General features: G+C 40.9%; 2 protein-coding genes, 2 long non-coding RNA genes and 1 pseudogene across 7 annotated transcripts; 2 read left to right on the top strand and 3 right to left on the bottom strand.

Moving 5' to 3' along the window:
• Positions 1-569: 569 nt before the first annotated feature.
• CD59 (CD59 molecule (CD59 blood group)) lies at positions 570-37,342 on the bottom strand. Of its 2 annotated transcripts, none has more exons than XM_008955860.5 (4): positions 31,703-37,342; positions 17,679-17,763; positions 12,669-12,770; positions 570-5,648 (listed from the first exon to the last, which is right to left on the bottom strand). In XM_008955860.5, the coding sequence occupies exons 1-4, from the start codon at positions 32,012-32,014 to the stop codon at positions 5,407-5,409; spliced, it is 741 nt and encodes a 246-aa protein (XP_008954108.4). In that variant the 5' UTR covers positions 32,015-37,342; the 3' UTR covers positions 570-5,406. The 2 variants fall into 2 exon arrangements, with proteins under 2 accessions (XP_008954108.4, XP_054950243.2); XM_055094268.2 differs by lacking the exon at positions 31,703-37,342 and adding an exon at positions 28,816-28,840.
• On the bottom strand, positions 36,526-70,088 carry FBXO3 (F-box protein 3). 3 transcript variants are annotated; one of them, XM_003830389.5, is made up of 11 exons: positions 69,934-70,088; positions 66,276-66,365; positions 64,389-64,552; positions 54,046-54,160; positions 51,320-51,524; positions 50,001-50,046; positions 47,092-47,176; positions 46,109-46,231; positions 44,361-44,476; positions 42,697-42,887; positions 36,526-37,654 (listed from the first exon to the last, which is right to left on the bottom strand). In XM_003830389.5, the coding sequence occupies exons 1-11, from the start codon at positions 70,035-70,037 to the stop codon at positions 37,478-37,480; spliced, it is 1,416 nt and encodes a 471-aa protein (XP_003830437.1). In that variant the 5' UTR covers positions 70,038-70,088; the 3' UTR covers positions 36,526-37,477. The 3 variants fall into 3 exon arrangements, with proteins under 3 accessions (XP_003830437.1, XP_008954107.1, XP_014202257.1); XM_008955859.4 differs by lacking the exon at positions 36,526-37,654 and adding an exon at positions 38,345-41,629; XM_014346771.5 differs by lacking the exon at positions 36,526-37,654 and adding an exon at positions 38,345-38,728 and having other exon boundaries at positions 69,934-70,087.
• Positions 70,089-70,099: 11 nt separating this feature from the next.
• On the top strand, positions 70,100-71,207 carry LOC103783626 (uncharacterized). The gene is made up of 3 exons (XR_609192.5): positions 70,100-70,291; positions 70,794-70,903; positions 70,988-71,207. It is a non-coding gene; the product is annotated as an uncharacterized LOC103783626 (long non-coding RNA).
• A 3,487-nt stretch (positions 71,208-74,694) lies between these two features.
• Positions 74,695-83,457, bottom strand: LOC100968229 (transcription factor Spi-C-like; annotated as a pseudogene).
• Positions 83,458-100,296: 16,839 nt separating this feature from the next.
• On the top strand, positions 100,297-101,216 carry LOC134731228 (uncharacterized). The gene is made up of 3 exons (XR_010113420.1): positions 100,297-100,403; positions 100,533-100,622; positions 100,828-101,216. It is a non-coding gene; the product is annotated as an uncharacterized LOC134731228 (long non-coding RNA).
• Positions 101,217-144,179: the final 42,963 nt, after the last annotated feature.

Raw genomic sequence — 144,179 nt, forward strand, 5'->3', positions numbered from 1 at the left:
CAGGCCAACTCTAGAGGCCAGGGTGTTTGGACAGCCTCCAAATTGTCACCCTAGCCTTCACGGCAAGGCTGCACACATGGCCTCTAGTCTCCTACCCCTCTTCCTGGCAGGAGGCTGGCTCTGACAGGAGGTTGTGCCACAATTTAAGGACCAAGCTATTCTGGGAAGCCCAGAACAGTCTTTCCTTTATTATTCATCTCAATTAACCATTGTGTTGGTCTGGACTTGGGGGTGCAGGCATTCCCATCTCCCTTTCAAAAAAGTTTCTAAAAAATGCAGACCAGCCTTTATTCTTGTTTTCCCAGGTAAATGTGGTCCTATGTACTTGCAGAGTAAGAATTAAAAAAAATAAACCTGAGAGGTAGTTTAGTGGAATAGGGAGTACAGAGGCCTGGAAGATGAGGGAGCTGGGTTTAAGCCCCATCAACCGGCATCAACTAGCCATGCTACCTTGGGCAAAATAACCGTAGCTAACACTTAGTGACCACTTACTGTTGTGCGTTCTCATGTTATCCTGACAGTAACACTTACAGGGTATGTCTGTCAGAATTTTCTGTCCACAAGCAACAGAAGCTTACACTGAGAATTTATTGGAGGGCTTTGAGACAGCTCATGTAATTGAAAGCTCTTAAGAACTAGGTTTAGAAGGTGCAGAGACCAGGGCAACTTCAGGGATCCAGGTAGCAGGAAGGAATTGGTGGCCTCTTTGGTATGGCCACTGTGGTGGTAGACACTGTCTACCTTGTTTGCTGAGTCTTCTGGCTTTCTTCCACTCTTCCTGCTCTTGGACATCAGACTCCAGGTTCTTCAGCCTTTGGAATCTAGGACTTGCACCAGTGGGTTGCCAGGGGCTCTTGGGCCTTTGGCCACAGACTGAAGGCTGGCTGCACTGTCAGCTTCCCCAGTTTTGAGGTTTTTGAACTCAGGCTGAGCCACTACTGGCTTCTCTCTAACCCAGCTTGCAGACGGCCTATTGTGCGACTTCGCCTTCTAATTGTGGGAGCCAGTTCTCCCTAATAACCTCCCTTTCATATATACATATATCCTACTAGTTCTGTCCCTCTGGAGAACCCTAATACATGAATTATAACTCTAAGTTTCAGTTCTGGCCATAGCATTATGTCACACCAACACCAGCATCAATATTTTAGGTTGCCTAATTAATGTATCTGTAAACCTACAGCCAGCTTGGGTGGGGCTATTGAGAGTCAGCACCAGCATTGATCATATATAGGATCAACCTACTGGGGTTGGCCACGTTGTATGTAGCTGCGAATAGCAAGGAGGAGAACAGCAACATCCCTAGGGAAACCGATCACAGAAAGGCAGCTCACTACCCCACAGTAAAAAGAACCTTGAGTTTCCCAGTTCAGTCCCCTGCTGGGTGCATGCTACCCCCCTCCTCTCCCAGAGGCTCTGGACCTACACAGCTGCTGAAAAAGAGAAAATGTCCTTACCTACAATGAACCATCACAGGCACCCACCTAGAAATTAAGGTACTGTGGTCATTTATCTTATCCCAGAATAATAGGAGTGTGTATAAACAGGAAGCTTTAGTTTAGATAAATAAGATTATCCATTACAAAAATTTTATATTGAATAACCTGTAAGTAATTTGAAAAAGAGACTTCTGGCTAGTTTTCACTTATGTCCAAGTCAGTGGGGGTAAATGCATTGTGATTCACCGTAGGTTTTAGACTCTCACAGCCTTAACAACCTTGTAAATCCATAACTAGCATCTTCCTATCTGGCAGACCCTTTACAAATGCATTATCTCAAGCCTCACAACAATTCTTTGAGGTAGACATAGAAAGTGAAAGTTCAGAAAGGGTTTAAAAAAAAAAAAAAAAAAACTTGTCCAGAGACATAGCCAATTAGTGGAAGAGGGTTTGAACCCAGGTTCCTAACTACAAAATCCACGGATTTAACTGCTGCTCTCCTGAAATGAAATATCTACAAGAAGTAGCAGGCATTGAGAAACAGACGGGAAGATAGAGTTTTGAAATGATTTTCTGTTTACAGGAAGGCCTAACTACGTCCTGTTCACCTCATGCTATTGGGTAACTTTCCAGTAAAAAACAATTGCACTTTGTTTTCTTTTCCAAAAAGAGGCAGAAACTGATTTCTTCAAAGTAAAAAGGCACCAGGGACCCATTCTAGACTTTCCAAAGCTAGGCACATATTAAAGAGAGTATACAAAATAGGCAGAGAAGTAGACTTGCTGACCTGAGGAGCTGAGTGGGAAGCATGGACTTGCCAACTTACCTAAGTGACCTTGAGCGATCCAGCTAACTTTGCATAGTTTCCTCTTGTGTAAAGTGAGGTGCAAGTACAGATGAAAATGATATAAAACATAGAGCTTAGAATCCTGTACCAGAAAGCTGCCCTCATCACAATGAATGTCAGTCAGTACTAGCTCCAGCCAGCTGCTCAGCCCATCAAGAATCCCTCAGGGGGATCTGTTAGCATTAGTTCAGATCTGTTGGCAGCAACAGAAACTAATGCGAGCTAGTAGACTTTGAACACTGCTAAAGAACTTACCAAGAGAACTCAGATGTATAAAAGTGGTTAATTCTGTCAAGAGGCCCAAAGTCTTGGGCAGGCTCTTATTTTTTCAGGACACACATAAGACATGGGGGCTAACTGCAAGGACACAAGAAAAATATACCCATACCTTGAAGCCCCCAGTACATTCAAGACCAAGTTTGGCAAATAGATTAGCATCTTTCAGGAAATACCATGAGCTCCACTTATCTACTCATCAGGTGTTCCTTGCACCCCTAGCTCATCCCCCCAAGGGGACAATCCAATGGGCTTATCACCACCCAATACTGAACACTATGACAGTTCCTGTAAATCCAGATGAGTGGAGGGCACAGGGTATTGGCTCTCGAGCAGAGAGCCAGTAGGCATGACTGGTGTTCGATTCCTAACTCCCCTGCTCCCTGGTTTCATTTGGAACCAACTGAGACAGACACATGAATCCCTCTTCGTTGATCAGGGTCAGTTGGAGGATGTAGCTGTCGGCCTGGTAGCCAGGTGGGCTTGCTAATCCTGCACCTCTACCTTAAGCTTACCCAGCGTGAGGCCAGGTTAGAGTCACAGGCCTTGGCAGCAGGCAGAGAGCCTTTACTGTCATAGTGAAGAGCTTGCCAAGGACAGGACTGATTCTTCCTCCAGCCTCACCTATCGGGGCAGTCATTGTTCTGCTGTCAGGAGGAGAGGGGCCAGAAGGGTCACACTGAAGAAATGTGACATGAGGGTGGAGGTTCCTGTCCAGCATTCTTCACTCTCTATTTAACCTAGGCTGACTCACTGCACTTGGCACTAATTTTCTATTGCCACAGCCCTCTCCAGCCAGGAGGGCCTGGAGTACCTGGGGTGCTGTTTGCCTAGTACTATAAATGTCTTTACATTACAGTATTGCCTTTGGGTCCAGGCACTCAACCTTGTCTATGGCATGAGTCACAGCAACTTTCTGCAGAAAGCAACCCCAAAGTTTAAGGCCATTTATATGACCCTTGTTGATTTGGACAGCTTAACAGCCCCATCTCCCCATTTAGTGGCACTCAGATTCTGCTTTAGAGGACTACCTTCTTCCCAGTGTAGTCTGGCCAAAAACTGGGTACATGACACAAGATAGCAGTAAGCCAATCTCACCCTAGAATCTCAATCCTGAGAGAGGCTTCCAAAACTGTCAACTCCTGGCTTTCTGGAGTGCGGCTGAATTCCCCACCCCCTCGCCCCCAAAATGTTCCCAGAAATTCATTTTCTGCTTAAATTCATCAAAATTGTTTCTCATTCCTTAGAACTCACATGAAATGAGCTTCTTTGCTCAGCCAGTGGCTGTGGGCATGGTCAGTACTTCCTCAGGCCAAAAAAAAAAAAAAAAAAAAAACCTATTGATGTAAGGAAAGACACTGAGCTAACAGAGAACACAGAGCACCAAGGTAATGCTAAGTTTTGATAAGCAAGTTTCTATTTTCCTATGTTCAGGGAATGGCATCAACAGAAGAAAGCTGGCACTGCTCAGGATGTCTTCTTTCAGTTGCTACCGTTAAGCATACTGCATATCCTTTTCGGCCATAACCACATTCACCCACTTGTTATATTTCATTTTCAGAAAGGCATCATTCATTGCACTCGGTTTGTCCAACAGAGTATAATCAAGGGTTTTTTTCCAACATTAATCAAGAAATTCCTCCATCTGCAAAAGTCAGCCTATGCCATTAAATACAGCCAAGATCATAAAATACAAATGTCATTAGGTCTACTGAATCTTGAGATTCATTCACTAGAATACACAGGGAAAAGGAAAAAGTTTGCCCTTGTGAAAGGTGTGTATCATTTTTTAGAAGAGCTTCTGAAAGCCTCAAACATCTGTGACTGTGCTAAGAGCCGTTACAAAGGTATTTTATACAATCTATGCTGAGTCAGCTAGGAGTTAGCAGGAGGCTGGATGCAGATGGTAAAACATACCCCTGCAGATCTGTTGTTATTAAGGATGACCTTTGGAAGTCTCAAACTGTAACCACAAAGGGTGTCCCCATTGCATTCATACTATATACACACATACCTGAACTGCCTTTCTACCAGTAACATTTAAAATAAGCACACTTAATACTGCCAGTCACATGTAGTAGAGTGTTCACTCTGTAACTGTGTGTGGCAAAGCCAAGATATCCTACCATTCCAATTAAAAAAAGGCAAGGAAATAGCTTTAACACACCATTGATGTATGCTATTACACTTTTCCAGTGGAAGATAACAAAGCCCATATAAAATTTAAAGACAGAGGAAAAACTCGATTTTCAGCCACTTGTACCTCTCTAAGTTTTCATGCCCTGCTATCTGGAACACTTCCCCACTTCCCTGCCAGAAGTCCTCTAGCTCTGCATTAAGGATCTTGTTGTCCCTGACTGACACCCACATATGGAACATTTGGCATGCCTCCATGGCAACACGAGAACCCTGAAGTTTATGGAAGCGTTCCATGTGAGAGAGGATGCTCATATACTCCTGCCCCACCCTCCAAAGATGTACTAATGATGCTAACTGACTACATCCAAGGAGCCAGAGGAAAAATAATCTGAGGGCTGCAGAGAACCCACTCAAGCTGTCACTGCAAAGCTGGTCTTCCCAAGAGCAAAGGAGGAAGCATGCAATCTAGTTCAAGTCACACCTACTTCACTCTTAGACTTCTTCCTTCAAGTGGGGCTTCCCTGCAAACAGGACTGGTCTTCAAAGTCTCCCAGAGCCCCTCTATCTTAGCCAGGTTGCTCAAGCTAATTTTATTCTTTCCCAACAGGATCCATTTGGAAAATATCAAGCCTTTAGAATGTGGCAGCAAGAGAAAGCGGACTACGCAGGAACGGGGAGTTTGGGAGAAGCTCTCCTGGTGTTGACTTAGGGATGAAGGCTCCAGGCTGCTGCCAGAAATGGAGTCACCAGCAGAAGAACTGTTTTCTCTGATAAGGATGTCCCACCATTTTCAAGCTGTTCGTTACCACCATTTTCAAGCTGTTCGTTAAAGTTACACAGGTCCTTCTTGCAGCAGTAGTACGTTAGCTCATTTTCCCTCAAGCGGGTTGTGAGGTCCTTGAAATTGCAATGCTCAAGCTTCCAACACTTGTTATACACTTGTAACCCTGTGGGGAGACACACACAAGGGTAAGAAAGTAAGTGGGAAGAGTTCTGTATCTGCTTTTGAATCCTCAATTCTATTTCGTATGTATCCTGTGCAAGTAGAGACATCTAGGCAAGATGCTCATCCCAGGTGGGTTGTAAAGGAGAACAATTAAGTAAATAATGATACACCTCTAAATAGAGCTCTTATAGAAAACCAAGGTCTCATCAGAGCCAGTATAGTTATGGGGGTGGGACGGAGGAGGAACAGGCATTTATACTGTTAAGAGGGAAATTTGGTAATATCTGCCAAGATTTTAAACACATGCCCCCTTTGATCCAGCAATTCCACTTTTAGAATTTACGCTATGAAGTTACTTGGGGATTTTTTCCTTTTCTTCTTTCTTTTTTTTTTTAGAGAGATAAGGTCTCACTTTCTTGCCCGGTCGTCTGGTCTTGAACTCCTGGGCTCAAGTGGTCCTCCTGCTTCAGCCTCCCAAAGTGATAGAATTATAGGGGTGAGCCACCATGCCCAGCCAAAGCTATGTATAAGATATATGCTCAAGAATGGTCAGAATAAAACCTGAAAAACCCAGTCCATTAATTTTTAAAAAGTGTTAAAGAAATTACAATAGAATTCCTTACAATGCAAGTTCCATGCAGATAAGAAATGACATGGGCCTTCAAGTGCTAACATGGAAGGAGCTTGATTTAAAAAAAAAAATGAGAAAAATAGGTAAACTGGACTCCATCAAAATTTAAAACTTTTGTGCTTCAAAGGACATTATCAAAAAATAAAAAGATAACTCACAGAAAGGGAGAAAATGTTTGCAAATCACATGTAAACCACCAGGTGCGGTGGCTCACACCTGTAATCCCAACACTTTGGGAGGCCGAGATGGGAGAATTGTTTGAGGCGGGAAGTTTCAGACCAGCCTGGTCAACATGGCAAGACCCCCTCTCTATTTCTTTTTTAAAGTCATGTGTAAGAGCATAGTATCCAGGATATAGAAAACATTCTTAAACTCTACAATAAAAAGACTAACCCAATTAAAATATGGACTATGAGGCCAGTGTGATGGCTCACACCTGTAATCCCAGCACTTTAGGAGGCTGAAGTGAGAGGATTGCCTGCGGCCAGCCTGGGCAACATAGTGATATCCCAACTCTACAAAAATAAAAAATAAAAAAATTAGCCAGGCAGGGTGTTGCGCCTTTAGTCTTAGCTACTTGGGAGGCTGAGGCAGGAGGATCACTCGGACTCAGGACTTTAAGGCTGCAGTGAGCTATGATTGTACTGCTGCATTCCAGCCTAGGCAACAAAGCAAGACCCTGCCTCTTTAAAAAAAAATGGGCAAAGGATTTGAATAAACATTTCTCCAAAGAAGATTCTCAAATGGCCAATAAGTACATGAAAAGATGCTTGATATCATTAGTCATTAGGAACATGCAAATGAAAATCACAGTGAGATACCATTTTATACTCACTAGGATGGCTAAGATAAAGAAAATGGTAAATAGCAAATGTTGCAAGGAAGTGGAAAAAATTGGAACCCTCAAACATTGCTGGTGGGAATGTAAAATGGTATAGATACTCTGGACAAATTTGGCATTTCTGCAAAAAGTTAAAGATAGAGTTATCCATTTGACTGAGCAATTCCACTCACAAGTGTATATACTTCTGCCATTCTCTGGAAGGATTCCCAAGTAATTTAATACTGTTATCATCATGGAAGAATACACTTCGTTTATGTTTTTATTGAGTTTTTCAAATTTGCCACATGGACAATTTTTAAAATATTTGAAACTTCATTTTAAAAATCATTTGATTATTCAGTAATACAGGAAAAGTTTCTACAAGGACATGCCATCATGGTCTCATTTTTGGAAAAATAGCCTTGGGCACACAGGAAAATAAAGGCCAGATGTATACACTCCAAGTATCTTATCGTAGTTTGAATTGAAAACTACGTTCACACACAAGTTTCCACATGAATGTTCATGGCACTATGATTCAAAATTGCTAAAAAGTGGAAACAACCCATATGTCCATTACTGGTGAATGGATAAACAAAATGTGGTATATCCACACAATAGAATACTATGTGGCCACAACAGAATGAAGTACTGATACATGCCACAGCATGAGTGAACCTTGGAAACATTATGTTTAGTGAAAAAAAAGCTAGTCGCAAAGTGCCACAATACTGTATGATTCCTTGCATATGAAGTGCCCAGGAGAGCCAAATCTATGAAGACAGAAAGTAGATCAGTCACTGCTGGGGCATGTGGGAGGGAGGAATGAGGACTGACTGCTGACAGGTTTCTTTTCAAGGTGACAGAAAGATCCCGGAATTAGACAGTTGCGGTAAGTCATACAACCTTGTAAATATACTAAGAGCCACTGAATTATACACTTTAAAATGTAAATGTTCTGGTCTGTGAATTATATCTCAATAAAAACCCTAGATGCAGAACAGTGTATAGAATGTGACCCATTTGTGGAAATAAAGCACATATACATTGAGGTAAGTGCATTTATTTTTCTCTGGAAAGATTCCCAAGTAATTTAATAGTGTTATCATCATGGAAGAATACACTTCGTTTATGTTTCTATTGAGTTTTTTTAATTTGCCACATGGATGATTTATTTTTAAAATATTTGAAACTTCATTTTAAAAATCATTAGATTATTCAGTAATACTGGAAAAGTTTCTACAAAAAACACGCCATCATGGTCCCATTTTTGGAAAAATAGCCTTGGGCACACAGGAAAATAAAGGCCAGAAGTATATACTCCAAGTATCTTATCACAGTTTTTTTAATATTCAGAAAAAGCATGTTAGGTGAAAAATGTATTAGTTGAGAGAGTGGTATTATGGTAGATTTTCTTCTCCAAAAATAACTGAGTGCCTGTGTGCTAGATACTGGGGTATAAGAAGGTATTTGTCCTTGCCCTGAAATTGGTTTCTTATCTTCTGTGCTGGAAAGAAAAAAACGCAGATGCATACTTCCTTATTTCAGGCTTGTAGCTAATTTACCCAATTCCATGCAGAGCTTGGAACACAACACTTCTCAGTTTATAACTGCAGGCGTAACTGTCCTGTCCTCCTCCTCTGAGGGGATGGGTATCTGGATTGGAATTTAATGAAGTTTAGTCAAGTGGCAGACTCCACATAGAGTATTCCAGAAATGGCTCTAGTTGCTGAAGTCTTAACTAAATAACTGGAAGCTTCTAATATTGTACTAGAGGCTGCTGGTGATTCAGACAAGTTACTGCTTTGTAACAGTAATTAGGCATTGGAACTTGAAAAGCTTTAAAGCTACCAGAATTTTAATTAGGGAAGTCTAGAAGCTTGGGGAGAACAGACAGTAATTTATGAATAATTGCTACCAATTAATCATTTACTATGTGTCGTGCAGCGTACCAAAGTGCTTTACTTGAATTATCATATTCAAACAACAGCCTTAACAATGGTAATCTTCTCACCAAAGCCAGCCTCGGAATTATCCACATAAAAGTGGATTATATCAGAATCCCTGGAGTGTTACAGGTTTTCTCCTCCCCACTCTTTTTGAAGACTTTGGCTCAAGTCTGTCTAAAGTCAACAGTCTTCAGCTGTCCTAGGCACCCTTAAATGTGGCCCTTGTTCAGAACGTCATTACAGCAATGACCACTTGACACTGTCATCAGAGGCTCCTTCAAGACTAAGTACATTTAACCTTGCTTACACTTCCATGGTTTATACTGCTAGGATGCCAGTAAATATTGGTTGAATTAGCAGCCAACCCGTCTCTCTTCTAGACTTACTTTGTATAGCATCATCATATCTGTCGCTGTGCAAACGTCATAGCGTGTAGTTACACAAACTTACATGGAATAGCCTAGTACACACTCAGGCTATGTGGTATGTCCTATTGCTCTTAGGCTACAAACCTGTACAGCAAGTTACTATACTGAATACTGTAGGCAACTGTAATGCAGTGGTAAATATTTGTGTATCTGACCATATCTAAACATAGAAAAAGTACAGTAAAAATACGATACAAAAGATTTTAAAAATGGTACACCTGTACAGGGCACTTACCGTGAATGGAGCTTGTGAGACTGGAAGTCAGTGAATGAGTGGTGGGCGAATGTGAAGGCCTAGGACATTGCTGTACACTACTGTAGATGTTTTAAATATTGTACATTTAGTCCACACTACGCTTATTTTAAAAAATCAACCCTAGTTTACTGCCACTTTACTTTAGAAATTTTTTAATTGTAAATGTTTTTACCTTTGTAATAAAACAGGGTAAAACACAAACATGTTATACAGTGGCACAAACATATTTTCTTTCTATTCTTATTTTATAAGCTTTTTTATTTTAAAAAAATTTTACTTTAAAAACTTTTCTTGTTTTTGTTAAAAATGAAGACACAAGCACACACATTAGCCTAGTCCTACATAGGGTCTGGATCATCAGTATCACTGTTTTCCACCTCTTCATCTTGTCCCACTGGAAGGTCTTAGGGGTAAGAATACTCATGGGGCTGTCCTGTCCTAGGAGAGCAATGCCTTCTTCTGGAATACTCTCTGAAAGACCTGCCTGCTGAGGCTGTTTTTTTTTTTTTTTTTTCTTTTGTAGAGACAGTCTTGTTCTGTCACCCAGGCTAGAGTGCAATGGCACGACCTTGGCTCACTGCAACCTCCGCCTCCTGGGTTCAAGCAATTCTTCTGCCTCAGCCTCCCGAGAGGCTGTTTTATAGTTAATTTTTTTAGTAAGTAGAAGGAGCACATGCTAATATGATAAAAAATATAGTAAATACACAAACCAGTAACACATTTATTATAAAATATTATATACTGTACATAATTATCAAAATATCAAGTATTATATATTGTGTTATATTTTAGTTTTGTAAGAAACTACCAAACTGTCATCCACAGTAGCTATACTGGTTTGCATTCCCACTAGGAATGAATCAAAGTACCTGCTGCCACTGGGCGTGGTAGCTCAGGCCTGTAATCCCAGCACTTTGGGAGGCTGAGGCAGGCAGATCACTTGAGGCCAGGAGTTTGAGATGAGCCTGGGCAAAATAGTGAAACCCTGTCTCTACTAAAAATACAAAAATTAGCTGGGCATGGTGGCTTATGCCTGTAATCCCAATTACTCAGGAGGCTGAGGCATGAGAATCACTTGAACCCTGGAGGCAGAGGTTGCAGTGAGCCAAGATTGCACCACTGCCCTCTAGCCTAGGTGACAGAGCAAGACCTTGTCTCAAAAAAGAAAAAAAAAAAAAAAAAAAAAACAAAGTTCCCATTGTTCCACATCCTCACCAGCATCTGGAGTTGTCAGAGTTTTGGAGTTTGGCCATTTTAATAGGTGTGTCTCATTTTTGTTTACATTAACCATTTATAAGAAATTTTGGGATTTAAGAGCTGGAAAAAGATCTTGGCTTTGACCTCCTTTCCTCTCCTCCCTACCTCTGCTGTCCAACACATACATTTCATAAATGAAAAACAGAGGTGGAGAGAGCTAGCTGGTGGCAGGACAGAAGTCAGAGCTCTAATTGCTGCTGTAATATTCATTCAACACATAGTAATTGCCCTTATCGTCTCATTTGGAAACTATACTTAGTTTAATTATACTTAGTAGTGAGGAGTCCAAGAGACACAGTTGATCAAGCTAAAGAGCCAAGTCTTCTGTGCTCGTACATAATGACCATGTTCTCTCTAGGGGCCTTACTACGCTTCCTACATTAACAGTGAATGAATATGGTCTTCCAGTGGGGGCAGAGGGACTGGTCCCCTACAGAATCAAGAGCTCTGAATGGAAGGTTTGGAGTTTTAGCTGCAATCCAGCTAAATTATATCAAAATTATCAAATCCAGCTAAATATATCAAAATTATCAGATGCCCCTGTTTTTTTAGACAGGGTAACTATAATTTGTCTTTAGTTATTGAGGGATTTCTCCTTTCTGGGGAAGTTAATCATCTTTATCTCAGGTTTTTCTGAACATGTGGGTGTCCCAAGACTTTTGAGTTTACCTGACATGTTCACCATTTCTTGATGTTGACACTGGGGGGAGCTGGTGTAGAAGGCCTAAGAGTACAAATAACCTTGTGGAGTGTTTTTATTATTAATCTCTTAGAAATCTAAGCCTGAGGGTTTTACCTTGGACACTAAGAACATTCTGAAACTGCCATTCCTCGCTGGCATCATTTGCACACATCGACTCTATCTAGAACCATACCCCAGCAAGAACAGAGGGCATGTCTTTGCTGGTTTCTTTCCTCTGTCTACCACTTCCTAAACTCTATTTTAACAGGGTTGATGGAGGTGAATATTCTGCAGTCTAACAAATTTGGAAAATGCAGACTGGACAGGACTTGTGCATGTTAGCATTGCCCACTCCCACATTCATGAGCACCTTGCTCTGAGGCTACCGAGCCCTGGCACCTTCTGTTGCCCCTCCCAGGCACACCCTTCCCTTCTTAGCCCTCTTACCTCCTACTTGTCCTTTGAGCTCAGCTTGAGTCTCCTCAGGACTCTGAATATACCAGATACCCCATGGAATGAGACAGAGGCATATATAATGACATTTAGGACAGCCAAACAGGCCTTTGTCATAATTTTAATTGTATGTGTCCTTTCTTTATCTTTGCATCCCTAGCTCCTAACCCTATGCTGGGCACACAGTAGGTTCTCCAAGGTCTGGGAGGCAGCACAGGGCTGCTGTGAAAGAGCACAAGCTTTGGAATCAGATGGACTTCCATGTTCAATTCCTGAGTCGGTTACTTAACCATAATTTCTTGCTTAATCTGAGCCTCCATTTCCACATTTATCAAATGGAAATAAAAGATCACCCTTAGAAGTAAGTGCAAAACATTAAATTTAAAATGTATGAAGAAAGTGCTTAGCCCAATACACACCTGATGCTAATAAATGGTAGCTATTACTTGATGCAAGCCTAATGAGGATTACAGTGGCACAGTTTTTTTCCCAGGCACTTATTACCCCATTACATTTAGGAGACAGACAGGGGAGGCTCTTACCAGCTTTGGTAATGAGACACGCATCAAAATCAGATGAACAATTGACGGCTGTTTTGCAGTCAGCAGTTGGGTTAGGACAGTTGTAGCACTGCAGGCTATGACCTAGAATCAGGAAGAAAGTCAGGATCTCTTAAAGCAGCACTGACTTGTCCCCTGGCAGCCCACCATCTCCATTAATATGGGCCCAAAGTCAGCAACTTGTGGTATACTTCCACTCCCGCACAAATGTATAGCAGTTATATCTTTCCAAATTCAAACTACAGTTCCAGCAACATTTTTTGGACCCTGATGCAAGCACAAAGGAAATATCCACATTTGAAAATCCATCTAACTGTGCAATTGAGAAGCTTCCTCCTAACCTGCAACTGGAAGGAGATTAGTCTGCAATGTAATGATGTGTTAAGAAGAAATTACCGAGAAACAAACAGAATTCTGTAAGTGTCTTCCAAGCAATGAATATGCCCAATTAAATCACATCCTCGTGGGCTGATGATCAGTGTCTGGCAATACCTATCTGCATGAAAATACATTTTCAAAATGAAATATGTAAAATGTCATCACAGATTAGTTATTAATAGATGAACATCGCAATTGATTTGATGCGAGGGAACACTAATTTTGAACCCCAATTAAGCAAATGGTTATCCCCCTAAAAAGAATTCTATTCCCCTCATTAGTAGATGTATATTATTATGCTGGACTCAATAATTATGTTGTGAATTTTGTCAATAAAAAAATCTGTGGAAATTTTGTTTCTTCTCTTATTATTGAGGTAAGTCTCACAATACCCTTGATTTTGCCTCTTGGCCTGCAAAGCTTAAAATATTTACTATCTGGGCCAGGCGCAGTGGCTCACGCCTGTAATCCCAGCACTTAGGGAAGCCGAGGAGGGTGGATCACCTGAGGTCAGGAGTTTAGACACCAGCCTGGCCAACATAGCGAAACCCCATCTCTACTAAAAATACAAAAATTAGCCAGGCATGGTGGTGCACACCTATAATCCCAGCTACTTGGGAGGCTGAGGCAGGAGAATCGCTTGAACCCAGGAGGCAGAGGTTGCAGTGAGCCAAGATTGTACCACTGCACTCCAGCTTGGGTGACAGAGCGAAACTGTTTAAAAAAAAAAAATTGCTAGCTGGTCCTGTACAGAAAAAATTTGATAACCTCTGGGATAGGGTATCATTACTGAACTACCCCCTTCTAAGGGACTGACCAAATGCCAGGAGTACACACTGTCAAAGACAAGACAACAGCTGTGCACTTAAACCCATGGGCATAGGACAGCTGGGTACCAGCAGACACAACGTGACGGTCATCTTACATCAGAAGCAAATTGCCTCCAGTTCCCTAGTTTGAAAAACAATTATTGCTCCCAGTCAATTCTTAGGACTCATCCTTGCTAGCTGTCAGTTTTTGCTGGGTTATTTTTCCTTCTCCATTTTTGTAACATCAGTGACAAGAAAAAGATGAGTTACAGTCCACACGTGTGATGGGGAGAGAATGAGGAAGCAAGAGTTGGAAGGAAATCTTCCTGGTTTGTATGGATACCCCCATTTCCATCATCAGAAATAAACTATCTTCATGCCATATGACTTCTACCATGTAATCAGTATTTGGCAGTACCTACCTCTGTGAAAAGACATTTTCAAAGATGAAACACGTAAAATCTCACAAAAGAATGTCATGGTTAAACCAAGTGTGGGTTTTAGAGCCCAACAGCTGACTTCTAGTTCTAAGGCTGAAGGCTAGGTTTATCACCATGGAAATAGATTTTTCAGTGGAAAGTCCAGTGGAAGGAAGGTGGGTCCTCACTTTCCGAGCACAGACAGGAACCCAGTTCTCTAGAGCATCTGAAATGGCCATGCCTGCCTTCACAGGTGTGAAATCCTACCCAATAGAGGATCCTCTGACTTGTGAAGGTTCCAGATTAACGCCTTGAAATATTAGTTTTAAAAAACAACAACAACAAACTAGGCCAGGTGTGGTGGCTCACACCTATAATCCCAGCACTTTGGGAGGCCGAGGTGGGTGGATCACTTGTAGCCAGGAGTTTGAGACCACCCTGGCCAACATGGTGAAACCTCGCCTCTACAAAATATACAAAGATTAGCCGGGCATGGTGGTACATGCCTGTAATCCCAGCTATTCAGGAGGCTAAGGCATGAGAATCACTTGAGCTTGGGAGGTGGAGGGTGCAGTGAGCCAAGCTTGCACCACTGCACTCCAGCCTGGGAGACAGAGCGAGACCATGTCTAAAAAATAAATAAAATAAAATAAAATAAAAACCAACCTCCTCCCCCATTTTTTTGCAGATGACAAGACAGATGTCTGGAGAGGTGATGTGACTCACACAAGGACACCTGGCTACAAAGCAGCAGAGCTGGCAGCAGCCCTGGGGCCTGTGGGCAGGGCCCCATCCACCAGGCTTTGTTTGTTCTCCCCCACTGTCAGCCTGTGGCTGTCATGCCCGTGTGAGAGGGAAGCCACAAGGAGAAGGCGCAAAGATGCAATTTTTCTTTGGTCCCTTCCTTGTGCCAGACATGTATTCACACGCATGAAATGAAAAGAGTCTAAGATGAAGGGTGTTGTTCTTGAGACTGGCCATGTTTGAGGGCCATTTTAAAAGGTTACCTGTAGACATGGATTTTTGTGCTGGCTAGATCCCGGGCTCATTTGGCCTCTTAAGAAACCTGTAGAAGGAAAGGCTAAAACCCATGGTTGGAACATCTGTGGGCAAAAATATTCATGGCAAACATGTTCATTCAGTGTTCAAATATATGTGCATCGATGTGCTAAGCTCTTCATAGGATTGTTAAGAGAACTAGGCTCAATTATCTTCATCCCCACCTTGCAAGAGAAAACTAAGACTAAGATGTTAACTAAATTGTTCAAAGCCACACAGCTACTAAGTGACCGAGCTGAGCTCAAACTCAGGCTGTCAGTTCTAAAATCCAAGCTTGGTTAACCATGATGTTCTTCTAATTGACCTGAATGGGAAGAGAAGGAAACTCTAGATTATGGTGGAAACTGAGGTCAAAAACAAGCAACAGGGCCAGGTGCAATGGCTCACGCCTGTAATCCCAACACTTTGGCAGGCTGAGGTAGGTGGATCATTTGAGGTCAGGAATTCCAGACCAGCCTGGCCAACATGGTGAAAGCCCGCCTCTACTAAAAATACAAAAATTAAAAAGTAAATTAAAAAAAAATACAAAAATTAGCCAGGCATAGTGGCATGCTCCTGTAATCCTAGCTACTCAGAAGACTGAGGCAGGAGAATCGCTGAAACCTGGGACACGGAGGTTGCAGTGAGCCGAGATCGCGCCACTGCGCTCCAGCCTGGGCGACAGAGTGAGACTCCATCCCCCTGAAAAAAACAAACAAAAAAAACAAGCAATAGGTCAGTGGACAATGGTTTGATATTTTAGCCACTAAGCCAGGGTAGACGAGATTTCCCCTGGGCCATAAGAGGCAGAGCTCAGAGGAAAGTTCCCCTGCAGGGTCCTGAGACCCCTTTGGGCAGCAGCAAAGAAGGCCTCTCATCTGTGGGCATGTGAGCTTCACATCTCAATTCTCTGAGAAAGGGCTGAAGTGCACCCCAAGACTTGTCACAGAGGAGCTGATGGTCCCAAGCTTGCTCCATAAACAAATGCAGACTGCTGGAAGTAGGATGTCACTGGGCTATTAAAATTCTAGAAAATATTCCAACTTAAGCAGCAGAGACAGAAAAAAGGAAGGAACCAAGAAAAATGAATAAATAAAAAAAATTATAGAAAAAATATAGTGTTATAACACAGGTGAACCACATTACAGTGCACCCTGGCTAGAATCATGGAAGGTGGGGAAGAAGGGGTGCCATGACTTCTCTTTCTGCTCAGAAAGGGAGAACATATTAAAGTGTGTCCTGGCGCAAGTTACTACTTTGCCTTCATTTCCTCAGCTGTAATATGGGAGGTAACAGTACCGACCTCCCGGGATGGCTGGACGGATTTAAATGAGACAGGCTCTGGCATAGTCCCCAGTAAACAATAAACAGTCAATATATGGTTGCTGTTAATATTCTAAGACATGCTACAGTGGTGTGGAAATCTTTTTTTAAATTGCTCATTGTATTGCCACTTTCTTTTCTGCTCCCCCCACCAACCATATTTATAAAAAACAAAAAACCAGCAGTGGCCAAGATATTATACCAACATGACACAGGCAGACAACCACATTTGATCTTTACAATGAAGCATGTGTGTTTCCACTGTTATAGAAGTTGACTCAGAAGCACACAATTTCCTCCAGCAACCAGGGGAGGGGTGGCTGAGGAGAGGGGGTGGCCCAGTGACAGATGGCCTGGAGCAGGAGGGAAGAGCAGGGACTCTGTTGCCAGACTATGTGTTCACATTCCCGTGTACCACTTCTGTGTGTTATTTGACAAGTTATTAATTTTGGGGAGGCCTCAATCTTGTTGCTTGTAAAACAAGGATAAAAATACCACCAACTCCATCAGGTTGGCATGAGGATTAAATAAGCAAATACACGTAAAATGCTTAGAGTAGTGACTGGCACATAAATGCTTCAGGGTTAGTTAGCTGCTGCTGCTGTCACTATGACCATCATCATCATTAAAACATAGGAGGAACCTCAGAGCAGAAGGACTGAGCTCAGATGGCTCTAAGCAGAGTGGACCCCAAAGGGACTTGCACAGCACTCTAAGAATGGTATCCATTGGTGTCCCCAAGCAGCTTATGGTGACAGGAGTGAAACTTCAGCCGCCGAGTGTTGACCCACCCCTGCCAAAAGCCACGCTGTAACTCAGGACGGGCTGTAACTCAGGAAGATGCCCCACTGAGGACAAGGTCATAACATAGGAAGGAGCTGTCATACAACCCCAGACCTGTAACACTGGAAGGCAAAAGAACCAAAGCCAGGCCTGGAGGAGCAGCTGGGGCTGAAACTGAGGCTTAAGAAGGGAGTTCATGGCCAAGGCAGCCTAGATCCATGTCCTGAGACTGGAGCACTCACCTGAATGGCAGAAGACAGCCAGGACGAGCAGCAGCCCGAACAGGACAGACCCTCCTTGGATTCCCATTGTGATTGTCCACAGAACCTGGAAGGAAGGGACAGGAAGGAATGTCAGGAACCAACAAATGACTGCTGGTTGTCTCAAAAACCAAGGGCTGGAAGGCCAAGGAGGCTTCTGAGAGGAACATTTACAGGGGGAGTCAAGGCACACTGAATTCCTGGGCCATGCCCCAGCTCTGACCCACAGCACCATATGCCCTTGAGTAGGCTCAGTCCCTATAAGCCCCAGTGTGTACTACCACACTGTGGGAATAACACTATCTTCCCCATCAGGGTCAGTGAGTCAAATGACAATATGAGCAAATTGACTCATATAGCCACTGTGGTTCCCACTCTACTGGCCCCACCCCAAGCTGCTGGCTGAAAGAGTGGGCCACTTCTCGGAGCCACAGCACTAAGTGAATCAGACCAAAGGGGTGACTCTGGAAGGCACCAGCATGCATTCAGCAGTGGAACAGGGAGCAATGGCTTAGCATACCTGGAAGCTCTGGCTCCTCACTGTAAGAAGTATAATGGGGACACTTGCTTGCTCTCTTTGGGGACATGAAGAGAGGTATTGAGCAATTTTGTAAGTTTCCATTACGTGAATGCCTAGATATGTAGTGATAGCATCAGGTGAGAAGAAGGGAAGCCTGAAATGCCTCTAACCCTACTTTACCCAGTAAAGAAGCCAAAGCTTGGGGAGGTTTTGAACTTGCCTAAGTACAAAGCATCCATAGCAGAACTAAGAAATCTCCCAACTCCAACCCTATATCCCTGAACCCATCCTGAAATAAGGAGGTGGCAGTGCCTGTAAACCAGGGTACTCCATATTCTATTCTCCAGAGCCCCACAGGCCCGGACAGACAGATGAGTTCTTGGAAGGGTGAGTCATCTACCCTCCCTAAGTCAGAAATGCAGAGTTCCCTGGGGAACTGACAATCCTGACAATCATTCCTGTCCCTTCCTTCCAAGTTCTGTGGAATCACCACACATCTTGAAGGTCATCTGCTACTTAGGAATTTGCTGACGCAGGCCAGTGGAGGACTGAGAAGTTCCAGGAAAAGGGCAGGGTCTGACATTGTCCAAAAAAGAAAACAATCAGTGAGTCAAGCCTGGAGATGGGGGTGGTGGAGATGAGAAAGAGGTGGTTTTATGATATGTGAGGAACCAGGAAGAAAGACAATTGTCATCTGGCCTTTCCTTACAAATTGAGGGCTCCCCACCACCCGCTGGGCTCTGAAACCTACAGCCTGCTACGGGACACCATCCCCCATGTGGACCTTCCCAGGAGACCTGGGTTCCAGCACATGCCAGCGGCTTGCTTGGTTCCCCATTTTCAGCGGTTTCTGAGTAGAAAGGGTGATTTATAGACTCAGGTTAGACAGGGCTCCAGTATACAAGGAACTGCTACAAGTGAGCAGTGAGAGGAAGGTATTGGTCTGAGGTCCCCGAACAGAGAGCTCCAGACACTTCCTAAAAGTTAAGCGTAGCATGATCGGAGCCTGGGTATTATAGTGAGACCCTGTCTCTACAAAAATAAAAACATTAAAAAAAATTAGACTGGTGTGGTGGCACATAACTGTAGTCCCAGTTACTTGGGAGGCTGAAGTGGGAGGATCGCTTGAGCCCAGGAGGTAAAGGCTACAGTGAGCTGTGACTGTGCCGCTGCACTCCAGCCTGGGTGACACAGCAAGACCCTCTCTCCAAACAAACAAACAAAAACCCAATGTAGCTACAATGTCAGGCATCCCCATGGAAGGAGGAAGGAAGGAATCTCCTGACTCGGGTTAGGCACTGGAAAGGTGTCAGGCTAGCAGGAGCTGCCGGTTCAGGACACTTCCCCTGGAATGGTCCTTGACATAAATCACACTGCCACAACACACAGGGTCCCTGATGGGGAGCTGTTCTTTGAAGTACCTTAGAAAGAAGTGGCCTGCTAAGAAAGCAGGAAGAACACAATGAAAGTGTTCATAGCACAGGCATTCCAGTCCAATCTGGAGGCCTCTGAACAAGGCCAGATAGTTCTGGCTCTGTCACCTCTTTGCTATGTGTTAACCTCTGATCACGCTTTGGCTAGTAAGCATGGAGATAGTTACGTGTACTGCATAGCACAATGCCTGGCCAAAGATGGCACTCAAAAAGCTGTGGCCACTGTTAGTGCTACTCAGGAGTAATGAGGTTACTTGAGGAAGAAATTGCGTGGGGAAGGAGTGTTGGGGGGTGAACGGTGGGAAGGCAGACAGAGGGTGATGTGAGGTGAGGAAGCCAGAGAAACACCCTGGGTTGAATGAGCAGGGGAGACCTCAGGCATCAAACCTAAGGAAGCCCTAAGTTTTCTGGGATGGTTGGGGAGTGTCAAGTCTTAGCCTAAGTTCCACATGACTGGCTGGTTGTTGCTATAGCTGATCCCATGACATGCTGCAGGGGAAGCCAAGACAGCAGAGAAAGGAAGTAGCTATGTGTAGATGCCAAGGTCGGGCTGTTCGATCAAAATAAGACCAGGCCTTTATGAACCACTGCCAAAATATGAATTTCCAAGAGCAAAACGTTCATATGGAGTGTGTGTATGTGTATGGGGGGCAGAGGAGGGCGGGAGGCAGAAAAAGAAACAGCTGATTGTTTTAAGGCTATTTTATAAATGCCCTACAATGTAGATGGTAACTAACACTAAGCAAGATCATTTATGGCTTTTTATTTTTCTTCCTGATCCTTTACTTTTTGCCATCCTTTCCCCAAATATTCTATAATTAACCAAGTATTACTTTTACAATCAGAAACATCAGGAAAATTCACACATGACAATGTTCCTTTTCTAGTAGTCATAGATCATCTATCTTTTGGTAAAACTACTCCCTAGACTAAAACACCCTCCATTTTAAGGAAAAAAAAAAAAAAAAAAAGAAGATGCCCATAAGTTAAGTGTAGGTAAGATGGTAAATGAACCAAAAGTGTTGCCACTCCACCCAAACCAAGCACTTAAATGCAAGATACACTCAGAAAGCATCAACACTCAACTCCTTTCCAAACATTTCAGGATTCATTAATAACGGTGGGTTTGTCCCTAACGACTGTTCTAATAATACTGCTATTGTTCTGAATGATTTTTAATCATTCTAAAGAATGCACAACTGAAAAATCCCACAAAGAAGATATGTAGCAACAAGTCTTCCCCCATGATGAAGGAACGGCAGGCTTTCCTGGGTGGTGCGTAAGTTGACTCTAAAGTCATTTCCGTAATGGGAGCTCCAAGTAGGCCTTTCATCACAGGAATAAGAAATAGTCAAGGGCATACAAACATTCTTTAAAATAGCAAAAATTTAGTGATACACACATCCAACAATAAGGAAATGAGTATACTATGGTACACTTCCATGGTGGGGAACTGCATAGCCAGGAAAAGTAATGGGCGTGGAAGGCTACTCACGATGAATTAAGATCTGCCAAGCAAATGGAAAGCAAAAAAAGCAGGGGTTGCAATCCTAGTCTCTGATAAAAGACTTTAAACCAACAAAGATCAAAAGAGATAAAGAAGGGCATTACATAATGGTAAGGAGATCAATGCAACAAGAAGAGCTAACTATCCTAAATATATATGCACCCAACACAGGAGCACCTAGACGCATAAAGCAAGTTCTTAGAGACCTACAAAGAGACTTAGATTTCCACACAATAATAGTGGGAGACTTTAACACCCCACTGTCAATATTAGACAGATCAAAAGACAGGAAATTAACAAGGATATCCAGGACTTGAACTCAGCTCTGGACCAAGTGGACCTAACAGACATCTACAGAACTCTCCATCCCAAATCAACAGAATATACATTCTTCTTAGCACCGCATGGTAATTATTCTAAAATTGACCACATAATTGGAAGTAAAACACTCCTCAGCAAATGTAAAAGAACAGAAATCACAACAAACTGTCTCTCAGAACACAGTGCAATCAAATTAGAACTCAGGATTAAGAAACCCACTCAAAACCGCACAACTACATGGAAACTGAACAACCTGCTCCTGAATTACTGGGTAAATAACGAAATGAAGGCAGACATAAAGATGTTCTTTGAAACCAATGAGAACAAAGACACGACGTACCAGAATCTCTGGGACACATTTAAAGCAGTGTTTAGAGGGAAATTTATAGCACTAAATGCCCACAAGAGAAAGCAGGAAAGATCTAAAATTGACACCCTAACATCACAATTAAAAGAACTAGAGAAGCAAGAGCAAACGAATTCAAAAGCTAACAGACGACAAGAAATAACTAAGATCAGAGCAGATGTGAAGGAGATAGAGACACAAAAAACCCTTCAAAAAATCAATGAATCCAGGAGCTGGTTTTTTGAAAAGATCAACAGAATAGACTGTTAACCAGACTAATAAAGAAGGAAAGAGAGAAGAATCAAATAGACGCAATAAAAAATGATAAAGGGGATATCACTACCAATCCCACAGAAATACAAACTACCATCAGAGAATACTGTAAACACTTCTATGCAAATAAACTAGAAAATCTAGAAGAAATGGATAAATTCCTGGGCACATACACCCTCCCAAGACTAAACCAGGAAGAAGTCGAATCTCTGAACAGACCAATAACAGGTTCTGAAATTAAGGCAATAATTAATAGCCTACCAACCAAAAAAAGTCCAGGACCAGATGGATTAATAGCTGAATTCTACCAGAGGTACAAAGAGGAGCTGGTACCATTCCTTCTGAAACTATTCCAATCAATAGAAAAAGAGGGAATCCTCCCTAACTCATTTTATGAGGCCAGCATCATCTTGACACCGAAACCTGGCAGAGACACAACAACAACAACAAAATTTTAGGCCAATATCCCTGATGAACATCTATGTGAAAATCCTCAATAAAATACTGGCAAACTGAATCCAGCAGCACATCAAAAAGCTCATTCACCACAATCAAGTCGGCTTCATCCCTGGGATGCAAGGCTGGTTCAACATATGCAAATCAATAAACATAATCCATCACATAAACAGAACCAACGACAAAAACCACATGGTTATCTCAATAGACACAGAAAAGGCCTTCGACAAAATTCAACAGCCCTTCATGCTAAAAACTCTCAATAAACTAGATATTGATGGAATGTATCTCAAAATAATAAGAGCTATTTATGACAAACCCACAGCCAATATCATACTGAATGGGCAAAAACTGGAAGCATTCCCCTTGAAAACTGGCACAAGACAAGGATGCCCTCTCTCACCACTCCTATTCAACACAGTATTGGAAGTTCTGGCCAGGGCAATTAGGCAACAGAAAGAAATAAAGGGTATTCAATTAGGAAAAAAGGAAGTCAAATTGTCTGTTTGCAGATGACATGATTGTGTACTTAGAAAATCCCATCGTCTCAGCACAAAATCTCCTTCAGCTGATAAGCAACTTCAGCAAAGTCTCAGGATACAAAATCAGTGTGCAAAAATCACAAGCATTCCTATACACCAATAACAGACAAACAGAGAGCCAAATCATGAGTGAACTCCCATTCACAATTGCTATAAAAAGAATAAAATACCTAGGAATCTAACTCACAAGGGATGTGAAGGACCTCTTCAGGGAGAACTACAAACCACTGCTCAAGGAAATAAAAGAGGACATAAACAAATGGAAGAAGATTCCATGTTCATGGATAGGAAGAATCAATATCATGAAAATGGCCACACTGCCCAAAGTAGTTTATAGATTCAATGCTATTCCCATCAAGCTACCACTGACTTTCTTCACAGAATTGGAAAAAACTACTTTAAATTTCATATGGAACCAAAAAAGAGCCCGCATAGCCAAGACAATCCTAAGCCAAAAGAACAAAGCTGGAGGCATCACGCTACCTGACTTCAAACTATACTACAAGGCTACAGTAACCAAAACAGCATGGTACTGGTACCAAAACAGATATATAGACCAATGGAACAGAACAAAGGCCTCAGAAATAACACCACACATCTGCAACCATCTGATCTTTGACAAACCTGACAAAAACAAGCTACAGGGAAAGGATTCCCTATTTAATAAATGGTTCTGAGAAAACTGGCTAGCCATATGCAGAAAGCTGAAACTGGATCCTTTCCTTACACCTTACACAAAAGTTAACTTAAGATGGATTAAAGACTTAAATGTAAGACCTAAAACCATAAAAACCCTAGAAGAAAACCTAGGCAATACCATTCAGGACATAGGCATGGACAAAGACTTCATGACTAAAACACCAAAAGCAATGGCAACAAAAGCCAAAATAGACAAATGGGATCTAATTAAACTAAAGAGCTTCTGCACAGCAAAAGAAACTGTCAGCAGAGTGAAAAGGCAACCTAAAGAATGGGAGAAAATGTTTGCAATCTATCCATCTGACAAAGGGCTAATATCCAGAATCTACAAATAAACAAATTTACAAGAAAAAACAAACAACTCCATCAAAAAGTGGGTGAAGGATATAAACAGACACTTCTCAAAAGAAGACATTTATGCAGCCAACAAACTTATGAAAAAATGCTCACCATCACTGGTCATTAGAGAAATGCAAATCAAAACCACAATGAGATACCATCTCACGCCAGTTAGAATGGCGATCATTAAAAAGTCAGGAAACAACAGATGCTGGAGAGGATGTGGAGAAACAGGAATGCTTTTACACTGTTGGTGGGAGTGTAAATTAGTTCAACCATTGTGGAAGACGGTATGGTGACTCCTCAAGGATCTAGAACATTTGACCCAGCAATCCCATTACTGGGTATATATCCAAAGGATTATAAATCATTCTACTATAAAGACACATGCACACGTATGTTTATTGCGGCACTGTTCACAATAGCAAATTCTTGGAACCAACCCAAATGCCCATCAATGATAGACTGGATAAAGAAAATGTGGCACATATACACCATGGAATACTATGAGTTATAGTTCTTTGCAGGAAAAAGGATGAGTTCATGTCCTTTGCAGGGACATGGATGAAACTGGAAACCATCATTCTCAGCAAAGTAACACAAGAAGAGAAAACCAAACACCACATGTTCTCACTTGTCAGTGGGAGTTAAACAATGAGAACACATGGACACAGGGAGGGGAACATCAGACACCGGGGCCTGTCGGGAGTTGGGGGGTGGGGGAGGGATAGCATTAGGAGAAATACCTAATGTAAACGACAAGTTGATGGGTGCAGCACACCAACATGGCACATGTATACCTATGTAACAAACCTGCACGTTGTGCACATGTACCCCAGAACGTAAAGTATAATTTTTAAAAAAGAGCTTAAACTCCATATCTCCGAGAAAAAAAAAATACAGGCACTTCTTATCAAGTTCCTGAAAATATTTTAGATAGCAAATGTTCTGGGTATTTGGGTAGAAAATGTAATGAGTCTATTTCCACTATTTTAAGTAGGAAAACGTGTTACTGTCCATCCAAAACCCCAACCGGCCCCCCAAATATCAATTAAATATATATATACACCCACACACATTTGACCCTTGAATAACACAGGTTTGAACTGCAGGGGTCCATTTATATGCAATTTTTTTTCTGAAAATATATTGGAAAATATTTTGGAGATTTGCAATTGAAAAAACTTTAGATAAACTGCATAGCCTAGAAATATTTTTTAAAATTAAGAAAAATTTAGGTATGTCATGAATGTATAAAATGTATATAGATACTAGTCTATTTTATCACTACCCAAAAACATACACAAATCTATTATAAAGTTAAAATGTGTCAGCCAGGCATGGTGGATCTTGCCTGTAATTTCAGCACTTTGAGGGGCCGAGGTGGGTGGATTGCTTGAGCCAAGAGTTTGAGACGAGACTGGCAAAACCCCATCTCTACAAAAAAAAAAATAGCCAGGTGTGGTGGCGTGTGCCTGTAGTTCCAACTACTCAGGAGGCTGAGGTGGAAGGATTGCTTGAGCCTGGGAGGTTGAGGCTGCAGTGGGCCAAGACACACCACTGCACTCCCACCTGGGCGACAGAGTAAGACCCTGTCTCAAAAAAATAAATTATTAAAACTTACACACACAAACACAGACCAGACATGGCACCAAAGTAAAGAGAAATGTAAACAAATGTAAAGATGCAGTATTAAATCATACTGCATAAAATCAACTATAGTATATACTGTTAATAATGCTATAGCCACCTCCTGTTGCTATTGCAGTGAGCTCAAGTGTTGCAAGGATCTACTTATCAGCAGGGATATGATTAGTATCATGTGATGCTAATTATCTGTGAGCTGTTTGCCTCTTTAAGAAATTGCATATCACAGTAAAAGGTGATCTCTTGCAGTTCTTGAGTATTTTCTTTATCGTGTTAAGCGCAATAGTGTAAAATTTGAATGACACATGAGACCCTTACAGGGTGCCACAAGTGATGCTGGCCACGCTCCCAAGAAGCAGAAAAAAGTCATGATGTTACCAAAAAACAGTTGAACTACTTGATATGTACTACAGATTGAGGTCTGCAGTTGTGGCCGCCTGCCATTTCAGACAAGTAATTCATCTTGTAAACAGACGACATAAACTGATGGTATCAATAACTATAGTACAGAACTGTAATGGATTTTCTCTTCCTTATGATTTTCTAAGTAACATTTTCTTTTCTCTAGCTTACTTTATCATAAGAATACAGTAGGCAATATATACAACACACCAAATGTGTGTTAATCAACTGTTTATGTTATCGGTAAAGTTTCTGGTCAACAGTAGGCTATTAGTAATTAAGTTTTGGGGGAGTCAAAAGTTAAACTTGAATCTTCAACCGTGTAGGTGGTCAGTGTCCCTAACCCTGCATTGTTTTAGGGTCAACTGTATATAAACATATATAATATATATTACATATATACGTAAAAACACACATACACATACATTATATTATATATACACACACAAATACACATATATATGCACATATATATATGCAATCCAAAGAAATTGAACATAAAACATTTAACACATCAAATAATTATTTAATAACATTTAAGGAATTCACTCATCAGTATACTTACTATGTGAAGTAGGTCTCAACTCCTACACCAACTGGTGCTAAAGACTAGGACAAAAATAAGAGGGTCATAACAGTGGTTCTCAAACTTTAGGGAGCATCAGAATCACCTGGAAGGCTCTTAAGTAGATGATTAGACTCCAGCCCTAGAGGTTTTAATTCAGGTGGGCTAGTGTACAAGAATGTGCATTTTGAGCCTGCACTCAGGTGCTGCGTTTCTGCTGGTTCAGGGATCACACTAAGAACCACTGGATTAGAGGGTGACCTGGCATAAGGGCCAGGTTACTTTAGATTGGGTTGGAAATGTTTCTTCCAACAGGGTTATAAAAGAAGCTGTTAGTTCTTAAATATTTAGGAGCCGCTTCTACTTTTAAGGGCCCATATGATTATAACATTGAATGCAAGCCATTAGGCAAGACCTTGTGATATGGTTTGGTTGTGTTCCCACCCAAATCTCATTTTGAATTGTAACTCCCATAATTCCCACGTGTTGTGGGAGGGACCTGGTGGGAGATAATTGAATCACTGGGGACGGTTTCCCCCATACTGTTCTTGCGGTAGTGAATAAGTCACACAAGAGCTGATGGTTTTATAAGGGGTTTCCCCTTTCACTTGGCTCTCATATTTCTGTCTTGTCTGCTGCCAGTAAGACGTGCCTTTCACCCTCTGCCATGATTGTGAGGCATCCCTAGCCACGTGGAACTGTGAGTCCATTAAACCTCTATTTCTTTACAAATTACCCAGTCTTCGGTATGTCTTTATCAGCAGCATGAAAATGGACTAATACACCTCCAAAATCTCATGTTGAATTTTAATCCCCAGTGTCGGAGGAGGGACCTGGTGGGAGGTGACTGGATTATGGGGTGGTTTCTAACAGTTTAGCACCATCCCCCTAGTGCTGTCTTGTGGCAGAGCTTAGGAAATCTGGTTGTTTGAAAGTGTGTAGCACTTCCCACTTTGCCGTCTTCCTCCTGCTCCCGCCAAGTAAGGCGTGCTTGCTTCCCCTTCTCCACCATGATTCTAAGTTTCCTAAGGCCTTCCCAGAAGCAGAAGCCTATATAGCCCAAAGAACTGTGAGCCAATTAAACCTCTTTTCTTTATAAATTACCCAGTCTCAGGTACTTCTTTATAGCAGTGTGAGAATGGACTAATACACCTTGTTCCTGTGTTAACTTCCATTGGTGAGCAAATATCAAGGGCCAGTTGCTAAGATATAAGATAGATGCTCTTGACATAGTAACTGGAGTTAATCCTCACAATAATACCATAAGGTAAACTGAACCTTTGCCTCCAATTACAGGGGGAGGAAACAAGATGGAGGAAGAGAACTAATTTATGCAACTAACTTATGTGGTAGGTAGAATAATGCCTCTCTTCCCCAAAAATGTCCGTATCCTAACTCCAGGAACCTGTGAAAACAGGCGACCTTGCATGGCAAGTGACTTTGTAGATGAGATTAAGGAGATTATTTTGGATTATTCAATGGGCCCAATGTAATCCCAGGGGTCATTGAAAGAGGAAGAAGGTAGCAGAGTCTGTCAAAGACACATGACCGACAACAGAAAAAGAGGCAAAAAATTTGAAGAATGAGATGAAGACACGAAGGGTTCCCTAAGCCAAGGCACACAGGCGGCCTTTAGAAGCTAAGAATGGTCCTCAACTGACACTCAGCAAAGAAACAGAACCTCAGTCCTCCAGTCACAAGGACTATATTCTACCAGGAACCTGAATGAGCACAGAAACAGACTCTCCCCTAGAGCCTCCAGAGCAGCACACAGCCCTGCCACCTTGATTATAGCCCTGTGAGACCTGTGTCAGACTTCTGATTTACAGAATGGAAAGATTAATAAACTTGTGGCATTTGAAACAGCTAAATTTGTGGTGGTTTCAGCAGCAGTAGAAAATTATTATAAGGCCGAGTGTGGTGGCTCATGCCTATAATCCCAGCACTTTGGGAGGCTGAGGCAGGTGGATCACTTGAGGCCAGGAGTTCCAAACCAGCCTGGCCAACAGGGTGAAACCCTGTCTCTACTAAAAAAAATACAAAAATTAGCCAGATGTGGTGGCACTCACCTGCAATCCCAGCTACTTCAGAGGCTGAGACACGAGAATCGCTTGCACCCAGGAGGTGGAGGTTGCAGTGAGCCAAGACTGTGCCACTGCACTCCAGCTTGGGCAACAGAGAGAGACTGTCTCAAAATTAAAAAAAAAAAAATTATTAAAATTATTATAGCAACCTCTGAACTGGAAACTGGTAGAACAGCATTTAAACCCAGGTCTAAGCTCTGAGTGAACCATAGTTAAACTCTAGTGGGGAGACGGGAGACTTCTTAGAAATTCAGCTTCTGAAATACATTAGTTAAGCTGAGGTCACTAGAGAAGAGATTTGACATCAGTGGTGTTTCCACAAGATTCACAGTTGCCCATGAGTATGGTTACTCCTCCTAGGAGCCTGAGGCCTTACAGACTGAAGAATTTTAAGGCTAGAAGTGTCCTCAAAATAAAACCCAATGTTTTTATTTTATAGGAAATTAGTGGAGGCCCAGTGGGATGAAATTACCTGTCCCAAGGCAACATGTTAGTCGCAAAACCACCCTGGATGGATCTTGTTTCTATTCGCCAGGGGCTGGCAACTCACAAGATACCTAGTGTCAGGCAATGTCAGAGAACTAGAGCTTTTGAACTCCAGGTCTGCGTGTCACCTTGGAGACATACACAATACCTGCTCTAGCCATGCCTGTTGAAGCGCCCAGACAAATATCCATCACTCAGTTCACGGAACAAATTACATCAGCAGGAAGAGACAAAGAGAAAACAACCACCATAACGGAAAAGGCTTTCCAATCCAGCCAAGGTTCTCATGCCAGGAATAACCACTCCAAAACTCTTTGTGTGATATATATATAAATTCTAGGGTACATGTGCAGGATGTGCAGATTTGTTTCATAGGTAAACGTGTACCATGGTGGTTTGCTGCACATATCAACCCATCACCTAGGTATTAAGCCCAGCATGCATTAGCTGTTTTTCCTAATGCTCTATCCCCACCCACCCCACCTGCCGACAGGCGCCAGTGTGTGTTGTTCCCCTCCCTGTGTCCAAGTGTTCTCATTGGTCAGCTCCCACTTATTAGGCCAGAACTCTTTGGACCAAACAAATCTGCAGCTTCCCCTACAAGGGCCTTTCCTGCAGTTTGTTCCGGAATGCCAATCCCTAACTCTCCAAAGAGTCCTATCTCTGCACTCACGGCCCCTCCCGTGTTAAGTACACATGCAAAACCAAGGTTTAGTGAATATGTTTCCTAAGATATAGGACATAAGTAAAAAGAAGTCTTTGCCTTTAGAAAGCCTCAAGCACTTCTGGGCTTGGTAATGTCTGTGGCGGTTTGGCTGAGGTTCTTAAAGAGGTGGCCCAGAATTTTCCATGCTCTACTTTTCAAGAGCTTCTACCAGCAGCTGTCAAAGATGAATGCCATTAGGCACCCCACTCTCTCACCCTAAGATCCATTTTATTTAGGCTTTTATCTCCTAAGCCACTCAGCTAATGGGATGTTTTTCTTACAGCTAAGTTCAGCAAACAGTTTCTAGTTTCCACTGTGAAAATACAGAGGCCACAAGTTTTAGGACTGTTTGGCTTGTAGGGGAGGCAGCCTCCCTTTCTGCCTCTCCTTCATAAACTGCCACGTAAATAGCCACATTTTGGCAAACGTTGCCATCTCCCTCAACATTCGGGGCTCTGTGCCTTCTTCAGGGAACTGGGAGTAAACCGCCAGGAGTGGAGAACTTGAACAACTGCTCAGGGATCGCAGGGTACCTGAAATAATTAGCAGCCGCCGCGTTTGTGCTGAGCGCTTTCCGTCAATCATCTCAACCACCCTGTGAAGTGAAGCCTATTGTTTTACCCATCAAGTGCTGTTAAATACTTCCAGAAATGACCAGTGAAGAGCCTGGGTATCACTAAACGGCCATAAAAGGCACACTGCCTAATGTTGGTTTTTTTTTTGTTTGTTCTTTGTGGGGTTTGTTCGTTTTTGAGGCGGAGTCTCGCTCTTATTGCCCAGGCAGTAGGGCAATGGCGCGATCTCGGCTCACCGCTACCTCAGCCTCCCGGGTTAATGTTGTTTTTTGAAAAGTCAGCAGTCAGACTCTAAGAAGCGTGCGGCCCGAGCCGACCCAAGAAAACAAAACATCACGTTGTACTTAAAACGTCCGTTTCGGCCGGGCGCGGTGGCTCACACCTGTAATCCCAGCACTTTGGGAGGCGGAGGCGGGCGGATCACGAGGTCAGGAATTCAAGATCAGCCTGACCAACACGGGAAAACCCCGTTTCTACTAAAAATACAAAATTTAGACGGGCATGGTGGCGCATGCCTGTAATCCCAGCTACTCAGGAGGCTGTGGCAGGAGAATCGCTTGAACCCGGTACACGGAGGTTGCGGTGAACCCAGATCGCGCCACTGCACTCCAGCCTGGGCAACAGCGAAACTCCATCTCAAAAAAAAAAAAAGTCCGTTTCGCCCGACACCTGCTTTTCAAAATTACACATTTAGACCGCGAGGGGAGAGAGGAACCGCGGTGACCACGGAGGGCTGGCCTTTCCCCCGGCGCACTTTCTCTGAACCGCTAGAGCTTCCCTTGAAAGGAAAGCGATGGCAGGGGCCCGGGTGCGAGGCTGCCCCCGAGGGAATGGGGGGCGCGACGGGGGTAACGGGGCTGCTTCTGGGAGAGGGCGCGCTCCCCGTTTCTCCTTCCTCGTAGATAAAATGAAGCCAGCGTTCGGCTAGGACACCGGGCAGCGGTGACGGGTTGGAAGGGCCAGGCCTCGGGAGGCTCGCCCGGCAGGGGTCGAGTGGAAAGCGAGGACGGGGGTAGCCCCCACAGACCCTCGGCCCGGGCCCAGACTGCCGCCGCCACCTCGGCTCGGCTCACCCAAACCCCAGCAGGCCTTCGGGCCTTCTTACCTGGCGGCGCCCTGGATCCTCTTCCAGCCTCGAGCCGCTTCTGCGCTCAGCCCCCGCAGTCTTTCGCTCCAGCCCGCAAGGCTCCGCCCCGGCCCCGCCCCTCAGGATGCCCTTGCCCTCCCAGGCTCCGGGCTCCCGCACTGCGCAGCCGCGCCTCGGCAGGACCCTCCTCCTCTCCCTCCACCCCCGCGCGGAGCTCAGCCTCCTGGCCCAGGTTCTGAGAAGGCCGGGTGGCCAGGACCCAATGAGCACCTTCAAAACCCCAGGGAACTGAAAGTTTGGGGCGTCCTCCTCGGATTTGCTATGGGACATAAAAACAGTAGGAAACTTCCAAAGACTTCTGATTTTCCCTTTTACGTTTTTTTAAGTATATTAAAATGTTTTCCAAAACGTTTCTGTGCGTCTTGCTGGTGCCCTGGGTGCCCCAGGGCCTGGCTATCGGGCTATGCGGCCCTGCTGTAGTCTGAAGCTGCTTCCTACTGCGAGGCTTGGGCAGCATCCAAATAGCCATCAGCCACAGCCGCATCCGTATCCGTGCCTTGTGACTTGTTTGAGACCCAAACAAAATGTTATGCGTTTAAAAGCTTACTGGGCTGCTCGGGGACCAGTGTTTTGAATGAACCTCTTCGAGTGTCTCTATCAACTTAGCTGGTAGCTACTGTTCCCCAGCAGCCACCAGAGGCAGGGACAGAAGAGCAGGAGCAGGGGATCCGCCTGCATGAGTCTGTCCCTTCAGGGTGGCCTCGCCCTCAGGGACTGGATTGTAGGCATGGTTTCAATAACACAGCGGTGTGAAAGTTTAAGAGTTTTTAGTACTTACGGACCCTGGGTGGTACACAGCTTGCCTAGAGGACACACACACACACACACACACACACACACACACACACACACGGAGATCAGGGAGCACAGGGAGAAGGAAGGGAGGGACGGACCTTTGGGCCAGCAACTTTATCCAGTTAAGTTTCCTCTGGAGAGCTCTAACTGGTGGATTTAAAGCAAGCAGGTGAAAAGGCAGAGGTGGGAGGAACTTGAACCAGAGTTTGAAGCTGCAGTAGTGCCCTGTTATCACATCACTGCATGTTTATCTCTGGCCACCAGCTAGAGCCATTTGCGTGGGGTATAGTACTGGAAACTGTCAATGGTGACTGAGACTTGCTTCTGTTATTAAAAGTTAAACATATTCGAAAATGGATGCTGAGGTAACAAAAAATTATAAGCACTCACCGGAACCGCAACCACCATTTGGAACATTAGTTTTATGTGCAGATGTAATTAGAAGTTTCCATTTGCTATTATATTTGGAAAGTGTCCCACTCACTGCAGAACTGACTGTAAGAACGCTATAGGAGGGAGGGTGGGGCTACAGGCCAAAAGTACAAGTCTTCCTCCAAGAGGATGGCCTCTGTTAGAAAGCATGAGACACACTTTGAGGGTCAGGGTGAGAAGATATTACATCTCAGGGCTGCTTGTGTTGAACTGGTCAGGGAAGAAGGCATGAGATAAAATTTAAGCCGGGGGAATCATAGATTACTGAATGTCTTGCAGGGAAAATCATATAGTAACTGTCTTGACGCTTTTTTTTTTTTTTAATTATACTTTAAGTTTTAGGGTACATGTGCACATTGTGCAGGTTAGTTACATATGTATACATGTGCCATGCTGGTGCGCTGCACCCACTAACTCGTCATCTAGCGTTAGGTATATCTCCCAATGCTATCCCTCCCCCCTCCCCACCACAGTCCCCAGAGTGTGATATTCCCCTTCCTGTGTCCATGTGATCTCATTGTTCAATTCCCACCTATGAGTGAGAATATGCGGTGTTTGGTAACGCTTCTACTGTTATTCTGATGGCTTGGGGATGTCAGGGAATGAGTTCCATTTGGTGGTGCTCAAATCCTGGTATTCCTCTATACAAGTGGGAGTTTTTTAAATCAGGATGACTTGCTTTGATATTTAAAGCATGTCTCCTTAAAACAGCTAATACTGTATATTTCCTAAGATGGATTCCAAAGCTCTTTCGTGTACTTACCTTACACACATCCTATTAGCTATTCCTTCCTTGACACGCTTGGCTTCTGAGATGCCACTCTCTCCTAGTTTGCCTCCCAGTTTCTTGACCATTCGGTCTTGAGATTCTTTTCCTTTACCCACTAATAATTTGGTGTCCCAGGATTAGACTGAGAACCATGGCTATGTGTGCTCCCTGGGAGACTATAGTGTATCTACTCTTTTACCTTGGGATGTATGTTTGCAGATGATTCAAAAGTCTGTCTCCATCCCTGACCACTCCCCCTATCTTCATAATTATATCCAGCTGACTGCTGGACATCTCCACTTATATGTTCCACAGACATCTTGAACTTAATGTGCACAAATCTGAATTCATCTTTAAAGAGTGATTGCTTTTCCTGAATTTTTTTCATAAATGAAGACAGAAACCTAGGAATCAACGTTGACCTCTTCCACTCCCTCACATCTACTCAGCCATTCCTGCCTATTTTACCATTTCAATATCTCAATATCATTCCTTTTTCACATTGCTACTGTGCTAATTCAGATCGGTAGTTTGCGTTGCTTGAGCCATTACAATTCCTTAATACCAGGTCCCCATGTTGCCCATGTTAATTCCTGCATCCCCTGCCCCTTCTCTGCTTGCCCTCCACACGGCTGCTAGAGACCTGGCTAGTTTACCTCTCCAGCCTCATGCCTCACTTTTCATTTTCCACTTCATTTTACCTTGTTATCATCATCCTTTTGTGAATACAATATGCCTGCAGCAGCCAGTATGCAACCATGATCTTCTTTGAGAGGAAAAGTCTTGTGCTAAGGATGGCAGGTCAGAAAGATGGAGCCAATCTGGACTGTTGATAACACCACTGTGCCATCATGTCAGCCTTGAACTAGCTACCTCTGAATATTCGCAAGAATAACCACCCCCAAACTATTTAAGCTACTGTTAATTTAGGTATTTGTCTTATTCTAGTGATATATCAAGCCTCAGAGAAATTAGTAAAAAAAATCAGTTGTGTTTTCAAGGGGCCTCAGAGCCAGAAATGGCCTTTTCACCACCAAAAGTAGAGTCTGGTTTGGGCAACGTTAATGCCAACTGTTAAATTCCTGTTACGTGTGAATAAGCATTCTTGCCAATAGCAGAAAATACAGAAGCTTGTTACCAACAAACTTCACGTTAGGCCGGGCGCGGTGGCTCACACCTGTAATCCCAACACTTTGGGAGCCGGAGGCAGGAGGATCACTTAAAGACAGGAGTTTGAGACCAGCCTGGTCAATATAGTGAAACCCTGGCTCTACTAAAAATGCAAAAAAGGGCATGGTAGTGCACACCTGTGATCCCAGCTACCCACGAGGCCGAGGCATGAGAATCACTTGAACCTGGGAGGCAGAGGTTGGAGTCAGCCGAGATCATGCCACTGCACTCCAGTCTGGGAGACACAGCGAGACTGTCTGAAAAAACAAACAAAAAACTACACCTCAGTATGAACTAGAGGTCACTCATTCAACATACTAAGAGAATGTGAATTCTGATGAGAGGATAAAGCAAATCAAAGCATTCTGAGGAGCAAAGGTTAGACAGGGTTGGAAGGGAGATTTGGGGCATCATAAGTACTCTGGAAATAGAGAGGTCATCAGAAAAGAGAAAGAAAAAATGGCAAGGGATTCCAGGGCCAGCTTTAATTGCCAAGATTTACTAGTTTTTGATTACTGCTTTATTGGAAAAGTTCGGTTTTGAAAAAATTAAGTGGTTTGACGCTATGGTCTGAATGTTTTTGTTCCCCCAAATTGTTGAAATCCAATCCCTAAAGCAATAGTATTAAGAGGTAGGGCCTTTAGGCTCTGCCCTCATGAAGGGGATTAGTGCCCTTATAAAAGAGGCCTGAGGAAGTTTGTTTGCTCTTTCCACCACATAAAACACAGCAAGAAGGTGCCATCTTTGAAGCAGAGAGTGGGTACTTACCAGACACCAAATTTGCTGATGCCTTGATCTTGGACTTCCCACCCTCCAGAACTGTGAGCAATAAATCTCTATTGTTTGTAAATTACTCAGTCTAAGGTATTTTGTTATAACAAACTAAATAAAGACAATTGATTTTTTTTCTAAAAAGGATAGCCGCCGGGGGCGGTGGCTCACGCCTGTAATCCCAGCACTTTGGGAGGCCCAGGTGGGCAGATCATGAGGTCAGGAGATCGAGACCATCCTGGCTAACATGGTGAAACCCTGTCTCTACTAAAAATACGAAAACTTAGCCGGCCGTGATTGTGGGCACCTGTAATCCCAGCTACTTGGGAGGCTGTGGCAGGAGAATGGCGTGAACCCGGGAGGTGGAGCTTGCAGTAAGTCGAGATCACACTACCGCACTCTAGCCTGGGCCACAGAGTGAGACTCCGTCTCAAAAAAAAAAAAAAAAAAAAAAAGATAGCCATAATAGGATTTGATAGCCTGATTATACTCTATTAAATGAAAAGTAAACATGAAAAATGACTTAGTCTATTTCAGAACACCTTGACATGTGTGAAAATGAAAGGATAAGTTTGTCTTCATGTTCCCTGATGGCAGCTGCTTAGCCTTGAATGCCACTTCCTTTTCTTAGTTTTCTCTACAAAATAACTGTTCTTGGGGGAAAATGGATGGTGGGGCACACAAGACAGTACAGTCAAAGCTAGGAGATGACTTTGAGTGGACCTGCTACTTTTGCAGCAGGTCAGCAAGAATCCATCCCATCTTCTACCTTAAAAGCAAATGCTGACTAATATTAGTTTATGGAAAATACGCAATTATACAAAATACAGAATTGGAACCAAAATTTGCTTTTAAAATGTGAGTTTTTAACACTTGAAGGATTTCATTCTTAACTCTCAATTATATAATTACAAAAAAAATCCAAGCTTCAGGAAAACATACTTAATCCTAACATAAAATTCATGTCACTTATCACAAAGACAGTCAAGTGTATAAAGGAGAAACAAAACAGAAGCAGTATTTACAAATTTAAACTACATGGGATGTTGTGAACAATCTTTTGTTAATAAATAGCACGTTACATACTTTTACATACTACATTTCAAAAATGCATCTGTGAATAATATGATAAAGCGCATAGTGTTGAAGACTTTAAATTAAATCCAAGGTCATCATGTTGAAGACCTGAAATTAAATTGAAGGTTGTAGTGATGAAAAATTTAAAGTCAAGGTCTTAGCGATGAAGACTTTAAATTCAAAGACAGATTGTCTAAGGACAAACTACTAGCGTTCAAGTTGTTTAGTCAATTAGTTCTCTGTGAGTACAAAATATTAGGAATCACTAAATGGATTAGCCTAATTACAAATTTTGATCATTTCTAAATAACTCACAACTGCAAGAAGTCTTTTCATAGAATGAGTCACATAGTTTCTCTCTATCCTTGTGCAGGTATTTTAAATCCTTATTCAAAACAGTTCCCTCTCCATTTCTAGATTTTTGTAAGTATAAAATATTTTAAAACAAAGGTATGTCCGTTCCTTAGCTAGAGAACTATTCTTCCACTGACTCCTGGAAGAGAAAAAAAAGATTCCCATTTCTTCCTCTACCTCAAAAACACAAAGCAAACCCAAACAATCCAATTCCTAATGTAGTGTCACATAGAACCCAGGGCCTGAAACAATATTTCATGCTAGTTTTCCTGCTATATGCAGAGAACAATTTAGTTATTTACATTATTGAGAAATCTATTTAACAGCCTAGAATCATCCTAGTGCTTCCATCAGCAGGCGGCTTGCTAAAAAAGGCGTGAGCAGCGGCGTCTGCGAATGGGAACATCAAAGACTCTCCTCCGTCTCTCCTCTTCATCATCTTCATCTGATTCATCCATATCTGCTGAATCATCATCCTCGTCTTCCTCCTCTTCCTCCTCCTCCTCTTCTTCCATCTCTTCATATTCATCAGGACCCATTTCCTTGAAAGAGAAAACAATCTTTTGATAAGAAGAGCATCTATCAGTTTTTTAGTTATTTCATGTAAATTCTCATTTATCTAGAATTCAAACAACCAGACACGCCAAATATGAATTTCCATAGACTTGAACAGTGGATTCTCACAACACACATGCTGATGCAAGATTCTGGAGTGGATTCTATATCTTGTGTTAAATAATGCTCAGTGTGGTTTTTTTGTTGTTGTTTAATGGAAGATCTTCTTTTTAAAAAAATTATTATTTTTTCTTAGAGACGACTTCTTGCTATGTTGCCTAGGCTAGCCTCAAACTCCTGGGCTCAAGCAGTTCTCCCACCTCAGCCTCCCGAGTAGCTGGGACTACAGGTGCATGCGACCCAGCCCAGCTCAGTATGGTTTTAATGGTAAATATTTCACTAAGCCAGTACTTATTTTTTACACAGTAGTTGGTAATTCACAGAAGGCAGCAAACAGACCACTTGTAACAATCCAAGATACAGTTTTACTGAGCTTATATTCATATACTGAATAATAATTATTAAGCTATATACTTACAGAAAAGAGGATATGAAAATATTAATCAAGTATGACCTCTACTGGTAACTTTTATGCACTGTCAACAAGAGATCTAAGATTTTTATTGAGCTCCTACCATAAAGACACATCATTTCAATTCAACCATCAGTAGCCTCTACTTTTTAAAAAAATATTTTTATTTTTTTAGTGGCTTGAAACAACAACAGTCATTATTATCTCTCATGGTTCATGTGGGTTGGTATTTGGGAAGTATTCAGTGGGGTGGTTCTGGGTTGGGGTGTCCCGTGATGTTGCAGTCAGATGGTAGCTGGAACTGCAGTCATCTCACGAGCTTCTTCATTCACATGTCTGGTACCCACGCAGGATGATCCAAATATCTGGGGTCTGAAACAGCTGGGGCTCCTGGGTGCCTCCCTCTATCTCTGTGTGATGTCTCTACATGGTCTCTTCTGCATGACGGCTTCATGGTAGCTGGACTTCTTACATGGTGGCTCAGGGTGTCAAAGACACATGTCCCAGGAGAGAAAGACAGAACCCTAGGCTGAAGGAATATTACCTTTTTCTAACTCAGAAATCACAGTGTCACTTTGCCGATTCGTTATAAGTATATACCCTAAGATCAACCCACACTGGAAGGAAATGACAGCCTCTATTTTAAAATTACCTTGTTGGAGGCTCTCAGATTAGGACAGTAGTGATGTTGAACGTGCATCTGAATATCTCTTGGAAATGTCAATTCTGCCCATGCAATGTCTGTAATCAAGCCATGACTTACTCTGCTGTCAATGTTCTCTCTCACACATTTGAAGACGCAATGGGAGGGGCTGCTACATTGAACAGAATTCTGAACAGCAAGGACCTACTTGGTATTCTGGAAAGTATGGGGCAACTTGGGGCGTGATGTCAGCCAGAGTCCTTCCACCAAGGCTTTTATGGTGTTACGTGATCCACCACCCCATTAACACTCTGATCTAATCTCCAGCCCCTCTCCCTGTTGTTCACTGCACTCCAGCTACACTGGCCTCCTTGGGTCAAGCACACCAAGCACATTACTGTTTCGGAACCTCCACATGTGCTGCTCCTTTGCTTCGACCACTCGTCTCCCACATATCCACCTAATTCCCTCTGCTCCTTTCACGTTTCAGCTTAAATGTCACCAAGGCCTCTCCTGACACATCTCTATATTAGAACAACCTAACAATACGTTCTTTATCCCCTTTACTCTGCTGTTTCTCCACAGCACTTATTACTACTTAATATAAGGACATAGTGTTTATTGTTACAGTTTGTCTCTTTGAATTGGAATGTAAATTCCAAGGCAGGGAATTTGATTATATTGTTAATCACAGTGCTCAATAAACAGTTGTTGTACAAGCAAATGAATTAATGTAGGAGAAAGGAATTGTGTCACTTAGGATTTATTATAACACTAACAACAATAACAGAGAAAATATACACTGATACGACTTATAAGACATTACATTCTTTTATCTTTGGATTTATTTTTTTAATCTAAGGAATGAAGACTTTGAAATTCAGTTAGGAGGTCCAAAAGGTGGGAAAGGGAAAGGCTTAGGAAGTTCTAAAACATGATATCTGAGTAGTATGATTATTAATTATCTTAATGAAGAAGAAAACAGAAAAACTGTTAAAGAACTCAATGTGGCTAAGGAGAAAGATTGCTCAGAAAAAAAGTGTACACACACAAACAGCAGATGCAGAGAGGAACACACAGAGAGGAGTGGAAATGTGCAGCTGGAGCCTCTAAAAGTGCCCCAAACAAGCCAAACACACACACCACCTAGACCAAGAAAAGACATAAGACCAACTAATGCATATCCCAAGAGGCATTCCAAGGAGAAAGAAAAAGGAAGTGTTAAGCCTACGAATTAATCAGACTGGTAGAGGACGAAAAAGCAGAACAATTCTCCATATCAGGAAACTAATATACAAACAGGAAAGGTGAACAAATACAACCCCCATGGCTTTTTTAATGTTGATAAGAAGTAAGTCCAGAATTCTCATTTTATTTCTCATCCTTGAGAGAAAACATTTTCCACAAGGCAGGTCAAGATTTTATATGTTTATTTGTGGTTAGAAGGAAATGAAAACTAATAAGAAAGAACATAGTTAAGAGAGAGCTGAACATGAAATGGGTTTATTATTGTCATTTGAAAAGGAACTAATAAGTAAATATTGTGAAACTTTCTCAGTTTTAATTTCTGATATGGTAAGTGTTAATACAATCCACATAAGCAAGAATTCTTCAGAGTCCTCAATAAGTTTTTAGAGTTTCAGGGGGTCATGAGACTGAAAGTTGACAACCACCGTCCTTAAATAAAGACAACTTTACACCCACCCTAACAAACATTAAAAACAAACAAGATTCCAAAGGATCAAGTCGACCCAATAGTAACTCAACTGCCTGCCAAAACACACCTCAATGCTCTTTGAACTTTAGGACAAGGAATATTATCAGCGATAAAGATGGAGATTTCATAATGATGAAAGAATTATGTCATTAAAAATACATAATAATCCTTAGCATATTTGCATATAATTATACAGCTTCAAAATACATGAAGCAAACCTGACAGAACTAAAAAGAGAAACAAAAAACTATATTTGGAGATTTCAACAATCATCTCTCACTTGTTGATAGGACAAAGACCAAAAAAAAAAAAAAAAAATCAGCAAGTATACAGAAGACTTGAAAAAAACTGTCAACCGATTTGACCTATCATTTATAGAATAATATTCCCCAAAATAGCAGAATGTACATTATTTTCAAATATACAAGGATCATTTACCAAGATAAACCATAATTTTGGGCCATAAAACATTTAGGATTGAAAATACACAGCAAATTCTCTAACCACAATAAATTTAAAAAATCAATAGCCAAAAGATAACTGAAAACTCCCCAAATGTTTGAAAATTAACACATTTCTAGAAAAGTCATAGATCAAAATTCAATTACAAGGGAAATCTAACACTATTTTGAACTACGCGTTCATGAAAACACATCAAAACTTGTGAAATGCAGCTAAAACAGTGCTTGGAGAGAGAAAAGGTCTAAAATTACTAATATAAACTTCTACCTTAAAAAAGCTAGAAGAAAAGCAAATTAAACTCAAAGTAGAAGGAAAGAAATAAAGATAACTGCAGAAATCAATGCGATAGAAAATAAGCAAATAGAGAAAATTAGTAAAACCAAAAGTTGCTCCTTTAAATGATCAATAAAAATTACAAACCCCTAACTAAAGCAATGAACAAAAGAGAAGATATAAATTAACAATATTAAGAACAAAAGAGGACAAGTGACTATGGCTTTTGTAGCCATTAAAAGGATATCAAGGGAATACTGTCAATAACTTTATACCAATAAATTCAACATTTAGATGGAATGGACAAATTCCTTGAAAGGCACAAATTACCAAAACTGAAACAAGAAGAAATAGAAAATATGAATATTAAAGAAATTAAATTCAAATTTCAAAATTTTCCCACAAACAGAACTCTAGCCCCAGATAACTTCAATGATGAATCATATCAAACATTAAGGGAAAAGATTATTCCAAACTCATACAGATACTGGGCCAGTCAAAAAAGGAATTCTGTTATGCAAAGCAGCAAATTCCCAGTACTGGAAATACAGTTTCTGGCATTCCTCCACTGGGAAGAAATCTAAATCTTCGCTTCCAAACGCACACTGTAGATTCTTTTCACTAGATATGCCACACAGGTAATGGCCCAAAGTCTCATTATCATCCTTCTCTTTTCAAACTGGAGTTGAAAATGTGTCAGCTCTGGGTCAGATTAATATCATGTCCATCTTTCCAAACTTAAACCCATCCATCAGGGTCATTCCAGAAGCTAGAGGGCATTTTCCAAAGATTCAACACCTACAACTCAATTGCATTCTGGGTATATAATTCATATTTTATCCCCATTGTATAACTGGAGCTTCATAATTTTCTTTAATCATGTTATAGTCTCTAAGGTTGGAGTTACTGTTAAACTTGTCATAAGGTAACCCTAAAAACAAGATTTTAAAAAATATACCTAGTTGACTTAAGAAATGATCCCAGAGAGACTGCCAAAAGTACACATCTACACATTAAATTTTCTTTATAATGATCTTTATGGAATATTTGTTTATTTGACATTAAATTGGAAGTTTGAGCAAAAACACTGTAAGAAGTTGTTTTCCCAGTCTTAAAGCTGATTCTAACTGGTCTAATGTGGTATTTCTCATAATCTACATTTAGGCCACTGAACAGTGAAAAACAAGTTGAATCTTTAAAACAGCAGAAATTCTCTGGTTAGAGACTATGGAGCCTCATTTACTTGTCCATTTCTCTCAACAAATTCACATGATCCCTAAGATACTTTCTCAAAATCTCTAGGGTTCTCTGGAACACTATTTATAAACTATTTGCCTGGCTTATCTGCAGTGTTAACCCTACAAAGTCATGTAAATCAGCACTAGAGGAAAATTTAACTTACCAATCGGGCTATAGACACCCTGAATGTTGGACATGCCATATGGAATCGGGGAATGGCAACATTAAAGATCTTGTCTTTAAAGTAAAGAAAATGGAAGGTATAATATCCTTCCATGTATCCTGATGTTGTAGAGAATGTGGTACAGCTTGTGTATTCGTATACCCGACCTGGGCTGATGATTGGAAATTCACCTGCAGGGAAAACAGTAACAATAAACCAAAGTATAAAATTCATTTCTTTATTACAATAAATAAGGTATGGTCTCCATGGCATTATGTAAACTATATAATAGTAAATGCACAGTTAGAAAAAAAAATTCCAAAAGAAAATGTAACAAAATGTTAACAGTGATAGGACAATGAGTAGGTATTTTATTCCTCTTGACTTTTTTTTTTTTTTGAGACAGAGTCTTGCTCTGTTGCCCACGCTGGAGTGCAGTGGCGTGATCTCAGCTCACTGCAAACTCCACCTCCTGGGCTCAAGCTATTCTCCCACCTCAGCCTCCTGAGTAACTGGGATTACAAGCACCTGCCATGATGCCCGGCTCATTTTTGTATTTTTAGTAGAGGCAGGGTTTTGCCACGTTGGCCAGGCTGGTCTCAAACTCCTGACCTCAGGTGATCCGCCCACCTTGGCCTCCCAAAGTTCTGGGATATCAGGCGTGAGCCACTGCGCTTAGCCCTCTCAACATTTTTTTAATGTATTCCTCAAATTCCCTACAATGTAGAAAGTGGGAAGTATCTAGTAAAAAAAAAAAAAAACAGAACAGGCATGTTTCTTTTTCAAAAAGCTTTGAGGCATTGAAGACACAACCTTTAAGACATGAGTAATAAAAAGCATCACAGACACCAGTTCAAAGATAAGGTAATCTAAATATTTTTAAAGTAGCAAGAAACAAAAACATAAAATTGTGAAGATGCGTCCTAAGCATTCAGACCAGACAAAATGGCACTCACAAGGGAGAGTCCTTATACCACTGGACCAAATGGCAGAAAAAGAACTGTGGCTTTAATAAAGCCTCTCTCTTAGCACTAGATCCAGAAAAAATTCCTGGACTGAAGCCCAGGAAAAAAAATTGTTAAGTAAACATGTAGATCTATCCATGGCAATGAATTTAGAAAACGTTAAACTGAATTCTGAATTCTGTATATGCTTAGAACTGATAACAGAAGTACATAGCATAAATATGTTATTTTCCTGGAGCATATATTCAAACCTGAAGAATCTGAGGGATCAGAGACTTCAGATAATCATAATCTTTAAGAAAGCCAAATGACAATGGTAACCAGAATTAAAGTGACTGAAATCTACGAACAATAAAAATTCATGCCATTAACATTTTCCCCCAAATTTCAAAAAACATGACGAATACAAAATTTATTTCCCCCTTTCTGCCCTATGTGTTCTAACCCACAAAATATAATGAATAATGAACCAGTTAAAAAAAAATAAAAGAAGGAAAAGCAAAGGACTCCAGGTGATCCACAAAAAGGGAAATCAATCCCTGAATAATTAAGTTTGCTATTATTTCAGAAAAGTTAATGCTTAAGGGATTAAATTAATAGGATAATGACCTTTATACATTTATATGTTATATTTAGGATGCAAAGTCTAACATTTCTTCTAAGGAATTAATGTATAAACCTAAATCTTGGGTTCCATACCAACTACTCCAGGTCCTTGAACTTCTTCCACGTCACCCTTAGCATTTGTTATTCTCCAATAGCGACTGTCCAACTGACAGGCCTTCTCAGGAAGTGCATCTTTTGACATTTCAATCCTAGAGAAGGGAATGGGGTGGTAGAGACAAAAATCTGGCTTCTTTGTTTCTTTGGTTTAAGAGATACAGTATTCAGGCTAATACTATGAAGAAAAATTTCCAAAAAATTAAGAAACCCAACCCAAAGTCCATGTTAGCCATCTATTTTTCTAAGTTCTCAAAGATACTGGCTTCATTAACTTGATCCCCCTACAAAAATGCTTTCACTCAACTTATGCATTTGACTGTCAGTGTGGATCAACAACAGAAAGGGCAACATAAAATGTGCAACATAATGGTGACAACAATCTTTCGCTGTTCAAATAAAGATCAATTTGGCAAATGCTTTCTAGAATATAGTGCCATGAAAAACTTCCGGAGAACTGAAAGTCTCTCTTTAACTGCATAAGACTATACAACCCATTTCCCTTTTTTCCATTAGTTTCTAGACAGTTTAAGGCAAGATGTCACCAGTTACTGGGATTACACTTTTTTTTTTTTTTTTTGAGACAGGGTCTCACTCTGCCACCCAGGCTGGAGTGCACTGGTGTAATCTTGGGCTCACTGCAGCCTTGACCTCCTAGGCTGAAGCCATTCTTCCACCTCAGCTCCTCTAGTAGCTGGGCCACCACACCAGGCTAATTTTTTAAAAAATTTTTGTAGAGACAAGGTCTCACTATGTTGTCCAGGCTGGTCTTGAACTCCCAAGCTCAAGCAATCCTCTCACCTTGGCCTCCCAAAGTGCTGCGATTATAGGCGTGGGCCACCATGTCCAGCCTGGGATTACACTTTGACTCTGTTTCCCAATGCTATCACTTTCCCCTTTCCCTAGGAATCTGGTGTCTCTTATTTTCACTTTGAGTACCCTATAAGTATGTGTTGGTATTTTTATTTTGAGCACATCTCAATCCTAGGCAGGATCTAAATCAAACAAGTAAATAACAAATATCTATACATGTGTATTTGGATATAGCAAAGGTTGCATACAGTATCTAAATCCTAGGATGCTTCCTGGTAGTTATATTTTACTCAAATACTTCCAGTATGCATATATGCATGTATGTGTATTTTAAAATATACTTATATATTACATAAAATATATAAAAATATATTTTAAAGCACAGTATCCTTAATCCCTTAGGGCAATGAGTTATCTTTGTGTCATAGCACAGAATACTTCTAACTAACGTAAATTTAAAATATTTGCTTCTTATTTAATAAAATTCAATGTCTAACACTATGTCTGACATCCATGAAGCACTCAATACACATTTATTAGATTTTTTAATTGAATATAAATAGGCCAGATGAAATTTAAAATGCATGACTTTATTATGGCAATTTGACAGCTTCTAGAATGCATTACAACTTGGAGCTTTAATGACGACTACAACTTAGTGGTCCATTTCCACAGTACCTGGCACAATACTTAATACCCAGTATATTTTCAAGAAATAACTTAACTTAGAGGTTAATATGAAGTCAAAGTCCTCCATGAACACTATCTTGTAGAAAATGTATCCACCTTCCTCCAAACTTCAGCAAGTTCTTTCAAAATGTGTCTTACATATCATGTCAAATGGGACAATAGCAACATGTCCATTGGATATATCCCACCATTAACTGAAAGGCGACCCCATTTAAAATTCTCACCTGATTCGGTATGTGAAGAAATAGTGGGGTGGATGTACAGAGCTAAGTTCTGGCAGAAACGATGTGGAAACTGACACAGTAATATCCCCAGTTGTTGCTACACATTCTGGATCGTGAACATATCTAGGTAATTTAAAAATTAAACATTTTAAAATCAACTACAGGATTTAAAAGATATGATGCAAAATAGGTTATACTTTAGGACAAAAAATTTAAATCATATTTCAGACCCAGAAAAGTTCAATAATATTTGGGTATAGTCCTATTAAACTTAGAAGGAAACTAGAAACAAACTACAAAACCTTGGTGACTCTGGATCAGTAATGACAGCAATCAAGGTTCAATGATCAGTGGTTCAAATAATGGATTGGTAATTAGCTTGGAAACAAAAATGAGCTTATTCAGTTTCCAGGGCTAAGGAAACTTCTGGGACATCTGAAAACCCAGCTGCATGATGTCCAATGCTAAATGATGGCTCTGACAATAAAAATGTGCAAGTATGCTGTTCTCAGAAGCCTCTAATGTATAATCAATCTATCATTTCTGCCAACCAGGCTATTATGAACCAGTATTACCTCCAGTACTCCCTACAATACCTGAATGTTCCATTTAGAGGTAACAAATATTTGCCAGGAATTAACAGTTACCGACTTGCTATTCATAATAAATCTATCAGTTGCCAAATAACTTTTTGGTTTTTTTCAAAAATAAATTATATAGATACTATTAGCCCATAGTTTCTAAATCAAAATCAGCTTTTTCTTGACTCTTCTGGATAGGAAAAATACCAGTTGTCTAAGCATTTAGATGTTTGGCTTTAAAGTGAGAATAAAATAGTGAGACTGAAGACAATCTTCTATTATCAACCTCAATAGAGAGGTTCTATTATCAACCTTCTTGGGAAACTTCATTTCATGATCTGTGACTTATCATTTTTCTCTGATTTACAATCATTTCAATCCAAAAAGACCCAAATAAAATACCTGAAAATTTGGTCTCTGATGATGGGGAAGCCACCTGATACAACATTTTTGACATAAGAGGTAAACCAGTCAGTAAAAGTAGCACCTATAAACCAGGAAAGGGAGAAAAAAAGAAAAGAACAAATAGTTTTGTAAAATCTATACAGGAAACAATTGTAATTCCTCTATGCTTTAGAATGTGATACCAAAACTAGAAACATTTATAGATATAATTGTACTAATTATTTATAAGATCAATTTCTATTCTCAATTCTATCCACCTTATTTCCTTGGGAGTCTCCCCCTCTTCATCCCCCCAGCTATTGTTAGAGAATCCTCCAATGACCTTCAGACTATTTTTTTACACTTATAATTAATCAAATTTTAAACTTTAATTCATTCTGGTTCAAGAATGAAAAGCCTTCTGTCTGTAATTTATTGAACATATAGAACAAAGAAAATACAGCTATGACTTGGAAGAAACTACAAGAAAAATATCAGCACCTATTCTCAGACGTCCCTGGTCCAGGTACATCCTGACTCAAGCACAAAATTTTGGCAGAAGCCAGGCTCAGTCTGGACATCTACCAGGGACATGGCATTGTGGAGTTCTGTGCATCGGGCCAATCCCAAAGTGGTCTAGTTGCACACTACTATAGATTTAATTGCACAGCGGTCCTCCATCTTCTTAGTGACCAGCTCAAAGCAGAAAAGGATTACTGGAACAGTCTAGTCCAGACCATATATCTGTGATCTAATGATTGGATTATAACAAGTATTTACATGAATTAATAACGTTCACCCCTTCTAGGTAATATTTAACATAACTCTGTCAGACCCCCCATTATTTACTGTTAATACATCTCAGTGCCTAGAATATATTAGTCCTTTAATTAATGTTGTTCAACAATGAATTTCTTTGTAATCTGGTTTCAATTAACCCAGTTTCTACACTCTGTCACACTGAATGTCAGATGCTAAATTTATAGTGTTTACTAATTATTCTATTTAGGGAATGATAAAAGATACAATTTGGCTTATATCTAAGGGTACAAGGCTTTAAACTTTTAAAAGGCATCAACTGAGAGAAGGCAAAGTATAATAGTTGGCTCTTTCCTCAATATCTATTAATGACCCATTCTGACCCATTATTTATTAAACACTATTGTATTCAAGGTTCACTGATCATGTACCTACTTTGAGTAAGATATTAAGAAGCTATATAAAGAATGTCATTAAAATTCATTTTTAGCACTAGTACTTTCTCTGAGTTTTTAAAAATCATATATATGTATATTTTGTGGAAAAAAGTTATATAAGTAAAAACAAATTTGTGGTTTGCATAAAAAAATTTGGCATGGTGTATTTTAATCTACCTTATTTTATTACAATACGTACCAGAGTGTATTCTTTAAGATGAGGACAGACTAGGCAGCATTCACTACTAAACTTATCTGACAGATTCCAGTTTTCTTAAATATCTATTATTAGTACACTGAACACCAGGATATGCCATTTTGTGTGTTACCAGTCTAAGCAAACTTAGTTGAATCAAGATGCAATTTATATGTTCTAAGGTAATTTACCTTTTAAAGTAAGCCCATGTGTTGGGGTCTCTCTGATGGTTCTGGAGCTTTATCAAGGCAGCTGAAAGGAAGCTCCTTTTTCGTCCTTCCTCCCTGCATTAACTTCTCACCTCATCTCTTCTCAGTGTCTCTCAATCTTTTGCTTTGCTCTCCCATTTTAAGAGAAATCCCAGCTACTGGCATAGTATTATTACACCTTAGTACTCTGCTGGAGTGGTGAGGTTCTACATACCATGTCAGATGAGCACCAAACTAAGAGTAAGGAACTCACAGAGGCTGGGCAGCAGCTTACCTTAGCACTCAGCTGCCTTCCATTTATAAACTGAGTAGCACTGCTGGACCACAGCCACTATGGTAATCTCTGAAAGTGTGTGCTATGCAAAAATAACAACGAGGGCAATGAGCACAGGAAAAACCTCCAGAGGGTGCTTAACTTAGAAACCAGAGACCACATGAGTCAGAGTGAGCTGAAACCTAGGACCTACATTTAAAAGCTTTTTATAACTTACTAGGTAAGAGTGAGATCTTGATATTATGAAGTACACCATGAACGTGGAATGTGCCATAGTATGGAACAAATAGAGACTTATACATTGTTCAAAGTTCCAATGAGAAGACAGAAGTGAATACAAATGCCTCAGTCTACAAGGACCCTTTACTATTCATATATGGAGATGTTTAATATATGTCAGTCAGTACCCTTAAAAAGCAGAATGGACAGTCTGGAGGAATCTTCTCTGGATGATCAAAATCCAAACAAGACAAGATGGGATAAATAGCAAAGGGGTGAGCTGTAGTTACTTACAAATTGAAGGGTTCTCAAAACCTATAAGAAATACTCTTTTAAGGCCAAGAAAAACTAGTTGTACCAAGGAGTTTAGGAGGCATAGAGTTTATATTAGTCCCTAAAGACTTGCTTTGGAGGTCTCTAATGTGATTTAGTATCTTAATGCTACTGCATTAGCACCAAAAGAGAAAAAGTTTAAAGTTGCTTTATATATCTGTATCCCCAATTATACATGAATATAATGAATAATACATGTGCATGTTAAGAAAAATATATACACATTCACAGCACTTCTACGTATTTCATTGCCTTATAGAAGAGTCCTCAGAGCGTGAGATTGTATATGGACTGGCTTTTTTCAAAATTAAAAATATTCAATACAAAAACGGTTCTAATGAAAACCTAGATGCAGTACTTTATAAACCAGCAAACCTTAAAGAAATCCAAGTATGAAATTGCCAGCTGCTAAAGTAGCTGAAAAAGTTTTTACCATTTTAATTTTTTTATTACATCCAGGAAGAAGAAGAAGGGGGAAAAAAGACTTTTTTCTTTCCTACCTATAATAAACATGTCAATAGCAGCTGGATTTCGAGCCATTTGGTCCTAGGTGAGAAAAAGAATACAATCGATAAAAACACATTTTACTTAATTTTTCATTGTTCATTATCTGTATCTTTCCCTGGAGACGAGGCAAAACAGATAAAAATAAAGTTGAGATAAGAAGATATATGGCTTGTTATCCTAGAAGAAAGGGTTCTGAATCAGAGTCAAGAGATCTGAACAGTTCTAGGTTGCTCACTTCTTTCAGTAAATGGAGAGACCAAGCTACCATCCTACAACCTTACAGAGACATCAAGTAAAAAAATGAGATAAAAAGTATGAAAATGCTTTAAAAAGTTAAAGCTATAAAAGCTCTTTAAATATGTAAAATGTTATATAGAGTCACATGTCTCAACTATGAAAAGCATTTTCTTTTTTTTTTTTTTTTTTGAGAGGGAGCCTTGCTCTGTTGCCCAGGCTGGAGTGCAGTGGCTCGATCTCAGCTCACTATGACCTCCGCCTCCCGGATTCAAGCAATTCTCCTGCCTCAGCCTCCCCAAGTAGCTGGGACTAAGGCATGCGCCACCACACCTGGCTAGTTTTTGTGGTTTTTTTTCAGTAGAGGTGGGGTTTCGCCATGATGGCCAGGCTGGTCTCAAACTCCTGATCTCAGTTGATCCACCCGCCTCAGCCTCCCAAAGTACTGAGATCACAGGCATGAGCCACCACACCCAGCCAAAATTTAGAATTTTCTATTTTAAATTCCTTTTTAAAGTAAAAAGTTCATATCTAGGCAAAAATGAAGGCAGAGGTTGTGTAACTGAGAAATTACTGATAACTGAAAATTATGTTTTCATTTTTATTAAATGAAACCAATACCATATTTTCTGGGGTTACATTAAAACAATAAAAGTCTCCTAAAAAAGAACTACATTTTTCGATATGTCAAATACCCACTGAACAAAATTTTAAAAGTTTCTATTGCACTCAAAGCATGAATCAAAGGATGTTCAAAGGCTAAATTTTTGGAAAGTCTGAAACACATATTACAATTAATTACTTCAACAAAAAGCTCCTCATTAATTTTCCTTAAAATACCTTAAGACAAATTGCAGCTTTTCCTCTGTATATACACCAGTTTTTTATGTCCAACTGTCAAGTTTTCTCTTGGGTTCCATGCCATTATGTCAGAATATTAACTCTAGTTAGAGAGGTCTATAACTAAAATGCATAATATTCTATACCCATTCTACAATCCTGAAAATACCTAATGCATGCATTTATACAACCACCAGAACACATCTTAATGCCATATTTAAACACACGTTCTACTTACTGGACATTGGTAGAAAACTTCATTTTTGTTTCGGCCCTCTGCAGCTTCCACTGCTATGTACTGACTCAAACCAGTATGTATGCAAAAAGTTAAAGGGAGACAGTATTTCAGTCCCTGTCTCTGCTGGAATCCTCCGGCAGCTGTATCGACGTCTAACAAATCTTCAGAACGATAGTGATTAGACAGTGCCATGCTTCCCAATAACCTGAGGAGCATACAGACTTAAACATGTAATACACGGCAGTGCCAAAGAGCTGTGCTTCATCTTTCTGATGAATAATAATTTCCCACTCACAACTTTATAAGTACTAATTAACATGACAATTCTAAATCAGGAATACCCAAAGCACTATAATTTCTAAATATTTAATTCAAACTCTTTTGGTTGGAAAAAAGATTCTGATTTAAATTGAAAATTAATTAAATGTCTAAATGGCAATGTTTTAAAAAGAAATACAGTTTTACTGTTTTCAAGAATCTATCCTGCCATGATATATTGATTTGCTGGTGTTTTGCTAGCCATGTATGTGTGGCCAATTTAATGTTTAAAGAAGTAAATTCTCTGATGCTGTTATCTTGATACAACCTTTAGCTTACCCTATGCAACCAGACAGTATAAATGTAAAGCAGCTTAAACCTTGTCCAAATTTTCAAAAACTTGGATGCCTGGGGTATAGATTAATCTCATTAAATATATATATAGCAATACAGGTATCAAGGTATTCCTTGATGAGATTCCTAAGTCTCAATGCTTGAGCCATGTATAGATAAAAATCCCTGTGTTGCAATTTATGACCTATCGGTCATGTCGGTTCTGGGCAACTCTTCTAACAAAGTTCTCTCCTGTTTGCTCTTAAAATCTGACAATTTTTCAACTTTGTCAAGTTTCAGTTCAATAGGAAAAAATAGCCAATAATTTAGGGTCATCTAGTCCTAACTGACTTCTATGTCTGACCCATGCCTAGTATTTGATTTCTTTCTTTTTTCTTGAGACAGGATCTTGTTCTGTCACCCAGGCTGGAGTGCAGTGCTTACTGCAGCCTCAGACTCCTGGGCTCAAGAGATCCACAGCTCCTGAGTAGCTGGAGCTATAGGTGCATGCTACCAAGTCTGGCAAATTGTTTTTAACTTAATTTTTTATAGAGACAGGCAGGATCTTGCTATGCTACCCAGGTTGGTCTTGAACTCCTGACTTCAGGAGTCCTCCTGCGTTGGCATCCCAAAGAGCTAGTTTCAGGTGTGAGCGACCACGCCCTGCCCCCAAGATTTGACTTCTGAATACTACCTTATAATCTCAATGTGATCACCTCTGGGATTCCCTGTACTCATTCAACCCTCATCTGAAATTGTAACAGAGCCTCACATGATTCTTCACATACAAAGGAACACCAGGTTCCAATAAGAACAATGCAAAGTTCTCCTTAAATTCTTATTAGCATTTCACAAGCACAATGTCTCTGAAATAGCTTACTTTCATAAAAGTACAAAAGGAGTAGACCCATTCAAAGCATATATGCCTTCTAAAACTGTGGGTGAGTTTTGATGACTACTGCATGGTCTACTTTTACCCAAAAGTTCCACAATGTAACGTGGATATAGTGGCTGGAAGGCTGAGGCAGGAGGATCCCTTGAGCCTAGGAGTTCAAGACTAGCCTGGGCAATATAGTAAGACCCCATCTCTAATAATAATAATAATAATAATAATAATAATAAATAAAAATTTAAAATAATAAAAGTTTATAAAACAAATCTTTAAAAAAAAAAAAGCTGAGCCAGGCACAGTGGTATATGCCTGTAGCCCCAGCTACTTGGGAGGCAGACGCAGGAGGATTGCTTGAGCCCAGGAGTTAAATACCACTAGCCTGGCAACACACCAAGACACCATCTCTTAAAAAAAAAAAAAAAAAGTCTGGGTGCAGTGGTTTGCATCTGTAATCCCAGCACTTTTGGAGGCTGAGGCAGGAATTGTTTAAGCCCAGGAATTCAAGACCAGCCTGGGCAACATGACAAGACCCCATCTCTACAAAAAATACAAAAAAGTAGCCGGGCATGGTGGTGCGCCTGTACTTCTAGCTACTGGGACAGCTGAGGTAGCAGGATTGCTTGAGCCAGGGGAGTCAAGGCTGCAGTGAGCTGAGATCACGCTACTATACTCCAGGCTTGGGGACCAAGCAAGACCCTGTCTCAAAAAAAAAAAAAAAAAAAAGTTCCACAATAAATACTTCATTCTTTAGAATTAAATTTTAAACAGGCCATTCAATTATAGACTGTGTTTAATATGACAAAACAATTTTATTTAGTGTAGTGTATGCAGCTCTGGACAAATGATTGCTCTTTACATGTATAGTAGGTAGAATTTGCGTCAAGCTCCCAAAATAATTTGCCTGGCCTGTATGTAATAAGATACACATTTCAAGAGTTCTGAAGAATTTGGTTAAAATATATCGCACATACCTTTACTGTATGTCCCATCCCCCATCCCATACCAGACTTCATTTTAACTATACAAATATATTGATTAAAAATTGTGTTTTTATGAGATATATTTATTTTGGTAAAATCTAATTCAAGCTATAGATTTTGTCTTATGGATTGCTATAAAGGAGAAAGAGGGAATTCCCATGCTTCTTTAATTTGTTAAGGGTAACTACAAATACAATTTATTTACTTTCATTCTAAAAAATAACTTGCATCATTAAAAATAACCAAAACATTGAATATCTTACCCAGGAACCACTAACTTCTGTCCATTGTGAATTCGGTATGAACATCGATAATCGTCAGGAAGCTTGCAGCCAATCTGCGCTTCCACAGCATCGAGGTCTTCCTCTCGAGCACCCTCTATAAAGGCACAAAAAAGAGTGAATTGTGAAGAAACCGCCTTAAATCTAAGAAGAAATGCAATCTATCTGCTAACTAATGAAACAATCTTGGAATGAGTGAATTCTGTCCAAAATATATGGCTGAAATAGAAGGAAATGAATTGAAAACTAATTTGAAGCACTGAGAAAGCAAATTTCTTAGTTTCCTCCCAACAGGGAAAACACTGGCACTTAGTAAAACATGGAAAGTGGGCACCAATGAGATCCACAATAATGTTTTCACGTTATAACACAAACCTCTAAATTTCCTAAATCTAAAATATTCATACTGCTTTATTTAAAATAAATAATAAAAAAAAAAACCCCTGGAAGTTCTCTAAACTGATGTTATTTAAGAGTTTTAACATTGACTCTCAATGGGAAATATAGGACATAAGGTATGGTTCATGTGTGAGGAGGCCATTAACTTGAACTCTATTTTGCATATTTGTAAACTTGCCACATATTCTAGCTTTGAGAAGTGGGAAATAATGACAAATACCAAGAGATGAGATCGACATTCAGCAACAGCCCACCAGGTTGTTGGACTAAACCTCTTGCTGAATAGTGAAAACAAAAAATTGGCTTGAAGACTTTCGAAGAGTCACAACGGTAGGGGAGAGAGGTCCAGGAGAAGAGAGAGACTGAGAGGTGAGCCAGGCATCGGAAGCCACCTTGTCTTTAGACAAGAATTGCTGTCAATTCTGAAAGCAAATATGAGGTTGAGTGGCCAAGAAGCTGAGCAAAGCTTTAGGCAGTACCACAGGGCTAGAGGGCAAAACAAACAGAGTTCAGGGTCCACAAAGGAGAGAGGGACCTGGTAAAACCCAAGGTTTTTGGGCTAGGATTCTGACTGACATCCTAGGAAAAAGGATGAACTGAAAATAAGACTAGTTCTCACAAAGACTAAAGCCCAGCTTTCAATCATATCAATCTCTGATTGCATTACAGTGATCTGCCCATTGACTAGCTGCTAGCCAAAAGCAAAAGTAATCTCTAGAAGAAAATAACATTACCCCAAAATTCAAATTATGTCTAGCAATAAATTAAAAAGAACTAGGCCTATACCAAGACAAGATCTGACTAAAGAAAGAGGAAAAAATAGAAAATAGAACCAAATCCATAATACATCATTATTGGAGTTAGTAAACATGGACTTAAAAATAACCACAACTGATATATTCAATGAATTAAATGAAGATGGAGCATTTCAGCAGAGAACTAGAAACTATAAAAATGAATCAAATGGAAATCTTAGAGCTGAAAAATGCAAACACTAAAATAAGAATACACTGAAAGGGTTTAACAGCAAATCATAGTTTTAAAGCTAAAGAGGGAATTATAAACTGGAAGCCAGGTCAGAAGACAAAAAGGGATGGAAAAACACAAAAAGAGCCTAAGACACATATGGGAGGACATGGCAGAAAGGTCTATGATACATGCACTAGAATCCCAGAGGGAGAGGAAAAGCAGAATGAAGTAGAAGCAGTATTTGGAGATAACAGCAGAGAATTTTCCAAAATTGATGAAAATGTCAAACGATGATTCAGAAGCACCATAAACCCTATGGAGAAAAATTACAAAGAAAAGTTATCTAGATACATCTTGGAAAACTGCTACAATCAAAGACAAAGATAAATTTTAAAAGCAGTGTGGTGGGTAAAGTGAGGGTATAATTACCTTCAAAAGAGAAACAATAAGACTGACAGCTAAATTCTCTACAGAAACAATAGAAGTTAGCTGGACTCAGTGGCTCATGCATGTAATCCCAGCACTTTGGGAGGCTGAGGTGGGAGGGTGGCTTGAAGCCAGGAGTTCGAGACCAGCCTGGGCAACATAGCAAGACCCCATCTATAAAAAAAAAACCTTAAAAATTAGCCAGGGATGGTGTCGCACCTGTAGTCCCAGCTACTCGGGAGACTGAGCTGGAAGGATTGTTTGAGCCCAGGAGTTGGAGGCTGCAATGGGCTATGACTGTGCCACTGCACTCCAGCCTGGGCAACAAAGCAAGACCCTGTCTTTAAAAAGAAAAGAAATAATAGAAGTCAGAAGAATGATATCTTCAAACTGATAAAGAAAAATCACTGCTGACCAAAACCCTATAACCAGTGAATATATCTTCAACAATGAAGATGAAATAAATACATTTTTAGATAAATGAAAGAAAAATTCAGCAGCAGCAGTTAGAAGAAATACCAAAAGGAATTCTTCATGTGGAAGGAAAGTGATCCCAGATGGAAGCATGAAGACACAGGAAGGAATAAAGGGCAACCAGAAAAGATAAATATGAAGGTAGTCTAAAAGAATATTGAATATGTAAAATAAGAATGTTTTCAGGGAAATTAAATATGTTAAAAAACAAAATCACAAAAACAATAAATCAAAAGGCAGGCGGGAGGTGATTGGAGTTAAAGCATTCTAAAGTTCTTTCATTGTCCAGGAAGTGGAAAAAATACTAATTTACATTAGACTTTAAAAAGTCAAAGATGCAATGTTTTAATCTCTAATCACTAAAAAAAGAAAGGAGAAGAGAATGGAATAAAACATAATTAAGAAGATTACAGAAATGGAACAGCGAACAGGTGGGACAAATAGAAAAACAGAAACATGGTATAGCTCAACTCAAACACATTAGTAAATCTATTAAATATGAATAGACTAAATAATCTAATGAAAAGACAAACTGACAGATCAGATAAAAAACAAAAAATTATATACAAGACACATCTTAAAGTAAATACAGAAAACAAAGCTAGAGTAGCTCTACTAAAATCACATGAAATGAGACTTTAAGGCAAACAACTTTATTAGAGCTAATGGAGGACTTTTCGTAATAACAAAAAGGTTAAATTCACTACACAGGTGTTACAATTCTAATTTTATGTACCTAATAAGAGCTTTAAAATATATTTTTAAATGACAAATAAAATGGGAAAAAGATATCTACGATCACAGTGGCTGTAGTTTTCTCCTGCTGTAATATTAGCAGCTTAAAGCACTTATTATTTCACAGTTTCTGTAGGTCAGGAGTCTAGATATGACTCAACTGGATCCTCTGCTCAGGCCCCAAAAGGCTGAAAGTATGGCATCAACTGGGGCTGCTATCTCATCTTATGCATCGTATGCTTAGGATCCTCTTCCAAGCTCACTGGTTGTTGGCAGAATTCAATTCCTTAGGACTGAGGCCCTCAGCTCCTGGAGGCCACCCACCATTCTCTACCATGTGGCCCTCTCCATAATATGCCAGCTTGCTTATTCAAAGTCAACAGGAGAGGCACATTGAATCTGACTTCTGGAAGGGCCCCCAGTCCCTTTTAAAGGCTCATCTGATTAAGTGGGGCCCAGTCAGGATAATTTGCTTTTTGATTAATAATTAACTCAAATTCAACTAATTTGGGACCTTAATTACATATGCAAAATCCCTTCACCTTTTTCATATAATATGATCTAATGGAAGAAAATCAGTTATTTTCACAGTACCACCTACACTCAAGGAGAGATCATTATACCAGGCATGTACACCAGTGGGTGGGAATTTTGGGACTATCTCAGAATTCTGCCTACCACAGCAATAGATTTTATCATACTTCTCTCAATAACTAACAGAACAGGCAGACAAAATACACAATTCAGTAAGAGTGTAGAAGATTTGAACAAGATTAACAAATTTTACCTAATTATATATACAGTATTGAACTCCGTAACTGCAGAAAATACATTGTTTTTAAGTATACACAAAACACTGACCAAAATAGATCATATACCGGACCACAGAATAAGTCCTAACAAATTTTAAATGACTGAACTCACATAAAGTATATCCTGTGATCACAGTGGAATTAAAATATAAATTATATTTAAAAGATTACTTTAAAAGTCCAAAATATTTAGAAATTAAGTAATACACTTCTATATCATTCATGGGTTAAAGAAGAAATCAAAGAAATCAGAAAATACTTTGAACTGCATGGTAATGAAAATACAATGTATTAAAACTTATGGGACAAACTAATGTGCTTAGTGGGAAATTGAGAGCTCTAAATTCATTTAAAAAAATAAGAAAGGCTGAAAATCTATGATCTAAGCAATGATCCCAAGTCAGGAAAAAAAAAAAAATCACAGTAAATTCAAAGCGAAGACATCAAAGAAATTAATGAAATAAAAAACAAACATACAGTAAAGGATTGGCAAAGGCAAAAGCCAGCTCTTTGAAAAGATTAATAAAATTAATTCACCCCATCTAGCAAGATTGATGAAGAAAAACAGCAAAAGTATAAATAATTAATATTAGAAATGGAAAACGTGGTATCACCACAGATCCAACAAGCACTAAAAAGATAAGAGGATATTATGAAAAACTTCATGTCAATAGATTTGAAAATAGATGAAGTGGACAATTTCCTAGAAAACAACTTATCAAAATTGACATAAGAATAAATAGAAAATCAAAATAGTCCTATATCTAATAAAGGAATTGAATCCATAATTTAAAACTTTCCTACAATGAAAACTCCAGAATTGAATGGCTTCACTGGTGCATTCTACTAATCATTTAAGCAAAAAATAAGACCAAGCTTACATAAACTCTTCCAGGGAACAGAAAAAGAGGCAACACTTCTCGACTCGTTTTATAAGGCCAGCATCATCTTGATACCAACACCTGACAAGAACATTGCAAGAAAGGAAAATTACAGGCCAAACTCTCATGAACATAGATGTAAAAATTCCAATAAAATACTAGCAGATTATATCCAGTACATATAAAAAAGATAATATATTACAATCAAAGTAGGATTATTCCAGGAATAGAAAGTTGGTTTAGCATTCAGAAAAGCAATTAATGCATTTCACTGCATTAACAGAGTAAGGAGAAAAATCATGAGAATCATAATGCAGACAAGGCATTTGATAGAAATTATCCATTTAAAAAACAAAAACAAAAACCCTCTTCCCAAACTAGGATCAGAGGGACTATCTTCAATCTGATAAAGAATATCTACAAAAAAAAAAAAACCCTACAGCAAACATCTTATTTAAAGGTGAAATGCTTAAAGCTTTCCCTCTGCAATCAGAAAGATAAGGATGCCCGCTATCCTATCATTACTCCTCTCCAACACTGTACTGAAGGCCCTCGCCAGTGCAGTAAGGCAAGAAAAAGAAATACATGATATACCAGGCTTGGAAAGATAGAAATACAACTGTCATTATTCTACATCCTTAGGGAAATGCAAATTAAAACCACCACTATACACCTGCCAAAAAGGCTAAAATAAAAAGAATGACAACATTAAAGTGCTGGTAAGAATGTAAACTGGTAGAACTACTTTCAAAAATAAACACCATCTTTTGAAGTTTAACATAAGCAATTCTATAACCCAGCAAACTCAATGCCAGATATTTACCCAGTAGAAATATACTCATATAGACATCAACAATGTATATAAAAATTTACAGCATTATTTGTAATAGCCAGAAATAGAAATAACCCAAATATCCATTAACAGTAGAAGGAATAGTCTACTCAGATAATGGAGTACTATACTGCAGCCAAAATGAACAAACTCTGTTATACTCAAAAAGATTGAATCTCACAAACAAAGTAGAAATAATCCATACAAAATAATCTACAACTTACATAAAGTTCAAAAAAGAAAACTACTCAATAGCATTAACAATCAGAATAGTGGTTGCCTCTGTGAAAGAGGGAAGGACTATGAGGAGGGCTTCTAGGTACAGATAATATTCTACTTCTTGATCTGGAGGGTGTTACAATGGACATGTTTACCTTGTGATAATTCAATGAGTTGTGCACTTACAATTTATGCCTATTTCTGTATGCTACTTAAAACCATTAGTGACAGCATGTACCGCGGGATATAATGTGATGAGAAGGGCACTTCACGTCTGCAGTTATCTTTCTAAAAAAAAAACATAACTCCAGCTCCAGTCTAATCATCAGTAAAATATCAAGACGAAGCTGATTTGAGGAACTGCGATTACTTTTGCACTAACCTAATACAAAATACCTGACAAGTACTCTCTCAAAACTGTCAAGGTGCTGGGTGCGGTGGCTCCCATCTGTAATCTCAGCACTTTGGGAGGCCTACACGGGCAGATCACTTGTGGTCAAGAGTTCAAGACCAGCCTGGCCAACATGGTGAAACCCTGTCTCTACTAAAAATACAAAAATTAGCCAGGTGTGGTGGTTCGTGACTGTAGTCCCAGCTACTTGGGAGGCGGAGGCAGGAGAATCGCTTGAACCTGGGAGGCAGAGGTTGCAGTGAGCCAAGATCATGCCACTGTACTCCATCCTGAGTGACCGTCTCAAAACAAAAGCAAAAACAAACAAACAAAAAAACTGTCAAGGTCATAAAAGACAAAGAAACTGCCACAGATCAGAGTACACCAAGGAGACATGACAACTAAATGCAATGTGGTATTCTGGACTGGATCCTGGAACAGAAAAAGGACAATAATGGAAAATCGGGGGAAATTCAAGTGAAGTCTGGAGTTTAGTTAATAGTAATGTGCCAATGAAGATGTTTTAGTTTTCATAAATGTCCCACAGTGGGATATATAAGGGTAAAGGGTGAGGGGTGTATAGAACTCTCTGAACTCTCTTTGCAACTTTTCTGTAAATCTCAAATTACTCCAAAATAAAAAGTTCATTTTAAAAAAAGAGAAATTTTAGTATAAAAGAAACGAAGCTGAATGGCAACCTGAACTACTGGATGAGGAAAGAAACTAATATTTATATGGTATGTGCCACATGTTAGACACTTAACATGTAACATTAACAAACTAAGAATTTCTTGAAGAAGAGAGACAAAAATATACATGGCAAAAAGAAAACTAAAAGGAAATGTATGTTTACAATACAGTAAAATCAAGGTTGAAAGAGGTATCCAACTGTAATAGAATTTGGGAGGCAGAAAGACCAGAGTTAATCTTTGCTCTACTACTTTGACATAGTTTGTATACTTGTCCCCTCCCAAATCTAATGTTGAACTGTAATCCCCAATATTGGAGGGGGGCCTGGTGGGAGGTGATTGGATCATGGGGTGGATTTTTTCTCATGAATGGTTTAGCATCCTTCCCTTGGTGCTGTCCTCAAGATAGTGAGTGACTTCTCATGAGATCTGGCTATTTAAAAGTGTGCCGTACCTCCCCCTCTTCCTATTGATCTTGCTTTTGCCATGTGACATGCCTGCTCATACTTTGCTTTCCCCATGAGTAAAAGCTCCCTGAGGCCTCCCCAGAAGCAGATGCCACCATGCTTTTTGTACAGCCTGCAGAATCGTGAACCAATTAAACCTCTTGTCTTATAAATTACCCAGATTCAGACATTTCTTTATAGCAATGCAAGAATGGACTGATACACACTGACTGCATGATTTCTAGCAAGCTATTTCACCTCTTTAATCCTGTTTCTTCATCCTCAAGAAGGGGATAATACCACCTACCTTAGAGAATTACAGTGAGGATTAATAAAGTGCTTTACTCATACTCAGTAAATATTTATTTACTTTCTTTTCCCCTTAACCTACTCATAGAAGGAAACAGTGAAAAAGTTATGAGGAGCCAAGAAGCCTAGATTAGAGTTGTATCTTGGTCACTGGTTTGATACCTTGCATGAGTCACTTAAACTCTCTGGGTATGTTTCTTCAACTTACTAGCATAAATCAGGATGGGCATATTATAGCCCACACTCCAAATCCTGGCCTGCTGCCTCCTTGAATGAATAAAGTTTTATTGGAATACAGCAACACTCATTTATTTATGCATCATCTTTGGCTGCTTTTCCACAACAACAGCAGAGTTGAAGAGTTGTGACAGAGACCATGTGTCCCACAAAGCCTAAAATTTTACTGTCTGGTCCTTTAAAGAAAAATTTTGCCAACCCCTCGTCTAAACAGTCTCTAAGTTGCCTTCCAACTCTAAAATTCTAAGCCAAAACTTAAGGTAAATATGAGATTTGAAAATATGTGACAACAATATATCTTAATTTCAAGATGCTCCATAAAAATTTCTCCAAGTCCAATGCCTATCTGCTTTCTGATTTTCCTTTTTATCTGCAACCTCTATAACCTTGCAATTGAATCAGAGACTGTGGCAGCTGAGGTGAGCAGCTAGGTTCCTGACTTGGTTTTAAAATTCATAAGCCTACGGTTCCAAGAACCCACAGCACTGCAGACATCAAAGAGCCTTTATCCTATTCCAACTCATGGCAAAGCCCCAGAGAACTGGCACTGTGGAGTAAAACAGGAGCTGTCAAGGAATTATCTGACAACCTCACTTCCAACTGCTAGGTAGTACAGGGAGCCTGGAACTACCAAAATTCATGCACCAAAAAAAAAAAAAAAAAAAAAAGGAAAAGAAAAACAAGCAGCAGCAGCAGCTGTTACATATCCTTAGTTTTATCTTCTTGATAGCTCTGAGCCTAAGAGCAGAACCATATACCATATCATATTCCAAATGTCCTAATATTTAAACTAGCTCTTCTAGTCCAATATACATTCTAAGACATTCCAAACATAATAGGATAGGTCCTATCTCCCTTCAGCCAATGTTAAGACCATAGCCCTGGAGTCTGCTCTATATCCAAATCCTGGTTTTGCCTTTCCTTTGTGATGGTTAAACAACTTAGTTTTTGTTTTGTTTTGTTTTGTTTTTTTGAGATGGAGTCTTGCTCTGTCACCCAGGCTGGAGTGCAGTGGCGCCATCTCGGCTCACTGCAAGCTCCGCTTGCCGGGTTCACGCCATTCTCCTGCCTCAGCCTCCTGAGTAGCTGGGACTACAGGCGCATGCCACCACGCCTGGCTAATTTTTTGTATTTTTAGTAGAGACAAGGTTTCACTGTGTTAGCCAGGATGGTCTCGATCTCCTGACCTCGTGATCCACCCGCCTCGGCCTCCCAAAGTGCTGGGATTATAGGCGTGAGCCACCGCGCCTGGCCACAACTTACTTAGTTTTTCATGCCTTGGGTAATCCACCTATAAAATGAGAATAGTAATTATTTATCCCATAGGACTTTTGCAATTAAATGGAGTAATACTCAAGAAATACTTAGCCAGTGCCTAGCTTTGTGTTTAATTAATAATAGCTACTGTAAGCCCTTACCTTATCATCACCAAATATCTATTTTCAGATTTAGTTTCCTCTTGAAATATTCAACCCTACATACCAAGTAAATAGTATTATTCGTTTCTTCTAAGAAAAGAAGCTATTCAGAATATTAATCAAGGGTACTTTCCTTCAAAGCCCTACTCTTCCTGCCAAATCATTCTTTCTTCTACCTTTTAGCAATTCAGTTTCAAGCACCTCGTCATGCAACCGTGATTTGTATGAAAGTAATATTTGCATGGGAAATTAGAGAGGAAACACAAAATGCAAAAGGAATACTGTTTCAAAAGAGTCTTTAGTTCTAAAGGGAAGAAAATATTTGAGAAGAACTGATTCCAATTTTAGCTTAGCAAAACCGAACATCTATACAATGCCTTTCAGTGTAGAAATCTGAAAAAAACTTGGAGGGTAAAGCAGGTAAGTAGCAATCAATCTACAATCTGTCTATTTTCATGATCATTAATTAAATCAAATTAATGGAAATAGCTTAATACTTCTTGCCAAAATTGGACAATAATGGTGTAATAGAAAGAGCATATTCTGGAGTTGAACAGACCTCAGTTCAAATCTTAGTTCTACTATTTTGCAAATGTCAAAATAAGGATAAAAGTTTTCCTTACTCTACTAGGCTGCTCTTACACAGGTAAACACCAAGGGTCTTTCTGAATATTAGACTATCAGACATTTACTTGTACTGAAAATAGTATCAACTTGTACTGAAACTGTATCAACAGTGTTGATACAGTAGGCAAAATTTCACAATTAAAAAAAAATCTTTTAAAAGAAATCACCGTAGTTACTCTCACACAATCTTAGCATTACTACTTTCTTAATAGAAAACAAATATAAGGATAAAAGTTCAGCTTTCCCTTCTGATAAATAACCATGTGGGTCCCAAGGATGAGAAAAAACAGGGTAAGCACTAGAGTGAAGGTCCTACTTCCATGGCCAAATATGAACAGTAAATCACAGACAAAGTTGGGTTAACACAGTTGCGTAGATGACAGAGATTCAAAGTTGTTTAAACTAACCTATTTATACTAACAGTAATGGAAACGGGGAAAGGGACCCTGCATTCCCAGTACCTTTCAGAGATAAAACCATCCGAGGACACCTGGGCTCCAAATATTTCTTGAGATCATCCCAGGCCTTTTTAATAGCAGCATAATGGTCAATGTATCTTCCTACATCAGAGTAAGTATCTATGAAGAGAGATTTCCAACACTGATTCTTCTGTGTTTTCTCTTCCCTAAATAGATGAAAAACATGAGATTTAAAATCTTTTAAAATAATATTAGCATTTATTTTAGATACCTACAACATATAGGAACTTGTACTTTTCCCTTCCTTTTCATTATATTTTAGCCACAAATGAAGATCAGATAGCAAAAAGTGATATATACATTAAAAAATTTTAACAAAAGTTACTACTGGCATGGTGGAATTGTTAGGCACTCATTTTCTCCTTTTCTTTCTACTTATTTTTTTTCAGTTTTCTAATCTTTAATAAAATATGAATAGTAATAACGTATAAATTTCAACTTATTCTTAAAAATATACCAATTATAAACTTTTAAAGGCATTATGTATTGTTTTAGAGAATACTTAGAATCTTGTGATATAATAATATTAATCTAACACATATCTACACTGAATTAGTTGAGAATCATAGAACATGAAAGTAATTACATGATTCAACATTCCTATTTGGTAAAATTCCCCAAGCATTTATTGAGTGTCCACTTAGCCACTGAGGATATAAAAAAATAAGGCACATTTTTTGCCTTCAAAAAAGGTAAGAGTCTAACCAGTGAGAAAGAATGAAGTATAAAATTAAGAATCAGAAGTGATAGAGGGTAAGGCAGCCACAGACGGCCTTAAGGTAACATACTAACGAGCTTAGTAAGAAAGGCTTGGTAAGCCTTTGTGATGAATATAGAAGGAGGGAGAGAAGTGGGGAGACAGAGAGAGACACGCCTAGGATGACTCCTAATTCTGATCTGGATGCCTGAGAGGATGATGCTGCTATGAAGACTGGGAATGCTGAAGGACAGGTTTAGGAATGGGGAAAAGAACAATTCAGGGTGGGTTTTTTTTTTTTTTTTGTGGGGGTAGAAGAGGGAAGGGGAGCATCTTTTTATTAATCTAAATAATATACACATAGATTATTAAAACTAAGAAGTAACAAAGAACTTACGATGAAAAACTATTCTTCTGTTTTAAGTCCAACTCCTCAAAGGAAATCTTAGGTATTTCTAGAAGTTACCTCTATAGTTCTAAATGTTTATGCCTCTAATTCTTGATTTATCAACTTCACATGTATCTACTGATACCCCAAAGGGAAACACGGGAAGATCTAGCAATACTTAAAATTCCCCTTACCCTGTTCTTTTTCCTCCCAATGTTTGATAGCTCTGTTATTAATTTTCACTTCTGTCTAAAGCTTGCAGCTTTAAATAATATGCTTAAACCTCCGCTTCTTACTTCACCAACTTTAGTCACTACCTGACTCCACTTAATCTAAGAAAAGATATTAGCATTCCTACTCGTTTCTTCCACCTTTCTCAACTCCCACTTTCTGTCATCTGTACTTTGATTCTGTCAAATTTGTTAACATTTACTGAATCCAGTTAATAAGTGTGGGACAGCCAATAGAAAGGTCCAACAGACAGTTGTGCAAACAATTCTAGACCTCAGTGGGGAAGTCAGGGAGGGAGATTCAGGTTTGGGAGTTAGGAGCATGCAGATAGTCACTATAAATGGCAACAATGCATGCAGTAGAGTTCAGCGAGGGAGAGCAGCAGTGGGCTAAGGACAGAACCTTGGCAAATACCAACATTTACTAGCAGGCACGAGAAGAGCCACCAAAGGAGATAAAGAGACAAGGGTTAGAGAGGAGAATCAGGACAAACTAGTGTTATGGAAGAAGCCAAGGGCCAGTTTTCAGAAGTACATATTCCTCGAATACTCACTCAGATATCAGCCAGTATTTTTTGCAATGTCTTCTCCACAGCGGATCATGACTTGATAGCTGGCTAAGTCTTCGACTGACATAACAACAGCTGGCAGTAACCAGATTCACCGATAGTATTAAAAAAAGTAAGAAAACAATTTAAAAATAAAGATTAAAATATTCACTGTTAAGTTTTGTTTTATGCCTTTTGTTTCTCTTATTTTTCACTTATTACCCTTATAATTACAAAACTATTCTCTAAAACCTGTTTAACATGTTAAGTAGTATAATTGCCTTGTTAGTAGTGAAACTGAGTTCACAAATAAACCCTGAAACATCTACAATTGTAATTTTTCACAAAAATATCTAGAGACCATATATGCCATTGGAGTTAATCTCAAATCAAGGAGTTGTCCTATGCTTATTATCAGGACAATACTCATTTCTACATATAGGAAGAAAGTTATTTAGTCATAAACAAAGGGACTTGGGGTTTTTTCCCAAGATCTGTAAGATGTATGCTACTAAATACACAGACTTTTTATTTTTGTTTTTTAAAATTTTTTACTTAAAGGAAAAAAGTATTGCCACAAAAACCACGTTTTCATTAAAGCAACTACTGGAAAGTCCACCTATAGAGGGTGCCTGAATCATAACAGTTCTGATTCAATAGTCATGGCTACACAAGTTATCAGCTGCCCCAAAACATCGAATGTTAGAAGCAAATAACTTTCTTACTATATAAAGATTTCTAACACAACAGTGTTGCAATCCTGTAAATTCTACCCTACATAATTAATTTGTAAAAAGAATGAACCTAAGATTAGGACTCTATCCTTTCCAGAGAGAAATTACAAGTTATATTAATAGAAAGTAGGTATTCAAAGATCTCACTTGGGCAATAGCTAATCAACAGAATCTTAAATCACATCAGGTTTGTCAAGGCCATGACTAAGGTGTGTTAAAAACCAATCTATAGTAAACAAAATTGCCTTTGTTTGATTTTCAGATTTTACAGAAACATCATCCTCATCCTTTTCTGCCAAGCTCAGGAGATGCCCAAATTAACTTTTGTAAACATAGGAATCCCTCCAGTTTTGTGCATTCAGTTTCCATACCCTCTTCTTGATTCCTGTCCCTCCACTGCCCTAGGAGCTAAACGACATAAAAGAATCTGGAATATGCATGAAAGATGAATTCAATGCACATCGAGAGTGAAAACTACTGTTCTAAAGATTCTGATCCAGTCGGTTTGGACTGAGATCTGTACCTCAGGCATCTGTATGTTTAAAAAGTGCCACAGGCCATTCTGATGCACAGGTCATTCTGATGCACAGTGTGGCATTTATTCACTCCATTTCAGAATAAATCACTCTGAAATGGAGAGGGTATCAGATCATCTCAATTCAAACTATGCAACTGATGCTACATGATTCCAGCGTACTAATCCAATCCAACCCAATCCAGTTCAGCAAATACATACCAAAAACTTCAGAGCTTATCACTAGACTAGACCCTTGACAAAATTGGGCTGTATGGCGCAGGAAAAAAGCTGCAATACACTGGATACCTTTCTGTAGATAAAATTCAAATGGTATTCAACTCAATTTATTTCCACAGACATTTACAGAGGGATCATGTCACTTCTATTTAAAATTGTGATTACTACCTAAAGCATTTAAAGTAAACTCTTACTTCCTCACCTTGGTTCCCAAGGTCCTGCATGATCTCACCACCCTCATCTCATCACTGTCTGTGAGTCACTCCCTACCTCCAGCAACGCCAGCCTTCTGTATCTTCCACCAGGCCATGCTGTTGAACAGTACCGTTCAGCAGTCCCGTCAATCTCTGAACATACTTTTCCCTCTGCCAGAACTGCATATGCCCTGCTTCATATATGGCAGCTCCTTCCGATTTGATCACTTCTCACTTCCTATTCCTTAACAGAGCAATCTATTTCCTTCACAGCACTTAGTACCTCTTGCAATTATGCGCTTGCCCACTGGATTGTAAGCTCCATAAGAGTTGCCTTATCTGCGTTGTTCACTACTGTACCCTCAACACTTAACAGACTGGCACATAGCAAGCCCTCGAGGAAAAAAAAATCTTTGAATAGGAAGATAAGCAAGGCAGCCCTTACAATCAAGAAGCACGCCATCTACCTGACATGGCAAATCAATTCTGCAGGAAGAAGGTAGAGAGGGCATCTTCTCCACCTTGCCAAGTTGAGAAGAGGTAGGCAAGGCATTCCAGGCAAGGTCGAGAGCTTGAGCCACAGGAAAAAAAAAAAAGAAAGTGCAAGTGTGTTGTATGCTGGCAGAGGTCTGATTTGGTTAGAATGGATGGTGCAAATGTGATAGTGGTGGAGAAATAAGTCCTGGAGGACCTTAGATATACAAGCCAGATGATAAGAGCTTTCAATGCCCCAGAAGTTTAGGTTATAGTCTATAAACATAGGGGTGTCACAGGTTTTAAGGAGAATGACAACCAGATGTGTCTTGGAAAGATCACTCTGGCAGCAATCAAAAGTTGGAGACTGTTAGTTAAATTGTAAGTATTTTCTAGAAAAATAAAATTGCTAGCAGGTACAGGTAGCGACCAGTACAGGTAGTGACCAAAAACTTGAGGTATCTCTCTATCACCGCTTAGCTAGGCCAACAACTATCTGTAACTCCAAGAAATCTGTATTTATAAAAAGACCTCTAATAACACAGGGCACAATCATCAAATGGCTAGAATCTAATGGTTAATCCAAACACAAAACAAATCTCGCCCACCTATCCTAAGAGGGCGACTTTGCATCCTCTGCAAATATATACGGTAGCACAGGAAACTCACAGCCATGCCACCCCCTGTCAAGGGTGTAAACAATCCTGACAGATGGGGGGCGGGCTGGCAGCGCCATTTCTTCCACCACCCCGGACAGTCCCAAGTTCTGAAGAAACTGGGCATTGAACCACCCTTATCAGCAACCGGTGTTTATTTCTGGAACAGATGCTAGTAATGTGGGAAACCCAAGGTGTCCAGGAGAAAAGATAGTCACCGGTATGGCATCACCGGAAGTCAGTACCAAAACATAAAATCCAACATCGAACCGTAAGGAGCAATGCTGACAGCAAAACAACTCTCACGCATTGAAGTCCGAAAGTGAGCCCGGACAGCGATTCTGGCGCTGGGGAAGTCGCGCCAGGGGAGTAAGGGGTTGCCTATCTTCTCCTCTCGCTCGCCCACCTGCCCACCCCGGCGCCAGACTCCGCAGGCCCCGGACCCAGCAGAGAAGAGCGCCTGGCCGGGACAGGGGCTTTTACACAGCAGCAGGGACTGACCCCGACCGGGCGGGCACCTGCGGGGCCAGCGGGGGTCCGCGGAGCGCGGCGGTGCGGCACGAGGGCCAGTACCTCCTTCTCTTGCAAGTGGGCCTCACCGAGGCCTGGGAGAGAGATATCTCGTCGCTTCTCAAACCTGGGTCCAGGACAGGAGGAAGACTCAGGGCGAGACCCTTTCCGCCCCCGTCTCGCCCCGGTCCCCGGTGGCTCCGCAGGATGAGGGCGGCCCTGGCGTCACCTTCTGGTGTCGCGGAAGCTCGGGTCCTGTCAGCGGCCCCGACCCCCTTTCCCCCTGCCTCACCGCCTCCTCTCCCCATGCCCCCACCCCTGCCATGCGTGTCGTCCCATTACTTGATTAGGTCCCGATAGTCCAAAAAGGATAAGATGAGGAGCAGGGGATCGGTGGGCAGCGACTCTAGGGTCAGCGGCGCCGTCTCGGTCTCCATGGCCGCCATCTTGCCTGGCCCGGTGCAGGTCTGGCCCCGCCCCGGCCCCGCCCCTGCCCCGCCCCCACCAGCGCCCGAACCGCCCACAGCCGCTCTCACAGGTTTGTTATGTAACCGCCGGGCCAGCCCCGCCCTCAGGGTGGGCTGAGGTGCGGCTCCCTGGAGACCCCGCCAGCTAGCCGGGAGCCAGCAGCGCAGTGCGAGTTCAGCCCGCTTTCTTCGCGCTCCGCGTCAAATCTCTCCAGCTCTGTTCTCGCATCCCGGTTCGTAAACTTGCCCAGCCCGGGACCCTTTTGTTGCCAAATCTGCCTCGGTCTGCCCAACTCCTCCTGCGAAATTTTACACTCAGTATGCAGGAAGCCTCGCTCAAAATCTGACACTCCTCCACGCCCTTGGTCCCCAAATCCATTCCTTCTCTTTGTTTTCCAACCCGAGAACCCCTCGTTTTCCCCGCTCAGCCTTCCCCACCCCGCTTGTGCCCCGCACACAGCAGGGCCGCTCCGAGACTTGTCCACTCAGCAAGAGCAGAGCTGAGAATCAGCCAGGGACGCCAGCTGAAGGCCCTTCTCCCAAATTAAGGAAATAATTGTTGAGGGCTTAACTTCACGCCCCTCCCCGCCTTCCTAAGTAAAATGTGTACAAGGAGTGAGTCTGAGTCTCAGCCGCTGTCCCTTAATTTGGTTATCATGGCTATTTTCAGCCTATTAGGGCAATGCAAAGGGTACAGTGTGGATTTTTTCCAGCTTTAAAATTTATTTTGGCCAGGGTTTAGATCCCGCAGAGTTAAGTATCCCGCGTGTGAAGGGATGAACTGAGACTCCCAGAGGGCATAACTGATGGAGGCACGAAGATGTCTGCTCTTCAGCTTTGCCAAGGTGATATTAAAATGAGAGTGGGGGAAGTATAATGGGTCCATACATCACTTGCCTGATTTCTTCTTTTCCATTGCTTTTCCAAAGGTGGTATGGTGTAAGGGGCTTTGGGGAATCCAGACAGACCTGGACTTCACACGCCCGTCATTTATTTCACTACTAGTGAAATGCTGGCGTAGATACGCCTAAGTTCTCTGAGACTGTCCCTCATCTCTAAAACCACCCCTCTGGTGAACTAAGGATGGCGATAACGCTTTATGTAAAGTGCCTGGCCAGATACTCAATAAATGTTAATTTTCCAAGCTTATACATGCATCAGTCACTAAGTTCTCCAAACGTTTCCATATCCTGGAGAAAGTTTCTCTCAATTATTTGGAAGAGTGGAAGTGATATGCCCCGCCCCAAAAAAATCCATTTCCTCCATTCTTCATACCATTAATGCGTTCTATTTATGGTTTTGCTTAATAGTTATAACCCCTGCCACCCAGCCAACAAAACAGAACAACAGCAACAAAAAACTCTGCCTACATCTCTGTGCTTCCAAATTGTTTATGCATATGCTTAGAAGAACATTTATTGAATTGGATTTCAAGTACTTGTTCTGTGTCTCTCTCGTCAAACTGTAAACTCTCAGTCTGACTCATCTTTCTAATTTCAGGGCTTAGCAAGTTATTCAACAACTGGAAAGTTTAAATTCAGGTTGAATGGATGAATGAAGACAGAATAATCATTTCTGTTTACAAGGGAACCATACCTTTTTACATAGACAAATGCTTGTAAAGGTATTTGATCCTGATTTATGTTTGTCTCCATTTTCTCCTTCAGATGGGCCACCTGTTTTAAATCCAAAAGCTGGTAGGAGTTTCAGGTACACTGCATTTGCTTCTGCTGTCCTATTGCACTTGGACTTGGTGCAGCTATGACCTAATGCAGAAGACAAAGTATGAAGCTACCAAACTGTCAGGGCCAGAACTAAGGTGAGGCAAGAAAGCTACTTGCTTGGGGCACAAATTTAAGAAGAGGTGCCAAAAAACTGAATAATCAAATAAATAACATTTTAATGCAATATTTTTAAAAATAAAAATTAATGCAAAAAAATTCACAGTGAACAAAATACCAAACTCTTAAACAAAAACAGGATCCCACAGTGCCATGTAAGCCATATTAGAGCCTGATGCAAAAAGAAAAAACAATGCGCACCACTAAATACATGCTTTTTATGGTTTTGTTTGTTTGTTTTTTGAAACAGGGTTTCTCTGCTGTTGCCCAGGCTGGAGTGCAGTGACATGCTTTCAGCTCACTACAACTTCTGCCTCCTGGGCTCAAGCGAATTTCCTACCTCAGCCTCCTGAGTAGCTGAGACTACAGCTACACCACAACACCCAGCTAATTTTTGTATTTTTAGTAGAGACAGGGTTTCACCATGTTGGTCAGGCTGGTCTTGAACTCCTGACCTCAAGTGACCCACCTGCCTCAGCCTCCCAAAGTGCTGGGATTATAGGCATGAGCCACCGCGTCTGGCCAGGTGGAAGACTTGCTTCTCCCATGTGGCTGGGCTTACAGCTTCTGCCATGTGCCCTCAGCACCTCTTTTCCAGGCTGCTAAGCCCTGCCACTTCCTACCTTGCAAAGTGCCATCAGGTTGCCATCCCCTGCTGCACTAGCCCAGGCCCCTCTGGAGAGGTGGTTTTGGCTCAGGCTCCACTTTTCTCCCCAGCATGGTATGAGGCATGGGGTAGAGGTTGGGGGAGCAATGCAGGTAGGCAGGACCCAGGAGAGCCCTTTCCTGAGCTGGGGCTTCCTATTGCCCTTCCCCCACCCCCTGCCACCCTGCCCCCAATACTGGCTGGAAAAGGGGTAGGTAGGAAGAGAGAGTCCAGAATTTGGCTATTCACATCCCCAGGGCTAAGCTTGGGTGGAAGAAACAGTCCCTCCAAGTTTGCTCACTGTTTTGGAAGCTGGTTTCTAAAGAGTTTCACTAAAATAGTATTTGCTTATCATTTTAATTTCTATGGTAGATCAGAAAGCAGACGGTTCTAAGGCCAGGCGTGGTAGCTCACGCCTGTAATCCCAACACCTTGGGAGGCCAAGGTAGGCAGATTGCTTGAGTCCAGGAGTTCCAGACCACACTGGAGAGACCCTGTCTCTACAAAAAAAAAAGGCCAGGCATGGTGGTGCATGCCTATAGTCCCAGCTACTCAGGAGGCTGAGGTGGGAGGATAGCTTGAGCCTAGGAGGTCAAGGCTGCAATGAACCGTGATCGCGCCACTGAACTCCAGCCTGGGCGACATAATGAGACCCTGTCTCTAAATAAATAAATAAATGTTTTTTAAAAAGAAATCAGAAGGTTCTAATAGAAGGGTTCAGATGTAGAATTTTTTTTTTTTAAAAAAAAGGTTTCTCCTTTTCTCAGGAGTAGAGAGGGACAATGCTTGAGAAATACACAGTCTTACGTGTTTCCTTTAGAACCCCAGTGGCATCTTATTTATGATGAGTAGCTCCTAGCAACGACACCCTACCTCTTGGTAATCATATCGTAGTTTCATCGGCTTTGAGGTTCCCACTGGCTGTTTAGGTAAATCCTTCAGACATTAATTCCTATCAAGTACAAGCATCCGGGCTCAGGACTGTGAGAGATCAAGCCGAACACAGTGCCATACCTGCCCTTTAGAAAGTGACAGATACTCCCTAATGGTTTGGTTGGGGAGAGGCAAATTCAAATGGCCCTGGAGACTCATTTTCTCACCTGTTTTCATGGTTTAGCAACTCGCTGCCTCAGCAGATCTGAGTTAGCTTGGAGGCAAAACAGGATGATCTAGAAGTTCCTACTAAATGGCAGCCTAGAGGTGCCCCGAATCCCCGGCTTCCACCTCAGCATTTGTAAAACAGAGTTTAAGATCCTTCTGTATTGAACTCTGCGAGATGAACCCAGCCTTGGCACATCTCTCAGCGGGACAGGGAAGCTGGGGGCTGGGATGGATGGTGGGATGGGGAAAGGGGGTTGCTTACATGCTCCTCCTTCTCTGCTTGTATCCCCCTCCCCCACCCAAGTTGTATTTATACCACATGGCATTGGTAGTGTGTGTCTGTGGCCCCTGAAAGGCAGTCGCACGCATGAAGGTTAAACTCCACTTTGCCTCGGTGCTAAGTGTTTTTGGAACTGCCCTTGTCCAACTGGGCCTTCCCAGGGACAAAGGCATTCTCTCCCAGGGGGCCCTGTCACCCAAGCCCCAGTGTCAGCAATCCTGGTTGTGCTGAGGCAGCCCTCGCATTTGGGAACCCAGAAGATAAAAGGGTGGGAGGATCATGGTGGGACTGCTGGGCACTAATTCCCCCAAACAAGTGTGACACCCAAAGAAAAACCCTGGGCCGCAAGACTGCCAGTGATTGGTAAAAAGGAGACCCGCCCCTATGGAGCCCAGGAATATTCAGGAGAATTACGCTTTATGGCTGAAAACAGGGAGAAGGATAAAATTGCAGGGATGAGTGGAGATTAGGGGCTGCCACTGCTACTCACTCAGAAAAGCAGCCAGGCTGATGGGGTGACACAAAAATCTGGAATGGATTTAGCTGCTCTTATGCAGCAAAACCACAGACAAACTCATGGCTAACGGGAAGCCTGGACCAGATATAAGAGATTTATAGGCACAGTTCCAGCAGCTATACACACTAAGTTCTAGGACTTGGTTCCCTGCTCCTTCCTTAAGGGATACTTTAAATATTTCTGAATTTGCCCAACCAATGTCTAGTTTCTTTGTTTTTGTCTGTGACATGTCTCTTGCTTTTTTGCAGCCTGTATAATTGATAGGAACCTTCTGGGTGCATGGTGAGTGGATCTTCTGATAAGATACATTTAAAGTGTCCCCTGTTGGTGGCTTCTAATATGGGGCTAAGGATGTGACCAAGAATGGCCTGTAATCCCGAAGCCTGCCAAGATTGCATCATTGAAACAATGGTTCCTACCAGGTGGAGAGAAAATGCAGTATTCTTATCCGAGACGTAATAGAGGCCAGAGTGCTGAACAACACTATCCACCAGTTCCATAGCCCCATAGGGCTGGGGAAGCCACTAGTATATGGAACCTTACTGTACCCTGTTGAGGCTTAAACATGTCAGTGGCCACTATTCTTGTAGTGTCTGATATAATGAGTGGCTGAACTAGAATTGTGCCATTAGTGATACTTGGCATGCAGGCTTGGATAGATTAATGCTGGGGTTTGTTTTTTGTTTTGTTTTGTTTTTGTTTTTGTTTTTAAAGACAAGGTCTGGCTCAGTTGTCTAGGCTGGTCTTTATCTCCTGGACTCAAGCGATCCTCGCACCCCAGCCTCCTGAGTAGCTAGAACTACAGGCTTGTGCCACCACATCCAGCTCATACTTAAAAAAAAAAAAAAAAGAAAAAATACTCTTTATACCTTTTCTACCCTTCTCCATGCCCTAGGAGGCTGATCTTTAGGTACTTCTTCACCTGGGCTTCTTTGTTATCTGGCTTCTGGAAGAGAAAGCCAGATAACAAAGAGAGAACAATGGGAGAGAAAAGTGACATTCAGGTATTTATACATCTCCGCCTCCTGGGATTTTGGTTGGGGCTGTGTTCCTCGGTGGAGACAGCTCCTGTCAGCGCCCGCTTTCCTACCTCCAGCTCACTTAGCTCTGATGATACTGTTCCCTCCCTCCAGCTGCTAGAACTGTGCCTCTTGCTTTTTCAGGGTTGGTAACGGCTTCCCTCCCCCACCCCATTACTAATCCCTGGGCACCTCACTGTCCCGCATTGGTTCCCTTATCCGGTTCATAACTCTCTTAGTATTGTCTCCACTGAATTCTGTTTAGTTATGTTCCTTTGCATGTTTTGTCTGTTTCTTGAGAGGACTCTGACTGATATCACTTGCCCTTATCCACCAAGGCAAGCAGTACTGTAACAAACTCCCCAGGAGTACATTGTACATTGTCAGAGAGCTGAACAAATGCTGACAAAATGAGAACTGCTGGTTGGGGCCAAACATTCCACTCTCTCGATGACCTCAACACCAAATGTACTGCATGAACTCCACTGCATTCCAGCTTAGAAAAGCTGACCAAAGATGAATGGGCTTCCAAGGAAGAAGAAACAATTCAGCCACCCATCTTTTTTGGGGGCTTCTTGTGCAACAGCCCAAAAAGACAGTCTATCCTCTATTAAAGTCAAAGTTCTAATCTTGTGGCCACTAGCTGCTGTTGGGATGAATGCCTAACCTCTGATTGGCCTGTTTTGGAAACATCACCCTTTATACCTGGAAATTCCACAACAGGCTTTATATACCCAATAATTAACTATATTTGAGAAGGGGACACCTATGGCAAGAAGCCTTGAAAGTGATCCAGGCATCAGTAAAGCAAACCTTGTCCTGGAGCCTCCTATCTTATTCAGATGGAATTACAGATATCAATGATCAATCACACAGTGATTACAGGCTTTGGAAATGAGACTCCACCTTCTTACCAAGGACAAGTCTGCAAGGACTTTCTTCTGCTGCTGTGCCTGAAACTAGCCCCTTCTGGAAAAAGAGAATGTCACTGAAAGGAAAAATGATGACTTTGCCACCTGACATTGTCACTTTGCATTGGGTCCTGTCTGAACTGAGATACCCAGAAAGTTCTGTAGCAATATGGAAATGGCACTTACAACCAATGGCACCTACAACTTGAACCTACAAGGTTCAAGTCTGGTCCCCAATACCTTAGCCAACTTCAGGAACAACAGGTGGCTGCCCACCCATTAGACATGGAGAGACCCACCTACTGTTAAACCTAAGCTGTTGGCCTACTGGGGCCTCTTTGACAAGACTTGCATCTGACAAGAAGCATGGTTCACTGGTGAAATAGCTTGCCTCTGAGATGGGCAAATTCCGTGGAATACCAATGCCATAAATTGCTGAGGCTCACAACGCTTGCATGCTGAATAATTGGCCAAACTTCAGGTGCTATTCTTGGCTGTAGAGCATACTGCTCCCAGATTGATGGAAATGAACCTTTACACAATATGTCAACTAGGATTCTCCAAAAAAACAAATGTGAAGATAGGATTAGATTCATGAGAGATATATTCGGGGGCTGGGCAGAGGGCAGGAAAGTCTTATGAAGGATAAAAGAGAAGAAGCAGGAGTAGGCAAGGAGTGCCTTCAGACCGCGATGCAGGTCTGACACCTGTGAAAAGAGAAGATGAAAGAAGGAGGATTTGGCAGGGAGAGTCTCGGGTTGGACTGCAGCTCTGAGAATGTCTCAGACAGGCCAGTGGAGAGTCCTTGAGCCAAAGCTGTCTGGTAGAAAGTCCAGAGACACACAGAATTGGCCTGCACTAATCCCCTGCCATGCTCAGCCATTGGCTAGGAGCAGCCCAGGGGAGGTATGGTTTTGATGCAAAAGCATGGTGAGCCGCAGACTGGCATTGTCTGTCAACTATGCTACCTGCAGCAGGAGATCTGAGTGGCATATTCCCATGGCCATCACACACAGAAACATCAGTAATAGCCTAGCTATTTAGTCAGGCCATGGGCCACCTAAAGACTGAATTAATAAAGGCACATATTAATTATGTGCCTTTGGGACATAATTATGGGATCTCCCCATTGAAAAGATTATAAGTGACAAAATCTAGAGGAAAACAGCTGCCTGAAAAGACTGATCAAGCATATATGGGCATCATGTCTACCTACCACAGCCCATTGAATCTATGCTCTAACTCACCACAGTAATGGAACCACCCAAAAGACCAGGGATACCCAACCAGGAATTCTTTCATCAACACACATAGTAGCCACTGTTACTGAAAAAGCTCATACTCTTGGCCAACTGTGCCAGTCTGTCCATCAGTGACATGATGATGTCTACAAGCCTAGCAGGTTTAGCTGTTTTGGGCTACAAGTTACACAGCACCATACTACCTTCTGCCTTGACCAAACAACTAGGCACCCAGGACTTGAGGAACAGGCAGAGGAGAGTATAATCAGAAAGAGGACACTCTCTCCTCACACTCTTTTTATGGAATAGCACACAGTTGAGAGTATCCAAGTACTTTAGGGGAACAGAAACCATGCTAGGTATTTCAAAAGAGATTTAATACAAGGAATTGTTACACATATATGGGAACGTTGAAAGAGCAAAGGATGAATGCTGAGCTAATCCAGAAATCAAGACAGTGCTATGGTCTGACTGTTTGTGTCCTTCCAAACTGCATATGTTGAAATCCTAACCCCCAAAGTGATGGTTTTGGGAGATGGGGCCTTGGACAGGTGATTAGGTCATTAACAGGGTTAGTGCCCTTATAAAAGGGACTCCAGAAAGCTGCCTTGCCTCTTCTACCACGTGAGGGCACAGCTAGAAGGTACTATCTATGAACCAGGAAGTGGGCCCTCAGCAGTGAATCTGCTTGGCACCTTGATCTTGGACTTCCCAGCCTCCAGAATTGTGAGAAACAAATTTCTGTTGTTTATAAGCTATCCAGTCTACAGTATTTTGTTACAGCATCCTGAACAAAGACAGACTGCCAGAAATAGTTATCACCATAGGGCTGTGGAAGCAAAGGGGAAAAGATCTTTGGTTATAGAACCTCAGGGCTAAAAAGAGGAGCCACCACTGGCTGGTGGTCCATGGGCTCCCTGAGGGCCTAATGCTCTGATCTCTCAGGAGAGGTCCCACGAAGTTGGCATTGAGATCTCTGAAAGAGGACACCTCACAGCTGGTGCTTGTATCTCATGGCAGGTAACACACAGCAGATGCTCAAAACCTTGAAGGTAGGGTTGCCACATTTAGTGCACACACACACACACACACACACACACACACACAGGCACACACAGGCTCACACACCACCACTGCCATCAGCATTACCACCACCAACAAAAAACAAGGGAAATAACTGAACTATAATGGAAAACAAAACCCAAAAAAGTTAAATTTGAATTATTTGTACTTGCCTATGCGTATATACTTTGAAATAAAATAAGAATACCACATAAAACATGATAAAAATCATTCTTTATCTGAAATAGCTGAAATAAGAAGCACATAAATTACCTACCTCTTTATTGAACTATACTTCCCTGATGATTTGGCTCTCCTTAAGTTTTCTTAGTTTTGCAGAATTTGTTTATAAAATTCCTTGCATTTACTGTCTATATTTCATTTACATTGTAACAGTTTATACAGTGTTCATAGCCAACTTATTCTTTTGCCCACTGAACATTCATTATTGAGAAAACATGCTTAACATAGCATTATGAGCTGGTATACTGAATATCTGCTGGCTCTCACTGACTGGCTGAATTTCACAAGCTTGGGGCTATCAGTGATTTACTGACTTTTAGATGTGTGGTTATTAGAGTGAGTCTGTCACTGGTTGATTTTTCAGACCATAAGTGATCTCTAATTAATGGTGGTTACTTGTTCATGACTTGGGACTTGGACCAAATAATCATCTTTGCCTTTCTTTCCTTTTTTTTTTTTGAGACGAAGTCTCTCTCTGTTGCCTACACTGGAGTGCAGTGGTTTAATCTCAAGGCTCACTGCAAACTCCGCCTCCCGAGTTCAAGCGATTCTCCTGCTTCAGCCTCCTGAGTAGCCAAGATTACAGGCATTCGCCATGATGCCTGGCTAATTTTTGTATTTTTAGTAGAGACGGGGTTTCACCATGCTGGCCAGGCTGGTCTCAAACTCCTGGCCTCAGGTGATCCACCTGCCTCGGCCTCCCAAAGTGCTGGGATTACAGACATGAACCACTGCACCCTGCCTCATCTTTTCCTTTCTTGAATATGAAAAATCAGTACTTTTTCCTCTGAATCCCCACTTTTGGTCTACTCTCAGCCAAATCTGCAGTAGAGACCATATGGACTTTATTTGCGGAGGTATGGGTTTTAGTTATGTTGCGTTTAGGTTACTTAAGATTTAACTACTATGGCAGAAAAGTAGCTCTAACTGGCAATATTTTGTTGTTTACTGAAAGATATGAATAGAGGGCACTTAGGGCATCCTGACAAAGTCAACACAGGATACAGGACACAATCAGTAAATACAGGACATGTGCTATGAAGAGAGGACCTACTTGAAGAGGGTGCCTCTTGTTTGGTACTTGGACCTTTGATATGGGACAACCTCATACCTAATGCTTTGGATACTGAAAGGGGACTCTGGGGCTGGGGTTCAGAATACCTGACCTTCAGAGGAAGGCCTGCAGAAGCTGAAAAACAGCGAGAGAATCCTCCTCGCTCCCTGCTTTCCATTCTTCTATGAGTACCTCCCAGTATCTAAAAGAAACTCAGCTTGTTAAAGCATCAGGGAAATGTAGTTTTCAGCCTTCTAGGCCCCACATCACTGAGATTATACAAGGGTAGGCCCAAGCTAAGACACAAGAAATAATTAATTAACACAAGCAACAATACCCTCCTCCCATTTAGACTTCAGGGAATGGATGGAGAGTTCTCATAACTCAGATCGAGGACACCTTGATGAACATGGACGCTGACTTTGCTTTGGATAGCTCCCATGGTGCCTTATTCCTTATATCACTCAGTTTTTTTTTTTTGTTTTTTTTTTTTGCCAAAAAGAAAAAGACAGCTTTATTCAATAAATGGTGTATGGAAAACTGAATTTTGGCAAACAGAAAAATAAAATTGGACCCTTATTTCAACACTATATACCAAAGTCAATTCAAAATGGATTAAAAACATAAAGATTCCTGTATTAGTTTGCTCAGGAAAATTGTCAACAAGAAAAAGAAAGAGAGAAAAGAGAAGAGAAGAAAAGAAAAGAAAAGAAAGACCTAAACATAAGACCAAGAACCCTAAAACTACTTGAAGAAAACATAGGGGGGTCAGATGACAGCTGAAAGAAGGAAGGAAGGAAGGAAAGAAAGAGAAAGAAAAGAAAGAAAACGTAGGGGAAACATACAAGACATTGGTGTGGGTAATGATATTTTGGATTTGATCCCAAAAGCACGGACAACAAAATTAAATATAGACAAATGGTATTACATCAAACTAAAAAGCTTCTTAGTTCATGATGTGTAGCTAAAACAAACTAAAAAGCTTCTGCACAGCAAAGGAAACAATCACCAGAGTAAAGAGACAACCTATGGAATGGGAGAAAATATTTGCAAGCCAGACATCTGACAAGGGGTTAATATCCAATACATATAAGGAACTCAAACAACTCAATAGCAATGAAACAAACAAACAAAAAAGCAATTAAGGCCTGCTTTCTGCTGACCAAGTCTTCTTCCTTACCCCTCCCTAATAAGAAGGAAGAAAAAAGGCAATTAAAAAAATGGGTAACTCCTCCTTAATATAGTGGTAAAATTTAAACATTAAAAAAGTTTTGGGGCCAGCTCGGTGGCTCACACCTGTAATCCCAGCACTTTTGAAGGCCAAGATGGGCAGATCACCTGAGCCCAGGAGTTAGAGACCAGCCTGGGCAACATGGCAAAACAATCTCTACAAAAAAAAAAAAAAAAATTAGCTGGGCTTCAGCCATGTTTGTGTCACTGCACTTGAGCATGGGTGACAGAGTGAGACCTTGTCTCACAAAAAAAAAAAAAAAAAAGCTTTAAGTTGTAAAAATGGGTAAGATAAAAGAGAAGGAAAGAAAAAAATGTGTAAGGAACCTGAATAGACATTTCTAGTGATGTTTTTAAAGCCATGAATCCATTTTGGCACAAAGGCTTTATCATATGCAGTCATTGACAAAGTTTTTTTGTAAAGCCATCAGATATAAAGGTGTGAATTTTCTCACCTGAGTACATGACAAGAAAACGCTGAAATCAATATATAAATAAAATCATCTGTACTGGCACTGTTAATCTAGAAGAAGGTGGTTGCATAGAGAATAACAAGAATTTAGATCAGCTTATTGAAGTGGGAAAAGAAAAAACAGCTTCAGAGGTAGGCTTTGCCTCTTAAAAAAATTAAAAATATAAGTCACTGTCAGTGTTGTGCTTGGGAGTTAGCAGCCAAAAACAAACACACAAACAAACAAAAAAAAGAAGTCATTGTCTGTGAAAAGAAAAGAAAAAAAGAAGAAAAAGACTTTGCATCCATTGACGTATGCAGAAAAAGAAAACAATTTTTAAGATAAAATAAAGTGGGTATAGTTGGGAGCTTAGCAATGGACATACAGAATGGAGTAATAGACCCTGGAGGCTCCAAAAGGTGGGAGGATGGCAGAGGGGTGAGGGATGAAATCCTACCTATTGGGTAAAGTGTTCACTATTCTGGTGATGAGGATGCTACACAATATACTTCACCACTATGCAATATATCAAAGCAACAAAACTGCACTTGTACTCCTAAATCCATAAAAATAAAAGATTATCTTGGCTGACACCTCTTTAAAAAATAATAAAATAAAAAAATAAAAATTTTAAAAAAGAAAGTAAGAGCAGAGCAAGGACATTTAGTCTATACTTTCAAATGTGCTTGATCATTTGAAACAATAAAGTTGTTCATTGAATCTTCACAAAGTATTATAAAAAAGTTGTTCATTGGTAGAATTTCCCAACAAGTTAGTATAGATTACATGCTCTTTGATAAAAGCAACAATATAGTTAATTTTTTTCCTCTTTAGTATTTGCTTTAAGAGAAAAATCCTAAATTTCTTCAGAGGAGGGAAAAAAGAGAGAGAGGGAGAAATCCTTAAGACTTGTAGGGATTTTTGATTTCTGTAAACCATGAAATATGAGAGTATATTTAGCAATCACGGTGATTTAGCTCATGGTAATTGGCATATGTATAATTATAATTTGCATTACAGTTATTTAAACTGAGATATTCTTGATCAGGTTGAACACATTGTGAGTAGAAGATCTCTTTCCCCAGGAAATAGGATGGAGAGAGTCTTTGGAGAATGGCCTCACTGAAATGCTAAGTCAGCTTCCTCCAGATTTTGGTAATTTCCCTACTTCCTCTGTAATTTCTCAGTGCCCTGGCCATTTTCTGGTAAGTCATGGTCTTCTTGTTGCCTTTTGTTTTCCCCCAGAGCTCGGCAAGTTTTTCTTTGTTTTTTGATACAAACTGAAAGATGCCTTTGGTTATATCTACCCACTGAAAACAAGATGCCATCTCTGGATTACACAGGGATTCGTGAAGGTATTCAAACAGTCGGAGCTTCTTCCTGCCTTTTCCCCTTTTGCTGGAGAACAGTGGGTTGTACCAGCTGGTTTTCAGTTATGTTCTGCAGAGATTGATGAATATTTCCTTCAAAATAGAAGTCCGCAGCACTGTTACTTACCATTCTCCAATTATAGACAGGCTCCTCTGTAGGCAACACTCCATAGCAGCTGGAATTTCCTTTGACATGAGGACGATGGTTGATTAAAGCCAGGTAATTTTTGTAATCTGGCGAGTACTGAAGATCTCCAGTTGAATGTTGCCTCAGAACCTCAAAAGCATCCTCAAATGCTTGACCCAGCTTCTCTTGTTCAACACATGTCATATTTCATTAATAAATTGACAATTCTGTTCCTTAGCAATTGTTGCAGGAAGACACTTCAACCCTTTATAGAGATGTTTCATTAATATCAGAATGGTAAATTCAACGGTAGGCTATCATGAAAATAAAAAATTATTTTCCAGTGCAATGGCTCTGTCCATCAGTGTCCAAAGCAGCATCCACTTGTACACAGTGGAAATAACCTTCCCGTCTCCTGAAACGCATGTCTGCCTCTCCCATATCACTCAGTTTTTGAAGTGGGCTTTGTGAAACAGTGGAAGTTATCAGTGGTTAACCCACAGTTTGTGTGTGGGTTAACCTTGCAATCAAGGCTTTCTTTATAATAAATGTACCTTGACTCTTTCCGTTACCACCCCCCTTCATCTTATTTCCTTTTATTCAGGCTATCAGAACAGCTTCCTGATTACTCTCTTTCAATTACAGGCTGACATTTGTCTATTTGTTAAAAAATGTACATGTCATATACACCATGGAATACTATGCAGCCATAAAAAGGAATGAGATCATGTCCTTTGCAGGGACATGGATGAAGCTGGAAACCATCATCCTTAGCAAACACAGGAACAGAAAACCAAAAACTGCATGTTCTCACTTATAGGTGGGAGTTGAATGATGAGAATACATGGACACAGGGAGGGGAACATCACACACCAGGGCCTGTTGTGGGTTGGGGGCGAGGGGAGGGAGAGCATTAGGACAAATAGCTAATGTATGCAGGGCTTAAAACCTAGATGATGGGTTGATAGGTGTGGCAAACCCACCATGGCACATGTATACCTATGTAACAAACCTGCATGTTGTGCACTTTTATCCTAGAACTTAAAGTAAAAGAAAAAGAAAAAGAAAAAAATACATGTCTATAATATTAATCTTCCTAAAGCAATGCTTTCATCATGTCAGTCCCTTGCTTTCAAAAAAATCTGTTATAGCATTTTGTTGATCACAGAGTATTACCAAACCTCCTTACTTAGCAGTTTAGGCCTTCTGGAAACTTCTATTTCTTCAACAAACCCTTCTTTTTATTACACAAATAATTCATAGTAATATATAAAGAAAAAATACTGTGCCTTCCCCAAGTCCCATGAAATCTTAGTTGTGTGTTTTCCTCATATAAACATAGACATATAAGAAATGTACAATGTGGCTGGGTGTGGCGGCTCACACCTGTAATCCCAGCACTTTGGGATGCCAAAGTGGGTGGATCACCTGAGGTCAGGAGTTCAAGACCAGCCTAGTCAATATGGCAAAACCCCATCTGTACTAAAAATACAAAAATTAGCTGGGCGTGGTGGCGGGCACCTGTAATCCCAACTACTCAGGAGGCTGAGGTGGGAGAATTGCTTGAACCCGGGAGGCGGAAGTTGCAGAGAACCGAGATGGCACCACTGCACTCCAGCCTGGGTGACAGAATCAGAATCTGTCTCAAAAAAAAAAAAAGAAAGAAAAAAAAATGTACAAATTTTAAAAAAATGGTTATTCTTTTATTCTACAGCTTGTATTTTTAACAAATTGTGAAGTATTTTCCTTCTTAGGAAATATTCACTTACATTATCATTATTAATGACTATAAGAGTGTTCCTTAATATGAATGCATCATATTTTATTTAATCAGTCTCTTATTGTGAGAAATTTAGAAATTTTTATAATAAACAATGCAGTAATAAATATCTTTAAACATTCATTTTTTGTGAATTGTTTCAATGAGTTATGCTCACTGCATACATTTTAGGTGTGGCATTGCTGGGTCAAAAGTTGCAGAATTTTTTAGTTTGTCACATATTTCTAATTGGCTCCCCAAAATAGCCGCAGACAAAATATTGAGTTCCAGATGTAGAAGTAGTATAGACCACATTCTCTGACCCAAATATAGTAAAACCAGAAATGAATAATAAATATGTAATCCCCAGAGCCCAACCATTTGACCTCAAAAAACAAACAAGTAAAGGCATCCTCTTAAAAACTCTTTGGTCAAAGAAGAAATTAAAACTGATATTACAAAATTATTTGACAGGAATGACAACCAGAATGGCATATAATAATTTTTAAAAATTTTTCTGCCAAAACTGCACCTACAAGCAAATTTAAAACTTGAATATTTTCTGTATTAAAAAAAAAGAAAAGTAAATATACAAAGCATCCCACTCAAGTTAGCAAAGAACAAATGTACTCGGGGGAAGCAATATATAGATAAGGTAAAGGCAATATGGAAGGAATTGGGGGTAGGAAATAGTGGAATTGATGGATAAGTTCAATATCTTGCTCCGTGTGTGTATGTGTGTGTGCACGTGTGCGTGCTCAAAGGAAGAGGGACCACATGGAACACTCTCATGTTTTGCTGACAGTTCAGCAGGCAAGAAAAACTTGACATTCACAGTGGGATTAACCAGGATAAAATCAGTCTCAGCAGAGTGTCATAAAAGTACAAAGGTGGAAGTGATTAATTTAGTGGAGGGCAGGCCAGTGAAGGAAAGCTTCGCAGAGAATGTGACAGCTGAGTTGAGCATTATGGGATGGTAGGATTTTGCCAAGCGAAATGCTTGTAGAGAGGGAGTGAAGTCTAGGTGTGGTGGTAACAGTGGGGGATTGTTTTTAAAGTGCTGGAATTATTTTTCATGCCTAATCAGTTCTAGACATCTATGGGACTATACTATACAGCTTTATCGTTTTAAATAATGTGCTTTCTTTTAGAGGTAGAATTCTTTTGATTCAGGCAATCTATTTTTAGAGCCTGCTTTATATTTCTAGCAATTATGATGGAAAATGAACTTCCTAGAAATTAAATGTGTCATTTTATATCTTATCTGTAATGAGCTGATGATGTTAGCATGCAAAGATATATTTAATACCTACTTTATCCGATGAAAAGCATATATTGCATGGATCCAAGTGTGGTCAAATAATGGAAAGTCTGTTAAAGCCATATGGAAATCTTTTCATTAATTTTAAATATTTAGGAATTTATCTGTTGACTATCCCATGACTAAGTTTCAGTATTTTATATAATAAGTATAGAATAAGAAAAATAAGGTCCGTATCACTTCTCTTTCCAAAAAGGTATTTTAAGTTATCTTTGTTGTTATGAGTGTTTTCAAAATGCAAACTTCTAAATTTAGTATGATTCTGTCTTGAGGGAGAAGAAACAATCATATCCTCTCACTATGTGTATACGTATGTGTGAGATGTATGTTTGTAAAAGCATAGAAGATAGAAAAAGGTAGCTGTTAAAACTAGTGCCCTGGGGATGGAGAGGGGGAGATTCTAGAAAAGATGAGCGAGAAAAATAAAAGGGAATGAAAAAAGATGGTTAGTTCTTTTTATACATTTGTGTTGTTTTGTTGTGGTAGTAACTGGTCATTTTATAATTTTGGAAGAAGAGGTATTAAAGCTTTTAGAACTACAAGACAATTATGGTTCAGGAGGGCAGCTCTTTACTAATGCTGGGTTGGTTAAGGTATTTGAGGCCAGCATCTATCATTTCATGGCTACTATAGAGTGCACTGGCTACATTGAGACTTCATGGTCCCAAGCTTGCTGAAAAGGATGAACCTCAACCCTAGGCTGGCCATTTTTCTTTTTTTTTTTTTTTCTTTTTTTTTTTTTTTGAGTAGGACAAGAAGGGGATTCTGACTGCTAGAAAGTTGGAAGAGCTAGAATCTAGTCCTCCCTGGGCATTTGATGACCCATGACCTTGGGAAAGTCACACCTCTCTGGGCTTCAGTATCCTCCCACATGAGGGAGAAGAAAGAGATAATCATGACTCTTCCCTCCAGTTCTAAAACACTGTGATTCCAACCTGCAGTCTATTTTAGCGGGTCTTATTATTTCCCCTTGAAATAAACCCCTGAAATAGTTTCTGAATAATACTCAGTACCTCAACATCACAGCTATTGTTGATTCATTTTTTATGACTCCCATGATCCTAACTAAATGTCATTCACATAACAAGTATTTAAAAGCATAAATGTTATGAGGGAAACAAAAAAAATAGAGAACAAGACCTTGCTCACAAGACGCTTCTAGTGCAGTTGTGCAGAAAATATGTGTATTCTATCAAGCTGAGAGAAGCCATTCTATGAAATAAACATGAAATTACAAAATAGAATAATAAAGTCTCTACCTAAAAGTGCCATAGAAGTAAAGAAACAACTATAATATATTTGGTGATATAGTTTGGATGTGTGTCCCAGCCCAAATCTCATAATGAAATGTAATCCCCAATATTGGAGGTGGGGCCTGGTGGGAGGTGAGTGGATCATGGGGGCAGAATTCTCATGCATGGTTTAGCACCATCCCTGTTGGTACTGTTCTCATGATAGATAGTAAGTTCTCATGAGATCTGGTTGTTTATGTAGCACCTCCCCACCTCATTCTCTCTTGCTCCTGCTGTGTAAGACAACTCCTCCCCCTTCACCTTCAGCCATGATCAGAAGCTTCCTGAGGTCTCCCCAGAAGCAGATGCCACTATGCTTCCTGTACAGCCTGCAGAACTGTGAGACAACTAAACCTCTTTTCTTTATAAATTGCCCAGTCCTAGGCATTTCTTTATAGCAATGCAAGAATGGACTAACACATGTGGTGATTGCTTGAATAATAATATGTCCTGGGTGGCACCAGAGTGTAAAGAAGGAAACAAAAACTGTACTTGGGAAGTGGAGGAATCCTTCTACAGAAGGATCAGAGGAAAGAGAACGTGAAAGGGAATGCAAATTGACACTGCTTAATGGCAGGAATGAAGGTTGATGGAGCACTGTGCTCTGCCCAGTGCTAGAGACAAAGGGAGAGCAATATTAACCAAGGCAGCTTTGAGTATAGTGTCCCGCCCCTTTAGAGAAAAGTTTAGAATAGCTCCGCATACTCATATTTTGTAGTTAGTGAAGTTGAGTCTCAGAGATGCCAAGAGACATGCTTAAAGACACAAAATCAGGAAGCAGTGTGCTGGAAACACATGATGGATCCATCTCCAAAGCACCTCCTCTTCCTGTTCTACCATGCTGCTTCCTTGAAGGAAACAAGGTGAAGCTGTCCTAGGAGAAACCTATTCTCCTCAGGGAAAGGCAACAGCAAATTTGATTTGTGTAACAAAAATATATTCCATACGTAGAAATTGACAAACTGAATTTAAAATTTAGTCAAAAAGGCAAAGGACCTAGAATAGCCAAAACAATCTTCAGAAAGAAAAAGTCTGGAGGTCTTAACTTCAGGACTTAATAAAAGCTGCAGTCAGACTGGGCGCGGTGGCTCATGGCTGCAATCCCAGTACTTTGGGAGGCCAAGGCAGGTGGATCACTTGAGGTCAGGAGTTTGAGACTAGCCTGGCCAACATGGTAAAACCCTGTCTCTATTAAAAATACCTAAAGTTAGCCGGACGTGGTGGCAGTTACCTGTAGTTCCAGCTACTTGGGAGGCTGAGGCAGGAGAATCGCTTTATGTAGGCATAAACCTGGGAGGCAGAGGTTGCAGCGGGCCAAGATTGCACCTCTACACTCCAGCCTGGGTGACAGAGTGAGACTCTACCTCAAAAAAAAAAAAAAAAAAAAAAAAAAAAAAGCTGCAATTATCAAGACAGTGTGGTATTAGTGAAATAAATGACAGATCCATGAAACAGAATGAAGAAACCTGAAATAGAATCACATGTATATGGTGAGGGTCCCGAAACCTTTTTGTATATACAGTACAGTAGAGAGAAGAAAGCTTTCTTAGGGTGCTTTAACCAACTCTATTGAGGTATAATTTATATACAATATTATGCTTTCAGTTCAATGAGTTTTGACAGGTGTATAAGCCTGTGTAACCATTATCACAATGTTCTACATTTTCAATACCCTCAGAGAATTCCTTTGTGCCTCTTTGCTGCCAGTTCCTCCCCAAGCCTCAGCCTCAAGCAACTGCTGATCTGCTGTCACTATAGATGAGTTATGCCTTTTCTAGAATGTCCTATGCCTGGACTCATACAATAGATAGTCTTTTGTGTCTAACATATTTATGATGAAATATTGGAAACATTCCCTTTGAGATTGGGAATGAGACAGGAATCTCCACTATCACTGCTTAAATTCAACATTGTACTAAATAGTCAGTGAAGTAAGGCAAGAAAATAAAATATATGGTAAAAGATATTGGAAAGAAGAAATAAAACTGTATAATTTGCAGATTATATCATTATGTATTTTGAAAACCCAAAAGAATCTACAGAAAAATGTTAGTTACTATAAGTGCATCTTCAGTTTCCTGAATATAAAATCAATATATTAAATTATATTTCTAGGCCAGGCACAGTGGCTCATGCCTGTAATCCTAGCACTTTGGGAGGCCAAGGTAGGCAGATTGCCTGAGCTCAGGAGTTCAAGATCAGCCTAGACAACATGGTGAAACCCCATCTCTACTAAAAATAGAAATAAATTAGCTGGGCATGGTGGTGCATGCCTGTAGTCCCAGCTACTCGGAGCTGAGGCACAAGAATCATTTGAACCCGGGAGGCAGCAGAGGCTGCAGTGAGCCAAGATTGCGCCACTGCACTCCAGCCTGGGAAACAGAGTGAGACTCTGTCTCAAAAAGAAAAAAATATATATTTCTATACATAAACCACACAATTAGAAAGCTGAAATTTAAAAAGGTAACATTTACAATAGCAATGAAAAATAGAACCTGGAAAGAAATCTAACAAAACTTGTGCAAGAATTATTGGAAAAAATTATAAAACCAATAAAAGGCATTTTAAAATACCTAAATAAATGAAGAGCTATAACTTTTTAACTTACTACAAATAAATTGATTTAAAAACTCCATATCATAGAAATATAAATGATCACAAATTGATCTGAACATCCAACAATAAAAATACAAATCTCAATGGATATTTTGGTAAAATTTGGCAAGCTTATTTAAATATTTGGATGAAAAAGCACTAGTCCAAAAAAACGCCAAAATACTCTTGATGAAAATGAATATGATGGGGAGAATTGCCCTACCAGATATAAATCTATAACAATTAATTCAGGGCAGTATTGTCGTAAAGATAGAAAAAAATACACTAATGCGTTAGAATAGACAGCTCAGAAAAGCAATAGGAATATATGGACAATGTAATATATGGTGAAGGTGCTATAACAGGTCAGTGAAGGAAAGGTTGAATTTTTTCAGTAAATGGCTCTGAGATCACATGAATAAAGAAAAATCAGAGGCTAGAGGAATTTTAAAAAGATACAGGACTTGTATAAAACAAACAGCAAAATGGCAGGCATAAATCCTACTGTATCCATAACTGGATTAAATATAAATGGATTAAACATTCCAATTAAAAGGCAGAGATTGGCAGAAAGGACTAAAAAACAAACAAACAGGATCCAACCATATGATGACTAAAGAGAACACTTTAGAACCAAACAAACAAATAGGTTGAAAGTAAAAGAATGGAAAGCTATACTAAGGAAAAATAACCAAAAGAGAGCTGGAGTGATTGTATTAATAACAGACAAAATGGATTTTAAGGCAAAAATTGTTCTAGAGACAAATACAATTTATAACAATTAAGGATTAATCCATTAAAAAGATAGAACTATTATAAACATGTATGCACCTAACAGCCTTAAAACCTATGAAGCAAAAACTGATAGAACTGAAAGAAGAAATGAACATTTCTACAATAATAGTTGAAGATTTCAGTACCTGACTTTCAACTCTAGACAAGACAACTAGACAGAATATTAACAAGAGATAGAAGACTTAAGCAACACACAAATCAACAAGACTTAACAGACATCTATAGAATACTCCCCCGAGAATACTAGAATACACATTCTTCTCATGAAACATTCTCCAGTATAGACCATAAAACAAATCTCAATAAATTTTAAAAGATTGAAATAATACAAAGTATGTTCTCAGACCATAATGGAATGAAATTAGAAAGCAATCATTGCATATGCAGAAGAATGAAACTAGACCCCTATTTCTCGTCATATTCAAAAATCAAATCAAAATGGATTAAAGACTTAAATCTAAGACCTTAAACTATGAAACTACTACAAGAAAACATTAGGGAAATTTGTCGGGGCAAAAAATTCTTTTTTTCTGAGACAGGGTCTCACTCTGTCACCCAGGCTGGAGTACAGTGGCATGCTCATGGCTTACTGCAACCACAACCTCCTGGGCTCAAGCGATCCTCCTGCCTCAGCCTCCCAAGTAGCTGGAGGGAGTTGATGTACTACAGACATGCATCACCACACCTGGCTAATTTGTGTACTTTTTTGGTAGAGATGGGGTTTTGCCATGTTGCCCAGGGTGGTCTCAAACTCCTGGGCTCAAGCAATGCACCTGCCTCAGCCTCCCAAAAGTCTGGGATTACAGGCATGAGCCATCACATCTGGCCATGTCTGGGCAAAAATTTCTTGAGTAATAAATATCCCATAAGCACAGGTAAGCAAAGCAAAAATGGACAAATGTGATAACATCAAGTTAAAAAGCTTCTTCACAGCAAAGGAAACAATCAATAAAGTGAAGAAACAACCTACAGATTGGGAGAAAATATTTGCAACTACCCATCCAACAGGGATTAATAACTAGCATATAGAAGGAGCTCAAACAGCTCTATAGGAAAAAAATTTAGTGATCTGATTTTTAAAATGAGCAAAAGATTTGAACAGACAGTTCTCAAAAGAAGACATACAAATGGCAAATAGGCGTATGAAAAGGTGCTCAGTATCATTGATCATCAGAGAAATGCGAATCAAAACTACAATAAGATATCATCTCACCTCAGTTAAAATGGCTTTTATCCAAAAGTCAGGCAATAAAAAAGGCTGGCGAGGATGTGGAGAAAAGGGAACACTTGTACTTTATCAGTGGGAATGTAAATTAGTACCACTATGGAGAACAATTTGGAGGTTCTTCAAAAAACTGAAAATAGAGCTACCGTATGATCCAGCAATCCCACTGCTGGGTATATACTCAAAAGAAGGGAAATCAGTGTATTGAAGATGTATCTGTACTTCCATGTTTGTTGAAACACATCACAATAGCCAGGATTTGGAAGCAACCCAAGTGTCCATGAACAGATGAATGGATAAAGAAAATGTATGTGTACATAATGGAGTACTATTCAACTATAAAAAGGAATGAGATCCTGTCATTTACAGCAACAAGGACAGAACTGGAGGTCATTATGCTAAGTGAGATAAGCAAGACAGTACTACAAACATCACGTGTTCTCACTTATTTGTGGGATCTAAAAATCAAAACAACTGGACTCACAGAGATAGAGAGTAGAAGGATGGTTACCAGAGTCTGGGAAGGGTAGTGAGAAGGTGGGGATGGGGGTGATGTGGGGATGGATATCAAGTACAAAAATAATAATAATCTAACTTTCCACATTAAGAAACTAGAAAGGGAGCAAACTAAACCCAAAACAAGCATAAGAGAGGAAATAAGAGTTATAAAATAAATAAGATAAATAGAAAAACAGTAGAGAAAAATCAAGAAAACAAAGTTATTATTTGAATGATCAACAAAGTTGGCAAACCTTTCACTAGACTAACTTGGAAACAGGAAGACTCAAATTACTACAATCAAGAATGAAAGAGAGGACATTACCATCAACCCGACACAAATAAAGATTATAAAAAGAATACTATGGGCTGGGTGCAGTGGCTCACGTCTGTAAGCCCAGCACTTTGGGAGGCCGAGGTGGGTGGATCACGAGGTCAGGAGATCGAGACCATTCTGGCTAACACGGTGAAACCCTGTCTCTACTGAAAATGCAAAAAATTAGCCACACCACTGCACTCCAGCCTGGGTGACAGAATATTATGAACTGTAGGCCAGCAAATTCCATAATTTAGATGAAATGGACAGATTTCTAGAAAGACATCACTACTGAAACTGACTGGAAAATAAAATCTGAATAGACTTATAACAGGTAAAATGATTGAATTAGCAATTTAAAAAAATTGCCAACAAAGAAGATCCCAGAACCAGATAACATAACTGGTATATTCTACCAAATGTTTACAATTGTCACCAATCCTTCATAAACCCTCCCAAAAAATAGAAGAGGAGGTAACAACTCATTCTATGAGGCCAGAATAATACTGGCCTCATAGAAAGTACCAAATTGTACCAAAACCAGAAAAAGATATCACAAGAAAACTTCAGATTAACACTGTTGTGAATATAGATGCAAAAATTCTCAATAAAATCCTAGCAAACTATACTGTGTCCATTTGAGTGATAAAAAATAAAACGCCGGCAAACTAAATCCAGGAACACATACAAGGATTATAAGCCGTTACCAAGTGGGATTTATCTCAGGATTGCAAGGTTGGTTCAATATATGAAAATCAATTAATCTAATACACTAATTAATAGAATAAAGGGCAAAATGACAAGATCATCTCAGTAGATGTGGAAAAAAGTAACCCAACAAAATCCAACACCATTTTATGCTAAAACAAAACCAAACCAAACAAAAACCACAAAACCACTTATCAAATTAGGAATAGAAGGAAACTTCCTCAACCTCATAAAGGGCATCTATGAAAACCCCAAAGCAAACACTGTGCTTAATAATGAAAGACCGAAAGCTTTTCTCAGCAGCAACAAGACAAGAATATCCACTCTCATGAATTCTACTCAATATAGCACTGGGGGTTTCAGTCAGGAAAAAGACAAGGAAAAAAAAAGGTTTCTAGGTCAGAAAGGATGAAGTATAACTGTCTCTATTGGCAGACTACATGATCTTGTATATAGTAAATCCTGAGGAATCTACACAAAAAACAAATATAGCTATTGAGCTGGGTCAGCAAAGTGCCAGGACACAAGGTCAATATACAAAAAGAAATTGTATTGCTATGTATTAGCAATAGACAATACAGAAATGAAAATAAAACAAAATGGCATCAAAATGAAATACTTAGGAATAAATTTAACAAAAGAAATATAAGACTTGTTTACTGAAAACTATAAAATGTCATTGAAATAGATTCCAGAAGATCCAAATAACTGGAAAGACATATCATCCATGAAATAAAGTAGTTATTATTAAGATGGCAATACTTCCCAAACTGATCTACAGATTCAGTACAATCTCTATCAAAATCTCAGATGGTTTCTTTAGATAAATTGACAAACTGATCTTAAAATTTATATGAAACTTCCAGGGACCTGAAATAGCCAAAATAATCTTGAAAAAGAAGAATAAAGTTGGAAACTTCACACATCCTGATTTCAAAACTTATTGGAAAGCTACAGCAATAATAAAAAAAAGTGTGCTAGAATAACAGGTACACTAAAATCTCAGAAATCACAACTAAAGAACTTATTCATGTAACCAAAAACCACCTGTACCATAAAACTATTGAAATACAAAAGTGTGTTATTGAAATAAGGACAGTTATGTAGATCACGTACTACAACTGAGAATCTAGAAAGAAACTCATACATTTTGAATTTTTAACAAAGTATAACTTTGCCAAAACAATTCAATGGAGGAAGAATAATATTTTCAACAAATCCTGCTGGGACAACTGGATATATACATGCAAAAGAATGAGGCAGGACCCTTACCACAACATATACAAAACAAAAACAAAAACAAACAAACAAAACCAAAAACCTAAAAATGGATCAGTGACCCAGATATAAGTGCTAAAACCAAAACACCTTTAAAAGAAAACATAAAGGTAAATCTTCATGATCTTGGCAATGAATTCTTAGATATGACACCAAAACCATGAGCAATGAAAGAAAAATAAAAGATAAGTAGGACTTCATCAAAACTTAAAACTTTTGCACTTTAATGGACACTATGAAAAAAGTGAAACAGCTAATGTATTGGGAGAATATATTGGTCAAATATAGAGACCAAATATAGTAAAAAGAATATTTGCAAAATACCTAATAGGGGCTTGTATCCAGAATATATAAAGAACTCTTACAGGCCAGGTACAGTGGCTCATGCTTATAATCCCAGTGCTTTGGGAGGCTGAGTTGGGAGGCTCATTTGAGGCCAGGAGTTTGAGGCCAGCCTGGGCAACATAGTGAGACCCCCATCCCTACAAAAAAAAATTTTAATAGCCAGGCATGGTGTGCATGCCTGCAGTCCTAGCTATTTGAGAGGCTGAGTAAGGAAGATCACTTGAGCCCAGGACTTTTAGGTTACAGTGAGCTATGATTGTGCCACTGCACTCCAGCAGAATGAGATGAAAGAAAGAAAAGAGAAAAAAAGAAAAGGAAAAGAAATTCTCTTACAACTCCAACTCCACAATAAAAAGACAACCTAGTTAAACACTGATCAAAGGAACAGACATTTCTCCAAAGGTGGCCAATGATGCTCGATATCATTAGTGACTAAGGAAATGCAAGTAAAAACATGACAAGACATAATTTCACACACTAGGATGGCTATAGTAAAAAAGACAGATAAAAAGAGTTGATGAGGATGTGAAGAAATTGGAACACCCATATACTACTGGTAGGAATATAAAATTGTTAGTCACTTTGAGAAACAGTTTGGAAGTTCCTGAAAAATTAAATACAGAGTTAGCATATGATCCAGCAATTCTACTTCTAAATATATGCCCAAGAGAATGGAAAACATATGTTCGTACAAAAACTTGTACACAGATGTTCATAGCAGCATTATTCATAATAACCAAAAAGTGGAAGCAACTCAAATGTACATCAACTGATGAATAGATGAAAGAAAATGTAGTATAGCCATACAATGGAATATTATTTGGTAAAAAAAAAAAAAAAGAGAGAAAGAGAAAGAAATGAAGAACCGATACGTGCTATAACGTGGATGAGCCGGTTTTTTTTTTTTTTTTTTTGATGGATGAATTTTGAAAACATTATGCTAAGTGAAAGATGTCAGTCACAAAAGGCCACATATTATGTGCTTCCGTTTAAATGAAATGTCCAGAAAGGGTAGATCCCTGGAGACAGAAAGTAGTTTTGTGGTTGCCAGGGGACATGGGAAGGAAGGAATCAGGGGTGACTGCTAATAGTTATGGGGTTTCTTTTTGGCGTGATAAAAATGTCCCGGGCCTGGCGGGGTGGCTCACACCTGCTATCCCAGCACTTTGGGAGACTGAGGCGGGTGAATCACCTGAGGTCAGGAGTTCGAGACCAGCCAGGCCAACATGGTGAAACTCCATCTCTACTAAAAATACAAAAACTTAGCCGGGTGTGGTGGCAGGCACCTGTAATCCCAGCTACTCAGGAGGCTGAGGAAGGAGAATCTCTTGAACCTGGGAGACAGAGGTTGTAGTGAGACGAGGTTGCACCATTGCACTCCAGCCTGGGCAACGAGAGCGAAACTGTCTCAAAAAAAAAAAAAAAAAAAAAGTCTTCGAGTTAGTGGTTATGATTCCACAATTCTGTGGCTACACTAAAAACCACTGAATTGTATACTTTATAAACAAAGAAATTTGTCATTTTCTCATATACCTCACTTTCTCAGGAAAACACTTAGATAATAGTTGAAAAAAGAAATACACTCACTTAGGATAATGAACACTGCCAGTCTCTATATAATTACACCATATCTTCATGTATTTCACAGTCCACATGGACTGTTTATGAATCCATCAGAAGTAGGTACATCGCTATTAAATGCAAGTCCCTGTGCTTGGTACTGTCATGGCCCACTTAGCCTAAGACAACTAGGGACAAATCTGTAGTCTGAAAAGTCAGTTTTTGTTTGTTTGTTTGTTTTTTGGCCGATTGCAATAAGAAAAATCACATAGTGGAAGAATCATGGAACTTCTCGACGAAGGAAGAAATAGTTAACTATAAAAGTTCTGGAAAAGATGGAGTCTTTGTAAAATTAAATGAAGGAGTGTTTTAATGTGTGTTAAGCAATGCGGTGTGAGTATAAAAGGGTTATCATCAGGTCTGGACTGAAATGGACACGGGATCATATTTCCTTGGACACTATTAAGAAAATGCCAATATTGTGTCCAGAAACCTTTATCTGAACCTCTGCGCCGGGGCAGTAAATCAAGGTCGCTTCTCTGTCTTAGTTCCCCCAGGTAAGAGTGGGATGTTTCATTGTTACTGATGTAATTTCAAACAGCAAAATTTTGAAAGTCTCCCATGTCAGAGGACAGGGTTACTCATTAAGAAAGCGGTTGTCACTCTAAGAAGGGGGTCATACGGCACCTTTCAGCAGCAGTGTGTCCTTGGGAGAAATATCCTTTGCTATGAACTTTGCGGCTGGCTTTATCTGTCTGTTATCGTAGCCTGATGAATGGCAGCGCCGATTTTTACTTTCTCAGTATTGGTGGGGTTACAAAGATTGATGAAATGTTGTTTGTGCTGGTAAAGCCCTGGAGGTAAGAAAGGCACTACTTTGATTAAGGAGGGACGAATGCAGGTTGCCCTGAAGATTCGTTTCCTCCGCCTTTTGTTGATTTTCAATGAGCTGTTTTCACAGACCTAAGTGCAGAGTGCGCATCTCTTTGTGTGACAAGGCGGGGTGGGGAGGAGGTCCTGCCTGCCCTGTCCTAGCTTTCCTGCATGAACTCTATTTGTCCTGGTGTGTGGTCCTAGTGGGGTCCTTGGCCCTTTACGTGACAGTTCTAATCACAAAGGCACACATCCAAGTGGTCTCTAATTTTTGGAAGTGGTGGGAAACATTCCTTTCTAAGGGTCCTGTCAGCTGACAAGTCGGGCTGGAGACTGGGTGACCAGGATCCCGGTGCCTGCAAGCCCAAGGGTAGCTGAAGCCGCCTGGAGTTCAGGAACCAAGCTGTTGGTAGTCTGCTCTAATATCTGGGATTGAGGGTGAAGGAGTGGCAGGGACTCTGCCAGCATTGAAGCCCCAAAGCAAGCGGGCCATTTGAAAGGGAGGTAAACCCGCTGCAGAAAGAGAAACCGGGTATTGAGGCTGCTCATCGCTCGCAACCCGGGAGGTTGGCTGAGTCAACCCAGCGCAGCAGAAGCAAAGCGCGGGCTAAGGCTGCAGTTGGGCTCACAGCCCCAGCTGATGGGTTGAGAGAAAAATCTGGCCTGGAATTCACTACTTCTCCAAACAAAAAACCCTGGCAGGTTTATGGCCCAATGGGAAAACCTGGAATGGCTTTCAGGGAATTGCAGAGACTAGGTCAGCAGGAACTCAGACTAGATCTGGGATCTGGTCCCCAGCCCCACACTGCCTCCTCAGGAGCTTCCAAATGTCCTGAATTTGCTGGAACCAGAGCTTACATGGCTGCTGTTATCACTATTATTAGTCTGTTCTTTTATCACTCTGTGTAATTGTTATGGAAGGTGCCAGTTACCTTCTATAACATATCATGTGAGGCTTGGGTCCATAGACATCCTGATTGATATATTCATTGTGACCCCGTCTTGTGACTTCTAAAACAGTCAAGCACATGGCCAAACGTGACCTGTACCCCTAAAACTTGCCTTGATTGAATCATTAAAATATATTTTTTCTCTTACCAACAAAAGAAAAGGAAAAGAAAAGCCCTCTGAATTTGTAGGAATCCTCTGACTTGGTCTAAATGCCACTAACATAAGTGCTATGTGGATACAAAGGAAGTAACTGAGGAATATTCCTCGGGAAAAGTTGGCTTAGAAGGTTCCTGGGTCCCTGCTGGGGTCAGGATCAGTTCAGCCCTCTTTGGGGTCCTACACTCAGATATATTCATTCTCTCCTCTGTGTCTGTCTGTTGCTCTAGTGCCTGATGTACATGTTAATTTATTTGTATTGGGTCTCACAAACTCGATTAAAAAAAAAATCCAAAACCTGAAAATTGTTCTTGGTAATTTGACTAGACAGGAGGAGGCTAAGCAGGTGCTTTGTAATCTGTGTAAAATGTGAGTGCCAAAGTTCAGAGAGGTCAGTCCACCTAGGGAGAAGTAGTTGTTATGGTAGATTCATGGGATCCATGTGGGTCAGGGGAAAATCAAGATGGAGCAGGTGGCCGGGTGTCATGGCTCAAGCCTGTAATCCCAGCACTTTGGGAGGCTGAGGCAGGATGGCTTGAGCCCAGGAATTTGAGACAACAGTCTGGGCAACAAAGCAAGACCTCGTCCCCTCAAGTCCCCCAAAAAAATTAAAAAGAAAAGATGGCGCACTAGGCTTGGCACAAAGCCATGATGGTAACATGGTGACAACAGCAGTGGTGATACTCAGAGCTGCCATTTATCTAGCATTTATCATGTGCCAGGGTTGGTTGTAAATGGCAGTAGAAGGCAGAGCCAGAAATCTACAGGTTCCAAGGAATGATATACACCCAGTTTCTAGCAGTCTTCCTTTTCTTCTTTCCCAAATGAGGGAAAATGATGACCTCTATCTTTGCCTTATGTGTTAGCTGTATACGACTCTGATAACAACAATAATGGTAGTGATAATAAAGTAGTATAAAATGAAAGTAATAATGTAAACATGCCCCTATATACTGCCTAATTATAGTAATATATAATTATATAGTAATATATACTTGTAATATAACTAATATCTACAGTAGATAATTACCCTCGGTAGATATTTAACAAATCTTCATCTGTTGCAAGTCATTCAACAAGTACTTATTGAGTGCTAGTAAATACATGATTTTCTGCTATCCGAGATCAAGCGATAAACAGTCACAGTCCCTGCCCTTATGTATTTTTGTTGTTTTGTTGCTGTTTTTCCATAAGGAGAGGTATTATGTTTTGTGTATAGAGCGGTTCAGACAATCATAATGCTTGATTCCAAATCAGAAGACCCAGATGCTAGTTTTTGGTTTGATAGCCAGTCACTTTAATTTCTTAGTGTCATCTACACTACATCATGAACAAATAAGGCGTTAGACTAGATTTTTACGAGCTCTGCCAGCTGTAACATTTCATTATTTGGTTTAGAGTCTGTGACATCCAGTGTTGGGAGGGCAATTTGGCTGACTGGATATAAAAGGGCAGCCTTTAGTTTTGCCTACAACTTCACCATTATTTGGTCTATCAAGTCTTTTTCATCTTGTTTAATAGTAGTCAAATCTTCAGAAACCTGGCTTTTTATATCTAAACTAATATAAAAATGATAATGGTAAGAAATCTAATTTAGTTATCTTTTTTTTTTTCTGGAAAAGGAAACCATCAACAACAACAACACACACACACACACACACACACACACACACACACACACACCCCACATGATTGCTTGCTTGCTTAGGGAGGAATCAGAGCTTCAAAAGTGAGCTGATTCCAGCCACCAGCTGTCATCGTATGAGGAGCTCTTGTGAGTTGATCGCCCATGAAAGAGGTAAGTTATCCTTTCTCTTCACTAATCTACATCTGTAGTATATTCAATACTTACCCATCCTTTATCCTTTACCGTGTGGTTTTCCATGGCTTCATGAAACGCTTTAGCCAGACAGGTCAAGGTTTAAAGGTGGTTTTCTTTGTTTTGTTTCATTTCATTTGCAATGAAAGTTAATTGCTAATTGAAAGTTAATTGATTTTTCTAGGAATGAGCCTCTAAACATGGCCACAGCTCAGTGATACTGACCAACCAGACATACCTTTGCTGGACCTATGCAAACGTGAAACAGGTAAAGAGAAGTGAGTATGTGGCATTCATCAGAGAAATAAGACCAATGCGAATTTTGTAAGCAGTATACAGGCTTGTCGAACATGATTACTTGGAAAATTACTAACTAAACCTTTTTTTAGCCTTTTCACATTCAATTAAGATTTCATGAAGAGTTGTAAGAGAAAAGCTTTTCCAGACCCAGCCATGAGTACTCTGCTTTACTCAGAAGAACCACAAACCTTGAACAGCTTGATAATCCAGCATTTCTGAAACTTTTCTTTGCATGTGTGTCACTGAGGTATCTTATTAAAGCACATATTCTAATTCTTTGGTCTGAGATGGGGACTAAGATTCTGCATTTCCAACAACTTCCAAGTGATGCTAATGTGTTCCTGATGCTGGGACCCTATTTTAAGTAGCAAAGGTCTTGTTGGAATCAACCCAACCAATGGAAGGCAAACAATCACAATTCTTGACTGTGAGTTTCGGACAATGATTGTCTATGTTCAGATGGAATTTTATGAAGCTAAACGTTACCTTTGGCCTGTATAGTGAGTATACTACAACTCAAGTGGAGGGGTGTGTGTTCATATTTTCTCTCAAAAACAAAGCTGAAAAGCCAATGGGCACATGGGCAGCAAGGAGAAGGATGCTAGAAGAAAATCTTATTGCAAAAAGGTGGAGATCAATAATCTGCAGCTATTTCTTTTTCTTTCTTTCTTTCTTTTTTTTTCTTTTTGAGATAAGGTTTCACTCTGTCACCTAGACTGGAGTGCACTGGCGCAATCATCACTCACCACAGCCTCGAACTCCTGGGCTCAAGTGATCCTCTTACTTCACCCTCCCAAGTATCTGGACTACAGGCTTCATGAAATACTTTAGCCAGACAGGTCAGGGTTTAAAGGTGCGCCACTACAGGCAAGCACCACTATACCCAGCTAATTTTAAAATTTTTTTTTAAAGAGACACAGGTCTCACTTTGTGCCCAGGCTGGTCTCAAACTCCTGGCCTCAAGCAATCCTCCTACCTCGGCCTCCCAAAGTGCTGGGATTACAGGCATGAGCCATGGCCCCTAGCCCTATTTCTAATGTATGAATAACCTGTTCTCAAGTTATCTTAAGAAATAAAGTATTTCTTTTTTGAAATAAATAAAAAGTAGCTATACAGACCACATTAAAATGAATTACTTTCACTTGAATTAATGGTAGGAAAATTTAGGATAACAAATAAATAAGGAACAATCAGAAAAGAGCTATTTCTCTTGAAGATGGGATTTACTCATTCAACAATTTATTGAGCCCTTTGCAAAGGGGCCAGGTGCTGTGCTGGGTGCTGGAGATACAGAGGCAGCCCCCTCTGTCAAAGTCTCACATTCATTTGGGGGATAGCGACTCAAAACAATTCTTAAAATGAATTAAACTGTGATCTCTGAAGGAGAAATGGAGCATTTTGAGAACATTTGAACTGGAGCGTTTGACTTGATTGGGATGTGAAGGAAGGCCTCCCCAAGAAAGTGATGTTTGAGGTGAGAGCTGAGGGATGCTGGAATTAAGCAGGGGTGTTATGAGGCACAGAAGGTTAGAAGGAGCTTGGGCCATGTGTGGGGTCGTCCAAATATCCTACACATAGTCTCCCCTGATCTGGGGCCTGACAGAGCGAGTCTTGGCATAATTAATGCTGATGCTGGAGACTGCCCAGCCTGGTGTCACCCATAGAAACAGACACACTCCATGTGGTCCTTGTGGGCCACTGTGCACTGGGGAGCTATCCAGCCTACTCCTTACTTCCACTCCCCCGAATCTTGTCCTTAAGCTGTAGCCTATGAGACATACCTGCTTTTTAAATTCATTTTTCTTGTAAGTAACATATTATATAGATTGTATTATGATGATAAAATGATACTTTGAACACATTCTCTTATATTATGTTTAAGAAATGAGCTCCCCAGTTTTTGCTGACTTCCAACCAGGTTTGGGAAACTCTACTCCATGTGGAATGGGCAGGAGTTTGGAGAGTGTGGAATCGGTTAAATCTCTGTGGCCCTTGACAGACTTTGTCCAGGAACACATTTGGTGTTCAGAATAGTGAGCAGCACTCACTGAGGCTCAGAGAAATGAGCTTGCCCAATGTCATGGCGACGGGTGAATAGTGATAAACCTAGCACTGGGTACTCATTTTTCCAGGTACTTAACATCTCATTATCTCAAGTGTCCTGCTTGGCTTTGCTGTCTCAGAAGCTCCCCCAAGCCTGTCACCTTCTGAATTCCCCTTACACCCAGCCTGTGGATCCAGAGGGGGCTTTTTCATGCCTAACGTGTTACCGAAACACAAGGGGTTCGGCTTAGGTCCTGCTGCTCACGGCACAGAAAGCCAATCACTGACCCCACAATTATTGCCAAAGAAGTAGGCTTTAATTGGGTGCTGCAGCTGAGGAGATGGGAGGTCAGCCTCAAATCATCTCCCTGGGAGAGGAGTCTCAAATTCATCTCCCTGACCAGCTAAAATTAGGGGTTTATACAGCAGGGAAGGAATGTAACTGTGTGAGAAAACAGGAACTCGGGAAGGGTCAGGAAGCAATCATGATGAATGAGGGGCCTGGAGTTTCTAGTCTGGTTGCAATGATCTGGTGAGTTTCAGATCTTTGATACTTTTTTTTTTTTGGAGAGGCCTGCTGGTCCTTTCCTGGAGGAAGAAACTCTGAAATTCTGATAAAAACAAATGTAAGTTTCAAGCTTTAAGGTCATAAGGGTCAATTTCTATGTTTATCCAAAACAAAAAACAAAAAACACCCAAAACTGTCGATGGGACTATTGGGTTGGTTTCAAAGTCAGGTATTACTGCCCCCCGGACTCAGTCTCTTTATTTATTATAAATAATATAAACTTTATTGTAGGGGACAGTGGGGAAAGGGAATACTCACGAGTCGGTGAATCCTTGGGTCATGGAGAAGCCAGGTAGTGTTCTTCTCTTCCTTTCTTTTTCTCTTTTCATCCTTATTCATTGGGTACATTTTTCCTGCCCCACGGCAAGACCCTAAGATGTGGAACTGCCTGAAGTGAGCAATCTGACCACCAGGGGGCAGCATGAGTCCATCGCTTTGTCTGAAAACAGACAGGTCCTAATGAGCGGCCCTCCTCTCCAAGCTAGCTGAGTCTGCACGTTGGAGTCATCTGATGAGCTTTTAGAAAACTGCAGGTGGGTGGGCTCACTTCAATTGCCATCTCCTGTCTTCGGGAGTGGGGCGTGGACATCGCCATTATTTCAAAGTTCCTCAGGTGAGTCTGATGCACAACGTTGAAAACCACTCGGAGAGGACTGAATCTGTGAAAACTGTAAAGGCTTCTAGGAATCAGCCAGCCCAGGCCATCTGTTTCCATTTTGCAGCTTCAGGAGCTGAGGCCCAGAGATAGAAACAGTAGGCTTAGGGGTACTTGGAAGACAGCACCAGAACCCAGGACCCTAACATTCGGCCCAGTTCTCCTTCCTCTCTGTAGCACGTGGTCTTCCATATTTCGGCTGGGCCTGGGCATCAGAGGACACCAGGGACCACTCCTCCCCTCCCCTCCGAGAGCAGAGCGGTGCAGTCCCTCCTGGCTTAAGGAGCTCCTCACTGACAGGAGAATTCAGAACTGGCCTACAGAAATCAACTGGAGAACCTCCCAACCACGTGTGCATGAGGTTCAATGCCCGTGCGTTTCAGGAGACGTGAGGATGGGGAGAGTGAGGTAGTGAGGACAGCCACAGTCCAGTCAAGGAGGGCTTCCTGGAGATGAGGCAGGAGGAGGAGATTGGTTGGATTTCAATGACCCATGAACGGTGGGGGCCACATTTCAAACCAAACCAGAGGATCAGGAGAAGTAATGGGTGTTCATTACAGGTACGAGTGGGGGAAGGTGAGGGCCAGACAGCAGAGGAAGTTAACACTGTGGAGACGGAAGAGGGCACACCACCAGAGTACAGACCTTGACTCCCAGACAGAGGATTCAAGGCCCTTTATGGAATGTTCTAGATCTCGGCCTGGATGCCTGAAGAAGCACGAGAGGTGTCTGAGCCTGGGAGGGGCGCCTGTGAGCTGGGCCTTAGAAAGACACCCCTGGGGGCAGCCAGACTGGAGGCCCAGAGGGAGGCAGCACCCGGGGCTACTTTAGGATCATGCTTTCCAGATCCTCCCAACACAGAAAAGAGGTGGCTTTTGGAAGGTGTCCAGAGGTATTTGTGGAGTAGAATGGAATACTGAAATAGAAGAATGCCCTTAACGGTGGGCTGTGGAGGAGGACAGGGCCGGAGAAAAGATTGGGAATAGAAGTTTGGTGAGCAGCAGGGACTCCATACTGGGGGCGTTTCTAGGTCTGACAGTTTCGGGGAACATCACGACCCCACGGGATAGTGGTGTTCAGAGTGAAGAGACATCCCTCTCTCTTCTCCTCTTTCTCCAGGCAGGACATTCTTGGGGAGCCCCAAAAACTCCGACCTGAGAAAGCTCTAGAAGCACAGCATTAGCTCACCACCCACCCCGTACGTCTTGAGTGCTTTGCGATACCACAGGGTTGTCTGTGACACGTCCAGCCTAGCACTGCCCTGCTCTGCCTGCCTGTCTTTGGGAGGATGGATCTGAGGTTCATGAACACTCCACTTCTCCTCTTGTAGGATTCTCTCCAGTAAGGCCTCCTCTGCATTTTATACCACATGGTACCGGAGAGGGTTGCCTTTGTCCTTTTTCCATGACACCCGGCCACCACACAGGCACACCATTTTCCCAGTGTTGGGTGTTCTTGGAAGAGGCCTTGTTCCCTAATACTGAGTGTTTTTGGAAGAGTCCTTGTTCCTGATGCTGGGCATTTCTGGAAGAGGCCTTTTTCACTGGGGCCTCCCTAAGCATGGGTGGGTAATAATTTGTTCCTAAACATCCTGGCAGGTCCCAGTGTTTTTATATGGTTGGGATGGGGAGAAATGAGAGTAGGTAATGGACGCTAGCCTCTGTCTGCAAGGCGATACACACTTTTCAAAGCATCATGTCCACTCTCTCTTTTGTGGTTCACCACAGCCTTCTGAAGTAAAGAGGAAACAGCTGGCAGGGATGATCCCATCTACCTGCCCAGCCAATCCAGCAGAGAAAGGTGTCCCTTTCCCCTAAGGAAGCACTGAGCGGGCATACTGGTTCCTCTTTTGGAGCATGCACAGAAGAGGAGCTGGAGTCCCAGAACCATTAGGCATGAGAGAGTTACTCCAATAAAGGGCAGTTTTTGGATGTTTTGTATTGTATTTCTCAATGCTTTTTATTGGGCTTCTAAACACTTTACATTGTTCTTAGAGAAAAAAAACTATAAAATCATCAAGAACAGGTGCAATAATAAAAGCAATAATGATAATGTGGGTAGCTATTCCTTCTCATATATTCGCCCTTTGCCAGGCCTGGTTCTAAGTGACAGTAAAAGACCAGGCCAGAATTCCAGCTCAGATCTTATTCCTTACTTTTTATCACCTCACCTGTAAGGTTTTAACAGGTGTAGGATTTCAGCAGTAAGAATAATTTGATGTTAAACAAAGAATTCATGACATAGAAGGACAAAAAAAAAAAAAAATCCTATCCTTTTCCCCTAGGACTAAGGTGACCGCCATGATGAAAGACCAGATTCTCATGAAGAAACCATTTGTGAAGGATTTTGATCAGGCAACATGGGCATGCAGGTTTAAACACAGCCCCCAGCCTTCCATGCCTGGCAAGCCACTTTCTAATGCATGTCCAGATTTCTCAATGAAAAACGTAGTTGAACTCATGAAAGCCTATCTTTAAAAAATATTAAATAGCTAATCTTATAAACCCCTATACACAGTGTCCCTTCACTTTTTTCATAAAACATGCCTAGTGGAATGGCAACAACTGGGAAAAATTCAGAGCTCAGCATTTATGTATTGAAAATATCTCTTAAGTGGCCATAGGTGTTGGTTTATAAACTCCAGAAATAATTTATAAATAATTGTTTATATTTGCTTATATTAATACTTGTTTATAAACTCGATATTTTCATGTATTTATTTTTTAAGCTTTTTTGTTAAACATGTAAATGTGAATATTTGCAAATCTTCAATATGATTATGTTTGGGCCATCACCATCCAGTTCAAGATTTAGAACATTTCCAACACTTCCAAAGGTGCCCCTTCCCATTCCATTCCATGCCCCCCACCCAAGAGAACCACTGTTCTGACCTCTATTCCCACAGATTAGTTTAGCATATTCTTGAGCATATAAATGGAACCACACAGTATGTCATTTCTTGTGATAAGATTCTGTTGCTCTACATCATGACTGGGATTAATCCATACTGAGTATAATACAGTCATAAAACAGAATGCAGTACTGCAGGGGAAATGAATGAACTGCAGTTCTATAAATCAATACAGACACAATCTCAAAAATATAATATAGACATGAAAAATGATAGTTGCATAAAGTAAAAGTGAGGCAAGAGAAAAAGATAAGCATTTTTTAGGAATGAATTCCTGCGTAGTAAAACAATAAAAAAAACACATGGAAACATTTAACACAACTTCTAGAGTGATGGATACATCCGCAGGGCAGGAGGGAGAAGGATGTTCACTTTATAATTTTTTGAACTGAGCACATTACATTGTTATGTTGGTATATGTATGTATTATATATTTCACAGGAAAACAAATGAAAAAATAGTGCACAGGAAATGAGAAAGCAGGGAAAGTTAAGTACAGACACTTCCTCTGAGACATCATCTTTTTTGTCATAACCGCTTATACCTTTATGTCAATAAGTTTACCTTCAGTAAGTTCCTCTGGCTGCAGATGTAGTTTCAAATGACAGCAGCATCAGCATTCCTATGGTCAACTATTTAATCTTTAACTGCATTTAGGTTTGACTCAGATTTCACCTCCACCCTTCTCACTTTTCATTTTGATTACCTGTTTATAGAATGCCACATGAGTTTATCACTGGAAGACGGGGAGGTAACACAGCAACATATTTTGCTGTCTGTGTGTGAACTGAGTAAGAGTTGTGCAGTAAGAGATCAGAGAGGCTTTGAAAGAAGTGTCATGATTGGTCACTGATCATGATGCACATCTGTCACTTATATAGTGACTTTTGGACTGAGGAGCCAGCAGTGAAGTTTGCACTTTATGCGACTACTTACAGTTAATATGCCTTGATAACTGAGATTTGAGATTTGAACGATATTTTTGGGTCACCCTCGTGTTATTTATTTAACCCATGGTGACTGAAATTTGTACATATTGGAACAATGCAAATTGAAGACTGTATGTATGTATGTGTATTTATATATAACATATGCATATATTATTTAGATATATTATGTATATAATTATGTACTGTGTATACATACGCACACTAAATATACATATATATACACACACACTAAATATATATATATATATATATATATATCAATCACACACAAATACATCATGGTCAACTAGAATTAATTCCAGGAATCCAAGGTTGGCTTAATATTCAAAAATCAATCAATGTAATTCATTATACTTTTTTAAAAAAGAAAAACCATATAATAATCTAAATATATACAGAAAAATATTTGACAAAATTTAATACCCATTAATGATAAAAAAAAAATCTCAGCAGACTTGGAATTTAAGGGAACTTCCTCAGCCTTTGCCTTATCAGGGGCATGTATGAAAAACCTACAGCATCATACTTAATGGTATGATATACTATATTTAGATATACTATATATTATATATATAAAATTTACTGGATACATATATATACACACTAAATATACATATATACATACACTGAATACTGAGTACTTTCTGAATACTGAATAACTGAATACCTTCTCCTTACTAATGGAAACAAGTGGAGGATGTCTGGTCTCACTAGTTTTATTTAACATTGTGTTGGAGGTCTCAGCAAGTGCCAAATGGCATATAGATAGGAAAAGAAGGAAACAAATTTTATTGGCTGATGACATGGTCATATTTATAGAAAATCATAAGGAATCTTTTTTAAAATCTCCTGGACTATTAAGTAAATTTAGCTAAGTCACAAAACACAAGATCACTATACAAAAATTGGTAATACTTTTATATACTAGCAATGAATAATTGAAAATGAAAAAAAAATTTTTTTGAGATGGAGTCTCGCTCTGTCACCCAGGCTGGAGTGCAATGGCACCATCTCGGCTCACTGCAACTTCTGCCTCCCGGGTTCAAGCAATTCTCCTGCCTCAGCCTCCCGAGTAGCTGTGATTACAGGCACCTGCCATCATGCCTGGCTAATTTTTGTATTTTTGTAGAGACAAGGTTTCATTATATTGGCAAGGCTGCTCTTGAACTCCTGACCTCAGGTGATCCACCTGCCTCTGCCTCTCAAAGTGCTGGGATTACAAGCATGAGCCACCACGCCTGGCCTGAAAATGAAATTTTTAAATGTCATTTATAACAGCACCCAAAACTATGATATATATTCAGTGAAATTTTAATGAAATATGTGCAAACATGTACACCAAAAACTATAACATAATGTTGAAGGAAAATGGAGATATATACTAGATTTATGAATCGGAAAATTCAATATCATTAAATGGCATTTCTTCCCAAATTGAGTTATGTATTCTGTGCAAACCTAGCAGGCTTGTTTTCTTTTAGAAGTTGGCAAGCTGAAATTTATATAAAATATGACCTTTGTGCCATAGAATAGCTCAAACAATTTTGGAAAAGAACAAAAAGCTGAAGGATATAATTTATTTAAAGACTTAATATAAACATGGAGCAATCACATAATTATTGTAGATATAAGTAGAGAAATGTAAACTAATACAACAATAAAGCATCTAGAATTAGACCCACTTATGTATGGTCAATTTATTTTTTTCAGTTAAGGTGCCAACAGGGGAAATGGTGTTTTCAACCGATAGTGTGGTAAAAATGGGATATCAATTTGGGGGGAAAATTGAATCTCAACTCTTATCTCACGTCATACAGAAAAGTTGACTTAAAATGGGTCATAGAACTAAATATAAGGCTAAGGTTATCAAACTTCTAGAAGAAAATATAGGAGAAAATATTGTAGCCTTTGGATAGGCAAATGTTTCTTGTATAGGAATAAGAAGCATGAACCATACAAAAAAAAAGTTGAGAAGTTAGACTTCATTTAAATCAAACATTTCTCTTCTCCCAACACTCCATTAAGAAAATGAAATGGCAAGTTATGGCCTGGGAGAAAATATTTGCAATATGTACATCTGCATAGGGCTTGTACCTAGAATTTATAAAGTACTCATCCAACTCAGTAAGAAGACAAACCACCCAATACAAAAATGGGCATGGTAAGAAGAATTTTAAGCTCTTGAAGCAGAAGAGAAGCTCTCCTGTTGGCCTGGAAACAAGCCACCATGAGTTCTATAGCGGCAGAGAAATGAATTCTGCAGACAACCACCTGTGCTTGGAAGAAGACCTGAGTCTCAGATCACACTGTAGCCCAGGCTGACACCTTGATTGCAGCCTTGTGAGACTTGGAGCAGAAGAGCCAGCTGAGCCACGGCTTGCCTATGGAAACTGAGAGACAGTAAGTGGACTTTAGTTTTTGGTTTAGGCTGACAAATGTGTGGTGATATGTAGAAAACTATAACAATACAATAAGCAAAAGATATGCATATACTTCGTAAAACAAGATATATGGATAGCCAATAAACACAAGAGGTTCAACATCAGTCACCAGAGAAATGCAAATTAAAACCAAAATGAAAATACCTCCACACACAAACACAAAATAGAATGGCTAACGTTAGGGGGAAAAACCTGACAATACCAAGTGTGGTGATATCTGGAATTCTCATAGACTGCCATTGAAATGTAAAGTGGTACCACCACTTTGAAGAAGTTTGGAAGTTTCTCATAAAATTATACATATCACATAGCTCAGTTATTCCACTTGTATTTACTCGAGAGAAATGGTAACATATGTCCACACAAAGACTCATCGATGAATGTTCACTGCACTTTTTATTCATCATAGCCAAAAAGTAGAAACCACACAATTGTACACCAATAGGCAAATGAATAAACAAACTGTGCTGTATCCATACAAGGGAATACTACTCAGCGATGGGAAACCTTTGGAGGGTGATGGGAATTTATATAATGTGATGGCTATGGTGGTGACTCCACAGGTGTATACATTTGTCAAACTCATCTAACTTCACATCTTAAATGGGTGCATTTTATACACAAATTATAGCTCTGTCGAGTTGACTTTTAAAAGTTCACCATCCCAGGATGATTTGCTCAGAAATGATCCCACAGGGAGGGAAAAACTAATGATGCAGGTGGATAGAGGTCAATTGCAGGAGGGATGTCCTTGAATAGGAAGTAGGGTGGGGTCCAGTGCTTAAGAGGAAGAATGGCTACTAATAAAATCTGGGGTAGTTTACATGTTTTCTCAGCTAAACAGGAAGCAATGTAGTGGCTGAGAGTAAGGAGAGTCAGGGCTGTTGGAGGTATGAGAAGAGATAAAAAGGTGTGAAAGTCATTTTAGAGAGTGGAGAGGAGAAATGGTCCCTAGGTCTGCCACCCACTCCTTCCCACTCTCTGACACACCCCATTCACCTTGGAACTCTTGATCTCACATTCCTTTTCCCCATCACTGTTTTATTTGAGCAGCATGAAGAGGCAGCAGTGTCTGCTTAGAACCTTAGACTTGGTACCTTAGATTGTTACAACCTTAGATTGTAACAACCTTAGATTGTTACAGAAACTCCAGGCCACATGACCTGAGACTTTGCAGGGCCGGGCCAAGCCAGAAGCCCGCAGGGTGGGGCTCCAGTCTCTGTCCCTGCACAGTGCTCATGGTACCCTGAGAAGCTTCTGCTTCACTTCCCAGGTCTGCAACTCTCAAGAGGTGTGGGGCTTTGAGAAAGCAATGGGCTCCCAGAAAGCAGCCTGATATTGAGGGGTCTAGCAAGCAGGTGGGGGCTTGGGAAGTTCATGAGAGAGATTTCCATAAGTGGAATGATGAGGCTGATGGGGGGCCTGGAAGTGCAAGGGCCCCTCATGACCAGAACTAAGAGGAGGGAATTGGCCTGGCAGGCATGGGGACTGGACAGAAGGCCACACTGCCTGGGGCCTGAGACCAGAGAGAAGTCTTGGTGCTCAGATGCGGTTCTTGATCTGCTCCTCTGGGTCTTCAACAGTGGCTCTGCAGAGAAGTCAGCTTTGATGCCAGCACTGCTTCCTAGCTCTTAAAAGCACTCAGGATGTAGTTCTCCTATGCCCTGAATCTCTGCTTCTACCTGCCCCTGTCCCCCACCCCAGTCCAGCAGTTCCTGGACTAGAATCTTCCTGTGGCTCAGCCTGTGGACTTGGGTTTCCCCAGAGCTATCAAGTGTATGTGTAGCCAGGGCATCCAACAGGCTGACTTGGGCAGAATACCCAGCCTGGTCTCCCTGTCAGAAGGATGCCAGCTCCAGCCTCAGCCATTGGGACCAGCTCTTCCACCAAGGGGACTTTATAGACATCTGTCACTTCTTCAACTTTGATTCCTGTTGTGTCTCACCCTTAAGGGACTCTTACTTGGGTCTTACCTGGACTCAGATATGTACCATCTGCATTCCCTGGTGTCTGCATGGACACTCAACCTGCCAGAGTCAACTCTGAGATTTGTGGTTTTAACAAACAGTATTCACCACTAAGGAAGGTCACCTCAACTTAGAGCCTAAGAAAGAAATGTCTGCTTGTTTCTAGGAGCCATTTAGATAGTTATGGAGCTAGAATGTTACAAAAATCTAATGCTTTTAAATAAAAATTTTCTAATATTTTTAAGCTCCCTAAAGAATTACTGGTTCACAAAGAAGCCTGCAAACCACAGGACCACGGTCATGAGGTAGGGAGAGACTGGGGCCCCGTTGACCTCTCTGCTCTGTGGCCCTAGACAGGATGGAAGGAGCAGTGAAGTTTAAAGGAGTTACCGTTTGTCAACTGACATCACTTTCACTCAAATGACATCTCTGCTTGGTGCTCATTGTGTAGAGGTGGTGCATGGAACCAGAGTAAAACAGATGGCAGCTCTGCTGGCCTGGTGCATCCCAGGAGAAGTGGGAGCTGCAGTGAATCTCCCCAAGTTTCACCCAAAGTCCCCTCACCCCTCCCAGGTGAGAAGCAGCCAGGTGACACATTCCTAGCCTTATGTTAGTTGCATATCTTCTTTCTGATGCAGACAGAGAGACAGGACAGGGAAGAGCAGCATAGAGCACAGTCATTGTGGGTCCCCTAACACTGCCCACTCAGAATAACAAGGCGCTAATGAACCCTTCTTCAAAATGCCATCACTCCCAAAGAGCATGTTAAATATGTGAATTAGTATCAGGGGAGTCATTCATTGTCAAACCCTAGGGAATTTGCATATTCAGCTGATCCCTGGGAACTGGGCAGAGGTGGTTGGTACCGATATCCAGACCTCAGGCACCTTCTCTGATGATCAGAGATGGAGCTTTCCTACCATAACTTTGCTGCACGCTGGGGTCCTGGATCCTTCCAGGAATGTGAAGCAGAGGAGAAGGTATGAAATAGTTATCCGCAGTAGTGGGAGAGTGAATGGGCCAGACAGCACCAGAGCCTCACTGGACTGACTTGAGGTTAAAGGCCATGAATTTGGCCATCAAAGTGGAGGGTTTTTTTGTTTTTTTTTTTGTTTGTTTGTTTTTCCAGCCATGGTCAGCCATGCTTCTGAAGGTGGGAGTAGTAGGCAAAGAGTTGATCTTGGCTGGGCTTGCCATTTACTGAGTAAGCCCAAAGAAGGGAGCTGTGAGTGTATGGCAAAGATTGATTATAACAAAGGGCCATGGAAATTAAACAGCATGCAATATGAAAAGATGTGAGGATAAATTCAGGTTGGATTCCCGACCTGTGAGTTGTGTGATGTTAGAAAAATTCCCTAAGTTCTCCAACTCTCTTTCCTCATCTGCGAGGCATCAAAGCACCTGCTCCCATGGGGTCGTTATGAGCATAAAGGATGAAGTCTGGGGGCAAGTGCTTCCAGTCTGTAAGGTGCCCTGGAAACGGTGGGTATGGCTTGGGGGTGTGAGTGTGGTATTACAGGCGGTTCGTGTGCAAGAATGTTGACCGGAGCATCCCCAGGCAGCACTGAGCTGGGGTCTGAGCTCCTGTGGTCACTCCACTTTCCCTGGCTCCTCTCCTCCTGCAAAGCCACCTGGAGCTACCCCCTCCCTGGGAGGCCCTCATGGGCATCTCAGATGTTCTCACAAACACATCTGCTCTTGCTCAGCTTGGCTGCTGCTGCAATGGACCCCCCAGGTGCTTTTCTGCTCTTCTAGTCAAAAGGCCAGCGATCAGAGCCTGGCCTTATGGTCCCTCAGGATGAAGTGGGGATGGAGTTCCTCCCAGGCACCTCCTCAGACTTCCATCAACAGGTTCAGAAAGGTCTGCCCAAACCCCTCAGGCTCTGTGCAGAGACACCTGCAGGGCTGCCCCACCATCCTCCAGGCCTACTTCTCTGTTTGTACGTGCCTTTGAATTGCAGGGCAGGAGTCATGCCTTTGCATGTGGCCAGCCAAGCCTCAGCTTCCTGTCACCTCCTCTCCTGCACCTAAGGTGCAGAGTCCTATGGACAAAAACCATCAAAAATGACCCTCTTCTGCCCCTGTGGAGTGACAGGCTCCAAGCCCACTCCCTGCACCTCCTGGTGCTCTCACCAAGGTCCCCCCCGGCTCTTCCCACGTGTACAGCAGCTATTTATTACCTCAGACCTCCACCCCAGCCCCTTTCCCCCTTCCCCTGCCCAAGGTGGATCACTGCACATGAATCCGGACTTCTCAGAGATGTGTGTCCACTAACTATCCCCTCCCTCTTTCAGGGTTGCACCCCTCTCTGTGGGTGCCTTCCCACAGTGTCTCAATAAGCTCCAGACAATTCCATCGTGTCTCAAGCTCAAGTAATAAACTCAAGTCTTGTCCACCTTAAAAATCAAAACCAAACCTCGACCTTTTCATTTCACCCAGCAGAGCAGTCTTCCTGTTCCTGGGGCGAGGAGACAGACTCACCCACGCAGCACCCGGAGTTGGGACTTCGATTTATGCTGACACCTCCCAAGTCATTGATTCCTTCCCACATCTCTTCCAAACCACCATCCTACAGGCTGGTTGCCTGCTGGATGTGACTGCACAGACATCTTGCACGCACATCAAAACCAGGTTTCTCCCCTTTCCTCACATAAAAGCACCTCATCATACTTTCCCCAGCATGACCCTCTCGCTGATGTACACCATCGTCCTCACCATTGCCAAGACCCCCAAGCCCTTCTCTGGATTATTTCGTGAGCCTGCCATCCCACTCTGTGATTGCTGCCGAGGTCCCCTCTCACCTGGCCTGTTGGCCGCAGCGTCCTTGTGCCCTCCTTCCTCAGCCAGGGGCATGCTCAATCCCATCCTGCAGCACAGAGGAAACAGGCAGCTCTCCAAATCCCATCAGGCCTCTCCCTGCTCAAAAGACATCGATGGCCCTTCAGCCACATAAGGATAAAGTGCAAGCTGCCACCTCTCCACACCCGCAGTCTGTGCTCCAGGGGCTGAGAACACCATTCAGCTCCTGGAAGGTATTGTGCCCTGCTCCTCCAGTCGCTTGCAGAAGCTGCTTGCCCTGCCTAACACTCTCACCTCCGCTCCTCCCTCTGCCCCTTCCTGCAGCCCTGAACTTAGATCTCACTTTTGCACTGGGACTCCTCCTCAGGACTTCCACGGCCTCATTCACATCACCAGTTACAGCATCATTCCCGCCTTAACTGCCAGTTCACCTGCCAGTCTCTCCCACAGCCTGTGAGCCACATCGGCGAAGACGGCATCTCTTGTTTTGTGTAATTTTGACTCTCTGGTTAGTCCCAACAATTTGTGGAGTGCCTGGGTGGGTGTGTGGATGGCTGGAGCTCAGGCTGGTCTGATCCCCAGCAGGGACCCAACTTGCTTTCTCTAAGACACCCCAGCCCTTGCACAAATGTTCTGGTTTCCAGTCGAGTGTGCCCTCCCAGCTCACCAGACACCTGTGCCAAGGTGGGGTTCAGCTTTTCTTCCCACAGAGTGAGCAGGGGCATGTGGCCACCCTTTACTTACTTTGATACAGTAATGGGCTCCCTCCCATTGTAGCCATTCTCTTCCTTTTGTCCAAAACAAATTTCCTTCTGATGTGGCCCAATTTCAGCACTTCTCACTCCCCCAAGGCCCTTTTTCCATCAGTTATACCCCCAGCCTCTTCTCCTTCTCCATTTCCACCCTGCTTGAAAACATGTCCTGCATGACCCTCTGAAAAAACTCCTAGGTGACCCTTTCATGCCCCCAAGTTGTTGCCTTATTCCTTACTTTTTTTTTTTTTTTGAGACGGAGTCTGGCTCTTGTTGCCCAGGCTGGAGTGCAATGTCGTGATCTCGGCTCATGGCAATCTCTGCCTCTCAGGTTCAAGTGATTCTCCTGCCTCAGCCTCCCCAGTAGCTGGGATTACAGGCATGCACCACCACGCCTGGCTAATTTTGTATTTTTAGTAGAGATGGGTTTTTCTCCATGTTGGTCAGGCTGGTCTCGAACTCCCGACCTCAGGTAATCCACCCACCTCAGCTTCCCAAAGTGCTGGGATTACAGGCTTAAGCCACCATTCCCGGCCCCTCATTCTTGACCAGAGGTCTCAAGATGAGTGACCTACATCTGCCACATCGTTTCTTCTTTGCCCACTTGATCTGCACAGCTGGCTGCAGCCCCACACTGCCAGGGCCAGCCTGTTCCTTCCCCTCATGCTGCTGGGTGGCTCCTAAAGGGCAGTGTGGGTGCATGGGTTGTAGGACTGTACAGCTGTAGTTTCAAATTCCAGCTGCGCATGTGTCTGGCTAAGCCACCTGGTGCTGGTCACTTTCTGTTTATAAGCCTCGGTTTCCTCATCCGTAAACTTGGGCAGATAGTAGTTCCTCGCACAGAGTTGCATAGAATTAATGAAATAATGCATTCATGTGCACACTATGTGTTCCCCATGGTCATCCTGACCCCGTTCTACTTCTTAAAGCCCTCTCCCTACTAGAACTTCAGTGACGCTGCACTAGCTCAGTGTGGCTTACAGCCTCTCTTTTGTCCCTCTTAACACACTGAGGCCGGCTAACATTGATGGAACCCTTCCTATGCACCAAGCAACATCCCGCCATTTTACTTTATCAATTTATGTAGCTTTTGCTATAGATACTATAATAGTACCCACTTAACAGATGGAGGTATTAAGGCACAGGGAAGGTGATAATGACCCAGGAACACACAAGCAACAAGGGACAGAACAAATCCCGGCAGTTTGGCTCAAGCCCCCATGCTGTCTCCAGTTCTCTGAGTGATCCAGGGTCTTTGGCTTCTCTTTACTCCTCAAGCAACTCTCTCTTTCCCTGATCATTTATTCACACAACTTGGTGTGTTTATTTCATAAATCTTAGTGCCCGACTCACTTCGCCCTTCTCAGTTTGCCCTAAACCCCCCAGACTGGCTGGCCACCTCCTCCTGACACCCTGCCTTCATCTCAGGTCCAGAGAACCCAAACTTATGTTAAGCTCCTTCCTCTGTCTTTGAGGAATGTGATTCTGCAGCTCTATCAGCGAATTTCACTCAGCCCTACGAGGCAGTTTCTTGTGAGCTTGCCTGTGTCCTGTATTAGACAAGCTACCAGAAGACAAGACCCTGTCCTTGTGTGCCAATCCCTGCCTCGGGCATTGTAAAGGCAGATGAAACTCTCTCTCAGATCATATTCCCTTCCCATTTCTGTTTCTGCTCAGGGAGCTATTATGTGTACTTTCTTCCTGCCTCTGAAATTCTTCCCTTGCCTCATGCCACCTGACATCCGTCTCTCACATCCCATCCCCTCTGGTCAGGGCTGACTTCCAACCTTCTCAGATTCCTCACAGTTCCCCCATTCCAACTGCCAACTGTCACCCTGGCCCCAGCCCGTCACTGCTTGACCATCATGATGGCCACCCTACCTTCCCCTTATTTTTATTTTTTAATTTTTGTGGGTACATTATAGGTGTCACCCCATATATGTATTTACAAGGTCAGGAGATGTTTTGATACAGGCATGCAGTGAGTTACGATCACATCATGGAGAATGGGGTATCCATCCCCACAAGCACTTATCCTTTGTGTTCCAAGCAGTCCATTTATGCTCTTTCAGTTATTTTTAAATGTACAATTAAATTATTATTGACTCTAGTCACCCTGTTGTGCTATCAAATACTAGGTCTTATTCATTCTTTTAAACTATTTTATGTACCCATTAACCATCCCTACCTACCCTTCACACCCTCAGTATCCTTGCTAGCCTCTGGTAATTATCCTTTCTACTTTCTATCTCCATGAATTCAATTATTATTTTTTTTATTTTTAGATCTCACAAATAAGTGAGAACATGTGATGTTTGTTTTTCTGTGCCTTGTTTATTTCATTTAACATAATGATCTCCAGTTCCATCCATGTTGTTGCAAATGACTGGATCTCATTCTTTTTTATGGCTGAATAGTACTCGATTATGTATATGTACCACATTTTCTTTATCCATTCATCTGTTGATGGACACTTAGGTTGCTTCCAAATCTTGGCTACTGTGAACAGTGCAACAACAAACATGACAGTGCAGATATCTCTTTAATATACTGATTTCCTTTCTTTGGGGTATATACCTAGCAGTGGGATTGATGAATCATATGGTAGCTCTATTTTTAGTTTTTTGAGGAAGCTTCAAACTGTTCTCCATAGTGATTGTACTAATTTACATTCCCACCAACAGTATATGGGGGTTCCCTTTTCTCCACATCCTCGCCAGCATTTGTTATTGCCTGTCTTTTGTATAAAAGCCATTTTAACTGGGGTGAGATAACATCTCATTGTAGTCTTGATTTGCATTTCTCTGATGATTAATGATGTTGAGCACGTTTTCATATGCCTGTTTGCCATTTGTATGTCTTTTTTTGAGAAATGTCTATTCACATCTTTTGCCCATTTTTGATCAGATTATTAGATTTTTTTTCTCCAGAGTTGTTTGAGCTTCTTATATATTCTGGTTATTAATCCCTTGTCAGATGGGTAGTTTGCAAATATTTTCTCCCATTCTGTGGGTTATCTCTTCACTTTGTTGATTGTTTCATTTGCTGTGCAGAAGGTTTTTAACTTGACGTGATCCCATTTGTCCATTTTTGCTTTGGTTGTCTGTGCTTGTGGGGTATTGCTCAAGAAATTTTTGCCCAGACCAATGTCCTGGAGATTTTCCCCAATGTTTTCTTATAGTAGTTTCATAGTTTCAGGTCTTAGATTTAAGTCTTTAATCCATTTTGATTTGATTTTTGTATATGGCAGGAGAAATGGGTCTAGTTTCAGCCTTCTGCCTATGGATATCCAGCTTTCCCAGCATCATTCACTGAAAAGAGTGTCTTTTCCCCAGTGTATGTTCTTGGGGCCTTTGTCAAAAATGAGTTCAATGTAGATGTGTGGATTTGTTTCTGGGCTCTCTATTCTATTCGACTGGTCCATGTGTCTGTTTTTATGCCAGTACCATGTTGTTTTGGTTACTATAGCTCTGCAGTATAATATGAAGTCAGGTAATGTGATTCCTCCAGTTTTGTTCTTTATCTCCAGCTTTGGCATTCTGGAGATATGGAACCACAAAATGCCTCCAGCTTTGGCATTCTGGGCATTTTGTGGTTCCATATAAACTTTAGGATGTTTTTTTTTTTTCTATTTCAGTGAAGAATGTCGTTGGTATTTTAATAGGGATTGCATTGAATCTATAGATTGCTTTTGATAGCATGGACATTTTAATGATATTGATTCTTCCAATACATGAACATGGAATATCTTTCCATTTTTGGGGTATTCTTCAATTTCTTTCATCAATGCTTCATGGTTTTCATTACAGAGATCTTTCACTTGTTTGGTTAATTCCTAGGTATTTAGTTTTATGTGTGGCTATTGTAATGGGATTACTTTTTAAATTTCTTTTTCAGATTGTTCACTGTTGGCATATAGGCATGCTACTGATTTTTGTATGTTGATTTTATATCCTGCAACTTTACTGAATTTGTTTATCAGTTCTAATAGTTTTTTGTGGAGTCTTTAGGTTTTTCCAAATGTAAGATCATATCATCTGCAAAGAAGGATAATTTGACACCTTACATTCCAATTTGGATGTCCTTTATTTATTTCTCTTGTCCGATTGCTCTAGCTAGGACTTCCAGTACTATGTCAAATAGCAGCGGTGAAAGTAGGCACCCTTATCATGTTCTTGATCTTAAAGACTTTCAGTTTTTCCCCATTCAGTATGATATTAGCAGTGGGGTTGTCATATATGGCATTTATTTTGTTGAGGTATGTTCCTTCTATACCCAGTTTTTTGAGAGTTTTTATCACGAAGGGATGCTAAATGTTATCAAAAGCTTTTTCAGCATCAATGGAGTGATCATATGGTTTTTATCCTTTATTCTCTTGATATGGTGTATCACATTGATTGATTTGCATATGTTGAACCATCCTTGCATCCCAAGGATAAACCCCATTTGGCCATGATGAATTATCTTTCTAATGTATTTTTTAAGTTGGTTTGCTAGTATTTTCTTGAGGATTTTTTACATCAATATTCATCAGATATTGGCCCATAATTTTCTTTTTTGGATATGTCTTTTTCTGGTTTTAGTATCAGGGTAATATTGGCCTCATAGAACAAGTTTAGAAGTATTCCTTTCTCCTCTATTTTTTGGAAAAGTTTGAGTAGGATTAGTATTAGTTCTTTTTTCTTTTTTCTTCTTCTTCTTCTTTTTTTTTTTTTTTTTGAGACAGGGTCTCACTCTGTCAATTAGGCTGGTGTGCAGTGCCATGATCTTGGCTCACTGCAACTTCCGCCTCCACCTTCTGGGTTCAAGCAGTTCTCCCTCCAGTTCCCCAGCAGTGGGACTGCAGTATTTTGCCACCACACCTGGCTAATTTTTATATTTTTTTTGGTAGAGATGAAATTTCACCATGTTGGCCAGGCTGGTCTTGAACTCCTGACTTTAAGTGATCCACCTTCCTCTGCCTTCCAAAGTGCTGGGATTACAGGCATGAACCACCACACCTGGCTGGTATCAGTTCTTCTTTAAATGTTTGGTAGAATTCAGCAGTGAAGCCACTGAGTCCCGGGCTTTTCTTTACTGGGAGAGTTCATTACAGCTTTGATCGCATTACTTGTTGTTAGTCAGTTCAGGTTTTTTATTTCTTTCTGGTTCAATATTGGTAGGTTGTATGTGTCTAGGAATTTGTCCATTTCTTTTAGATTTTCCAATTTGTAGGCATATAGTTGCTCATAGTAGCCACTAATGATCCTTTGAATTTCTGCAGTATCAGTTGTAATGTCTCCTTTTTCATTTCTGATTTTATTTATTTGGATCGTCTCTCTTTTTTTTTTGTAGGCTGGCTAAAGGACTGTCAATTTTGTTTAGATTCACTTATCTTTACCTTTGAGCACTAATTCTAATCTGACTGGTAGCAGCAAATGGTTATACAAAGATATGAGGGTATTTCCTGCGTTCCTTCTTTATTTTGAAATTGTGGCTCTGGGCTGCTGGCCTCAGATGGATTCCCACAGCTGGATGTTCTCATTCCACAGGATCCAAATTCCAGCCCAGGCCTCAACCCTTCACATCTTGATAGTCACAGTAGTACCCATGACTCTTTCACAATTTAAGACCTTTACTGTATATTTGAAGATACAATTACAAAAATAAATCTGCATGCAAAATAAAGTGTGTCTTTTGGGAACAACAAAATGGGCCTATATAATCAACCTCTCAGTTTAAAAATAAATGTTGAGTACCTCCTACATGCCAGTCACTGTTCTGTATAGAGCTGTGAACAAAATGGACAAAGTCCCAGCTCTCGTGGAAATTATGTGTGTGGGTGCTGGAGTAGCATGAACAATGAGTACACAGATGACATGTCCATCCCTGAGTGGGCAGAGTTCTAGAAACTATCAAAAACTGAGATGACCTGCCTGTGTGCTGACTTCTCTCTCCTTCTGGAAGTAAGCTTTGATGAAAAAGAACACGAACTAAAAATGTTACGAATGTTCAACACACCCATTCCTCCCTTTGAAGGCTAAGATGAATTGGATCAAATCTTGAGAAGAGTCATTGTAACTGCCATGTCCCAGGGAACAGCTCGGTCCCCAGAGGCTGCTCTTGTCTTCAGACCTTATCTTACCCAAAGCCTCTCCCAAAGAGTATCTGAGTTACAAAGAAAATGAGTTTTGCTTCAGCCCCTGCCATGGCCTAGCAGTATACTTTACTACTTTTTGTCTCCCTAGATTTGCCTATTCTGGATTCTTCGTATAAATGGAATCATACAATAGGTGGCCTTTTGTGTCTGACTTCTTTTACTTAGCATAATGTTTTCAAGGTTTATTCCTGTTGTAGCATATTCAGTACTTCATTCATTTTTATTGCCAAATAATATTTCATTGTATAGATATACCACATTTTGTTTATCCACTCATTCACTGATGGACATTTTGGTTGTTTCTACCTTTTGATTATTAGGAACAGAGCTGCTATAAATATTATTAAAAACTTGCATGTATTTATGCAAGTTTTTGTGTGGACATATGTTTTTAATTATCTTGGGTATGTACCTAGGAGTAAAATTGCTGGATCATATAGCAACTCAATATTTAACTTTCCAAGACACCAAGAATCTGTTTTCCAAATGGTTGCACCATTTTACAATCTGATCAGTAACGTATAAGGGTTCCAATTTCTTCACATCGTCACCAACATTTGTCATGAGCATCTGCTCTTTTCTTCCCCAAATCATCTTTTTTCTCAGATCCCTCACTTTTTGCTCTGGCTCATAAAATACCTCTAAGTGTTGTTGAAATGCCAAGATTAATTTGAATCAAAGCTTGGGCCCTCGCGTGGGGAAAGAGAACCCGACAAGGTTCCTGCTTTTGTATTTGCTCTTCTGACTCACGCCCACCAAAAACCTCATTGCTCACTTTCCATATCAGGTATTCTTCATCAGATTCAAGCTCTGTTAGAGATTGTCTCTGAGAGACACCCACCATCTGTCTTTTTGAAGTCAAGCTTATATTTTCTGAGCAAAAGAAAATCCAGCTTTAATCTTCTCCAGCTCTGGTTAGCTTCATTCAGGACTCTTTCTCCTCTTAGCGTTTTACAAAAGACCTTGTCAAATGTTGAGCTATTTCCATTCTCTTTTTCCTAGTGTCTTCTTCTCTCTCTTTTCCTGCGTTTTTAATCTGCAGATTTTCTACTTGCATTTGGTTGATTCTTCAAGCCTTGTGATTGCATCTCTATGTCTAGTCACTTCCTCGGAGACTTTGTTTTCTACGCTGATACTTCCAAATAAGGTCTTTATTGCTCTAACTTATCTTCATACTGCTAATATAATTAGAACTTCTTTGCTTTATTTAAAAATATCTTTAAACTGTTCCTCAGTGACTAGATATCATTTTATTTTGAAGACAAGAGGCTTCCCCAGAAGAAATTGACACCCTGCATTGCAGGCTTCCAGATCATTTTAAGAAAAACAATCCCTCCTAAGGTCTTTAGACAGGGGGTTCAGGATGATGGAGACTGTACCCATGTCCAGCATAAAGGATGGAGGGGAAGGAATATTAACCAAAGCAGCCTTGATGCCAGGCCCCAGTCTGTTAAGAAGAAAATTTTTTGAAAGTTCCCCAATTCACATTGGAGCCACATTCAACATGCTTTATAGGTGTTGAAACAATCTCAGAGGGGCTGACTGACTGGGTCTGTCTGACTCTAAAGTTCTTTCTGTTGCAACTTGCTGCCTCCCCAAGTGAGATAATGGGAAGCTGAGCTCTAGGTTGTGGGGTTTCCACAATCATCATGAAATACCAACCAAATATATGTATATATGCATATATAATGGTGTATGATATATATTGCATGATGAAAAGATGACTTTTTAAAAAAATATATAAAGCTAAAAGTCCCTGAATAAATCTTACAGGGAAATTTTAAGAGTTCAGTGAAAAAATTAGTGTTTGTAAAATGCTTAACACAGAGCTTGTTCCACAGAAAGTGCTCAATAAAAGGAGCTGCTATATACTATTATTAATAACTATTATTAATCCTCATCATCATCATTGTCAAAACAAGGCTCGCAGACTTAAACTGCACATATGTTATAAGAAAAGGTGCTAAAACCCGAATCCTGGACTATTAGCTACATATGCTACTATCTTTCAACTAAACTGTACGGCTCTTACTGGGTAAATGTAGCCAAGTAAAACATGGTCTTCTGATTAGTGTGGGTAATATGTTCATTTTAAGATAGCGTCAAATCCATGATCAGTCTCCGTGCAGAGAACAAGCCCTCTCTGCGTTGCATTTGGGAAGGGGCCTCCCTTGCTGTTCTGCGGGGCTGGCTGGATCTTGTTCTCCTCTCCGAGTTGGAGGACCCCATTCCTGAGCAGCCGCTGGACGAAACCCGGCCCTGGGATCCCGCGAGGTCCCCGGGAGGCGCCTCAAAAGCCAGCCTGGAGCCCCGCAGCGGGGCGGGGGAGAATTTTGGGCCCGGGCTTGGGTCCCCGTCCCCCGGGCATCACCTAATATCACCACCCCTCTCCCCGGGTCCCCACAAAGGCATCAAGCCAGGCCCCTCGTCACTGCCTCCACTGCGCCCTCCTGTCCCTCCTCCTTTCCTCGCCTTCTCGCGGGACGAAGTGGCCGGCGATGTCCCGAAAGCGGGGCGTCGGTGCCTCCCCTTCGGCGCCCCAGCTCGGCTCGCGGTGACCCTGCAGCCCAGGGCCGCAGCCAGGGGCTCCCCACACCGAGCCTCCAAAGAGCCAGGCTTCGAAAGCCGCCCGTCCCTGTCAGCGCGGCAGGCGGGCCCGGAGCCAGGTCCCAGCGCCTCCCAAGGCGGGGGGAAGGGGCGGCCCCCACACCTGGACCCGCGGACACCTGGGCGGAACCCCAAGCCGCAGCGACAGAACGGCCCTTTGGAAATCAGATTACCTGGATCCTGGTTTTCTCCGCATTCATTTCCCTTCTTGTTCCCGAGTTCCACCAAGAGGAATTGAGGTCCGCCCCTTTCAGCGGCGCAACTGGGTTAACTGGGGAGCTCTGGACCCTATGATCTCTGCATCTTCATGGCCATGCTTATAACCCATGTTGCTTTGAGTTTACATGTCATCTTGGCATTTGCTAAGGTCCTATTCGAACTTTTCAGTCTTGAGGCAGACTCCTTAGAAGGAGTTAAGAGAATAGCAAGGGTAAGCAGTGCCCCTGTGTGGCCAAAATGGTGGTGGCAGGAAAACCAATGAGAAAACACAAAGGCAAATCCACGAATATGAGGGTCAGCTCTAGGTTTGGCCTCCCCTTTACAAGTTTCTCCTGCACTTTCCACTCCAGAAAGCCTGGCTTTGATTTTGTTTTGGACATGGCAATTTATACTCACTTTTTATCCGGTGTTCTCTTACTTCATGTGGATTGGAGCCCCAGATGTGCCCAATCTCAGATTCGAGTCTGTCCTAGCCATAGAACACCAGTTCCCTCAAGGAGAGAGGTGGAGTCAAGATCAGGACCAACAGGACATCAGAGTTCAGGGCTCTCTGATGAATTCAAGGAGATTCTTATTTAATCCATTCTCCATAGGAAACATCGACTCCTGGAAGAGGTTGGTGTGGGCTGCCTGGGAAAGGAGGTTTGGCATCATATGTGAGCTGGTGGTGTTGTGCTCTGGCTAACTTAACATCAAGGGATAGGGAGGTTCTGTCCTCAGACCCAACTGAGTTCCCATCATCCCCCACACCATGCCACCCATCAGTGAGTACAACCTGTAGGGATGCCCTGGAGGCCAAACTTCCCCTAAGTGCTGGGCTTTCAGCTTCTCTTCCCAGAACATCAGACTGACTTAGCTTTGGAATAACTTGGAATTGCAGACTGAGCATTCTGAGAATTCTGGTGATGTTGCAGAGTAACCTGAAATGGGCTGCCCTCCAGTGGGGTTATTGGGCAGAGTAAGGGTCAGGATGGAAGTCTGCCACTTTAGCTGAGGGCAATTTATTATTCATTTATTTATTTATTTAGAGACAAAGTCTCGCTCTGTCACCCAGGCTGGAGTGCAGTGGTGCGATCTCAGGTCACTGCAACTTCCACCCACCAGGCTCAAGTGTTCTCATACCTCAGTCTCCCGAGTGGCTGGGACTACAGGCATGCACCACCACGCCTGGCTAATTTTTGTATTTTTAGTAGAGACAGTGTTTTGCCATGTTGGACAGGCTGGTCGTGAACTCCTGGCCTCAAATGATCCACCAGCCTCAGCCTCCCAATGTGCTGGGCTTACAGGCATGAGCCACCGCACCCAGCCAAGAAATTTAAGTACATTTTCCTTCTATTTATATTTTGTAAGGGGCAGAACCAGGATTTGGACCCAGGTGTCTAACTCTGGAAGCTAAAAGCTTTCCATTATAACAAGTTGCCTCACCTGAGCCCGACTTAAAATCAGGTGATCTCAGCTATACTGGACTCCAACAGGAGTCATTGCTATTTTCTTGCTGTTGTATTTTATTCAAGTTTCGAAAAAGAAATAGCCAAAAAGCTCAGGCAAGGAGCAGACAAGACACAAAGAACTCTGAGTTCTGCCTGGGGAAGGAGCAGGGGACATGAGTCACCTTCCCCTCTAGACACAGGACTGCAATAGGATAATCCTCTCCCAACTTCCAAATAGAAGTGGCCAAATTTAGTGGCAGGAGGAGCTAGGGGCGATGTGATTGCGACTCCCACCTCTATCCAGAGAACTGGCCCTAAAGCATCTCACCTGCTGTTTCACCGAGAGGCTCGTGGTCTCCAGCATCACCCAAGAGCTTCTTAGTAATACAGAACCTTAGGCCCCACACCCAACCCACTGAATCAGAATGTGCATTTTAACAAGATCCCCAGGTGATCCTCATGTACATTACAGTTGGAGAAGTGCCTAGAACTTGACCCTTCACCTCGTTATAACTCAGTACCTTCACTTGTGAATCAGGCACAATAGCACCTGCTTGACTCACCACTCCTGGCTGTATGAGGATCAGAGAGGACAATGTAGGAAGTTAGAGGCAGAGGTGTTCAGGAAGTTATCTCTTGTGCCCCCTCTACCTTCTCCACTGCCATGGAAGCCTAATCTCTCTCTCAGAGGGAGAAGACTAGCAGGTGGCTCTTCTCTGGAGGAGCAGAGGAAATCAGGGACCCTCCACAGCCCATCCTCCATGGCCCCTGGGGGAATCTCTGAAGATTCTAGCTTTTCAACTGAAAGTTAGGCTGTAATTGACACTGTGTAATCCAGTAGACAGAATTTTGCAGAAATAAATATGAAGCTTATATTTGGGTTTTTAAAAAATCAAATTAGGCTGGGTGCTGTGGCTCACGCCTATAATCCCAGCCCTTTGGGAGGCCGAGGCAGGTGGATCACCTGAGGTCAGGAGTTTGAAACCAGCCTGGCAAACGTGGAAAAACCCCATCTTTACTAAAAATACAAAAATTAGCCAGGTATAGTGGTGCATGCCTGTAATCCCAACTACTCAGGAGGCTGAGACAGGAGAATCTCTTGAACTCGGGAGGCAGAGGGTGCAGTGAGCAGAGATCGCACCACTGCACTCCCGCCTGGGTGACAGGGCAAGACTCTGTCTCAAAAAAAAAAAAAAAAAATCAAATTATATAACAAATTATTCATGTGTGTATATATATATAGATATTAGGTTGGTACAAAAGTAATTGCGGTTTTTGCATTGTTAGAATCTTCCGTTTGATACTGTAATAAAACATAAGGCAAGAAAAGATAAAATTAAGAACATAATTCTTAAGTTATTTACATTTAAGAATTAAATAAATGTGGTTACCTTATACATCATTTTAATGGGCATTTCTCGCTTTATTTTTTTTTTGCTAGTTTATTTTATGTTTATTTTAGACTATGGAAATGATGTTAGACAAAAAGCAAATTCGAGTGATTTTCTTATTTGAGTTCAAAATGGGTTGTAAGGCAGCAGAGACAGCTCGCAACATCAGCAGTGCGTTTGGCCCAGGAACTGCTAACAAACATAGAGTGCGGTGGTGGTGCAAGAAGTTGTGCAAAGGAGACAAGAGCCTTGAAGGTGAGGAATGTAGTGGCCAGCCGTCGGAAGCTGACAATGACTAATTGAGAGCCATCACCGAAGCTCATCCTCTTACAACTACATGAGAAGTTGCCGAAAAACTCAGCGTCGACCATTCTACTGTTGTTCGGCACTGAAAGCAAATGGAAAGATGAAAAAGCTCGATAAGTGGGTGCCTCATGAGCGGAGTGAAAGTTTAAAAAAAAAAACATCGTTGTGAAGTGTCGTCTTCTCTTATTCTACGCAACAGCAACGAACCATTTCTCAATCGGATTGTGATGTGCGACGAAAAGTCGATTTTATACAACTGGCGATGACCACCTCAGTGACTGGACCCAGAAGAAGCTCCAAAGCACTTCCCAAAGCCAAATTTGCGCCCAAAAAAAAGGTCATGGTCACTGTTTGGTGGGCTGCTGCTGGTCTGATCCACTATAGCTTTCTGAATCCCAGAGAAACCATTACATCTGAGAAGTATGCTCGGCAAATCGATGAGCTGCACCAAAAACTGCAATGCCTGCAGCCGGCACTGGTCAACAGAAAGAGCCCAATTCCTCTCCACGACAATGCCCAACCGTATGTCACACAACCAACACTTTGAACAAAAGTTGAAGGAATTGGGCTACAAAGTTTTGCCTTATCCGCCATATTCACCTGACCTCTCGTCGACTGACTACCACTTCTTCAAGCATCTCGACAACTTTTTGCAAGGAAAACGCTTCCACAACCAGCAGGATGCAGAAAATGCTTTCCAAGAGTTCAAATGTTGAAGTATGGATTTTTACACTACAGCAATAAGCAAACATTTCTCATTGGTAAAAATGTGTTGATTGTAATGGTTCCTATTCTTACGAATAAAGATGTGTTTGAGCCTAGTTATAATGATTTCAAATTCATGGTCTGAAATTGCAATTACCTTTGCACCAACCATATATATATATATAATGTATTTCTAATAAAACATTTTTCCTGCTCTTTCTCCAGTGCCTAGAATAGTGCCTGGCACATAGTAGGGGCTCAGTAAAATTTGCTGAACTAATGAATGGGCTCTATGAATCTTATCAATGTTCTAAATGCTAGCATTTTATAGATAAGGAAATTGAAACATCAAAAAGTTAACTTCCATAAGTCCCACAGCTAATTTCTTTATCTGTAAAATGGGCGTATAAATATTGCCTTTCTCATTATTATGGGGAGTAAATGAATTACCATATAACACCTTAGGGAGTGTGTCTGGCTCAGTGTTCGTGCTCACAACTGTCTATGGGCTGGGCGCAGTGGCTCATGCCTGCAATCTCAGCACTTTGGGAGGCCGAAGCAGGTGGATCACAAGGTCAGGAGTTCGAGACCAGTCTGGCCAACATGGTGAAACCCTGTCTCTACTAAAAAATACAAAAATTAGCCGGGTGTGGTGGTGGGCGCCTGTAATCCCAGCTACTTGGGAGGCCGAGGCAGGATAATCGCTTGAACCTGGGAGGCAGAGGTTGCAGTGAGCCAAGATCGTGCCATTGCACTCCAGCCTGGGTGACTAGAGTGCAATCGACTCAGCCTCCCAAAGTGCTGGGATTACAGGCGTGAGCCACCAAGCCCAGCCCTAAAAATTCCTTTCCATTGATTCTTCCACTCAAGCTACCATCCCATTTTTCTCCTTTTACCATCTTTTAAAACTCCTTTTCAAAAAAGTAGGTCTGAAAATTAATCTATGCTGTTAGAAGTAAATAAATCAATTATTCATCAAGCTATATATATTTATGTGCACTTTGAAATATATACATATACATATTACTTTACTGAAAAGTTAAGAGAGAGAGTAGCTTACTAACCTCCTCTTCTCTGGTTTTCCTTCCCTCCTCTCCCATTCAATCATTATTCTCCCTTGCAAATTGGCTTCCATGCACAGTGTCAAAACTGTGGCCCCTGCCACATCTCAGCTTCCTCACTATACACTGCCACCATGCTGTCCTGACATTCTCCTGTCTCCAGTGTCCACTCGATGGTTCGAGTTCTTTGTCCACTTTATGAGTCTTGCTTTTCATAGGGCTATATACACCTGGGCAGCCTTTCCTTGCTGTCTCTGCCTGCTAATGTTCTGCCCCTTTGTCGAGATCTAACTCAATTCTGCCCCCTTGTCAAGATCTAGCACCTTCTCCTGGAAGTCTTCTCTGGTTTCCCTAATTCTACATCATCATTGCTCACTTAGCACTTTGGGATAGTGCCACTTGTGGGCCAGGTACTGTCTGAGGTAATGGAAGACATTCAGCCCTGCATTCGTTATTGGTTTAATATTAAGTTTTGCTATTTGCATCACAAGAAATACAGACTCATTTAAGATTTACTTCAAGTACCTGAGGGTGTATAAGGGTGATGTCTTACCACCTTTCCATCTGAGAATTTGTCTTCTGGGAATAGAAAATAGTAATGGATTCTTGACCATTGTTTCTAAGCAAAGCATGCCAGAGCTCATGTCACCCTTTCTAGTAAGAAGTTGTGAGTTTGCACTGAAGAATTATAATCAAAATGCGTAAAGCTCCCTCCCCTACCTCCACTTAAAGTTCTTTTGTTTAGGGATCCTTCTGGCTCATCTGAAAGCTCCCTAATTTAAGGGACAAGTCTTTTTTCCCTTAAAAAGTTTTCCTGGGTTTAACTCCTCCCCTTCTCCCACTTTCTGCAGAGTCAATGGATTTACCCTTGAGAAGATTCTGCCTTCTGTCCTGGGGCAAGTGATGAAAGTCTCCAGCTCCCAGTCTGACTCACGAGAGTAGACAGGCTTCTGCAGAAGTTGAATTATAGACTGTGGCCCCTCCCCTGTTTTCTACCAACAGTATGAATGAGCAACACCAGACTGGACCTCAAGAATGTTTCTCCAATTGGAATTTCTCTTCTCTGACAGAGACTTGAAAGCAGCTATAGTAAAATCTAGGCATGATGATCTATGTTGGGCACTGCACAAGCACTCCTCATTCAACAAGGTGCCGTTCATATCAGAGATGCTTTATTATTCTGATAATTTTTATATGTTTATTTTTATTTTGTTTATTGGAAAGATTGACGATTTGTATGTTTCTTACAACTTCCCGGCAGATGGCAGTAAAGTGTCTTGTTTTAAGATGTTTACTATATTTTGTTCAGAGTCCATTTACAAAGGAAAAATGAGTCAGTATTCGAAATCAACATGTCTAACATCATCTGAAAATAACTTTTACTTCTAAACAAGAAATCACTGTATCTAATGGTAGGTGAGTGTTTAAATTTTTTTTAAATCCCTATTGTTATTAGAGCTCTGGCTAATTAATATTTCATACTGCATTTCACATTATCTGCTGTGTTCGCTGCACCCAAAAGCTATTCCTGAATTCCTCGTTTAAATCTACAAGAACTTTCATTATTAGATTAATCACCATCAAATGACATACACTCAGATAATCCACAAAACGAATTACATGCACATAAATTAGAGATTACCACTTCGTGATCTGGCTAGTTCTATAATGGAAATTGCTTGTTGTGCATATCCTGTTAATAAAAATATTAATGCTTGATAATATTTAGCAGTCTGTTAATTATATATTTTGTATGTTATGTACATGTAAGTTCCGAGATAAAATGCCATTGATTTTTTGCTCAGATACTACAAAGGAGTTTTAAAAATTAATTTCAGAATCAGAAAACATGGAAGGAAATCAAAGACAATCAATTAGACTACTGAATATATTTTTGGAGAAGATAGAATCAGGAGGCAAAAAATGCTAAATTAGGATGTGAATTTAATTTCAATATTTATGTCAGACATAACTTGAGAAAAAAGTGGAAGAGAAAAAGAAAACATTAAACTAGATTTTCTTTTCCCTATCGAGGTACTTGGCTATGTAATTTGAATTTTTGTCCATAGAACACTCTATTTGAAATTTGTCTACAAAATGTATACATAAGAATTTTAACTTTCCATCGTATTTAACTACTATCAGTACAGGTAGGAAGTTTTCAGAAATTACTTATTCATAAATTCTTACTAATGTTAAACCGACCACGCCCCTTATTATTCTACCTTAATGGTTTCTGTGTTTTCTCTATATTGCAAATTCTTCAGGGATGAAAAAAAGTGTCAACTGAAGAATAGAGATGTTAGAATGGGTTGGCAGTACTTATCACATAATACTAATAAACAGAGGGTAAATGCACTTCAACGGTGTTAAGAATTCAAAGATTTGAAATATATATAATATAAAGTGATAAACAAAGATGCTATGATAAAGAGAAACAATATCATGTGCACGTAATATACATGACTCGGCTTTGACAAGACAACATCTAGGGAGAAGATTATCCAGGAAACTACTAGTGCAGTGATGAAAATTGTCTTCCGGCAGGGCATGATGGCTCCCGCCTGTAATCCCAGCACTTTGGGAGGCCAAGGTGGGTGGATCACTTGAGGTCAGGAGTTTAAGTCCAGCCTGGCCAACATGACGAAACCCCATCTCTACTAAAAGTACAAAATTAGCCAGGCGTGGTGGTGCGTGCTTGTAGTCCCAGCTACTCGGAAGGCTGAGGCAGGCCCTCAGCCTTGAACCCGGGAGACAAAGATTGCAGTGAGCCCAGATCGTGCCACAGCACTCCAGCCTGGGCAACAGAGTGAGACTCAGTCTCAAAAAAAGAAATGAAGGAAGGAAGGAAGGAAGGAAGGAAACAAGGAAGGAAGGGAGGGAAAATTGTCTTCCTTAGCAAAAACTATCAAAAATTCAATAAAATATGGCACATTGATACCAAATAATGTTACACAGTTTTAAGGAATAAAATATAAAACCAAATAGTTAAACTGATAGCAGAAGTAATGAATGAACTAATTTTGAAAAAGATTATTTATCTTTATTATTTTAGATACAGTCTCTGGTATAAGCCAGGTATAATAAAGCTATTAGAACTACACATAAAGAACACATGAAACTATTAGAACACAAACATTTCATATGTGGATATTTGGGTGAGGGAGGTTGTCCAGTAGATGACAAAAGAAAGCATGTACAAACTTTCAGAAGGCTACTTGCAAAATTGAATATAAAGAAAAGTTACATACAGCAATGCCACAAGTATGCATAGAAATCATAATGGATTGCAACAGAAGATCCTAAAAAAGGTCTAGAGTATTTTATACTTTTTGTTATGTGTCTTTACATTTGATATTGAATGACGCAGCAAATATCTATTTTACAGCACTGAATTTTTTTATATCATCTAAGAAATTATATAACTACTCTTTTTTTTTTGCTAAAAAAAAAAAAGGGATAGATGTGCAGAACGTGTAGGTTGTTACACAGGTATACGTGTGCCATGGTGGTTTGCTGCTCCTATTGACCCGTCCTCTAAGTTCCCTCCCCTCACCCCCAACCCCCAAACAGGCCCTGGTGTGTGTTGTTCCCCTCTCTGTGTCCATGTGTTCTCATTGTTCAACTCCCACTTATGAGTGAGAACATGTGGTGTTTGGTTTTCTGTTCCTGTGTTAGTTTGCTGAGAATGATGGCTTCCAGCTTCATCCATATCCCTGCAAAGGACATGATCTCATTCCTTTTCATGGCTGCATAGTATCCCATGCTGTATATGTACCCCATTTTCTTTAACCAGTCTATCATTGATGGGCATTTGGGTTGGTTCCATGTCTTTGCTATTGTAAATAGTGTTTCAATAAACATACGTCTGCAGTGTCTTTATAGCAGAATGATTTATATTCCTTTGGATATATACCCAGTAATAGGATTGCTGGGTCAAATGGTATTTCTGGTTCTAGATCCTTGAGGAATCGCCCTACTGTCTTCCACCATGGTCGAACTAATCTACATTCCCACCAACAGTGTAAAAGCGTTCCTATTTCTCCACAGCCTCACCAGCACCTGTTTCCTGACTTTTTAATAATTGCCATTCTGACTGGCATGAGATGGTATCTCATTTTGGTTTTGATTTGCATTTCTCTGATGATCAGTGATGTTGAGCTTTTCATATGTTTGTTGGCTGCATCGATGTCTTTTTTTGGGAAGTGTCTGTTCATATCCTTTGCCCACTTTTTGATGGGATTGTTTGTTTTTTTCTTGTAAATATGATATAACTAACTCTTTTGCTTCAACCAAATGTTGGAATATATTGTAAAGGCATTTATGGAACATAAAATTTTAAATCATTGTTGAATATAGGATGGGAAACTTGAGGAGATGCCATCTTGCTACTAAAACTTAATTAGAGAGAGTATGCAATGCATGTTGATGATATGAATAAAAACGTAGATTCTAAAATGCAAGTCAGAAGTATACTGAAAATATCTTCTTTAAAATGCATTGTTCAGCCTAAATTAGGAGTAAAGATAAAGTTAATGTTATATGCAAAATTAAACAGGAACCCAAAGTCAATATATATAATTCCCTTGAAAGCATAACATTATGGGCTTAGAAAATTTTTTATGAAAAATTAACTTATGATATTCACACAAAGATATTATTGCTGCTAAACAAATTGCTGAGTTTCTCAACATTAAGCTGCTAAATAAATTGCAGAGTTTCTCAACATTAAGCCCAATTTTTCTAATATAAAAATACCAGAAAGAAGAGGAAGAATAATTTCTTTTTCTTCTTTCTTTTTTTTTGAGATGAAGTCTCACTTTGTCACCCAGGCTGGAGTGCAGTGGCGCAATCTCGGCTCACTGCAACTTCCGCCTCTGGGCTCAAGGTATTCTCCCACCTCAGCCTCCTGAGTAGCTGGGATTACAGGAGTGCCCCACCATATTCACCTAATTTTTGTATTTTTAGTAGAGACAGTGTTTACCATGTTGGCCAGGCTGGTCTTGATCTCCTGACTTCAGGTGATCCGCTCGCCTCAGCCTCCCAAAGTGCTGGGATTACAGGTGTGAGCCACCGTGCCTGGCCAGGAAGATTAATTTCAAATGTCATTTCTACAGTCAATCCACCTGTGATCCCAAATTTATTTCTATTTTTCTCTGTATCGGTTACAGTCATATTTTCTTTAAAGGAAAGATTTATATTGCAGAAGGACTATATGGTCTTTTCTGTGTCTTAGATTAGTATTTCTCAAATGTTCCTGTGCATATAGAATGCGGGGGATCTTATTAAAATGCAAATTCGGATTCAGTAACTCTGGGTTGGGACCTGAAATTCTGCATTCCTAACAGGCCCCTGATGATGCTTTGATGCTGGATATGTGGAGTAGGAAGGTTCCAGATATCGCATGTGATTTGAAGAATTGCTGTGAATATGAAGTACCAAGGCTGCGTTAAAAATGTACAATTGAAATTGACTGACAAGCATATTAAAGGCTTTTATAGATCATTCGTCAATGTACAAAGCCCTAAAAACCTGAAGTTGTCTTTTAAAATCTAATGTTCTTTCACTAAAATATTGCAGTCTTTGTTACAATAACTTACTAGATCCACTTCCAAATAACTTCATGCCTTTCAAGATACAACTAATTTTGCCAATAGCAATATCAATGGAGAATGTGGCTTATCAAAATTAAATACATTAAGCTGGGTACCGTGGCGTGTGCCTGTAGTCCCAGTTACTGGGGAGGCAGAGTGGGGAGGATCACTTGAGACCAGGAGGTCAAGCCTGCAGTGAGCTGTGATCGCGCCACTGCACTCCAGCCTGGGGACAGAGCAAGACCCTGTCTCAAAAACAAAATAAAACAAAACAACCAATGTAAGGCCTACAATCAATAAGAAAAGTCCACCAATCTGATGACCGTTTCCATAAAATATGAGCAATAAAACAAGTAAGAATTAAAACTGTCAAAAAGAATTTTACTTCCACAAAGACGTCTTTTTTACAACAAATTATTAAATCCAAGTGACTTTGAGTTCTTAATATTATAATTAATCATTTGAATTTTTCAATATTTTATAATGAATTATTTGCTTGCATAATTTACATGGAATTACTGTCAGTCATTGTTATTATTGAGAAATAAAATATAACTTTTTAACTTGAGGAAAGATTAGCTTTTTCAAATTTGTACGAAATGCCATATGGGCTAGTGATAGCCTTGGTTTGGATAGTTTACTAAATAAAGAATAAAATTACCAATGGAACTCATCTGCCTGGTCTCAAGCTCTTGATATCCTGAAATTGCTCGTGTGGTTCAAATAATCCAAATATAGTCTGACCCAGGAGAGGATTTTAATGGTCCACCAGATAGATTGTTAAAAGGATACCTGTGGTACCAAGGAAAACAGGATTCTTGGCCATGGATCTGCCTTCTGGGTACCTAGGAAGACCAATTACCAAGTCTTCATGGGAAAAATAGGAACTATGGACCTGCGTGGCATAGAACCCTGGAACTGGAAGCTTGTCCAGGGTCCAAGGCAGCTCCAGCTATTATATTAATAGTTTCTTTATCCCTTCCCCAGTAGTCTGCACTCCAGCCATTCAAATAACCCATCCTCTCCCTCCTCCTTTCCCTTTTCCTTCTTTTTCTGCCTCTACTACTGATCTCTGTGTAGCTCAATTAGTGAGAGAATCTGACTGGACTAATAAGGTCACTCTTGTTCCTGCTGGACAAAACTCTCCTAAACCCGGACTTGTGTCAAAAGAACCCCTTGGGAAAACTCTTCTAACCAGGGGACAGTGGACGGGGACCCTTCACTTACAGGGCTGGGGATAAAAATTGACTGTGTAGCGAAACTTTTGAAAACAGTTGTTTGTTTAAAAACACTCTTGACGGAAATTATCTTTATAAACAGCATTCATTTTCCTGACTATAAAAGCAGTATCTGCTTGTTTTAGAAAAATATAGAAAAAAGTAAAGAGGAAAAATAAAATAATCACTGTCCATTTTTGTTGTATTTTCTAGTTAAATATGTTTGTGGCTGGGTGCATGGTGGCTCATGCCTGCAATTCCAGCACTTTGGGAGGCCAGTGCAGGCAGATTGCTTCAGCCGAGGAGTTCGAGACCAGCCTGGACAGCATGGCGAAACCCCATCTCTACAAAAAAAAAAAAAAAAAAAAAAAATTAGCTCGGTGTAGTGGTGCATGCCTGTAGTGCCAGCTACTTGGGAGGCTGAAGTGGGAGGATCACTTGAGCCTGGGCAGCAACCTAGGTACAATGAACCATGATTGTGCCACTGTACTTCAACCTGGGTGACAGAGCGAGACCCTGAGTCAAAAAATATCTATATCTCTCTAAATATAATATATATACACATATATGTTTGTGTGTGTACTTACATGCATATTTAAAACATATATAACATTTGAGATTATACTACACATATTCTTTTTTCCTTTATTTTGTGAGATTTTTTTCTAAGTGATAAAAAAATTCTTCATAAACACTTTTGCTAACTAGATCCCTCATCTTCCGACAAGAGATGCGCTATTATCAGCAACTTCACTATTGTGAGACAGATGTGGATTTTAACCAGACTTCATCTGTATGACAATATTGGAGGGGTAGCTGTGGGGACAACTCACTGTATTGTGCCTGGGGTTTTCCACCCCCAGACCTGACAGGAAAGATAGCTGGTTTCTGTCTCCAGGTCAGCTCTGGCAGCCGGGACTCCATCCACTGAACACAGGCTCCAAGAGGGGGAAGGCCTGGCACGGGGATGTGGCGCACCTGCTTCCAGGAAGGAGCTGGTGGTAAAGGGTTACAGGATTAGAGAGCTAAGCTGAAGAGATGCACCTGGAGGCAGTCCTGCATGCTGGATTTACAACAGGAGCCTGGGCGTCGTATAAATGAGTAATGCTTCATGATGCTCTTTTCCGAGCGAGCTGCAAAAATTGGCAGGGGCCCTTCAGTGTGCTGTCGATGTGTCTGGAATTCAAATAATTTGATTCTGAGATACAATGACAATGGGAAGCAAGGCATTACCTTGCGAGAATGATGGCAGAGACAGCTGCTGCAACCAGCATCCATGGAAGAGGTTGCGCGAACAACTGTTCTCCCTTTGCCGTTCCCCTGAAATCTCTATTATGCCTCGCTGCTACTGCCCTTACTCAAGGGCATTAAATTAAAAAGTAATGTAGCTGGTAATTCTTCCTTTCTTTTTCCCCAGTTCAGGCAGTGAAGAATGGGTAAAGTGAAATAAAAACCTTGACGGAAACTGATATGTCTCTTTAAAAAAATGATGCTGACATTAGACACAGCTCAGGAGGGTACAATTTGAATATCGGGTGGCATTGCAACGTACAGCATCACTTGCTTTCTTTGCTTTTAAATTTGTCTTTGTTGGCTGAACACGTTAATATTTTTCCAAGGTGTAATAGCTGGGAGGGTTCCATCAGGAATAACAGGAGATCTGGTGAGCACTGGGTTCTTTTATCTTCCAAATCGTAAGGCATTTTGCTTGTGCTGGTTGTCATTTCCATTAGAGGAACTGATAAGCAGATTCTGACTTCATTTGCCCAAATATAGTGCTCTTGTTGGTAGAGCATTTAGCTTCTCTGAAGCACTTTATTTTTTATTTATTTGTTTATTTATTTTTGAGACAGAGTCTCCCTCTGTCTCCCAGGCCAGAGTCCAATGGCACAATCTTGGTTCACTGCAACCTCCGCCTCCTGGGTTCAAGCAATTATCCTGCCTCAGCCTCCTGAGTAGCTGGGATTACAGGCACCCACCACCATGCCTGGCTAATTTTGTATTTTTAGTAAAGATGGGGTTTCGCCATGTTGGAACCAGGCTGGTCTTGAACTCCTGACCTCAGGTGATCTGCCTGCCCCAGTCTATAAAGTACTGGGATTATAGGCTTGAGCCACCGTCCCCTGCCAGCACTTTATTTTTTTAAGTCTTTTTTTTTTTATTTTGTCTAGGCCATAGCATTCTGGAGAAGAGCTCTAGACAAGAACTGTGAGCTCTTAGTTATGATTTCAGATTTGCTGTTGTGGCTTGCTATCTCTGGATCTCCTTTTTTCCATCTAGAAAAGGAAAAGTGTTGGGCTTTCCTCTCCAGATCCCCAATTCCCTGATTCTGTTATCTAATTTGATAATTTATTACTAATGGTAGCATTGGCAAAATTGCCAGGTATTTTGACTCCACCTTTCCTACAAAAATCAGTCTTTTAAAAAGAATTTGGAAAACAACATTTTGACTTTTTCTTAACCTCATAAATACTTAGTTCTCAGAATGTGAACATGTAAATAGTAATGGCAACCAATTACATAGCATTTACTGTGTAACGGGTATGGTTCCAATGTTTCATTTATTCTCACAACAACACTATGAGGTATGTAGACAGATAAAAATTATTCTTCTAGCTTTACAATTGCTAAGAAATAATGTATAAGATGTCCTGTTTCTGCTATGGAAGTAGCAGATAAAAAATCATCAACGGCATGCCCCCAGATCCAGATTTTCTCCTAAATTCATGAATTCAGGGTAAAACCTTGGACAAAAAGCCAATGTCCAAGGAGAACAGATAAATTCAGCAGTGGTATCTGTTCACTTTCATGAAGACTGTCCAGGAACGTGGTCACAGGTTCACACTGACCTGTCTGGATGGAGGTGTCTTTCTTGCTACAGAGTTAGGATTGCAACCGGCCTGCATGGAGAACAGGATTCCTTCCTAATTAGCAATTGCTTACTTTGCAGCTGTTGCTCCTCAAGCCAGAGCAACCCACTGGTGCACAGGGGAATACTGGTGTGCCTAGAAGGGGTTACAGCGAGCCTAAATCATCGACACCCTTGGCAAGGCTGTTGGGCCCCAGCAGCTTCCCCGCCGTACTGCTGTATTCCATTCTGTATGTGCCAAGTTACAGGAATGAGTGGGAAACACCAGTAGAGAATGTATTCTCTCTTTCCTATTTGCTGTCACTGAGAGTGAGAATACAACCAAAATATCCATTTCACTTCAAGGTCAGGAATTCTTCATGGAACAAAAAAAGAGAAAATCATGGATAAAACAGAATAGCCACTCAAAAGAATCCAGAGTTATGCCTATTCCAATATTAAGGAGTTTCTTCAAGAAAATGAAATCATATTTACTTAGGGTTTCTCTTTTTCTCTCTTTTTCGTGTGTGTGTGTGTGTGTGTGTGTGTGTGTGTGTGTGTGTGTGTGTCCCAAGCAAGGTAACTGTACTTCTTGTACCCAAAAATACTTTGAAAGACCAAAAGTAATGGGTAGGTCAGCCCTCTGGCAGTTATTGCTACCATCTTGTATTACCACTCGACCATAGTGATCCAGAAATGGTGCCAGGGGAGAATCTACTCAGTTGGGCCTCTCTCGTTCCACACAATCTAGGGAGTCAGGTTCCCAGCCTTGCAAGTCTAGATGTATGATCTTATCAGCGTCCCAGAGAAGACAGGCTATGGGAGGGCAACCCATACAAACCAAACTCAGGCAAGGTTAAATTATAGCCCAGAATGCGATGTCAACATTCTGAAATTAAATTATCCAGGCAACTGGTAGCTACTCAGGAGACTGATGTGGGAAGATTGCTTGAACCCGGGAGGCAGAGGTTGCAGTGAGCCGAGATCACGCCACTGCACACTGCAGCCTGGGTGACAGAGAAAGACTCTGTCTCAAAAAAAAAAAAAAAAAAAAAGGAAAAGAAAAAGAAAAAAAAAGCCCCACAAAACAAACAAACAACAAAAACAAAATGAACAAAATGATTACCCAGGCAACTGGACACTCCTAGGGAACTCTTCCTGCAGGGAAACTAGGAGAGAAGCCAAGCTAGACCAGGAGGTCACTGAATGAGTTTTGAGGCTGTTGAGAAGGCTCTTGAGTGAATCTGAACAAAGGGAAGAGGCCTAGAAAGTGTCCCTGAGGGTGGGGCACAGGGTGGCTCATGCCTGTAATCCAGCACTTTGGGAGGCTGAGATGGGAGGATTGCTTGAGCTCAGGAGTTCGAGACCCACCTGGACAACATAGCAAGACCTTGTTTCCACTTTTTTATAAAAATATTTTTTAAATTACACAAAAAAAGAAAAGAATAAAAGAAAAGAAAGTGTCCCTGAGTTGGTGATTGGATGGCCTGCTAGGCACAGTGCAAAGTGCTTTATATATACTGTGTTATTTAATTTGGTCCTCATAACAATATGTAATACTCTGTTATTATCCCCACATTACACCTGAGGAGACAAGACCCAGAGAAGTTAAATTGTCCAGTGTCACACAGCCGTTGTTTATGGTCAAAGGGTACACAAGACTGTATGTTTATATATTTCTAGCTCTGTCCAGTAAGAGACCATGAGTTTTGTAAAAATAAGCTTTATTGAGGTATAATTTACATATGATAAAATCCACCCATTTTAAGCAGTCAATTCAATGAGTTTTAACAAATTTACAGTTATGTAATCATAACCACAGTCACCATATAGAACAGCCCCATCCAACCCTTATCTCTAGCTCTTGACAATCACAGATTTGTTTTTGGTCACTATAGTTTCCCCTTTTCTGGAATTTCATATGAATGGAATAATGCAGAGTTTAGTGTGCCTAACTGGCTGCTCTCACTTAGTGCAATGCTTTTGAGACCCATTCATGTCGTATTTGTCAGTAAAATTCATGTTGTAGTTTGTCATAAAAAGGAAAAAAACAGGTACAGTCATCCATTTGTGTGTCTTCTTTAGTGAAGCATCTATTAAAATCATTTCCCCATTTTAATTGATTTGTTTTCTATTACTGAGATGTAATCACTCTTTACATATTCAGGATACAAGTACAAGTCTTTTTTCAGACACGTGTTTTGCAAGTATTTTCTCCCAGTCTATACCTTGCCATTTCAAAATTCTTTTGAGTGACTATTCTGTTTTATACATGATTTTCTCTTTTTTTGTTCCATGAGGAATACCTTGCCATTTCTTTTTCTTGATGGAATCTTTGCAAGAGCAACATTTTAAAATTTTGGTAAAGTTCATAATTGTGTTTTCCTCTTACTACTGAGACAGAGGAAATCACTGGCTTAATGTAAATTTTTATAAATAATTTATTGGATTGGGTGTGGTGATTCCCAGGCTGTGCATTTATTGTACATTCAGAACCTGTATAAATGGTGTCTTGAGGTTTTGCATTCTCAGGGAAAACTTTTGTTTTCTCTCATCCAGAATCTAGACAGAGGTTGCAAACTTCCTTGACATCACTCTGTGCCTGTGGATAGATTTTTTTTCCCAGTCCACCCCTTCACTGTGGATGTAGCCCTTTGCTAGCTCTGCCTTATGTAGGATTCTCACTTCCAACCACCCATTCACAACAATCCTCAATGTATTCTCCCTGCATGGAGCCAGATGGTAGTGGCCAGTAACTCCCCAGGGCATCTCAGTGCCAGCTTTATGCAATGTTTCTCACCTCTATTTATTTCTGGACCTGATGTTTTCTATATTTGTTTTTCCTGCAGCTCAATTTTGCGTCTAGGTATCTTTGGATACGTTTTATTCATCATTAATAGGTGTTGTGGTTATCTTAGGCTTCCATTTTGCCCAAACTAAACATTCTCCAGCTTAGGTTTTACTTCATCTTTGTGCACATCTGGATCTGACTTATTTCACCTTCCCCTGTTGGGTGATGCTGGGTTTGTGCCTTCCTGTTCACCTGGGTTTCATTATAAGCCATGGTAAGTAGAATCAGAAGATTCACATTCCTTTCTAATGACCCCAGTTGCCCAACAGTTAAGACCAACTATCTTTTCTCTCTCTCTATTTTTGAGACAGAGTCTTCCTCTGTCACCCAGGCTAGAATGCAATGGCATGATCTGGGCTCACTGCAACCTCCATTTCCTGGGTTCAAACAATTCTTCTGACTTAGCCTCTGAGTAGCTGGGATTACAGGCACCTACCACCTTGCTCGGCTAGTTTTTGTATTTTTGATAGAGACGGTGTTTTACCATGTTGGCCAGGCTTGTCTCAAACTCCTGACCTCAAGTGATCCACCTGCCTTGGCCTCCCAAACTGCTGGGATTACAGGCATGAGGAACTGTGCCCGGCCACCTTTTCTCTTTAATCACTGGGTAATACAGGAAAGATTCTGTCTATATTCAAATGAGTTTTTTCTTTTCTCAGTAACTCATTTCCCCTGATTACACTAAGCAAGTAAAACCTTAGAGAACACAGCAAATTGTGTTGCAATAAACAACTAAGACAATATTGCTTCAACAAAAATCATGCACAAGATGGTTAAAAAAGTCCCTATTATTAGTAGTAATAATAAAAACTTTTTTTAGTGCCAACGAAGTCATTTTAGCTACCTTTGAAATATATCTGGAAACTGTTGACATAGTTTGGATCTCTTTCCTCACCCAAATCTCTTGTTCAATTGCAAACCCCACTGTTGGAGGTCACGCCTGGTGGGAGGTGATTGGATCATGGGGGCGCTTCCTTCCTGAATGGTTTGGCACCACCACTTTGGTGTTGATCTCGTGACAGAGTTCTCACAAGATCTGGTTGTTTAGAAGTGTATAGCACCTCCCCGCCACCTTCCTCCTGCTCTGGCCATGTGAAATGCCTCGCTTCCCTTTCACCTTCCGCCATGAGTAAAAGCTCCCTGAGGCCTCCCCAGAAGCAGATGCCACCACACTTCCTGTACATCCTGCTGAACTGTGAGCCAATTAAGTCTCTTTTCTTTATAAGTTACTCAGTCTCAAGTATTTCCTTATAGCAATGCAAAAATGGCCGAATACACTTGCCTACTTTTCTCTATCCCCATTTTAACACCTTAATCCAAGCCACCATCATCTCTCACCTGGATCATGCAACAGCCTCCCAGCTCGTCTCCCTAGGGTCCTCCATGCACACACAGAGTGATCTTTCAACACACTAATCAGAGTATGTATGTCACTCTCCTGCTTAAAAGATTCCAAAGTCTTGCCACTGCAGTTAGAATAAAATCTGAGCTCATCTTCAGCCTTGTAAGATCCTACATGATTTGGTCTCATGTATCACCTTTCCTCCAGCTACTTTGGACTTCTTGATGTTCTTTAAGCTCGACAAGTGGGTTCTTGGCTTAAGACTTTCACTTGCCTGTTTCCTCTGTTTCTGAATGTATGACTGAATCTTTCCTGACATTCGGTCCTAGCTCAAAGCCACTGCCTCACAAAGGCTTTCCCTGACCACGCCCTCCCTCCTCTAAAACGACATCTCTCTGCATCTCTTGACATTCTATCGCATTGCTCTATTTTATCCTAAT

This window comes from Pan paniscus, chromosome 9 (assembly GCF_029289425.2).
Source record: "Pan paniscus chromosome 9, NHGRI_mPanPan1-v2.0_pri, whole genome shotgun sequence".
Taxonomy (NCBI): Eukaryota; Metazoa; Chordata; class Mammalia; order Primates; family Hominidae; genus Pan; species Pan paniscus.

Coding starts and splice junctions, on each gene's coding strand:
- CD59 (XM_008955860.5), bottom strand. CDS start 32,014: ATGTCCCATAGCAAATCCGAGGAGGACGCCCCAAACTTTCAGTTCCCT. Junction 17,764..31,702: donor AGGATCCAGGGCGCCGCCAG/GTAAGAAGGCCC, acceptor CCTTCCTTCCAG/GTTCTGTGGACAATCACAAT. Junction 12,771..17,678: donor GGCTGTCTTCTGCCATTCAG/GTGAGTGCTCCA, acceptor TCCTGATTCTAG/GTCATAGCCTGCAGTGCTAC.
- FBXO3 (XM_014346771.5), bottom strand. CDS start 70,037: ATGGCGGCCATGGAGACCGAGACGGCGCCGCTGACCCTAGAGTCGCTG. Junction 66,366..69,933: donor GACTATCGGGACCTAATCAA/GTAATGGGACGA, acceptor GGTTACTGCCAG/CTGTTGTTATGTCAGTCGAA. Junction 47,177..50,000: donor TATTGACATGTTTATTATAG/GTAGGAAAGAAA, acceptor CCTGGTTTATAG/GTGCTACTTTTACTGACTGG.